The sequence below is a fragment of the Vigna umbellata genome, chromosome 9 (genome assembly GCF_029865625.1).
Source record: "Vigna umbellata cultivar VRB3 chromosome 9, Vumbellata_1.0, whole genome shotgun sequence".
Taxonomy (NCBI): Eukaryota; Viridiplantae; Streptophyta; class Magnoliopsida; order Fabales; family Fabaceae; genus Vigna; species Vigna umbellata.
Genome location: NC_142173.1, coordinates 52,111,041 through 52,255,219, shown reverse-complemented (window position 1 = coordinate 52,255,219; position 144,179 = coordinate 52,111,041). Strand labels below are relative to the sequence as shown.

Sequence of the window (144,179 nt, the reverse complement as noted above, 5' to 3'; positions counted from 1 at the left end):
ATCATGTTCATCTTGTTCCGGTGATAAGATAAGATGACGATGAGGGTTAGGAGGTTTGGAAGAAAGCTTCATTGGTTTGGACTGTTGAAGGCTTGAGATATTGGAGGGTTGAGAGGGCATGACAGTGAGAGAGGAATTAGGGTTTGAAGAGAATGAATTGAGAGGATGAGAAATGAAGTGTGTTTAAATAGAGGAAAAAGTTAGCCATGGGCGATTGATCAATCTCATCCATTTAATGTGGTTAGTACGGAAAGATTTGGAAAATAGATTTCGAGTCTATCGAATATCGGGAAGGTTTTTTAGAAGAGTGTTAGTGAGTAGCGGATAAGAGTGGGAAGAGTGATGAAATCAAAGATTTAGGGTTTCGAGGAGGAGAAAAAGAGGGGTTTGAGAAGATAGAAGGGTTGATAGCTTGATTGACACGAAAAAGATTTGGCAACAAGAGAGAGGGTTTGGGCTTTGGAGATCCTAGACAACTTCTAAAGATGGGCTAAGTACTTAGACAGACCTAATGCACTGATGCAATTGTTTGATAGATGATTTGTCTTACACGATGCAACAAAATGACGTCTTGTCGATTATGTGTCCTAGATGATTAATTCTCTATACTTAGACACACCTATATGAACACACTTTAACATGTTGAATCAAAATTCATTCAACGCTTCTCACACCAATAAGGGTTATTAAATGGTTATGTCTATCTTCAACTAATGGTTTATGGAAGATGTCAACAAGTTGATCTTCTGTGTTTAAATATTGTAAGTCAACAATTCCCTTGTTAACATGATCATGCATGAAGTGATGCTTGACCTCAAAATGCTTAGCACGTGAATGCAATGTAGGATTCTTAGATAAACTAATTGTATGATTAATATGACAAAGGATAGGAATCGTACCTTGAATGTGATTGTATTATTCTAGCTGATTCTTGATCCATAAGAGTTGAGAGGAGCATTGTGCAATCGATATATACTCACCTTCAACGGTTGATAGTGCAATTGTGTTTTGCTTCTTGCTCAGTCATGATAGTAGGTTTCCTCCAATGAAGTGGCATTCTCCACTTGTATTTTTTCGTTCGGCCCTTATCTCCAACAAAATTAGCATCACAATATCCTTTATGATCAAAACTCTCACTCCTTTTGTAGTATAGACCGAGAGATGTTGTTCCTTTTAGACAATGAAATATTCGCTTAACATTGCACATGTTTGCAATACTCATCATTGTTCAACTAACTCGTCGGAAAAAACTTAAAGCAGTTTAGTTTAGAGTGATATTGGTGGTTCACAATTAAGAAATTGAATGTTGTTGTGTTGAAAAAGCTGATTTTTATAGTGAAGGAGAAGATAGAAGATCGTAGTTTGTATTGTCTAATTCAAAGCATATTTGATGTTGAAGTGTTAAATCTCAAGTTTGGGGGTTTTCGTAAGGGACATAGTGTCCTGTAGGAAGGAGTTTTGTTTACTATTTTCATGAATATTGCAAGCTACCGATGAAATATGAAGGCCTATGCGATGAATGACATTTTTTTGAGGTTTTTGGTTCAAGGGATGTTGCTGTTAATTTTTTGTATAAGGTTGAAAGTTATTTGAGGAGTTCATTGTTGTTGGATGTGTTACCAATGAAGAGCATTGGTGTCTTGAAGATTATGATTTTGATGATGTTACAAAGTGAAGAACTTGACTTTAGTTATAATTTATTTAAAAACACTTTTGTAAAATCAATTGTAATAGGAATAAACCTTGATAATGTAAACAATTAGAAGTTTTTCTGTCTTTAGAAAGTTTGCACAGATAATCGATTATTTGGTGTAATAATCGATTATCACAGGCTCATTTGAAAAACAATTGGTCGCGCAAATAATAGATTATTGATCAAAATAATCGATTATTCTGTTCTGAGTCAGTACTGCCCAAGTCTCGCAAATAATCTATTATCCCTCGGAATAATCGATTATCACTTTTTGAAAACCCCACAACGGACAAGGATAATCAATTATCACTTACAATAATCGATTATCACTGGTAGTTGGGAGTTGTCTTTTTAATTTTGACCTCTGGTCTATATATACTTTTTTCCAAACCCTTTAGATGGTCAATCTATTCCATTTGAGAATACAGTTTGTCTAAGGAAGTTCTCAAGTGATAATGTGCCCTTGTCAAGTCTTGTGAATAGAAGAAGCTCGCGCTTAGTATGTCTAAGGTCAGAGCGGTTCTCTTCAAGTTGGCTGAGCGGTTTCTTTCGATCCGTTTGTCGAAGAAATGTGTTTTGCTATTCTTAATTTCTATTCATCTTATTGTAATTGTTAAACTGATTTTAGTGAAATAGTTAATCACTCATTATAGTGATTTTTCTCTTCCCTACATTCTCTACACTTTTAGAACACAAATTGTTTGATAAAAGTTCTCTAAGAAAATCAAGTTTTAAAACGGACCATTGTAACTTGTTTATTGACTGCTACACGCTTTCCGTTCTTAACGAACATTTTCAATCCGCTGCGTGACTCCCTGATACCTACAGGATGTGGGTAATCAAATTGATGTATTGCCCTATTTTGAGAACTTTGTTGAGAAGAATAATTAAGAAGAGCCATGCTGTAAAATCTGTTCACGAGTTGAAAGAAAAAGTGCAGTTGTTCACTTTGCAAAAGGTGGAGGCATGTGATAGTTACAATTTGAAAGAATCTGTTGAGTCATATTTTGAAGAAAGTAAGGAATCAGAAGTCAAACATTTAACAGATAATAGCCCCTTCTTGAACAAGGTACCTGTTTCTGTAAGTTTGAAATGAAAATTGACCATTGGTATAAACACTTATTGAATATATGGTAATTACTGACGGATTTTACCAATGAATTTTGTCATTGATAATTATCAACAAATTACCAACACATTTTTTGTTGGTAGTTAGTAATGGATTTTAGCATTGGATATTTTCTTCAGTAATTATTAATAGATATCAAAATATGTCAGTAAATGTTACTGAATGCATTTTTATCAATGGATTTTGATATCTCGAAAATCCAATGAAAAAAGTGGTTACTCACGAATTTTGATGTTGATGGTTTTTGACCTTCAGTAATACATGTGATACGCTATCGTTAAAGCTATCAAATTAATACTATTTTTCAAGGCAACTTCAGTAATGTAAAGTAGTATTCAAGAAAGTAGATAAGGTTAAAGTATCTCTGAGTCATCTCCCAATGAATACAAAATTACTTTTCAATATTTGACTCTTATGAATGTTATGCAATGTCAAGAATAAAAGTGAGAAACTATGCTAATGAAGTTAATGTATGAAGAATGTTTGAAGAACAAATAGGAAACTTAGAAACAATTATGATGGAATAGGCTAATTCCACTGCTTTCCCAAGATAGATTCATCATTGGTTATCCACAAATCATTGTTCAATTGATTATTGTTCAAGTTTCAAATTAATTAAAGTACATTATTATTTAATTCGAGGGTGATCATGCAGTTAACCAAAGTAGATTCTTAATTAATTGCAAGACCTTTCTAGATTATTCACAATGAATTCAATCAAAGTACATTCTCAATCAAATCCTATTGTGTTTAATCATGTCTATTCTTAAATCTCCTTTCCAAATTAAAAACTAATTAATCAAAGTAAATTCTCATTTAATTATAGTTGAAATTATTACCACCAATCAAAGTACATTCTCAATTGATAGCAAAAACCCATTAAATCATATGAAAGTTCCTAAATTCAATCAAAGTACATTCTCAATCAAACCTAGAAAGCCTTGGACTCATATGATTAATATGCATGTAGATTCAAACACCTTATGATGCAAAAATCATTGCTTTTAATATGATTGAGAGATGAAAGAAAAGAAGAATAACTCAAATCAATAATCAAAAGAAACAAATTCATTAATTTAACTTAATCTTAGAATCCATAATGAAATTACAGTGGAATAACCCTAGAAACTTAGCCTTCCATGAATGGAGTGAACACATGCTAAAATAAAAGTGAGAGGAGTGGTGGATGCTTGCTTCTAGCGGAGGAGTATGAGAATCAATAAGTTATAATTTATGTCTTCCTTGGATCTCTTTATAAAGGCTTGATTGAGCTTGGACTCTGAATCTTCTGTTGATAAGATCTTTTATCTTATATCTAATATCTTCAAAATATTCAACAAATTTAATCGGTTTTTGAGAATATTTGATAATATCTTTTCTAGATTCAAAAAGATTTGGCAAATATTATCTTTTGATATTTATTGATATAGTTAAATAAGGTAATTATTTAACAATATCAAATAAAATATATTAAGATATATTTTCTCCAAATCATCTTTTAAAATATCTAACAAATTTAAACTTGCCCAAAATTACATTTCAACCCTTTTTATTTTATTCAAAATTGCATAGAAGTCCATAAATTTCTTCTAATTGCATTTTAGCCTTTTTTTCTTTTGAAAATAGCAATTCAAACTTTAATTCTAGCTGCATCAACAAACATTAGACTATCCAAAATAATTTATGAAACTAAAATCACATTTTAAGCCTCTTTAATTTCTAAACCCGATAAAATCAATCATCACAAATCTTATTCAAATCAATCATTTAAGCACAATTATTCCACTAAAATTTTGAAATTAAATCTAAAATGTGGACATAAATATGCATGTCTTTTCTTTTTTAGTAGAAAGAACACCAAGATGACCGGATCAACATAATCATATCTACCTTTGCCACCCAATTAGAAGATTGTATGACTAAATTTCTTAGAGCACTCATAACCAACATTCCATCCCACCACTCACCTAACTAGATAATTGACCTGTCACCACCTTTCTTATCAATAATTATTGATGAAGTCCTTTATTCATCAATAAAATTTATCATCGAGAAGTTTATTAATGAATTTTTGACTATATGTAGACTATCAATAATTCTGATTTATTGACAGACAAAACTAATGAATTTTAGCCTTCAATAATATCATTTTTTGTTTTATTGTTCTTTAAGCATGATTTTCACAAGATTAAAAGATTAAAAATATTATACAAGTTGTAGATCAAGAGATAACAACTTTATTAATTACATTGTTTTATCATTTATAAAAAAAATTAACATTAACATGGTATTTTATAAAGATGTAATTTTTATTCTATATATACCTAATGCTGGAAATGATCAAAATTATTTTTATAGTAATGTTCAGACAACTCCAAATATAAATAGTTAAGTGATATTAATTATGATATATATTAGTTGTCTCCAAAATAATTCTTTTAATGTAATTGGGTATATGCTATTAATGGTGTGTTTTACATACTTATGGACATTATTGAGGAGGATACCATGTTTTAAATATTGACTATAGTTGAACATTTATTTTTAGTAATTATAACATGTAAAAACATGAGATGTGCATGCAATATGTAACATCCCAAATTCTCACATTGGATAATTCATAATTTATATATTGTAACATTACATTTACGGTAACATCCCGTAATCTCACCCTTTAAAATTTCCTAGTTGATATAAGTCTATACATGTAAAAATGTTCTAATTATAGTTCTTCTACTTCTCCCTTCCTTGGCACTGAGTGAGGCAACATTCCTTCATCTGCTCCCGTATAACGAATTATACGATCATCGCACATACCCAAACACAAACAAGTAGGGTGAGCTAACATGCAACCAATCATTTATGAAACATGCATGCAAACCTCATATAATAATTATGTCATACATACTCATACCATCATACAACAATCACATCATACAAACACAAACAAGTAGGGTGAGCTAACATGCAACAAATCATTTATAAAACATATATAATTACCTTGATATAAACATCATATAATAATTATGTTCGACACTCTCATACCACAATTCCTATTAGACACTCGTCTCACAATACCCAATAGACACCACAATACCCAATAGACACTCATCCGGATGATACGTTGATGAGCGGTCACGGGAAGTTATGCACTTGTAATGACTTCTACTTCTTCTTTTTTTTAATATACTGATGGACGAGTGACTCCGAGAAGTGACCAAAGACGCGACGCGGACTCCTCGAAGCTTCTCCTACGAGTGAAGACGCAGCGGAATGGAGAGGGAGCTCTAAATCGAAGAATGACTCTCAGGAAATCTAAGGAAACTGAGAGTGCACACAACGAAACTCTAGACCTAGGTTTAAACGGTGGAAAATGAATTTTAAACGGTGACAAAAGGTGTTTAATCGGTGGAACATGATAAACAAGGTGAGGAGAGGTTTTTAATCGATCCAGAAGCTAGATCAAACGGTGAAAATGAAGAAATGGTGAAAAGGATGTGAATCTGTGAAGAGAATAAGGTTTATAGTTGATGAAGAGGTGAATCTGTGAAGAGAGAAAATGGAGTAGAGGCTTACGGTAATGATGATGCGTTTCAGAGGAAGAAACCCTAGCAGATGCGCGAGTGGAAAAATGGAAAATGAAGTGGCATGTGCGTGAGATGAAAAGCCCGAGGAGAGGTGGCAGCGAAGGATGCAGCGTGGAGGAGTGAGAAAGCACCGTGGAATTTTGGAGAAAATGGAAGAATGAAGGTGTGCTTGGAAGGTGGCTAGAGGGAGTCTTTGGACTCTCTAGCCTATGACTTTCAAGAGAGAATTATTCTGATTTCAGAAATATAATTCTCATTCAGCTCAAAAGTGCCAATACAATAGAGGAGCTGGGTATTTATAGTAACCCATGCTCCTTAAGAGCTAAACTATAAAAAGTAAAATTACAAAAAGAGGACTACGTCAAGTAGGATTCCATCATGCCCTCCCTCTTAAGAAAAGATTTGTCCTCAAATCTGGCAATCGCCTTATGAAGAAGCTCCACTCAATCTTTGAGAGCATGGCCATCTTGGAGTGGCCTTATTCTTTTAGATCTAGTTTTCATCCTCCTGGATCAAACACGAATCTGCAATACACATCAAATATATCTTCGATTAATATCAATCCAAGAAAGAATTTTTCTTTAAGAGAATAAGAACTTCTAATGCTTTGATTAGTAATCTTTGAGAATTTTAGAAGTCCAAATTCTATTTTATCTTGAGTTAATAGTTTTCTTAAAGATAAGAATAACTCAAGATTTGAATTGTCATATTTTGAAAATGTTTTCATGACAATTGGTTTGAAAGAGAAGTCAAAAATTGAAAAATAATCAATTATTGGAAAAGAAGTAAAGATTTGGAAACCTTCCCTTTTAAGTTCTATGGTCTTTGGAAGAATAGGTTTTGCCATAAGGAACAATTTCTCCTTTTCCTCCTTCTCTCTTTCTTGCTTTTCTCTCTTTTCTTCTTCTCTTCTTTCTTCTTCTCTTCTTAATTCCTCTCTTCTTCTCTCTTCTCTTTTCTCTATTTCTTCTCTCTCTTTCTTCTCTTCCTTTTCTTTTCTCTCAATCTCTCTTTCTCTTTTCTTATCCTTGATCTCTTTAAGTCTTGCCCCAAATTCTAATTCTCTACGAAGAAACCCATGATCCTTTAAACTCTCAAGAAATGATTTTCCATCTTCAATGCAATCCCTAATTAGTTCTAGGTTTCTTTTAATGCTTGAAGGCACAAACTTTCTTCTCATGCAAGCTTTTAAATCATGCCAATTACGTATGGAAGACTTTCTACCTTTCCTAACATGATATTGTCTTTCATCCCACCACTCACTTGCATTTTCTTCTAACTTAGAGAGATATATGCTAAGGACATAATATTCACTCTCTTCATAAAACCAAGGATTTATTTTATCAATTTCTTCCTCCCAAGCTAGGTATGTTAATGCTCCTATGTCTTTACCAAATGATGGAAGATTCCTAGCTTGTTTAAACATTTCATCAACTTTATCTAACCTAGAAGACCTATATGAACCATAAGAAGACATCTTTGTTTTTAAAAGTTGTTTCTAGTGTAAAGGTATACAAGATTCACACTTAGACAAGTCCCAGGTAAGAGAGGTGAGTCATGAAGACTGCTTAAGTACCAAGTCTTGCCTTGCCAGAAATGTCTTAGGTTACTACTAGTTACCCCTTTAAACTAAAATCACTTTTAAAATCAAAGGACACAACTCACAAACAAACACATACAATTAAGTACTAATAAAAGACTAGACTCTCGGACTCTAATGTGTGAAAAGGCTTAGAGTTTAATCCCTTTTAGCCTAATCACCCTAAACGTGAAACATAAAGCAAATCAATATTTAAATTCTACTCCTATGGTGAAGCTTGTAGCTTTGGCTAACAAGACACATTCACCTGTCTAGCTATGCTAAAAATAAAAGCAAATAAAGTTGCCAAGAGTTTGAAAGAGCACCAAGGACTCTTCCTAAACACTTGGACTTTATAAAAGGCCCTTTTACAAAACAAAAGCTAAAGCTAACAGTAGGCTAACACAAGCCTATTACAAACAAATTGAACAAAAACAATTACAAATGCAACAATCCTATGCTACGGTCCTGGTCCTTGTCACCTACAATCCACTTTTGATGCCAAGTCCTTGTGCCAAAAAAATGTACACTCCTGTTGCTGGTTCGGCCAACTTTGGCCCCTTTTCTAGCTTCTGGTTTATCCTATAATCACAAATCACAATTGGAATCAATGTGCCTTATCTACACGCAGATATCAAAAGGATTAACTTCACACAATATAAAAGATTCTTCCCTTTTCTCCTAGTCTCGTACACTTGATGCAGCTATATAAATTTCTTTTGCTCTCAAATGACAAACTGCAATCAAATATTCACACTCAATTCAGCAGAGCAACCATCAATGCTATCAATTTCCAGCTAAGACAGAAACAGTTAAGCAATCCAGAGGCAACAAAATTAAACCACTCCCCTAATTAAATGGTTGGTCTATCTTGCTGTAAACTCTACTGAGATTCTGCTGCTGCTTAAAATTCTTGACTCCAAATGTTTATCAACTCTGCACACAACACTCCTAGTCTGCACTTTATCCCTGCACTGATTTAGTTCAAATCTGCACACTGATCAAACCAATGGACAAAGAGTGATATGATGTAATGCAGAAAATTCAGCTAACATTAAACAATGAATTTAAACAGAATGGAAATCTGCACAAATAAATCTCAGCTGTTTAAGCTCTCAAATCATTTCATTGAAATTCTGATATGCACACATAGGTCAATGTACTCAATTTTCATCAGATTCAAATATATGAAGTTCAAACCTTAGTCCAACTGATTAGACAACCACCACAAGCTAATCAAAATCAGATTAATCCAATGCAATACAGAACAATTCCAATTCAGAATCAGATTCAGATTGGCTAATCCTAGTGTACAAAAATTATCATACCAGATCAACTTCCAAATAATGCTAAGCAATACAGACTATAACAGGAACAGTTCAATCACAACAGAAGTAATTTAGGATGAAAGAAACTCCCTTCAGTTTAACACTCCCACGTGAATTACTTCTGCTTCTGGTTGCTTAAGCTAAACTCTGTTGAGGTGCTATCAGTGAAGGTTCTGGTCTGCACTCCCAAAGCCCATTCAGTTCAACTTTCATGAGACTCCTTGTTCAACTTCTTCACTGTTGCAGCTTTTTGTTATTCACTCTTGACACAAAACCACCTATAAATGGCAATCAAAACAAAAAACTGCACAAATCTAATTGGTAAGCACAATTCAGATTCAGAACTGAAGTAAAAACACACTCTCAACAAGGATATTTGGCTCTTAGATGTAGCCACACAAAACTCACAAAAATCAGTCTCTCTTAAAGCTTAAAGCACTCAAAATGGAAAGGTTTGGAAGGAAATTCTCCCTTGGCAGTACACAGCTGGAGAGTATTCCAGACCACCACCACCTAAAATGCTACCAAGCACACAAACCTTCTTTCAAATTCCAGAAACCAAAGTATCACAGCTTCTCAAACAAGAATGGCTAGGCAAAGATCAAAGTAATGGACAGAGAGGTAGAACAGAACAGGACAGCCACAAATAAGGACAACACAGCAGATCTATTGCTTAAGACAACTCTAGATCAGATTATGAAAGCAACAAAAAACTTCAATTAGGAACAGCAGATCAGAGTTCACATGCATTGAGACAAAACCAGGAAATTCAATTAAGACAAACAAGAAACAAAGCTTTGATCAAAGTAAGCACAACAAATAGAACCTAAGGAATAGAACTAGAACAGATGAGTAAAGCAAGAAAAGGGACTTAAGTTGAACCAATACTGAACAGATTTGATTTATAAATTGGCATACCAAACTGTTTGACATTGTGCCTCAGAGAAACTTGTTTTATTTTTCATATTCGATGTTATGAATTAGAGGCAGCTATTGTGAATTGCACTAAGTCCTTCAACTCTTTTTTTTTTTTTTTAACTTGTAACAGTAGGATTAATCCTTAATTGCTTCAAATGTTATTGACTTACAGCTCTTGCTACAATCCACAATAGACTAATATCAATGTAGTTTACAAATCAGCACTTTACTTGCATCAGATTAATGGTTCAACTTAATAAAAAAGAAAACACATAATTGGTTTCATTGATAACTTTTGACTCTAGCATCAAATTTCACTTTTAACCAAAACTGTAGAAATTGAACTTGAATAACAAAACAGCAAACACAAATGACTCTTGAATATGATTGAACTAGAAGCTTAGCAATGAACTTATACCAAGCAGAACAAACACACACTCAAACATTAACACAGACTTCAAAGAAAAACCAGTTCGGTGTAGCTGGCCAAATCAGAGACTGATGCTGCTGTAAGCATCTTGCACCCAAGCTCAATGCAACATTTCATAGCTTAATTGGTGTGCATTTGCTATCCACAAGCAGATTCAAATTTCAGCTCACAGAATTTCAAAAATGCCATACAATTACATGTAATGGTCAGCATCAAAAACTCAAGACAACTTCAGATAAATGAAATGACATTAAAACTGCTGTTGAAGTCTGTCATCAAGCTCATTCAATTGAATGTCACTGCTTATGATGATGGACAGATCTTACTCAAAGCAAAAATTCAATTGAATCAGTTAAACTCAGATTTAATTGACAATTAAAACAAAGTAACATGACATAGACAAAACAGAAATTAAAAGAACAGCACAAATTGCTCAGAATCAAAAGCAAACCGAGACAAAATAAGATGAATGAACACCACGTAAATGAAGAAAAACGCAACAGAGATGCGAAACAGAAAAAGAAACTCAGAATCAAGATATCACAGACACAGATTCAACAGAAGACTTGAATCAACATTTCGTGAATCAGAGAAAAAAAATGAATCACAAACAAGAACAAACCAAAAACAAACAAACGCAAAGCAAATGAGAAAAAACATTCAGAACAGATAGAACAACTTATCTGTTGACGCGTGCTCGAACCTTGCTCTGAATACCACTTGATGGACGAGTGACTCCGAGAAGTGACCAAAGACGCGACGCGGACTCCTCGAAGCTTCTCCTACGAGTGAAGACGCAGCGGAATGGAGAGGGAGCTCTAAATCGAAGAATGACTCTCAGGAAATCTAAGGAAACTGAGAGTGCACACAACGAAACTCTAGACCTAGGTTTAAACGGTGGAAAATGAATTTTAAACGGTGACAAAAGGTGTTTAATCGGTGGAACATGATAAACAAGGTGAGGAGAGGTTTTTAATCGATCCAGAAGCTAGATCAAACGGTGAAAATGAAGAAATGGTGAAAAGGATGTGAATCTGTGAAGAGAATAAGGTTTATAGTTGATGAAGAGGTGAATCTGTGAAGAGAGAAAATGGAGTAGAGGCTTACGGTAATGATGATGCGTTTCAGAGGAAGAAACCCTAGCAGATGCGCGAGTGGAAAAATGGAAAATGAAGTGGCATGTGCGTGAGATGAAAAGCCCAAGGAGAGGTGGCAGCGAAGGATGCAGCGTGGAGGAGTGAGAAAGCACCGTGGAATTTTGGAGAAAATGGAAGAATGAAGGTGTGCTTGGAAGGTGGCTAGAGGGAGTCTTTGGACTCTCTAGCCTATGACTTTCAAGAGAGAATTATTCTGATTTCAGAAATATAATTCTCATTCAGCTCAAAAGTGCCAATACAATAGAGGAGCTGGGTATTTATAGTAACCCATGCTCCTTAAGAGCTAAACTATAAAAAGTAAAATTACAAAAAGAGGACTACGTCAAGTAGGATTCCATCATATACTTTCAAAATACTTCATACCATTTACAAGGTTAATCCCCTCACTATGTCCAAAACCGGCACATAGACCAGGACCTCCTGCTCCTCTCACCACATAATTCATCCCTCTCTACTTGAGACTAGATGATTATTAGAGTATCAGGATAACCTCCAACTACGGGACCCTCAACATCAACATATACACAAATACCATAACATTTATTTAATCTCTCCACAAGACTCATACCATACTAATATTCCTCAACTCACATTATACCCTTACAAAATCTCCCCATACTACCCATAACATGTTTAGATGCATAAATTCAAATGCAGTATAATAAAATGCAATTATCACAATTATAATTCATAATTCCATATCTACCACAAAAATGAATTCATCAGACATTTCCATTCCAACAAGATATATTGCACAATATTTTAATAGTACAAAATCTGTTCAATAAGATTTAAGTTAAAAACTTGTCGAGTAGACTTCCAGGAAAGAGAGGTGCGTCACAATGGACAACTTAAGTACCAAATCTTTCCTTAGCCAAAGTGTTCCTCAACTAGTTTTTAACAAATTTCTTATTTACAGATTCAAAACAACAGCATATAATATTAACACCGAATTTCAATATAGATAAACATACAGTAAGCATTAACAGTATTCATACATAATTTCAAGATATGAATAGTAATAAAACAATACTAAGTCATAATATAAAAGCATAGAAATACTAAATCATAATATAAAAGCATAGAAAAGTTAGCTCCCCTACCTCTATTCCAGACGTCTCTTGCTCTGAATTTATTTCTCCGAAACCTTTCAGAACCTCTACCCTTCTTGCAACTAAAAATTTCTCTCTAACTTTCTCTCACTTGATTTCTCTTCTCTTGGTGCAGAATAATCTTCCCTCCCATGGTTATTTATAGTAAAAAAAATTTACTATTCATTAATATTTTAATATTATTTATTATTTTAATATTATTTAAAAATAATATTTCAATCATTTTCTCACCAAATCTGATCCTAATTTCTACCTACTACTTTCTTCCATGCTAAGAAATCCAAATGCTGAAAATTTATTTTTACTATTCACTTTTTACTATTTACTATTTACTTTTTACTATTCAATTTAAAAAAATTTACTAAATAAGTTACCAAAAATTTGAACCTCTCCTTCTAAAATTACTATAATTTTATATCCAAAATTTACATTTTTCTATCCATTAAAATTATTATTACTAATAAAATACTAAAATTTACTACTATAAATATATATATATATATATAGATTTTTTTTTATGGGTCTTACATTCTCCCCAACAACAAAAATTTTCGTCCTCGAAAATTCAAAAATAAAAATTTTTAATTTAATACTCATCTGAACGCATTCAACTAGAAAAGTCTCACACTCATAACCTGAATCATTTCTCTACTTATTTTGTGCATAAAATTTCTAGCATCTCAAATTGAAATGTACTCACAAAAATTAAAATCATAAACCTTCCAAACACTCTTACTTTAGCCCTATCACAACCATCATTAAACCTTCCTCACTAGTCTCAAAATAATCCATTAATGTTTTAAAAGAACTCATCACTCATAAACTATAAATCACAAGATTAGAGAAAACTTTTCATTCCTACTATAATCAGAAAGTGATTCTCCTTAGAGATCCTTATTTAAGACTTCCATGATGCTCTAAAACTCTAAGAATCATTCTTTTTCCGTAACAACTTTCCATTATATTTTCTCAACACAGTTTCCACTCCTAGAAATCGTACGCCTCCAAAAGCCACTTATGTTTACCAAAATTTTATACTAGATTGCTCCACCTTACCCTATACTTCTATTTTTCGTAAAATTTCTAATTACTCTAATGATTACACGGAGTCCAAAACACTATTACTAAATAATTCATCCTTATGTTTTCTTTTCTATACTCATTTATCAAGAACTTGTCCAAAAGTAATACCTATATTGAGTATGCTTTATAACATCCATATAAACCCTTCCACACTTAAGATCATGCATCATTTCCTTCACTCGTCCTTGATGAACTTATCTGATTCTCGGTAATACTGCCTTCACCCTTAACTACAACAGTCAACTCACAATTCTTGAAGACCATAAACTTCTAAAAACATATTTGAACCAAACCATCCTTTCGATCATACCCTAGACTATAATGTCTATCCTTCACTTGCATTGGTCAGATATCCCTAAAATATTGATCCTCATCTTTTATTTAACCCACACTAAATGTTGAACCACTATTTTCTTTCCCTGATAAACACTTCTGAAATATTTAACAAAACTAGAATAATCAAGCTTATTTCAAGATTATACTCCAAATTACTTCAACCTTCATGTAATTATTTTCCTAGCAAACATTTCTAGTCTAAGTTAAAACATTCTTCAAGAATTAACTTATAAACTCCAAATTTTAGGAATATAAACCTTGTCCTCAAAATACCTTCCCACATCCTAAGCTAATATGAATTCACAAACTTAATGTTGTCTCTAATCCAGTACTTAACAATTGCATATCTCTGATAAGACTCAACAGATCACTCAATCAACAATGTTATAAATTCTGAAACCACTTATTTTAATCTCAATAAGGCCGAATTTAAAACTAACTAGATTCCTTATAAATACTGCACCTACTCATTTAAATAAACCACTTATGCCACATAAGTTAAACGATCTAGAGAGATTATCAGGGCAATCAACCACAACCCACCTCAATTATAACGTGCTTCCCGAGATCAAAACCATACCCCAGGATATTTAGTGTTAACTAAATCTAAAATTTTTATCTTATGCGAACTAAAAGTAAGTATCAACAAGTTCACTCACACACATCACTTGATAGAGATCAAGGTGCGACATATAAATCTTTACCTATCCTTTACATCACCATTGAGGTTTGAATACTACCATATAACTATGCCTGATGAAATTGCTCCAATCACAACCTACAACTTCTTAATTATTCCTAATTCCCTAATCACATTAGTATTGCAACCCTCCTTTTTATCTATTTCCAAACTCTTCTTCTTCCTTATCTTGCCATGTTCATAATAATATCAATTCAACCTACACTACCTCTACTAACTTTAACATCCCAAAATCAATAAAATTTACAACCGTAAATCATGACATTTTAATCCTATCAAAAATACCAAATATTTGCATAAGTCGAAAGCCAAAATTTTCGTACCTGGATTTTCTCCACTACTCCTCATACAAAAATCACATATTCTCAAATCTTATCTCTAATACATTTACTGAAAAAAATCTAACCATCTCCTTTTAATCATCCATTTAGCTTAGAATCCTTCCAATACTTCATTCTTCTCTAAAGACCTCGAGTTCTCTTAACTTATAAATTTCTCCTCCTATTAAACTTTCTCTCAATCCTCTTTATGCCTTATACAACTTCTCATCTACTCTTCTTTGTCTAATATTTGATTTATTCTTAATCTACTTCAGTATTCCTATCCCTTTTTATTTTAAACTTTATCTTCAAATCTTCCACCATTTTCTTTCTTCAGATTCCAATCATCGCTGATACATCAATCCATGTTACCAATCTCACACAATGCCACTCTGTTTCTCATCAATACTTCCTTCTCTTCTGACTTCTAACGTTACTGATATACTAAACCAAACTGATTTCTCAAACCTTGCTACATTCATGCTTATCCAAAGCTTCTCTTAATCTAGCCTTTGAACTCAACTCCTTTTTGTGAAACGTAAGATATCTCATCTATTAATTTTGTTCTAGAAACTTCTAAAAATTTACTTCTAAACACCAACATCTTCACTCATCCTTTGAAACTTAAACTCTAGTATTATATCTCCCTATCAAGGCTTTAACTAATTCTAATATATTTCCTCAAACCCTCATAATTAAGAAAGGAAAATCATCTATGGTAAAAGTCATGGTAGTTAGACACAATACTCTACTATCTAGATTTAGAGGAAATGGTAAATTATACCATTTAGACTCAATTCTTCACAGAGAAGACACGGAAGACCCACAACACAGAGGTCATCCTAAGGACGAACTGCTCTGATACCATTAATGTAACATCCCAAATTCTCACATTGGATAATTCATAATTTATATATTGTAACATTACATTTACGGTAACATCCCGTAATCTCACCCTTTAAAATTTCCTAGTTGATATAAGTCTATACATGTAAAAATGTTCTAATTATAGTTCTTCTACTTCTCCCTTCCTTGGCACTGAGTGAGGCAACATTCCTTCATCTGCTCCCGTATAACGAATTATACGATCATCGCACATACCCAAACACAAACAAGTAGGGTGAGCTAACATGCAACCAATCATTTATGAAACATGCATGCAAACCTCATATAATAATTATGTCATACATACTCATACCATCATACAACAATCACATCATACAAACACAAACAAGTAGGGTGAGCTAACATGCAACAAATCATTTATAAAACATATATAATTACCTTGATATAAACATCATATAATAATTATGTTCGACACTCTCATACCACAATTCCTATTAGACACTCGTCTCACAATACCCAATAGACACCACAATACCCAATAGACACTCATCCGGATGATACGTTGATGAGCGGTCACGGGAAGTTATGCATTTGTAATGACTTCTACTTCTTCTTTTTTTTAATATACTTTCAAAATACTTCATACCATTTACAAGGTTAATCCCCTCACTATGTCCAAAACCGGCACATAGACCAGGACCTCCTGCTCCTCTCACCACATAATTCATCCCTCTCTACTTGGGACTAGATGATTATTAGAGTATCAGGATAACCTCCAACTACGGGACCCTCAACATCAACATATACACAAATACCATAACATTTATTTAATCTCTCCACAAGACTCATACCATACTAATATTCCTCAACTCACATTATACCCTTACAAAATCTCCCCATACTACCCATAACATGTTCAGATGCATAAATTCAAATGCAGTATAATAAAATGCAATTATCACAATTATAATTCATAATTCCATATCTACCACAAAAATGAATTCATCAGACATTTCCATTCCAACAAGATATATTGCACAATATTTTAATAGTACAAAATCTGTTCAATAAGATTTAAGTTAAAAACTTGTCGAGTAGACTTCCAGGAAAGAGAGGTGCGTCACAATGGACAACTTAAGTACCAAATCTTTCCTTAGCCAAAGTGTTCCTCAACTAGTTTTTAACAAATTTCTTATTTACAGATTCAAAACAACAGCATATAATATTAACACCGAATTTCAATATAGATAAACATACAGTAAGCATTAACAGTATTCATACATAATTTCAAGATATGAATAGTAATAAAACAATACTAAGTCATAATATAAAAGCATAGAAATACTAAATCATAATATAAAAGCATAGAAAAGTTAGCTCCCCTACCTCTATTCCAGACGTCTCTTGCTCTGAATTTATTTCTCCGAAACCTTTCAGAACCTCTACCCTTCTTGCAACTAAAAATTTCTCTCTAACTTTCTCTCACTTGATTTCTCTTCTCTTGGTGCAGAATAATCTTCCCTCCCATGGTTATTTATAGTAAAAAAAATTTACTATTCATTAATATTTTAATATTATTTATTATTTTAATATTATTTAAAAATAATATTTCAATCATTTTCTCACCAAATCTGATCCTAATTTCTACCTACTACTTTCTTCCATGCTAAGAAATCCAAATGCTGAAAATTTATTTTTACTATTCACTTTTTACTATTTACTATTTACTTTTTACTATTCAATTTAAAAAAATTTACTAAATAAGTTACCAAAAATTTGAACCTCTCCTTCTAAAATTACTATAATTTTATATCCAAAATTTACATTTTTCTATCCATTAAAATTATTATTACTAATAAAATACTAAAATTTACTACTATAAATATATATATATATATATATAGATTTTTTTTTTATGGGTCTTACACAATAAACCTAAATATTTCGACTCAGACAATGTGATTAATATCTGTCAGTTATCATGGATTATGAGTAATATGGTACTTGAAATAACTTTTTTAGGAGTTGTGTTTGATACATCAGTATGTTTCTCTTGTATTGTTATTATCTTAAAAGCGAAATGTGAACTCTTGATTGATTGTATCACCTAGAATAATACGTATAGCGACATACCACCATTGTATAGTATTTTAAGTATAGTTTATAGTGTCATTATCCAAATTATATTATAACACATTATAAGTGTGGATGTATCTTAAGAAATCGAAAAAAATTATAGATATAACATAACATATGTTAAATTTCATTCAAAATCTACACAAATATTGTGAGCAATGGTGGATTGTAACGTAGTCAGGGGGCTTGGCTCCCAATTTATATATATATATATATATATATATATATATATATATATATATATATATATATATATATATATATATAATTTAAAATATATTTTTAAAATTTTAATATATTTAGTAGGATTCCTATTATATATTTACTATATTTTATGCATTTATAAACTAGATATGTGTAATGTAAGTTACACTTATATGATTTTAATTAGAACAAACATGCAATGTAGACGAATTGCATCAAAAGTAAAACCTGAAACGAAATGCTGCAACAAGAAAAGAACATAAACAAGCAATACATAACACTGATCCAAATTCGGCACTTCTTTCCCATTGAATCAATAAAATATTATATTAAGGCAACAAAGACAAGAACCAATAATCATGCTGCATGCGTAATCCACAAGAACAATGAACAAATATGAAGAAGAATGATCTCATCAACGACGACGATCACCCAAATATTCTATTCTCTTATTCTTCTCCTTGTGCTCCTTGATGCTTTGTTTTAGCTTGGCCCAACCTTTCTTGCACGCACTATAAGCCTTCTTGCTACCTTTGGCTATAGCCTTCTTGGCTTTCTTCGCTGCAGCTGTGGTCTTCTTTGCTGTAACCTTTACTTGCTCTTCGAACTCTGCCATATTGAACTCTCAAGAATTCAATTGCAGCTTGCAAGAACAAGCCAAGGACGAAGCGCAAGCCCCAAGAATTGGCTTGAGCAACGTTGACATAGAAAATTTTAGGTATTTATATCTGTGACACACCAACATTTGATTCTAACCTAAAATCAGAACCCTTTGACCTAGTCTTCGTGTCCCATATTTAGAACGTTAGCCTCAAATACCTTATATCTAGAGGCCTATCAGCCTACACCGTACGTGTTAATTGTAACTCTTATAAAGTTATTATTACCTAATTAGTATATTTACATTCAAATTACTTAAGCAATAGTACCTCTTCCGACCAAGCTCGATATGATAACATTATTAGGGAGAAACCTCATTTGAAATATTATGTTTTGATTTTGTCTTTAAAAAATATTTCAAATAATTAAATAAGAAAGTGTATTTAATTATTCTGACGTTAATTCTTAAGTAATGATAGATTATTGAGTTTATTAAAATAATACTATTTTATGTTAATATTACAAGCATAGGTTTTGTTGATATGTTAAATAGAAAATTTTTGAAACATGTATGTGTATCTTAGACAAATCTAATCCAACTGATAGAATTATTATAAAACAACCACTAAAACTCAACCATTGATTAGGATAGAACAACCATATATTAATTGATTCATGTTCTTGATGGTATTATGTTAATTGGTGTAATAATTAATCCGTGTGTCAATGCACAAGTGTTAGGATAGAAATCTATGAACTTTTTATTTATTGCAATTTTATTAATTTTTTTTCAATATTTTTTATTTTAAATAGATACATGTTAGTGAATATGTACGTAAACATTTAACTAAAATACAAAATAATCATGATAATAATATATATTAAAACCTATTCAAATCATTTGAACATCGTGTTGATGTATGGTTTTTACCTCTCCACAAGTAAGTGTAATCTATTTTTAAAAATTAAGGACGAGACTTCGATCTTCTACCAAGATAAAGAAGGATATATTAGTATTGGGAAAGTTTTTGCACAATTTAAACCGGAAATTCCAAATCACAAGATAAAAATCTAGTTAACTTATTCCAGATCATCAAAGAATATGTCTGAAGGTAAATTTAACATTTTTTTCAAACAGTATAGGAAATTAAAAAACGTGTCCCAAATCCAAAACACAGTAAAGATTATTTTTCTTTGGTGAATATATAAAACTTGTATATTTTATTTTGAAAATAAAGAGAAGACTCAAGTTATACAATGAAGAAGATTATATAATGTTTGAAGATGTATTGTTAAGTTTTTACAATGTATTTTCAAGTTTATTTTATTCTAAACTGTTTGAGCAATACTCAAGTTGTTAGTAGTATTAATTTGATTGCGTCAATAACAAGAATTGGTTTATGGAAGGGTTCTTGATTCATGTAGAAAGTGGCTTGGGGTGATATGGGTATCTGTTTCACATGAAGAATAAGTAAAAGAGTGGATTCGTGGTGTATTTATGATGGTTGTGCATATGGTATCATGATATGGGAGTATTATAGGAAAGGAATATATGGGTAGAGGGAGAGGACCCAATGCTTGGGGTTCACATTGTAGAGTGAGAGGGTTTAACGTGTGTGTGAGTTACAATTGGATAGAAAATATGTGCTCTACCTTCTAGAAGAGAAGGTTAACTCCAAGCTTCTTCTTTCTCTCCAAATATATGCCCCTCATCAATGATCCAAAGGTACTAGTATAGTCAAGGGAAACGACAGCGGTTATTTTCGCCTATAGGTAGCGGTTCCTGAACAGAGGAATATACAAGCGAGGCAAAAAGTCTACCCCTTTTTGCCTCGGTTGTGAACCGAGGCAAAACAGGATAGGATTTTGTCTTAGTTTAATGGTAACCGAAGCAGTAGCGTTTTTGGTTTTATTTTTTTGTAGGACTTTACACCTTGGTTGCTTCTGAATCGAGACAGTATCTCGGACTGTACTGCCTCGGTTAGGACTTGAACCGAAGCAGTAGAGTGTTTTTAAGCCTCCAAAAGCACAACGATACCACCCAAAGCTGCAATAATGCCAATGTAAGTATGCTTCCAGTCATTGTAGCGATCCCCTTCGGAAACCTCCAATGCCTCGAACCCTTTAAATATGTTGATGATATTGATGATTATGGTGGCGTATCCGATGGCGTAGTGGTAGAAGTTCCAGTAGATTCTGATTTTGTGATCCTTGTTAGGCCTCAAAAGTAGAGCAAAAACCTGTATTCAGCGAAAGAGGTAGAAGAGGGTTCGGAAAACAAAAAAATGAAGAGCATCTCATAAATCATACTTGAAGGGTTCCAAGGCAGAAGAGGGTGATTCCGAGTGCTCTATGGGTATTGTACGTAACACCAGCTAAGTCATTGCCAAGCTTGAGACCAGTTCCCCAACTAGCAACACCATCTATGTATGCAGAGGTTTCTCATTCTCAACCCATGTCGGAATGTAAAGTAGGATGCTCCAACAATATGGGAGTGACGGTTGAATTTTGGAAACACAATCCACTCACCTCAGAAACAAGCTTGCAAGAACTAAGAATTACCACAACTGCAACCACCACCACCAAACTTGTAGACCCGATCGCTCAAAACTCAAAACCCACTACGCAAGTGAAACAGAAGCAACAATTTTCTTCTACCACCACAACAACATTACAAATTCAACCGCACTTCCACACCGACAAGCTTCAATATTTCAGCATCACAATTCCACACAGTATGTTATCACTTCATCACATTCTCCTCCAACAAAAGCCCTAGAATCTAAGACAATTATCCAACTTTCTTAGCACCTAATTAATTTTCTAAACCATAAGGAGGAACTAAAATAAAACCCTAATTGAATAATTTCTTAATTGATGGACTTCTCCATCCAAAACTAAGAAAAAAAAACCTAACCCTAAGAATCTCCTGCTTCACCACACACAACAAAGCAACAACCACTACACGAGATGATATATATATACCAAAAAAACACCACCACCACCGTTACCCAATCAACGATGCTCGCCATCTCTCCGACCAAAATTCATATATCCCGGAAGGTAATTCCCTACCCACTAGTACAATAAAGAGAAAAGGCACCTGTTGTTTATGTTTATAGGCATCGGTTCTACAACCGAGGCATATGTGGGCGAAGTAAAAAGGTTAAGCTTTATGCCTCGGTTATAGACCGAGATAAAACAAGACAGGAATATATCTCGATTCTTTGATAACTGAGGTAGTAGCGTGTTTCTTTTTAATTTTTTCAAACTTTAGACTCGGTTCATTCTATCTAGAGAAGGAGCAAACATCATGAGCTTTGTTTGATGGACATGTCAAGTTTTGTTGCTGCAATAAGGGAAAACATCGGTCCATACTTAATTAACAACACCGCGTCATCCATATCCAAATCCAGAGAAGCAAAATGCGTGTCACACAGCAAAGGGCATACCCAAATCATGTCAAGTTTTCCTGAAGATGGACTTAAGCTGATGCTTTTTAGATCAAATTTCTTCCTCTTCGCACATGGTGAAACAGAAAACCAGGGTTTCTCTGTTCTTCCCCCAACGACGTGGTCAGAGGCCACTTATCCATGCAGTTCAGCTTCTTCGCGCCACCTAAACCGTCGACAGAAGCATCTCCGACCACCACCATTACGCCTCTGTTAGCCAAGAGCGTGTCTCCCCCACGAAGCTTGCCAGCATCCACCATCAACCACTTCAAGAGCCATCTCCAAGTCTCTAGATCAGGCTGCTGTGTTCATATCCTCCGCCGTCCCCACCCTCCTTGCCACCGTCACTGACTTCCTCTGCTCCCCTTCCTTCCACGAATCCTCCGTCCTCGGGTGGTTCTCCGCTCGTCACAGATCTACCCTTCGCTCCTCCATGCGCGCAGATCTGCCCTCCGTCACCTTCCTCTGTCGCCTCCTTCTAGCTTCCCCTCCCTTCGACAACGCGCCCTTCTCGCACACGCACACGCACAAGTACCGCGCCTTCCAATTCCACACCGAGGCCCAGTGGTTCGAGCCCCGTTCCCTCGACGTCGTCAACATCGACCCTACCTTTCGCGACCACTATAGTGCTTTCAGCCCGACCTCCAGCCTCCCTGCACTCGACTGTAGGCTTTGTGGGTCCTCAATGGATGAAGCTGGCAACTAAAGGCTCACTCGGATGTTTCAGGCCGCCAATGACCAAAGGGAGCTCGACGGGTGTGTTGAGGGGTTTAAGGTTCGGTAGTTGAGCAGAATGGTCGGGTCTGATGTTAGGAGCACCAAGGGTTTGGAGGAGTTGTATAAGAAAATAATGGTTAAGATTAAGAGTTTTACTGGCTTAGTATGCCTCGGTTAGAAGGCAAATCGAACCATAAATGCCTAATGACATCGGGTGGATGACGAACGAAGCAATAGGCTTTAATGGAGAGGGCTTTAATGCTTCGGTTTCGTAAATAACCGAGGCAGTAGAGAGGATAGGCTTTGGTTTTCATTGAACCGAGGCGTATAAATTTGTCTTAATTACAAAAATGCCACCGCATTTTAATATGCTTCGGTTTTGTAAAAACTGGGGCGTATTAAACGCATTAAAAGACTATTTTTTTACTAGTGACCCTAGCCGCCGACACTTCTTCGATGGCCTGTTGCTGTTGACGTTGGTGATGAGCAAAGAACGACGCCTACTATTGCGACATCGACATGGCAGCGGACTGCATGACCGTTTCTGGAGCGACGACGAAGCTCCAAATTTGTCCAAAATTAGGGCCAACAGGGAGGGCCCACAGAAACAACGTTGTCCTTGTAAGTGTCATCGTTGGTGCGTATGCGCTTGCCGAGGATGAAGGGCGTGGGAGCGAGGAGCTGCGACTTGTGGTCAGAGGCGGAGGAAGGCGAGGAGAGAGACGCAGAGTTGGCATCAAAGTCCCCCAACTCATAGCATTTAGAATTCCATGGACTTGACAGCAAATCAATATCCTTCAATTAAATTCTCAAAAATTCGAACAATATTCCAAACACCTCCTTGTCAAACCATGTAGAATAGATCTTTATTCCCAAGGAAACAAACTAGAAAAATAGGTGCTTACATTTCTTCTTCTTCAAAGTGAACCCCCGCTTGGTCCTGCTTGACTGGCACGAGAAATAAGATCCAAACTTTCCTTAGATTGGATGTTGGAGAAAGAATGTGATTGAGGGGTAGAACCAGGGAGAGAACCGTCATTCTAAAGGTGAACCAAACTAGCTGTATTGTTTGGAAGAGTGGGAGTGGCATAGATGGTCATCTCATTATTCTAACGGGTAACCGTCAAGCCAGAGTGAGGATAAGAGACATTTCCCTCTGTCAACTGGGTTGTGTAGCCTTGGATGGAAGAAGTGTGTAACCGAGGCACCAATGACGGACAAAGCGCTTAACAATGGAGGCCACAAAAAAAACCTTGTGTGAGCGAGAGAGAGCATTGGAGGAAGAAGAGTGCGAGAGCAATGGAGGAAGAAAGGTTCTACGCGAGAGAAATGGGTGAGGAAGAAGAAAACTAAATAGTAGGTTAAATTTTTTAACCCCCTGGAAGCGATACTACCTAGGTTCTTCACTTAAGCGAGGCAGTAGACCACTATATGCCTCGGCTCACAAAGGAACCGATGCCTATACGCTTGAGAAAAAAAACATGAAATGACATTTTTGAATTTATACTCAACTTATACGCCTTGGTTAGCAGTTGAACTGAGACATAAACATGACCAAACATGACATACTGGCTCGGTTCTCTGACGAACCGAAGCAATAGGTCAGGCTCGAAAAGTTGAAAAGTTTATTGTGTAGAGGAGCAGGTGGAATTGTAGGTTGTTAGGCATCAATTGTATGCTTTAACCGAGGTATTAAAGCTTATATGCTTCAGTTCCCTTTAAATCGAGGCGTATAAGTTCGACTAAACTACAAAAATTCCACTATATTTTGATAGGCTTCGGTTTCGCGTAAACCGAACCCTATTGTGCGAGTTTAAATAGCATTTTTTTACTAGGTAAGGCTCTTCTCCACTCCAAGTAGTATAATCCTCCTCCTTGTTGGCATAAACTTACCTTACAAAACAAACAATCAAGGAGTCAACATGTCAACTTAAGTTAAGTCAACTAAGGTCAACAAGTCAACCAAAGTCAAGTCAATATAAGTCAACTTTAGGAATGTTAACATCATGAAATATAGAAAATAAAGATAAAAAGTTAGGGTTAGATGCCTCCCTTCTAGTCATGCTTTTAGTCATTCTCCTTTGAAGGTTCTTTATAACTTCATGGTGAGTCATGGACTCAGTAAGAAGTAATTTTTAATTCCTCTTTGACCGATTATTATAAATATTGTTATATGAATATCAATCAATCAAAAAATAGGAAAAGGACTCTGCATATTAAAGACTACGAGAGTATATTATTATGATTATAGCCACAACATTAGAATGTTTGAAATTCATGTTGTTGAATGGCTAAATAGGAAACAACTAATAATTCACAAGAACAATACAATGACAAAAGATATTAGAAGATCTTTGAAAATATGAAGATATTCTGCATCAAAGGTCAATGATACAATTGCAACTATAAATATCAAGACCTAGATGAAGTACTGAAATAATGTCAAATTTATTCTTCAGGATAAAAAAGAGAGATATTCTAAGAGCTTATATTTTCATATTCATCTTGTTAGAGAGTGACATTGGGTTGAGCAAAACCACGTTATAACCCTCAGCTTTTTAAATTTGTTTTAGAACAAACTTAGATTCGGGAGACTTAAATTTTAAATGTGTTATTAAGTAACAGACTTAAATTTTAACTCTGGTTTGAATCAACAGACTTAAATTTTTCACCCAAAATTGCAAATATAATCATATATTCCATTGGCACCTCTTTAAGAAATTAACCTATTACTTCAATCAATCACAATAAAATTCATCTTCAGTTCCCCAATTCAATTTATCTTCACAACCAAAGAAATACAACAAGAACCTATAAACAAAATCACATCCTTTATAGAACATAATACAAATAACAAACAGAAGAAGAGAAATTGGAGCCATTAATAATCACTCCCAAAAACTCCTAAAATCCATTAAATTGTTAACCCTAAAGATTACTATAACAGAAAGATTAAAATCTAAAACCCTAAAAAGAAAGGTAGCAGTGACATCAGTGAGAGGTAGCGATGGCAGGAGAGGCAGCGACAGTGGCGATAGTGGCAATGCAAGAGGTAGTGGAGGTAGCGACAACGCGAGAGGCAGCGGCGACAGCGGCAACGCGAGAGGCAGAGGCATCAACACAATGCGAGAGGCGGTGACAACACAATGCAAGAGGCGGTGACGCGGCAACGCAAGAGACCATGGCGACAGTGACAATGCGAGAGGCCAAGACGGTAGTGACGCGGATGAGGGTGGCGAGACATAGCTTGCGAGGCACCGACTATGACATGCATACCATTGGACATAGAGGCAGGGTGATTTATGAAGAAAGTGGAGAATGTGAGTGATGGAAGCAACTCCAAGCTCGATGCTCGAACAACTCCACAATTCAGAATGACAAGGAGATGGGATTGATGAGTGAAAGGGGAGGTCCAGGTGTTTGTGAAAAGGTTTGAGGTCTCTCAAGCTCAAAAGGCCTTCCAATAGGAAATGAAGCTAGAGGAGAAGGTGCTGGATAAGCACAAAGAGGTTTGAACTTAGAGAATAGGTTTGGAGAAAACTCAACAGCAAATACAAAATTAAACCAAAGCAGAAGTGATAAAAAACAATCAAACAGTGACACACTAGAACAGCACAACACGAAAATTGAAAAATGCAAGGAAGAGTGGCTTAGCTCTTGAAGACAAGCGTGGACGTGCTGGCTCTGACTACCAAATGATGGAAGCAGCTCCAAGCTCCATGCTCGAACAACTCCACAATTCAAAATGACGCAGCAGATGGGATTGATGAGTGAAAGCGGAGGTGCACACCAGGTGTTTGTGAAAAGGTTCAGCGAAGGTTAAATGTGTGTTTATGGTCTCTCAAGCTCAGAAGGCCTTCCAATAAGTAAGGAAGCTAGAGGAGAAGGTGTTGGATAAGCACAAGGAGATTTGAACTTAGAATATATAGTGAATTGTTGTTGAGTTTTCTCCAGACCTATTCTCTGAGTTCAAACCTCCTTGTGCTTATCCACATCTTCTCCTCTAGCTTCCTTCCCTTTTGGAAGGCCTTCTGAGCTTGAGAGACCTCAAACACACATCAAACCTTCGATGAACCTTTTCACAAACACCTGGTGTGCACCTCCGCGTTCACTCATCAATCTCATTCGCTGCATCATTCTGAATTGTGGAGTTGTTCAAGCATGGAGCTTGGAGCTGCTTCCATCAGTGAGATATGTGAAGAAAGTGGAGAAAGAAATGATATGTTATCTATGAAGAAAAAAGTTCTCTTTTAGGTTAGACATGAATCTAACATATATAAAACTAAGATATCTTTTCATTAAAAAGACTTAAAATATTAATTTTAGTCTGGTATAAAACTCAACAGATACAAAATTTAAGTCTGTTTGAATTTTAATAGATGTAAAACTAAGATTTAAGTGTTATAAGATTAACAGATTTAATATATAGGCTTTTATTTACAAAAGTGTCAGTGCATATTTATTAAGTCTATTATTTTGAAAAGATACTTAAATTAAGAAACTTAAAAGATTGTTTTTGTAGTAGTGAATGTTGATATATTGAATTTTAAGAGAGAATTGTCAACGTATGAAGAATGATTTTTTGAAAGTTATATGATTCTTAGAAATCAAGTGATAATCTTTCACTTTATTTCTTTTGAAAAGCCTTCCTTCTATTCTAAAAGTGATGCACTATTTTTCATCTCCAATATTTTCTCTTTGTTTCCTTTTTCATTTTTATCAATATCTTGTTTATTTGTCTTGCTGAATATTCTTTTCTCTTGTTTCACTCGTAGATGCATGTTTTCATACAATAATCTTATTAATTAAAATTTGTATTTAATGATCAATATTTTTAAGTTCCTTTATCTTTCTAAAATTAAAAAAAAAATGATAAAAACATACAATTCTTAGATTACTTTAAGTCATAAGTAACTCTTATATTCCACTCATCAAAGAGTACATTGATCTTGATATAAATACTAGTAGTCTTCAAGCTTTTAAGAAAATTTTGAAATTTTAATAACGGAAATTGGATACAAAATTTAAATTTGTCAATTTTATTCTTTTAATATATCTTTTAAATAGAAAGTAGATTATTTCTTATTTTGTTTTAAATGAACACTCCACTTTTTCTTTCATGTGGGTTACACCACTTTTTATTAATTCGTGGTACCCAATCTTTTCCAACTCATCTAAATAACAGAGAAGAAAAATAAGTCTAATGTTTGATGCAGCATGTAATGTTTAGATATAAGTTAAACTTTCTCAACTCTTTATTAGAAAAAAAATAGTGAACACTTTAGATATTCATCTATCATTGTATCCAACATGAATTTTAGACACACGTCTAAAACCCATCATAGCCAAAATTAGAGAAACAAGTGGCCAATACCAACTAATCACACCAAACAGAACCTAGAAACATACTAAATACAGTACATATACACGTAGAATACTACAACAAACAGATCAAAACCCCTTGTAAGGAAAATACAGTCTGTTACCATGGTTATAGCTACAAAACATAACAGCCACATAAGCCAGACAATACAAGAGGTGGAAATAAATAAGGAAGGAACTTGGTCTCATTCTTGAGAAACCCTAATATTGTCCTTCAACAAAAGAGCAACAGGGAAATACATTGAATCAATTCCTTTGATTCACCAAATTATTGTTCACTTTCTTTTCTCTTCATTGAATATCAAAGATGAGTTCATGTTCACCAAACACAGAATATGACAACCAAATGAGAAGATCTAAAAGTGGATTTTTTATCAGAACTGGATGGACTTTTGTGGGGTTTTTCAAGAGAACATGGTACAAGATTCGAATGCATGTCTATTTTGAAAAACCTAAGGGCCACACTGACGACACAATGCATGGTGATAAGAGTTCACACAAATCTAATTAGGGATTTCTTACTTCATAAATTACATAAAAATTCATATGCATTAGTTAGTTGTTGATGTTACTATTGTATATATTGTGATAATTAAGTAAGGAATACGACCATGTATATGTATATAGTACCAAAGTTTATGTTATCATTTATGATGGTGTAAAATTGATTTGATCAAGGATTCATATTTTATTATATATTGCAATACAATGTCGATCTTTACATAAAGAAACAAATATAATTTTAATTTTTCTATTTTAGTCCCCCATTCTTTTTAAAGAAAGAAATCCCGCATTAAAATAGAGATATTTTGGTCGAATATTTTATTTCTTATATTTTAATTAGTTAGAATATTTTTTATGGTAATTGATTAAAAGACATTTCTTAATTGATTAAAACAGAAAAAATGTTTATGATTTTATATGATTGTAATCAATTAAATCGATAGTCTAATTTAATATATTTCTTGCAGTCTTTCTAGACCAGCTAATAGTGCAATCTTGTCTTTCCATTTACAAAATATGAAAATTAATATTAATTTTTATTGTTGATTTACTTAAATACGTAGTTTAACTCCTTCAAAAATAAAAATGAGCATATTGTTTTTTAACTGCAAAAATATTTTTCATAATTGCATATAAGTCTCTCAAATTTCTTAAAATTATAAATTAACGTCATACTTTTTAATGATTGCAAATTGGTTCTTTAAGTTAGTATTTGCAACCCACTGCATAAATATTTTTAATAATTGTAATTTATTCTCTCGTAAATTTTGATAATTCCAATTAGGCTTACGATAAACTAATTATGTTGATTTTGTTTTGCAAATACTTTAAAATGTCAATGAAAATATTATTCATTCAATATACAAATATTAAATTTATAAACATCTTTGTTTCTTATTAGATTTCTAGTATGAAACCAAACTAAAATATATAATATTTCCAGGTTACTGCGAGTAATTCTCTTGCAAAATCCATTAGTAATAAAATTTATAGGAAAATTCTACAATTTTAGAAAAATTAGAATTAAGATAAACTATCAATAATTCATAAAAAAATGTTATAATGTATTAAAAAATAATTTAAAATGTTCTTTTATTAAAATGCATGATTTTGGGTTTACAAATGAGTTAAAATAGTGAAATTGTGTATTACAAATCCATAAACTCAAGCCCATTTTTTGGTTCTAATTGAACACATAGAAATAAGTGTATCAAGCTTTATCCTCTAATAAATTTCATTCATAAAATAAAAAGATTATCTTACCAATGTCACATAGTAAATTTAACGCAAATAATAACTTTGAGTAATATTTTTATTCTGTTTCAATGACAACCTTCCAAATAAAATTACTACCTTCCAAATGTAATAACTAGAATTAAAAGCCTACTTCTTTTATAATATCGTTTAAGCAAATCTTGTTTTGAAGTTTAAAATAGAGTCAAAACGAAATAAGGTTTAATTATATAGGTTAAAAGATAAGAAGCGATAAATACTACTGTTAACTTTTTGGCAAGTATACCAAATCGTTCCAAGTAATACAGTGAATAAGTAAAAGTATCGTCTCCCAAGGGACTTGTGCAACACATGACAATTCTTCCTTTTATAACTCAATTAGACATCAAAATGCACAAAACAACACAAGAAACTATTTTTGGTATTTTATCAAACAGTTGGTGTGCAAGAAATTTATATTTAAAAGAAACTTCGTTGGAATTGGGTTTCATGAATCATATGAAGATAAAACTCTGTACAATATATCATTATTTCATTCAAACATTCACATCAAGTCATACTAGTCCTAATCCCTTAGCAACTAGTTCTAAATTAATATATCAAAATGTTAATCCCTTAGCCAATTTAATATACAATTTGCATTAAGTCCGATGTTAAGAATAATCAAGTTATTGAGTCTATCCCTAGATCCCAAATCACTTAAGTGCTCTATCTACGTTCGTTCATGTTCAAAGTTACTTTCCAGTAATCAAAGACATTAAAAGAACGTTATATTTTCATACAATGATAATAAATTCAAGAAAGAGCATATGAACAAACAACGATATATTGAGCAGGAAAATTACAGTGAGTTCATTACATCCAATCCCAACGAAAGAGAAATTTAACTACTCCTAATCATCTAAAACGTACACATTTGAAGCAATCCCTTGCAACAATGGTGTCTTGATGCCTTGAAGTAGTCTCCGGAAGTTCCTGAGATGTTTTCGTTTCTTTCTTTTGTCTGGAACTTCTGTTCGAAGGGAATGTTTCTGTCGCTCTGTCACGTCTTTTAAAGCCACTTAAATTCATTAATTCGCTTAGCGCACATGTACTGGTGCGCTATGCGAATTTTCTTAACTGCTGTATTTTAACTGATGTTATTCGCTCAGCGCACAGGTACTGGTGCGCTATGCGAATTTTCTTTTTCTGGCAGTGCGAATTTTGGCTTTCGCTTTGCGAAAATTGGCTGACAGAGTCTAAATAATATATCATTTCCTGTACAATATTTTACATAACAATCTACTACCTATTACAACTTTTCAACGAGGAACAACATGAAAAATTACAAGATTGAGTTCATTTATAAGTATAAAAACAACTCTTTTTCACACTTATCAACTCCCCCAAACTTGAACTATTTCATGCCCTCATGAAATCACATAAGAAAATGAACATCACAATAGACATTTGACATTTTGATAAAATGACTCTGCACATCAGAATAATCATATGCATTCCCAAAGATTTCAAACAAGTATGACATGGTGCATCGCTCATAAAATCATCTGTGCATAGAATATAAACAACCAGATCAGCATTTATCATTACTCACACTCAAGTGTTTGTCCTCTCTCATGACAGTAGAATTGACATAGAACTTCATTAGCTTTTGCATTTCATTTGATTCACACAATCCACACACTATTGGTTAAGTCCAAAGGTCTTTTCAGGTTAAAGCTTGGCTTGGCTAGAAAAAGAATAATGGTTTTTCTTGGATTCAAAGACACCTATTAAGAAGAAAACAACTTCAATTCCCAATCCAGTACTCAAATCCCAAAATATAGCATTCATCACATACCATTTTCTTTCACAGCTCAACCTTTTCTTTCATTTTGAGCTTTTTTTTTCATATTTTTTTTATTGATCTTTTCTTTCCACAAACTTGAATTCAACCTTAACCTCTTTTAAAACATAATACATGTTCTCTTCTAGGGTGTAAGGTAGGATATCATCTAATAGGCTCAAGGTGGAAGGAAAAAATTTTCAAGGCTCAAAAAGGTTCACAAATGTATCACAGTGTCTAAAGGTTGGCTATCTGGCCAAGTGGCTATATAATCAATAATAAATAGGGCCTTTTTCATCCTTAACCAAAACGTGTGTGTATACGTAGAATTAAAATCATGCAAAAACCAATTCCATATCTAGACAACTCAATATCTCTCAATCAATATATGCTCTCAACACTCACAGATCTGGTCATACATACTCACACACAAATAAAAATACACGAAGCACATTGCAACCACAGTCATATGTGTTATCATTTTCAAGAATCACATCGACTTAATCAAGACAATGCATAATCATTAAATCACAAAGTCACATGTCTTTACAACTAACACATAGTTCAAAACATATTACAAAACATAAATAACATAACTAAACATTGAAGATAACTCCATCTGCAGCTGCACTTGCAAAAGTAACATAGAGAGAAGTGAAATAGAAAAATAAAATAAAAACACAAACAAAGAAATAAGGAAAAGAAGAAAAAAAATTACAGAACATGAGCACACCAACCAAACAACAATTCCAATATGCAAAATGATTGAAATGGATTTCCTAAATAACCTCACTCAGATCCCTCTTGTTGCAAGATCACTTAGTACTCCCCTTTCAGCTGTTGGAATCCCATCCCTAGGATCTTCCAACAACTAGAAACATCTGTAGGCAAACTGCATAAAGAAATTCAAACAAAAAGAGACATACAATTGGCAAAGAATTCCACTTTCCCTGTTTTCTGAAGTTAGAACACTCAGATCCCTCTTGTTGTGCCTACCTAAGTATGACAAACCCTCACCCAATCCCTTGGTGTAAGAAGTCCATCAAACTTGCCTTAAGTTCCAAAACAGTGAATCCAAACACACAACCCCATCCCTGGTGATTTGCACATCTAGTTTGATTTAGTTAGTTCTGTTACTGAAATCTCATTCCTAAGAACTTTCAATAACAACATCAAGCTCTAAAGCGTACCCCGAGACAGGCATTAAGTTCAAACTAAATCAATGGAAAGTCTTAAAATACTAAAGCCAACTACATACCCAACAACATTAAAAAGGAAAATTCACAACAAAGTCTAAAAGAGTCATAAATGCCCAAATTGCCTTGTGTTGGAACACAAGTCCCCGGCAATGGCGCCAAAAACTTGTTAACTTTTTGGCAAGTATACCAAATCGTTCCAAGTAATACAGTGAATAAGTAAAAGTATCGTCTCCCAAGGGACTTGTGCAACACATGACAATTCTTCCTTTTATAACTCAATTAGACATCAAAATGCACAAAACAACACAAGAAACTATTTTTGGTATTTTATCAAACAGTTGGTGTGCAAGAAATTTATATTTAAAAGAAACTTCGTTGGAATTGGGTTTCATGAATCATATGAAGATAAAACTCTGTACAATATATCATTATTTCATTCAAACATTCACATCAAGCCATACTAGTCCTAATCCCTTAGCAACTAGTTCTAAATTAATATATCAAAATGTTAATCCCTTAGCCAATTTAATATACAATTTGCATTAAGTCCGATGTTAAGAATAATCAAGTTATTGAGTCTATCCCTAGATCCCAAATCACTTAAGTGCTCTATCTACGTTCGTTCATGTTCAAAGTTACTTTCCAGTAATCAAAGACATTAAAAGAACGTTATATTTTCATACAATGATAATAAATTCAAGAAAGAGCATATGAACAAACAACGATATATTGAGCAGGAAAATTACAGTGAGTTCATTACATCCAATCCCAACGAAAGAGAAATTTAACTACTCCTAATCATCTAAAACGTACACATTTGAAGCAATCCCTTGCAACAATGGTGTCTTGATGCCTTGAAGTAGTCTCCGGAAGTTCCTGAGATGTTTTCGTTTCTTTCTTTTGTCTGGAACTTCTGTTCGAAGGGAATGTTTCTGTCACTCTGTCACGTCTTTTAAAGCCACTTAAATTCATTAATTCGCTTAGCGCACATGTACTGGTGCGCTATGCGAATTTTCTTAACTGCTGTATTTTAACTGATGTTATTCGCTCAGCGCACAGGTACTGGTGCGCTATGCGAATTTTCTTTTTCTGGCAGTGCGAATTTTGGCTTTCGCTTTGCGAAAATTGGCTGACAGAGTCTAAATAATATATCATTTCCTGTACAATATTTTACATAACAATCTACTACCTATTACAACTTTTCAACGAGGAACAACATGAAAAATTACAAGATTGAGTTCATTTATAAGTATAAAAACAACTCTTTTTCACACTTATCAACTACATCTTAAGTACTTTAAATGATATAAGAGCGTCTAACTAAAATAGTGTCTAAAGAATGTTTGACCATCTAGATAAGCACTAAACACTATAAGAAATTTTAACACGTCTAATATGAATAGTGTCTAATGGAATTTTATATCATCAATTAAACGCTATATAACTTAAATATCCTAAATGACATAATGTTACTCAAACAGACAATGTTATACAATAGTACTCGAATTATGTCTAAACGTTTAGGATCGTCTAACACTTTAAAGCATAAACATTCTAATACTTCTTTCCATGTTGTGTTATGCTTTCTTTTCCTGTGCAGATTTTTACCTTTATCAAAAAGCCTTTTCAAAATCATAATAACATTAAGAGATAGGAAAATATTCAAGGAATTCTTCCTACATGCTTTTTTCTTGTCTTTCCGTACACACAACACAATTGTTTTGCCAAGACGCAACAAAGCTTCTCACTCTACCTTAAAGGCTACACCTCTAGAAGAAAGTCAAAGTTTTAAGTAACGAATCTTTTTGAAGACGTCTATATAAAGAGAGTTGCATAAAAAGAAAAACAACAAGAATTATCTTATTGCAATACATTCATGTTGCTTCTTTCTTTAAGTTTTGTCTTCTCTCAAAGAGACTTATTCATTATGTTTTTGTAATATTTCAAAACATTTCGTGTTTGTTGAAAAGTTAAGTAAAACACTTGTAAGGTTGACTCACAATACGAAGACATAAATTACACATAGATCTAAGCTCTTATTGCCAGGTTAAAGGCAATTAAAATTTTATTATCTTTTACTGCTTATAGTAAAATAAAATTATTTTCAATGGATGTCAAAAGTGCATTTCTCAATGATGACATCAAAGAAGAAGTTTATGTGGAACAACCCCCTAGGAGTGTTCCACTAACCCCAAACATGTTTTTAAATTAAACAAAGCCTTATTGGATTGGAACAAGATCCTAAATCTTTGTATGAACGATTAAGTTTTTTTCTAGTTCAAAATGGCTATTCAGGGGTAAACTAGACTCAACTTTGTTTCGCAAAAATCTCAACAATGATTTCATCATTGCAAGGAGTTCTCTAACATAATGCAGAATGAATTCGAGATAAGCATGATGGGAGAGTTGAAGTTCTTCTTAGGTTGGCAGATCAAACAAGAGTAAGACACTATCTTTATCCATCGGACGAAGTATGTCAGTGAGCTTCTTAAGAAGTTCAACCTGGACGAACCAAAGGAGATGAATATCTTATGCATCCATCAACCAGCTTGGGGCAAGATTAGAGCTAAGCAAAAAGTGGACAAAATCGTTTATCGACAAATTATATGTTAACTTTTATACCTTACTGCGTGTAGGCCTGATATAATATTTAGTGTTTGCCTTTGTGCTAGATTTCAATCAGACCCTAGGAATACTCATATGACTGCTATTAAATGAATCTTTCGTTATCTTATTGGAACTGTTGATCTTGGTCTTTACTTTAAAGGAAAGGTAACTTTCAGGTTCCAAGGATACTATGATGCAAATTACACTAAAGATATGATTGAAAGAAAGAGCACAAGTGAAGTATGTCACTTCATTGGACCTTATATCTTGGATGAGCAAGAAACAAGGGACAATAGCCCTCTCGATAGTTGAAGCTGAATACATCACAACTATGAGCAAAAGGGTACTATGGATTTACAATATGTAAACATAGAAGATTAGCTTGCTAATATTTTCACAAATTGACCTAGGATCAAGATATCACGAAATTTGGGTTCAAAAAGAATATATTTTAAAGACTGCATTTAAGATATTAATGTTTAATTGTATTCATGGAGTACATGAAGTAATTTTTTCACTAGTTTTTGGACAAATTTATGGTGGTATTTATTGATGATATCCTTATCTATTCAAGAAGCTCTAAAGAACCATATGAGGATCGTGTTACAAAATTTGAAAGAATTGCAATTATATGCTAAATTATCATAACATGTATTTTTGTTCAGTCAAGTTCAATTCTTAGGCCACATTGTTTTCAATGAGGGAAATGATGGATCCATCAAAGGTTGAAATAGTAACACATTAGAAATTATTGATAGGGGGAGCTATACTCACCTATATATCTAATATTTTTGATAAAGAACAAGAATGGTTTTATGGTTTCTTACACAACAAATAGCATAACAATTGATTTATCCTTATTGTTTTTGTGCTTTCGATTCTTGATATATGTATTCATTGTTTGTAAATGAATCATGAGTTTAAACAGATTGCACACTACATTTTTGGTAGAAATAATCGATTAGACAATGTATATAATCTGTTAGATTTCTTTAGATATCATGATTTTCTTAACAAGGGCAAACAACTGTGTAGTAATCGATTACATTAGTTGTATAATCGATTAAAACACGTTGTTATGCCAATAGGTGTTTGATAAGTGCATTGATCTGTGTGGAATGGAAATTGATATGAAAATTTACTTAAGTGTTGAACATAACCGATTACATAAGTTTCCTAATTGATTAAATATGTTTCTCTTGTGAAAATGAATTTCATTTAAAGTCTTAACTGTTTCTAACGGTCATATGAATTTATTGTTGGCTTGTATGAATTATTTAATCGATTGTATGTGCGTTAAATCTTAAACAAATGTAAAATTGTTAAAGCAGAATGAAAAGTTTAACAGATTACGTTAATTGCATAATCGATTAAAGTGCGTCAAGATTCAAAAAATCCTATATATAATTGTCTTGTGTGTTGTTTCAATACAATCATTTCAACTATCAATTTCATAACTAACTTGTTGATTAAGTATTGATTGCAGGAGTGTCTAAAAATAGTCTTGAAGAATCAAAATAAAATTTGGGTTTATCATCAAGATTCTTTCAAGAAATCTGAGCTGAAGCATTCTTATCAATTTTGCACTGCTGGTGCACTACTGTGAAGATTAGATTTATCATTTTCAATCTGTGGATTGTGTTCCTGTGTAGGTTTGCCATGGGAAGAGAACCGTGGTGTTCTTCTTGAAAAGTTGGGATTGCTTTCAAGGTGTTTGGAGAACTGGTATTGTTCTCTATTTTAGTAAGATTGTGAGGGTGTTCACATCTTGTTACTATAAGTGATTTTAAGTGTGGTGAGAAGTACAATTAGAGAGTATATCTCTGTATTCTTGTAACTCAATCATTATAGTGGAATCTCTTCAACTAAGGTTGTTGAAGGAAGACTAGATATAGGCGTGGTCATACTAGTATATATCGTTGTGTTGATCTTTCTCACTTTTCTCTTTTATTGTTGTTTCATCATACTTGTTTTATTGGTTTCAAGAAACACAAAGAACTCATAAAGTTTTTGAAATGATCAAGTTTTAAAGGGCTAACCAATTCACACCCCTCTTGGTTAAGATATAAGGCATCACCTTTTCTAACATGAATGACAAACAACTCCAACAAAAATTTAAAGTTTTTTGGTATTACATGGTGAAAGTTTATTAAATAATTTTCTTGTTTATCTTTACCGCTAACCAAGTTAAGTAAAAAAGAACAAGAATTGATATGGAATGATGTTTGTGAAGCTAATTTTCATAAATTTAAAAGAAGATTAACTCATGCATCAATTTTAATTCTACCTAATCCAAAGAAGAAGCTTGAAGTTTATTGTGATGCATCAAGACAAAGTTTAGGTTATTATTGATGTGAGAACAAATAGTCATTGCATAAGCTTCAAAGGCATTAAGAAACAATGAAGTGAATTATACAACACAAGAGTTTGTACCTAGGGACTTGAAATACAAATTGTAGAAGTTAGCAAAGTTGTACATAAAGGAATTGATGGCATATCTCCTAACCATGAATATGCATACTCAAGAAGAGTTGGAGTTATATGTGGAAGATGAACCTAAACTCTTATTATCATGGACTATTAGTGAATTCTTAGTAGATTTAGATTTACTTTAAGTCTTATATAATAGGCTAAATAGTCTAAAATTTCTTTTGAACCTTGTGTTTGGATATCAGGTTGTAGTGTATGATTTTTGGCCTAGAAGAGATAAAGTCTAAGGAGATACATGGATCTAGTATTCAAATCCTTAACTTGGAGACATTTTAGACAAAAACCCACAAACTTCTAATATTAAAAAAAATATCATTAAATTTATTTATTTTAAAGTTAAAATAAATTATTTAAAATACTTAAATTAATTGTTAAATTTTCATAGGATATATATATATATATATATATATATATATATATATATATATATATATATATATATATATATATATTATTTAACTACTTTGAATCCCTAGTTGCGAAAACCTAACAAATTAAGCCATTTGACATGTGCCAAAATCCACCACTAATTGTCACTAAGTTTCAATTATTTATTTATTATTTTTTTTACGAACTTCAGCTTAAGAGTATCATATTATATACAGACAATACTCCAACAGCTAAGTTGTTTCTCGTCCAGAATCCATAACTCAAACTCAGGTTTCACCTTAATGATTTCTGCAAGAAATTTTTCAGTTTCCGGAAAAAAAAATTACATTGCCAACATTTTCATAATGAAAAATAAACCAAAATTAGCTATTTAGTAAACATAGATTAGGAAATTCATAAAATAAACTGGAATGTTCACTCTATGATACCAAAACAAGAGATTTAATATTGGCAATGATAAATGACAAGCTACTTCTGCAATTGTATCAAACAGGGAACTTGCATAACTATCTACAAAACTGCAAAACGTCATACTTTATATGGAAGTTGAAGAAGATGTAGTTGTAACTAGGCTACAGAGGCTTAAAGATTCAAAAGTTGCACAACATGAACAACATTAAAAGGTGTCAAAATAACTCCTTATCCCACAGCCTTTAGAAATATGAGCAACTGAAGGAATATGTAAGAAACTCCCCCAATTGTAGCATACTGCAACTTCTCTTTTCCTTCTGCTGATGGGAAGTCATTGTCCTTTGAACGATTAAATCCACCAGCCAACCATCCCAGATTTTTGTAACCTCCATTACACAGTTTTGAAGCTGCTGTCATTGACCTGAATCACTCACCAAAACCAACAAATTAATATTCTCCTTTATAATCTTGTGCATCTTAATTTTACATATGGAAAACAAGCAAGAAAAACAAATATATCCAGTAAGATGATTACCATAAAAATTAACTGAATTCCTCATTAAGAACAGGAACAACTTAATTAAGTGCAAGAAATGAGAAGAAATATGTGTCTATCCAAAGTTCAAGGCTAATATAATAATTTGATACAACTAAATAGCTGTATATTTTATAAAAATAAAACTTTCTTCCATTATACTTACCTCAATCCTTCTCCACATGCCACAAGAAGCTTTGTGTCCTTACCAGGAACGGCTTTTTCCACTTGACTAAGGAACTCAGAATTCACAGTAGTGAGGTACTGGCCAGTCCACAACCCAATGTACCCAAAATGCACCCACTTCTTAAGTAAAGTTATAGGGCTGTTATCCTTGTCTTCGACAAAGATTGGCACGTGCAAAGACCCTGTCACACGTGCCTTCTCTCTCTCCCAATATGGCCTAACATCAAGCAGAATAAAGCCCTCTGAGTTTATTGCTGAGGAAGCATCTTTGGGCAATATAGGCCTCACTGTGCCAGACTCTATGAGCTGCCTTGCACTGCTGGTGGAAGATGTTGTTGCATTGATCACTTCAAATCTTGGGGTTCTTCGTGAGGTTCTCAAAGGGGTCTCTGATTGTGTTTTGTGCTTCAGAATTGAAGTTCTGAACACATGATTCAGATGGGTTGCCATATTCCTATGTTTCTCTCTCCCTTCTGTGTTGCTGTGAAGGATTTGATTTCATTGGTTTCAGATAACAAGAAAAATTTGATGTGAGTATGAGATTTTCCTTGTCCTTTTGCTACAAGCTTTTTAATATATATTGAAAGAGTGAGTAAAAAAGATCTAATGTTATCTCAAAAAGATAAGATAGGAAAAGGCATTTCGTTCTACTGCGAAAAATACTTTATCAAACATTTGATTTATTTTATTCTAACACGGTGTTTCAACCAAAAGCAAAAGTTCTTAATTCCATTAATCAGAAAATTTTGCCAATACAAAATTAAATTACACTAATATTGAAAATTTGTTGTATAAATTGAATGGGGATGAAAACTGGAGCTGACATCTTTTGGAATTAGAACAAAACCAAAAATAAGGCCTGCTTGTATAAATAAATATCTTTAAATTTTAAACTTAGTTTATATCAAACTAGTTTTAAATTATCTGTAAATTCGCTTGTGTTATTATTAAAAGAGATTTAAAAATTGAAAAGAAAAATAATAAATATTTGTAAATTTATAATTAAGTTTTTAATAGAATAAATATGAAAAATGATTTATAGGTTTAGAAAATTAATATATTTGAAAAATATAAATAGTAGAATTTGTTAAAATACAAAAAGATAAAATATGTGCAAAAAATAAAAAGTTGACTCTCTAAAATATATAAAATATGTAGAATACACTCGCTAAAAATATAAATTAGTGTATTAATATATTGGATGTATTATTGTTAGATTCTCTTAATTGATGAAATACACCACTAGAAGGAGGGCTTTAAAAATAGTGTTTTAAACCTTTTTGTAAATTAGCGCTTAATGACAATTGTATGAGTTAGACGAACTATAATAGTTGTTAGACGCCTCTATGTTTAATAAAGCATTTAGGAAAACATTTTAAAGAAGAAAAACAATAACACAAGTATTTTTATATGGGTTCGTTCCAACTTGAGTTACGTCAAGTTTTTCCTTAAGACCTCTTAAAGAGTCTCACTAATCTTTGACAAAATTACAACAAGTACAAACCACTCATAATATACAATGAGTATGATCAACCACTCCAAGTTATAACACTAGTCAACCTGACTAGATGAGTTTAATCACTCTTGGTATCCACACTAGACAACATGTCTAGAATGTTTAACTCCACTGAGTCAAACAATACAAATGTTTGAATTCACTTCTGAATCTATAAACACAATCAAAGTGTTTTTGGTTTACAAGTACAAATTCAAACGACTCTCCAAAAAAGGATATATTTAGTATAATGAAATATGAAAACTTGGAAAGACCCTTTCTCTTTCAAAGAAAGATTTAGACTATATAAGCTTGAAAAAAGAAGCAGCATAAGGATTCAATGAATTGTTGTCTTGATTATTTTTTTTTCTCTTCAGCGAGTCCTCTTTATATATCCTTCTTTGAGAGATAACCTATTGAAACACTTTTTAGCCGCACAAAAAGTCAACAAACTAGATTCCTCACTAATGTAATATAGGGATAACCTAGGATCAATACGCAAACTCGACTTATTAAATTTTAGAATGTAAAATTAGATAATTTATTATTTATTAATTAACTAGTAGACAAGGTGGGAAATTTGAAAAGTGTTAGCATAAAGCTGAAGAACAGAAATTTTGATGATGCAAAGGCTGAGGGATCAACAGACATGGAAAAATGTTTTCCTTAAATGCATGGAACCATTCTTCGCCAAAGAAAGTGTTTTACTCAAACTCATTGGTGTATAGGGATGTATGTCTTTCACTCTACCATCACAATGTCACACAAATCAATTTTGCCCTTCGTTTCAACCAAAATAAACACATTCAAATGCCAGTTAGCATCACAAGGACTTTAAAGGCTTGTATTGTGGTTGGGCTAAGAAGGAAATTTGGTTTTTCTAGATACAAAGCACCTTGAGTTAAGAGAGCAGACAAATCAAAACATCATAACATAAATCTCTCTTTTGCTTCAATTCAAATGTTACCAATTCCCAACTCTTTTTCAGCTTTCATTCATTGAACTCTTTTTCCTTATCTTGTTCTTCTTTCTCTTCACTTTTCTTTTCTTTCTTTATCTTGTTTCTTTTTGTTTTTCTCAATGCTCCTGTATAACATGATCTCCCTCAAACTTAAACCATTCTCTTATACCAGAAATGAATGCTCTACTAAAGTCAAGGTAAGGAGGTCAAAGATTTTTCAGTAAGCTTAAGGTTTTAGGAATGAGAAAGTCTTTCTTTTCAGGTTCAAAAGGTTAGCATTGACTTATTAGGCTCAACTGTAGAGGAGGGAGAAGAAAGAATGGCCTTGATAATTTCTAACAAGCAAGTGAATAATTCAAAAGGAGAAGCTCTAGCAAAATCAATTGTGATCCAAAGTGATAACGCTTCACAAAACAATTTGGAGCACAACATCTCACAAGTTTGTTCAGGGTTCCATAACTTGTTAAACACAATTCCATGCATATTGACCACAAGAAAAACCAAGCATATATCCAAAAAAATGAGAGCAACCATAATCTATGTTCAACAAGCTAAAAAACCATCATCTCAATCAGATTTTCAAAGCAATTCACATGGATAATGAGCAAGCATAAGAGATTTTATTTTCAATTTATGCAAAGTATATGATTCACTCAAATCACCAAACCAATTGCATGAAGAGTTTCCATTAGGCAAGTTAAAACACAAAAGCTAAGAACTTAAATCTAAAACTTGGAAACTAACACAAATTTAAGATGGAATTCAAACTAAAATAAATTAAAATAAGACTCTATTCATGATCATCTACAGCTCAAGATACAATGTCCCTAGTCCCATTAGAATCTTCTTCCTCCTTAGCATCATAAGCTTCCTCCTCTTCTTTAGCTTGGTTGCTAGTTGTAGCTTTGGCAGAAGCTCCACCTCCCCTAGTAGAGTAGGCCTAGTCCCTAGGCCATGCTACTCGAGCATTAAACTCTTTGGGAGACATGTAGTTGAGGCCTAGAGAAGAAAAATACAAGTGCCTGATAATCTCAATTGTAGCTAAATCGCTTCTGTGTAGCGCTTCAAGTTTAGCATCCATAATGTCATCCTCATCTCCATCATCTGATATGGATTAACTAGAGGTTAAACTAGCTAAGGACGACGATGTATCCTGGGAGGTTGAGGTGATGGGATGGGGAGACCTTCTTCATGAAGCAAACAATATTGGGCATAGTATGCCAAATCAATTCCCTTGCGAGGCCTCTCAAATGTGGGGGGTGAGATGTTAACCCCTGCCAGTTGGCACAGATAAGTGATAAAAATAGATGCCCAATAGGAGATTTGACACTTGCAGCATGGGCACAAAGGTTGATTTCATTAGAAATGATATTGCCAAAATTGATGGATCAACCTGTAAGGATGTAGTATAAGTTAATGGCACTACCAATGGTGATGTCGGATACATGGAAATACAACGAGAGGTTGACATGTATAAGAGACATCCACAGCTTGCCCAATGGGGTGAGAAAGGATCTCTTGATTTGAAGAGGTTGTTCTTGCCTGTTCCTTTGAAACCTACCACCTAGAATGAATATAGTCCTTTCAATCTCCCTAAAGTCGACGTCACCTTCCAAAATTTGGGCAAATTGGCATGGTGCATTGCCCCTTTTGCACTCAGTCTTCAAGAATGTGTTGATGGTCTCCGCATCAAAAGGAATGTGTTTTCCCCGTACGTAGCTCATAAACATTTTAGCGTCATCCAAATAAATTCTTGGGTTGGCATAGAATTCTTTGACAACCGTAATGCTGACAGGGGCTGGATAGGTGGCCAATTATTCCAATTACTCCCTATGAGTTCATCTTCAAAATTAGGCACTTCTAGTGGTAAGAGGGTGACTTTTCGTTCCATCAATAATCTTTGGTTTTGAACCAACTCAAAATTCTTTTGTTGTTTTCTAATGAGGAACTTGTGTGAGTGGATCTTCTCATTCCCCTTTTTGCCTCTCTTAGTGTTGGAAGTAGTTGTTTTGATTCGTTTGGAATCGGAGGAAGAGGTCATCCTGTACAAGGAAATTGAAACCAACAACAACATTGGATGTCGATTAGTGAGGATTAGAATTTTCAACAATTAATCAATATGGGTGCATACATGAAGGCTCAAAGGTAAGCAAATGACATGTTTATGCTGGCAGAAGCACGCAAAACTAATAGCAGTAGCGAATACCAACTTAGCAAGCCAATCTGGCTTGGGTTCTTGGTGCATGGGTGCTCCTCAGCAGAGGGCGCTTGTTGTGCGCGAGACAAAGGAGGACGTGTGGCCAAGAGGTGTTGACGCCACTATGCTGAAGCAGATTGAACAATGGTGACGTGAGAGAGAAGCACGGTGGAAATTGGAAAAATGAAAGTGAGAGAGGTGCTTGGAAGGTGGCCAGAGGGAGTCTTTGGACTCTCTAGCCTATGACTTTCAACAGAGAATAATTTCTGATTTCAGAAAATTCAATTCTCATTAATAGTAACCCATGCTCCTTACAAGTTAAAATACATGCACAATAAAATGTGAAAACTACAAAAAGAGGACACTGAAAAAACACATCAGGCAGGATTTCATCATACCCTCCCTCTTAAAAAAAAGATTTGTCCTCAAATCTGGCAATCGCCTTATGAAGAAGCTCCACACAATCTTTGGGAGCATGGCCATCTTGGAGTGGCCTTATTCTTTTATATCCACTTTTTCTTCCTCTTGGATCAAACACAAATCTGCAATAAACATCAAATATATTTTCAATTAATATCAATCCAAGAAAGAATTTTTCTATAAAAACAAGAAAATAAGGACTTCTAATATTTTGTTTTATCACATTTGGAAATTCTAGAAGTCCAAATTCACTTTTGTCTTGAGTTATTTCTTTCCTAAAAGATAAGAATAAGTCTAGATTTGAATTGTCATATTTTGATAAAGTTTGCATAGAATATGAGATGACAATTTGTTTGAAAGAGAAGTTAAAAATTGAAAAATAATCAATTATTGGAAAAGAAGTAAAGATTTGGAAACCTTCCCTTTTAGGTTCCATGGTCTTTGAAAGAATAGGATTTGTCATCAGTAACAATTTCTCCTTTTCTTTCTTCTCTCTTTCTTGCCTTTCTCTCTTTTCTTCTTCTTTTCTCTCTTTTTCTTTTCTATCTTCTTCTTTTCTTTTATCTTCTTCTCTTCTTCTTCTCTCTTCTTCTCTTCTTAATTCCTCTCTTCTTCTCTCTTCTCTTTTTTCGTTTTCTTCTCTCTCTCTTCTCTTCTTCTTTTCTTTCTTCCTTTTCTTTTCTCTCAATCTCTCTTTCTCTTTTCTTATCCTTGATCTCTTTAAGTCTTGCCCCAAATTCTAATTCTCTACAAAGAAACCCATGATCATTTAAACTCTCAAGAAATAATTTTCCATCATCAATGCAATCCCTAATTAGTTTCAGGTTTCTTTTAATACTTGAAGGCACAAACTTTCTTCTCATGCAAGCTTTTAAATCATGCCAATCACGTATGGAAGACTTTCTACCTTTCCTAACATGATATTGTCTTTCATCCCACCACTCACTTGTATGCTCTTCTAACTTAGAGAGATATATACTAAGGACATAATATTCACTCTCTCCATAAAACCAAGGATTTATTTTATCAATTTCTTTTTCCCAAGCTAGGTATGTTAATGCACTTATGTCTTTACCAAAGGATTGAAGATTCCTAGCTTGTTTAAACATTTCATCAACATTATCTAACCTAGATGACCTATATGAACTATAACAAGACATCTTTGTTTTTAAAAGTTTTCTTTGTGTGAAAGGTATACAAGATTCACACTTAGACAAATCCCAGGTAAGAGAGGTGAGTCATGAAGACTGCTTAAGTACCAAGTCTTACCTTGCCAGAAATGTCTTAGGTTACTACTAGTTACCCTTTAAACAAAAATCACCTTTAAAATCAAAGAACATAACTCACAAACAATCACAAACAATTAAGCACAATTAAAAGACTAGACTCTCGGACTCTAATGTGATAAGGCTTAGAGTTTAATCCCTTTTAGCCTAAATCACCCCTAAACGTAAAACACAAAGCAAAATCAATATTAAAGTCTACTCCTATGGTGAGGCTTGTTGCTTTGTCTAACAAGACACACTCACCTGTCTAGCTATGCTAAAATTAAAGCAAGTAAAGTTGTCAAGAGTTTGAAAGAACACCAAGGACTCTTCCAAATACTTGGACTTTTTAAAGGCCTTTTACAACAAAAATGAAACTAAAAGAAAGCTAGCCTATCATCCTATTACACATCAAATGGAACAACAACAAAAATACAAAACATGCACGCTGCCACGGTCTGGTCCTGGTTCAGCTACAGTCCACTTTTGATGCCAAGTCCTTGTGCTAAAAACACGTACACTGATGTTGTTGTTTCTGGCAGCTTTAACTCTTTTCTAGCTTCTGGATTCCACTCTCTTTGGATCTGATTCACCACTCCTTTAGTTTAAAAGACAGCTTCTAGCCTGCTCCAACTAAAATTTTGCTCAACTTTGTTGCTTCTTGGCAGCTTCTGGAATCAATGCTTTTGAATCTCTTGGCCAGTATAATCCTACCATCACAAATCACAATTGGAATCAATGTAACTTATCTACACACAGATATCAAGCGGATTAACTTCACACAATATAAAAGATTCTTCCCTTTTTTCCTAGTCTCGTGCACTTGATGCAGCTATATAAATTTCTTTTGCTCTCAAATGACAAACTGCAATCAAATATTCACACTTAATTCAGTAGAGCAATCATCAATGCTATCAATTCCCAGCTAAGACAGAAACAGTTAAGCAATCCAGAGGTAAGAAAGTTAAGCAACTTCCCTAATTAATTCTGCTGCTGCTTAAAATTCTTGACTCCAAATATTTATCTACTCTGCACACAACAACAAACCTATTTTACACTTTCTCCCTGCACTGATTCAGTTCAAATCTGCTCACAGAAATTACACCAATTAAACCAGATTTGAAAACAGTATAAGCAAATTCACATGACAAAACAATACAGGAAAAGATGCTTAAACAAAAATGACTCAAACAAGACAATTGGGCCGAATAAAATGATGAAAAATAATACTCAAAGCATAACAAGCGCAGATCAAGAAACCTTATCAGAATTTGGAAATCTAAACACATGAAAACAAATTTCACTGAATGAAGATGCACGAACAAAAGTTAAACACAAGACAGTAAAGAAATTAACTAAGAACGCGAAAATGAAAGAAATTAAACGCACAATGTTAAACCAGAACATGAATCAAGCAGCGGAATGGAAGAACAAACTCAGGATCAAGACAGAATCAAAACACAAAACTAGAACAAAGACAGAGACGCAAATCAAACTGAAACAAGAATCGAAACAGAGATACTTACCTTTGACACGTGAAGCGTGAACGAAACCGAAGCTCTAGTGCCAACTGATGGACGAACCTCCAAGGAGATGACGAATGTGCGTGTCGCGAGCTCCTTCGAAGCTTCCTCCAGAGATGAACACAGCGGAAAAAGACAAAAACTTGAAGAAGAACAAGAAACAAAGGATTAAACTCGATAGAAACCCTAGAAATGGAAGGAAACCCAATATGAACCGATTAATCGGTTCACAATGAAGATTGAACGGTGGAAAAGGGTTTGATCGGAGCAAATGAGGGTTTAGTCGGTGGAAATCGAAAACAAATGGTGAGAATGGAAAGAAAAGACAAAATGATGAAGAAACCCTAGGTTTAGATGTGGTTAGGAGATGCGGAAAGAGAAAATGCAAATCTGAGAAGAAAATGTGAGTGTCGAAGCTTACTGTGATGAAAGCAGAAGTCTCGCGAGGATGAGCTCTCGAGAGAGAAATGGACGCGAGACGTGGTTCTGCGAGAGAGAATTGGTGAGAAATGAAATGTTCCTCGTGGCAGTGAAATGAAGAGGTGGTGATGTTGTACGCGAGACAAAGGAGGACGCGTGGCCAAGAGGTGTTGACGCCACTATGCTGAAGCAGATTGAACAATGGTGACGTGAGAGAGAAGCACGGTGGAAATTGGAAAAATGAAAGTGAGAGAGGTGCTTGGAAGGTGGCCAGAGGGAGTCTTTGGACTCTCTAGCCTATGACTTTCAAGAGAGAATAATTTCTGATTTCAGAAAATTCAATTCTCATTAATCTCAAAAGTGCCAATACAAGAGAGGAGCTAGGTATTTATAGTAACTCATGCTCCTTACAAGCTAAAATACATGCACAATAAAATGTGAAAACTACAAAAAGAGGACACTGAAAAAACACATCAGGCAGGATTCCATCAGCTTTGGGTGCGGTTGAAACAGAGGTTGCAGGTACAGTAGCGCTGAGGCCCCTTTGTGAGGCTTATGTTATGCATGGTCTCATCAGTGATACAAATGCACACAGCAGAGCTAAACAACAGCCATATACAATACAAACTAACAAAAATTGCAACAAAATTTTGACAACAATCATGTGACAGATTAATCTACAATCCATGAACATGAACAAAGACATAAACAGAACTGAAAATCAAACACAAGAATGCCTACTTGAGTTAAAGAGAAGAAGAATTGGAATGGTACAAAGCCTTTAGGCGCTACTTGCGCTCTATGTTCTTGGAAGAAATAGTTGATAGTGGGAAGGCCAGGAGAAGAGAGAGACCACGTGAGAAGAAATAGTTGTTCTTGACTCCTTCCCCTTTCCAACATTCTTTGGCAAAGTGACCAAATTTCTGGAAGTTATAGCACCTCACCTTCTTTTTATCAAACTTCCATTCTTTATCTCCATCAGAATTGGTGCAAGATTTCTTCTTTTTTCCTTTTATAGGATCATTGGAATCTTCACTCTGTTGTTCCTGTGATTCCTTGTGCTTAGTGCCACTTTTGTCACCCTTCTTGAATCCTTTCTTACCTTTGTACTGAGATTGAGCTTGAAGCACTTGTTCCTGGAAATGTCTTCTCTCATTAATACAGTATTCATGTGCCTCCAATGAATGTTGGAGTTCTTCAATCTTCAAGGTCTCCAAGTCACAAGTTTCCTCAATAGCCACAACAACATGATCAAATCTTGGAGTTAGAGTTTTAGAGGAAGAAAGAGAAGAAAGGCTACAAAGGGATGGGAGAAAGAAGATAACAGAAGATTGAGAAAGATAGGAAGAAGAGAAGACTCAGGTACACTGTATAATGTTTTGTATTTTCATTACTGAATATGAATACAAATTTATACATAAAAAGCATAAGTGATTCTGTTTTTGATTTACACCAACATTATTAACAAGTTGCTCAATGTCGTAGTCGAAGATGACCTTTGTACTTGTCAACATTACTGCAAACGAGAGCCTTGGAGCCTTGTGAAACCTGTAGTGCAAAAACCATTCGGTCCAAAACACAAGAAAAGCCCAAGGAAGGCAAGGAAATAAGTTGCATTTGATTTTAAACGAAGGAAAACTTACCTTCGTGCACGTCTTCAAGGACATCACACATGTTGGGTCGGTAAGAAAAGAAAGCACGAAAGAGCAATGAAAAGATATGTGGTTCGCGTTGTTTCTTTTATGTTTTTAAATAGTTCGACATTGATTATAAGGAAACAGACATCGAAAGACGTAGGATAGGGGACAAACAGACACCAAAAGATGTCAAGCTAGGGTTGTTGACGTCAAAGAGCCTTTTGAGGTTATGTATTTAAATGGCCAACTTTTAATATTTTAATTATAAAAATGTCACCGATTATATTTAAAAGGATAATGATATTTTGACAACAAATTTTGACAACATTTTGACACAGCCACATGTCGCATTGCCAATGGTCCATGTGTACAAGAAATTGAAAAACAAAAATAATGTGGAAATGAAGGGCTGCAGGAGTTTCAAGTGGTGGGCTTCATTTTAGGATTTCAAAACCAACATATCACTTTGAGTTGGAGAGAACCCTAGAGAGAAGGAGCACCCAGCAGAAGCGCGTCGTGTGAGCAAAACCATCGTTTGACAGAGTTTTGGCCATTCCGCGAACTGTTGTTGTTCACTGGATTCTTTTATGATGTTCATTCGATGCTGGGAATGGAATTGGTTCAGCAATCCTTACGTTGCTTTATGATGTGGTATAATTGGTTATTTAAGTGGTTTAAGTCATGTAATATATTTCTCTGGGAGCTTATGCAGGAAGTTTATTTTGGTGCAGTGTTTATGGTTTTTTTTAGCTTATGAGTCGTTTAATTGATAAATTTTTAGATATTTTCTTTGAGAGTAAACATATATATAAATTATAGTGTAGGGTTTTACGGACTGAGTTTAAGTCTATAATTGGTTGTTCCAGCAGTAAAAATAATTGTAGTAGTAAGGAGTAAATGATGATTTTTTTTTATTTTTTGAAGTATGGTGCAGATTGAAGAAATAGAAAATGTTTTTTTATTTTGTTGGAGGGGTGCATACATAAAATAATAATCCCATTAGGTTTTGGTTTCGTTTTTTTTTATATAGCTTATATTATATAATATTCTCATATTATATAGAGAGTTACTTTAAATATTATATAAGTTATATCATGTAATATTAGTATAAAGTAATTGTGTTTTAAATATTATATAAGCTATATTATGTAATATTAGTATAATGTTTTCATACAATGTATTTTGAGATAATATTGATGGTTTATTGTACATTTGTTGACACATTTATTTGTTTGTAGTTGTTCATCCCAATTATCCATGACAGACATTGGTGGTACTACGCCGTGAAGATTTCATCTATGGAAATGTTTGCACTGGACTGTATTGGCCACAATAAAAAAGAACGTAAAAAGATTGTCACTGTAATTGTAAGTCTTGTAATTGATGGATGTACTTTGTATTTGTAAATTGATTTATTGGAAAGTCAAGTTGACTTTGTTGTTTTGCAAGCAGATAATCTTGAATTAATTTTTGGAAATTTGTTCAATCATTACGAAGACAACAAACCATCTTTTCAGTTCCAACACGTGCACACTCCAATGCAACCGAACTCGTAAGTTTTTAATCCTGTTTTTTTTATTATAAAATTTATTGATTTGATTGAACTAGTATTACATCATTTGTATTTTGGACTTCGTTTGATGTAGATATGATTGTGGAGCTATTATTTTGAAATTTATGGAGTTGTGAAATGGTGTAGAGAAATACGAAGGAAAAACAATGTGCAATTACACAAGTGTAAGTTATAAAAATTTTGATCGTTTGGACCTTTGATGCAACATTTGGCATTTTATTGATTTTGTGTGCATTTTTTTTTGTTTTTAGGAGGAAATGCAATAGGCTGGGGAGAAGTATGTTTGTGATTGGATTTTGGATGTTGACAATGTGCGGAGGGATGAAATGTTGCAACATTTAGGGTTGTTGTAGATGTTGTACATTGCGGATTGTTGCAATGTGATTTATGGTTTTTTTAGAACTGTTTCAAAATGTATTCATTAGGTGTATATGTACATATTTTTTCTTAGAAATGTTAAAAGAAATGTATTCCTTACATTTATTGATAATGAAATTTGAGATTACTATATTTTAGTATCGATTTCAATGTGTTCCATCGTTTTGAAGATAACAATGACCATTTTGTGTTATTTCTTATGTTGATTACCACAGGGTTAAATAAAAGAATGATCATTTTTTGTCTTAGACATTTGTATTGCAGTCTCCACCAAATGTAGATGTCATTATGTGTGTTAAATGTCCTATGTATGGGGTTTTATGTACATTAAATGTTGAAAAATGAATTGTGCACTTAGAAATGAATGACATGAACTTTGTTGACCAAGATGTGCAAAATTTTGCCTCAGAAGCACAACATTGGATATAAATGTCATGATCGTTGGCTGAACATGAATTCTATTCAAAATAAGTGTTAAAAAAAATTCTCCACTCGAAAATCAATGTCATTTTCAAAGTTGACCTGACTGTGCAAAACCTTTGTCTAAAGTCCCCACTTATTTACCCTTTGGTACCAATGCAATTTTTTCACCAAGAGTTCTACAAAAAATGGTTCTTTGGGGATGGAGTTCAATATAAATGTCATAATCATTGCCTGAACATCACTTGTATGTGAAATAAGTGTTAAAAGAAAAAATTGCTCTTCAAAATTAATGTCATTTTCAAAGTTGACCTGCTTGTGCAAAACCTTTGCCTAAAGTTTCCAGTTATTTAGCCTTTGGTACCAATTTAGTTTTTGCACCAAGAGTTCTAGAAAAAATGATTCATTGGGGGATGAAGTTCGATATAAATGTCATAATCATGGCCTGAACATCACTTGTATGTAAAATAAGTGTTAAGAAAAATTTTGCACTTCAAAATCAATGTCATTTTCAAAGTTGACCTGCATGTGTAAAACCTTTGCCTAAAGTCCCCACTTATTTAGCCTTTGGTACCAATGCAATTTTTGCACCAAGAGTTCTAGAAAAAATGGCTCATTGGGGATGGAGTTCGATATAAATGTCATAATCATTGTCTGAACATCACTTGTATGTCAAAGAAGTATTAAAAAAAATTTACATTTCAAAATCAATGTCATTTTCGAAGTTGACCTATGTGTGCAAAAGTTTTGCCTACAGTCCCCGGTTATTTAGCCTTTGGTACCAATACAGTTTTTGCACCAAGAGTTGTAGTAAAAATGACTCATTGGGGATGAAGTTCGATATAAATGTCATAATCATAGTTTAAATGATCTTCAAAAACAAGAAATATACCTTCAATACACCTATGAGACCATAATTCAAATAAGTGGGGACTTATGTTATTAATTCTACACATCAGGGTAGACTGACTTCTACAGAAAGCTTTTCAACTTAAAAAATTGAGTATCATGTCCAAACACCTTTAATTTCAACAAGGATGCTCTATCATGAACAAAACATAGTCACAAAATGATCTTCAAAAACAACAAATATATACCTAAGGGACCATAGTTGAAATAACTGGGGACTTGCGTTTTGGCTTTTGCACATCAGGGAGTTTAACCCAATTTGAACTCTTTATAAACTCTGCTAATCGATTACAACATGGTCATAATCAATTACCAAAGACACTTTTTTTGGTAATCGCTAATCCATTACACGATGCTCGTAATCACTTGTCAGACACTTTTTTTTTCTAATTTTAACTTCCTCTAATCATTTGCGATCTTAAAAAATCAAATTTCATTTCCACACTCCATTAATTTCAACAACCATGATCTAAGATCAACAAAACATGCTTGAAATACACCTTTAGGACCAAAGTTAAAATAACTAGGTATCATGTCCATACAAACTTCATTTCAACAAGATTGGTCTACATCATCAATAACATAGACCTTAAGTTCCATAATGAACTTTGTTATATTTTTCCAAACTTTACAAAATCAACTAAATTTGTCAATATAATACCAAACATGAACATAAAAGACCTCCTTATTTTGTTGGCCAACTAACTTCAAATACTTGGGTAACAACTTCATTTCATGTCAACAAACATAAAACAAATCTCATTCAACCACTTTCATACAATGAAATTCAAATTAATGGGAAAGAACAATTCTTTGTACATCAACATATTAACCAACATTTACATTTCTTATTTTACTTGAACATCATCAACTGAAGTTCTTAACATTTAAAAATCATTACAAATTATTCAACTACTCATTCTTTTCTTCTACCATCTACGGTAAATGAAGTTCTATTCGCCCAACTCTTGAACCATCTTCGAGGTACAACCTTCATTCGATCATACATTGTGTTTTGCTTCATTCATCCAGACGTTTAAACCCTGGGGTTTGGTGCTGATGTTGAACTGGCGTACTTTGACAAGGATCTTCACTTCCACAAAATGCCTTCTCCCCAAACTCTTGATTTTTATCTTCATTTTTGGCTTCAACCAACTTTCTTAAATCATGAATATTACTTTTCATGTCGGTAATAACCCGCATTTGTTCTTCTACAACACAAATTATTTTCTCCTTATCTCCTCTATTTTGCTTATTAAATGGCACACCAAATTTCCGAACAACTTCTTTGACCATACCATAACAAAGCTCTTCTTTCAACACCCCAACATCAACAATAACCTGAAAAAATTAACAAATTTCATTATATAAAACACGAAATATAAAATACATTGCACCAACACATTCCTCAAATCACGAACTACTCACTGATCTCTTAGCCAAAGCACCTCTGATGAACTTCAGACCCGCCAAATTGATTTATAGATCCACTTTTGGTGATAATTATTTTAAATATGAAATAAATTATATTGGGGGAGAATAAATGTTAAAGCATAATAAATTTATAAAACCTATAATCTAAGAACCATGATGAGGTTATAGGTTATTCTACCTTCATGCAGATAAAAGGTTAAGATTGATGAAATAAAAACAAGTTGCGTTAATATCTTGGTTTTTATTAGATGCAAGGAATATGAGAACAAATATATTGTTCTGTGTCAATCAAATGAAAAGTAGATTTTATCCACCCTTGCATAAGAACATTTCGACGAAAAATTATAAAGCATGAAGAAGTGAAATTGAGCACCTAAAAAGGAATTAATGTAAGGGAATTGTTTGTAGGATATAGAATTTAAAGAAATCTAATTCACAAGTTATGATCGTAGCATGGCCTAGAGTCATCAACAAAATAGTCATGACATACACATTAAAGAATTTATATAAAATATGTAAGCATGTTCACCACTTTACATAGACACGTGAATTGTAGATAAGCTTGAAAAAAAATTAAAAACACTTAAACACTTATCCAAAATCTTGCATATCTTAACTTCCAAAATGTTGGCATAAACTTAACCAATCACAAATATCACTACTGCAACATAACCATTTTCCTAAGTTAGCTTCTAATGAAACATTTTACTGCGTCAGTTTCTTATAAAATCATTCAATAACTTAGACATTTATCAACTAAACACCAATTTCTTGGAAATGCAAAGTACAATGACAACACATAATTCAGAACTCTTGCACTAGCATGTTGAACATAATTTAAGTAAAAACTTGAAAATAGGTTCTGAAATTTTAAAACATCACAAGGATATTTCAGCAGTTGAAAACTACTAACAACTCTTTTTAAAATTGCACATAGTTAAAGCAAAACATATTACTTAGAAGAAACTTGACAGCACAAAACTATTTTCTTACTGGCTGGTCAAGCACTTAGTACGTCCAATAAAACTACATAGAACTAAAGGTTCCTTTCCAAAACAAATTTGCACATCCAGAACCTATATGAAGTACTTCAGTCCAGAATAAAATCATGCCACCATCTATCTTTATTATTTATTTTTGAACCAACACAACATCATTTCAACTCCCGAATGACACAAGTCACACAATCATTTATTTTTTGGCTTTGATAACAGAAGTTCATACTCTAAAAGATGAAGTACATACCTGGCCTTACTCCTCTTTTAATTGAATTATGCCCTACAAAACAGAATTATAAATTGTGGATGGTCAAATTTCTGACAAATAAACATGTAATTACAGGCTATGGATCTTCCATTACAGGCTTTCCTTCACAAATTGCCTATGGGAATTTGTAGAAAAACCCACTGTCATTTAGCAATGGTGGGGCATTTAGTTCCTTTTCCATGTTTGGTACAATTTTGGTATAACTAAAAGGTTAGAAATCAAGGAGAATAGTTTAGATCACTACCATACAAACCATTCAATTCAATAGTCAAACACATTATATTGAAATCATAATGATGGAAGGAAGTTCATGACATAAACTCCATTTAATAACATAAAAACCCTTAATCTATGCAAATCTAATATCACCCCACATACCTTCTTCCTGCTATGAGAAACTTCACTCTGTTGATCAAGTTCCTCCATTACACTACACCAAATAAGGTTAAACAACCCATAAAACAACAAAACCTCTAAATGGTAAAAGAAATTATAAAACAACTCAAAATCCACCGAATAACAACAAACGATTGCCCAAAAAAAACGGTCCAACGGCGGAAAGGTGGCACTTTCGATGGTCGTTGCTTCCAAAGGTCGAAATGGCAGCGGAATGTGCTCCAAAGAATGCGTCGGTTTGCGGAACGGTCAAAACTCCGTCAAGCGATGGTTCTACACTCCGATCAACTTCAAACTCCGACAACGGCGGCCATGCTTGTGGGAAGAGGAACGCTTGTCGGTGGCTAGGAGGGACGAGGGTAGAACGTTGCGGTCAACAGCGGCACTCCGACGGACTTCAAACTCCGACAACATGCTTGTGGGAAGAGGCACGCTTCTGGGTGGGTGGGAGAGGGGACGGTTCTCTAGATTTCTCTTGCCAAAATGAACTTCTCTTTTCAAACCGGACCGCGATATTCCAACAACGGATTTTTAACACTATTTTGACAACGCCACGTGTCGCCACCTCATTGGTTCGTTTAAAAAAATTTTTTTTAAAAAAACCTATGACCGTAACCCTTATTTTGAGTGAAAATCCTAAAATACCCCTTTCCCTTTCTCTGTTCCATTGCAAACGAAGGTCCGTTCTCTTGATAGGTCGAAGGTCGCGTTTCGTCTCGCTTCGTTCCATTTGCATCGTGTTGTCTCCGGCCAGTTTGGTGTCTTGTTATCGTGCGGAATGGCAAGTTCTGGTGACGATTGTCCGACGACTAAGGTAAGTGGTTTTCCATTCCATGTCGTAGCTTGGTTATTCGGTTTGGGCATCTCGTAGCATGGTTATTTGATTTGGGTTAATGTTTGGGGTTCGTATCGTTGGGTTGTGGTGCTTGGGTTATTGGGTTTCGTTGTTTTGATGATTTGATTTTGGTTTATGCAGTTGAGTGTTCGTCACTCTTTTTCGACAAAGTATATATGTACTTTGAACGAACGCTTAACAAAGGAGCATCGATCATTGATTGCGACAACTCCATTTGCTTGGTTTTTAGATGTCAATGTCAATGTTAAAGTAGGTAGAAATATACTGAGTGAGTTATTGGGTAAGTGGGACGACTGTAGTAGTGGTTTTTTAGTTGGGAATAAAGTTTTGAATATAAATGAAAATGATATTTATTTAGGGTTGGGACTGAGTACAGATGGTGCAAACATTAACTTAAAGGAAGAGCTGGGCAATAGTGAATGTGTGAAATACATAGGCAAAGGAACAAAGGAATTGAATTCAATATACAAAATTCTAATGCGAAAACAAAAGAAGAAGATTCCTTGTTCTCATTTTTGTAGCCTTTACCTCCTGGTAGGGATAAGTGAGATTTTATTTCCAAAACGTAGCGGGAAAGTGTTTCCCGTAATGTTTAATCTTGTTGACAACTTAAGTGCTTTGGGTAGTTATTGTTGGGGTAGTGTAGTTTATCGTTTTCTGTTACATAGTTTGTGCAAAGCTTCAAAAGGCTTGAAGAAAGGCAAAGGTATTTCAAACGTTTACGTCGACGGTTGTGTGTACATGCTGCAGGTAATTAATAGTATTTGATGTACTTACTTAAATTGTTATTTGAATTAAGTTTTTTACAAGTTAAGATGATTTATTTGTCTTAGGTATGGTTTTTTGAGCTCTTTGTTCCACCAAAAGGTCCTATTGATAAATTTCCACGAATATTGCATTGGATGAATATAAGTGTTGGAGACAAGTTCGTTAAACGGTGTATGGAGACAGGTTTGGTAAGTTGTTTGTTATCGAAAGTTTTGTTATGTTTTCATATATTGACCAAAGTTGTGTAATCTGTAATGTGTTGTTAAATTTCAGGTTGTTGACGATGTTTATGGTGGTCCTTCAACGAAGGATAAGGAGGAATACAGACGAACACCTAAAAGAAAGGATGCTAAACCAAGAGGAAAGAAGAAACAAAAAAGAATTCGCAGAGAAACTTTTATGCGTGCCTTAGAGGAACAAGAATTTCTAATTGAAGAACTTAAAAGGAGGGTTGCAACTTTGGAGGCACAATTGTTCAATAGCGTTGGCCATTGCTCTGCATTGGTCAGTAATAATACCTTGAGGAGTCTTATTACGCATGCATCTTATCCAACATTGGAACAACCAGACAAATGAGACAGTGTCTTCTGAAGACAACAATCCACAACCAAGTAAAATCGAGTGTCCATGATGGTTAACTCCAACAAAAGGCGCAAATGGCATGTCGTACTTATTTGTTAAGTAAGTGGTGTCAAAGGAAACAACATCACCGAATTCTTCACATGCAGCACGACTTCTTGCATCAGCCCAAAACACACTACAGATTTTATTCCCTTCATCCAGAGCAATGTCATAGAAGAACTCGTTATTTCTATCTTTCATTGACGAAAAGTGTCATAGGAGTGCCTGACCATCACCATCCTTACATAAAGATCTTCTGTGTTGGCCAATGTAGTTTCGAGCGTCCCGCTCCACAAAGTCCATGTTTTCATATCCCCCCGCATCGTTCACAATGCTAAGGAAACTCTTATTTAACCTAACTCCAGCATCGTGGTTGACCTGCAACGTGTGTTTTGCATGCATGCTTAACTTTCTATTGGCTGCAAATAGTTTGGAGTTATTTGGACAAAGATCATGGTTGTGGTCCAGAACAACGGTCCTTATAAACCACTTGTCCTCCTTCTTTGCAATGGTTATCCCAGCACCACATTGGTTAATTTGACTTGGAAGTGTTTTTACCACTGGTTTGACCGAAGACACATATTTTCCCTCCCTTGAACAAACTATTCTGAGGTAGTAGACGTTGTTGTCTTTATCTTTTTTAGAAGTTCTAGTCCGCACGCCAAACCCACGTCTAATGGCGTAGTTTGTGTAAAAGGTTTTTGCTTCATCCATTGAGTCAAAACACATATGCACTGTTGGGTCAATCTCCATTAAACTTTCATTGGGCTCATCAACATTGTCATTATAGTCATTCCCTTGATCCCCATCCATTGTGTGCATTGACATTAAACCCACCTTTAGAGATAAAGCAAATTATATTCACTCATCACACTTACCCCTATGACCACTGGCAACTACAAAAATAATGAAAATAAAATCTTCTCGAAGAACTTATTAAAACGTACCCTGGTGAAAAATGGTGTGCCCTTTAATGAAGCTCAGTGGTCCTAACCAACCTCATCTTCTACATTTAAGTCCACCATAAATGATCCTTATGTGCTTCTCACCAACCCTCCGAACTTCGTTTTGGCCCTTCTCTTTAATGAACACCCGGGTAAGTTGTCTGGAAGTGCTTGGTCAATGGAAATAAGTGTGAACGTTGGATTCTAAAGTTGGTTGTTGACGCAGCTGTGTATTCCCGCCAAAGGTCATATTTTTGGCTTGTCATACACGTATTTGGTTATCCTGTGAAAGCATGCATTGATGGTTGTCAGCATAAAGTTTCTCTCTCCTAACCCCCAATCAATGCTTTTCACTTTTAAAGGCTACCCATCAAATCAGACTATCTCCCCACAATTAATGTAACTTGATTTGAATAAGTTAAGTTAATGGAAATAGATATAATATTAATATTTTTTTCGTTACATTGATTTCCTATAATTTCATCGTTCACGTACTTGTATTTCAAATTCGGGGAGAAACCAATTCTGTAGGCTTGAATCAGGTGACAGTAACCCGTTTACCATTGTTTAGTTGTGAGTGACTTCTTTAATCATCCCACTGATGTATCGTCCTTAACCTACAATTTTTATGTGGACAGGAAATTTCTGCATAATCATGGATGCATGGGAAGACCTTGTTTATGATGATGATGTCCTTGAATCGTTTTTGAAAAAATGCGATGCTTCCGCAACGCTTATTCCTGGTCCTGCAGGTAACATCCAAGCAGCTTTCATGAATAGAACGGGAACAGAACAACCGAAATCGACACAAGAATTTGCTCGTGATGTTGCTGACGCAACCTATGAACGAGATTTCAACTCCAATGCTTGGAAATGGGCACAAATGTTTATTGAACACCACGGTACACTGAATCTCATACACGCTTCCAAGAACATTATTACCTTTAATACTTGTAATTTGTTTTAATATTTTGTTATCATAGGTCTCGTAAAGGATGGAAAATTCGAGAACGTTAACTCCCTCCAAGAGGCAAAATCAGCTGAGGTCCTTCCATTGGTGGTTTGCATATTGAAAGAGTGCAAGCCCAATGGGTTGGGAGATATGCAGTTGACTCTTAAGGACCCAACTGCCACGATGAAGGCTTCCTTGCACAAGAAAGCTCTTGAAGATCCTGAAATTGCAGAAAATATCGCAGTTGGTTCCGTTATCATACTCAATCTTGTAAGCCATCAAATTTGTACTTAACTACCATAATTATTTTATTGGTATTTAAGGGTTCTTCTTCTTACAAACTCCGTTTGTACATTTAGGTCCACCCCTTCACTGCATTTAGGCAAAACCACTACCTCAATATTACGCATCGCTCTATAGTGAAGGTATTTCCAGCTGAAGTTTCTCCTCCTACAATTGACCTTGTTAAGGAGACACCAAAACCTGTCATTCGACTTCCTATGTGGGCAGAGAAGGAACTCAATGTGGATGACATCCTCCGCAAATTTGTCCGTCCATCTGACCAACCATCAACGTCCAATCAAGCAGACAACCAATAGTGCGTTTAGGATAACTGTAATTTTATATGAACACCATTATAAGTATTTCTTGGATAACTGTAATATTTGAAACGTACAATGTATCATTTTGTTCTGTATGTTGTGTAACTGAATCTCTATTACTGGTGTGTTATAATGAATTTATTTATGTCATACAAAATGGTGCCTAAAAGTCAGTTTTTTTTCGAATGGTGACCCCTGTTCATCTGATTGAGTACCTGTGTTATACTTTATGTACAAATTGGCTTTTTCTCTCGGGTAATCGTTTACAGGGGTGCTGTAAACGATTACCAGACCCTTTTTTGAACACCCTCACTCATCCCTTGCACAGGTTGCTCCCCCAACTCATGAGGGGTCTCCCCACCCTCTTTGGACTCACATCACATCACCATCCACCCTCTCCCACCACTAGAACACCTGCACAAGCCTCAGACAGGTGCAGAAGTGCCTAAAAGTCAGTTTTTTTTCGAATGGTGACCCCTGTTCATTTGACTGAGTACCTGTGTTATACTTTATGTACAAATTGGCTTTTTCTCTCGGGTAATCGTTTACAGGGGTGCTCTAAACGATTAACAGAGCCTTTTTTGAACACTCTCACTCATTCCTTGCACAGCTTGCTCCTCCAACTCATGAGGGGTCTCCCCACCCTCCTTGGACTCACATCACATCACCAGACACCCTCTCCCACCACTGGAACACCTGCACATGCCTCAGACAGGTGCAGAAGTGCCTAAAAGTCACTTGTGTTTCCAATGGTGACCCCTGTTCATCTGACTGAGTACCTGTGTTGGACTTTCTGTACAAATTCTCATTTTCTCTCGGGTAATCGTTTACAGGGGTGCTGTAAACGATTACCAGACCCTTTTTTCAGCACTCTCACTCATTCCTTGCAGAGGTTGCTCCTCCAACTCATGAGGGGTCACCCCACACTCCTTGGCCTCACATCACATCACCATCCACCCTCTCCCACCACTAGAACACCTGCACAAGCCTCACACAGGTGCAGAAGTGCCTAAAAGTCACTTGTGTTTCCAATGGTGACCCCTGTTCATCTGACTGAGTACCTGTGTTGGACTTTCTGTACAAATTCTCATTTTCTCTCGGGTAATCGTTTACAGGGGTGCTGTAAACGATTACCAGAGCCTTTTTTCAGCACTCTCACTCATTCCTTGCACAGGTTGCTCCTCCAACTCATGAGGGGTCACCCCACACTCCTTGGCCTCACATCACATCACCATCCACCCTCTCCCACCACTGGAACACCTGCACAAGCCTCACACAGGTGCAGAAGTGCCTAAAAGTCACTTGTGTTTCCAATGGTGACCCCTGTTCATCTGACTCAGTACCTGTGTTGGACTTTCTGTACAAATTCTCATTTTCTCTCGGGTAATCGTTTACAGGGGTGCTGTAAACGATTACCAGACCCTTTTTTCAGCACTCTCACTCATTCCTTGCACAGGTTGCTCCTCCAACTCATGAGGGGTCACCCCACACTCCTTGGCCTCACATCACATCACCATCCACCCTCTCCCACCACTGGAACACCTGCACAAGCCTCACACAGGTGCAGAAGTGCCTAAAAGTCAGTTTTTTTTCGAATGGTTACCCCTGTTCATCTGACTGAGTACTTGTGTTATACTTTATGTACAAATTGGCTTTTTCTCTCGGGTAATCGTTTACAGGGGTGTTGTAAACGATTACCAGAGCCTTTTTTGAACACTCTCACTCATTCCTGGCACAGCTTGCTCCTCCAACTCATGAGGGGTCTCCCCACCCTCCTTGGACTCACATCACATCACCAACCACCCTCTCCCACCACTGGAACACCTGCACCAGCCTCAGACAGGTGCATATTAGCCTAAAAGTCAGTTTTTTTCCCAATGGTGACCCCTGTTCATCTGACTGAGTACCTGTGTTGGACTTTCTGTACAAATTCCCATTTTCTCTCGGGTAATCGTTTACAGGGGTGCTGTAAACGATTACCAGACCCTTTTTTCAGCACTCTCACTCATTCCTTGCACAGGTTGCTCCTCCAACTCATGAGGGGTCTCCCCACACTCCTTGGCCTCACATCACATCACCATCCACCCTCTCCCACCACTAAAACACCTACACAAGCCTCACACAAGTGCAGAAGTGCCTAAAAGTCAGTTTTTTTTCGAATCGTGACCCCTGTTCATCTGACTGAGTACATGTGTTATACTTTATGTACAAATTGGCTTTTTCTCTCGAGTAATCGTTTACAGGGGTGTTGTAAACGATTACCAGAGCCTTTTTTGAACACTCTCACTCATTCCTTGCACAGCTTGCTCCTCCAACTCATGAGGGGTCTCCCCACCCTCCTTGGACTCATATCACATCACCAGCCACCCTCTCCCACCACTGGAACACCTGCACCAGCCTCAGACAGGTGCAGATTAGCATAAAAGTCAGTTTTTTTCCCAATGGTGACCCCTGTTCATCTGACTGAGTACCTGTGTTGGACTTTCTGTACAAATTCCCATTTTCTCTCGGGTAATCGTTTACAGGGGTGCTGTAAACGATTACCAGACCCTTTTTTCAGCACTCTCACTCATTCCTTGCACAGCTTGCTCCTCCAACTCATGAGGGGTCTCCCCACCCTCCTTGGACTCACATCACATCACCAGCCACCCTCTCCCACCACTGGAACACCTGCACATGCCTCAGACAGGTGCAGAAGTGCCTAAAAGTCGCTTGTATTTCCAATAGTGACCCCTGTTCATCTGACTGAGTACCTGTGTTGGACTTTCTGTACAAATTTGCAATTCATCTCGGGTAATCGTTTACAGGGGTGCTGTAAACGATTACCAGAGCCTTTTTTCAGCACTCTCACTCATTCCTTGCACTACTTGGTCCCCCTACTCATCACGGGTCACTCCACGCTTCTTGCGTTCACATCAATGACCAACACCCATCTCCCCACTCAGAAGTTGATCAAATCCTTCCCATTAATTACCATTAATTTTAGTGAAATTGGTCTCGTACTTTTCAAATTTTTATTATAATGCTGCGTTCATTTTTCAATCCCTAATTTTGTCATTATAACAAACACAAACGCAAAGTAAAAACAATTCATTTCGAAATCCAACCACTAATCTTATTACAAACACATATTGTACATTGTCAAATAACATTAGGTACATTTTTGAACAGCTTATGCATGTCAAAATTGTCAAATAACATTAGGTACATATTTGAACATCTTATACATGTCAAAATTTGATAATTTCTTAGCAATCCTAGACAATGCCGTATAGTTGTAGGGCTTCCATTCTTCTAATGTTGTCGTTGTCCAGGATCCAGTCACACACATATTTCTTTCTAATCCCAAGCAGCTCCTCCTGAAACCAACATTTTCCACATTAGAAACCAGGACATACAAGAATATTATCAAACACACAGTTCCAACTTACAGTTGTATATTCAGGCATGCTTTTCCCGTTGTATTTTTCATCTCCATCCCATATTTCCATTGCTTTCAACATTATTACTCCACAGTCATGTCTGAAATAATATACCGACAACATCAGATTACTTTTGCCCATATACATCACAATATAATCCGGCAGTACAGTTGAAGAAACTTACAAGTTTGGTTGGGATGGGATATTTGCTTGTTTAACTGTCAAAGGACCAATACTACCTTCCGGTGTATTCATCAGGATGCAAAAAAACCGTGCCATATTTTCAGCCTACCAGTTAACAAATACAATAAATAGTTAAACAATACAGGGTTATGTCATAATCACACGGTAATCAATAATGAAAGATGTCGAATCTTACAACGGCTGTGTCTATCCTTTTGCGGTCTCTAATCCCTTTCCCCAATGAATCAATCACAAAAATCTCCATTGACCTCAATTTCACTGAATAACACCACCAATGATCATCGTGGACAAATGGCAGAAACAACTACAAAAAATTTAAACAATTTCAGTAACACATTTACAAGCAAAAGTCGACAAAATTTGCAAATTCAAGGTTACTCACAAAGTCCGCTGTGGGTAATTCTTCAAGTCGAAAATGATCGGAACGCAAATAACTGTTATAGTTATGAAGCGTGAATACATGGCGATTCTGTGGACGTCTCCTATAATCTGTAAGAATATGGTGCTGTGGACAATTTCAAAATCATCAATAAAAAATCGATCAAAAATACTTTCTTCAATCATAAATATGATACAATATCAAATTCTATTTACCGAGTATAACGGACTAAAATGAATCCTCTTAACAACACCGCACAACCTTTTCTCAAAGTACATAAAGATCGTAGAAGCAAACAACACCACCTACACAATAAAAAAATTTCACATTACTAACATAGACTAAAACATGAAACACAACCAAATGTGACAATACTAACCATGTTATCAACGTATTTCATTGGGGCCAAAGTATAAATTGAAGTCGTGCTCAAGCTTTGGCCAATTATTTCGCTTACAACTCTAAACATACAAATATTAGTCAATCACAAACAATACATATTCCTCAACCACAACTACAATTCATACCATATACCTGTGTACGTAAATCTCTCTGATGCTGACTGCTGTATACAATTGGTTTACATCAACACTAGTGCTTGGATCACCAACAAAACTCCGCAATGGGGGTATAGCCAATGGCACGACCTCCCGTTCTTCTTCATCAGCATCATCATTTATTTCAATAAAATTAATGTTACCAACAGTTTCATCATCCCCTCTTACTTCAGCATGTGCACCTAGGGGGTCATCAACTTCATTTCCATCACCTTCTTCTTCTCCCCCAACTTCAGCATTCTCCTCACCTCCAACTCCATGTCCATCACCTTCTTCTTCTCCCCCAACTTCAGCATTCTCCTCACCTCCAACTCCATGTCCTTCATCAACTCCACCCCCAACCTCTTCATCAGTGGCACATGCATCTTCTTCATGAAAGATTGGAGTTTGATAAATTTCAAATAGCTCCCTAGTCAGAACTCCAATCTTGGCATTCAATGCTCTGATATGTTCGTTATTTTTCCTCAATCTCTCCTCCGCACCTGCTTCCCATGCCCCGTCATCAGAGCTTTCGTCTTCATCGTCGTCTTTGTCAACCTTGGATCCTTCACCCAAGGATCCTTCACTCATTCCTCCGTCATCCATGTTGAAAGCTGCACGGATTTCCGGCCTATGACGATCTTCATTTCGTATATACCACTCCATATTTAACTGCACCAATAGCACACAACAAATTCAGACAAAATAGACAATCCATTTTAACATACAAAATAACGAAAAACAAAACACTTACATCTCCAGTCATAAAAATATTTTCAATTTTTTCGGTCCTTGATTTAAACGGGAACCATCTCATTATGCGCGGGAAAAACCGGTGCGAAGGATGACCATGCAAAAAAAGTCTCTCAACCGCCCAAGCCTAAAATATCATAAAATTATTTCATCAAACATAATTCACAATGTTCTGCACTACATCAAAATAGTGAACTACATATCATATTACCTGCAACACTGCCACATTGCCACTGAGAGTGACTGACTGGGGGATACCTGCTCCCATAATTTTCTTCTTACATTTATTTAAATTCTCTACAATGTGTTTATGTACACCGGTGCACCAATCATATAGACACAAACGGTCTAAGTCATCTAACACTCCAAAAGGCATGTTACAAACATGCCTTGATTTCCTAGGGAAATAGAAAACAACCAAACAAACTAATATATATAACCTACACACTACATCGACTTCAATGTTTTTATCATCAACAATGACATTAAACATGTCTGTCAAGTCCTTCAAACTGATGGTTTTTGATTTGAACATTTCACCAACCAATCCACCAACTACTTCATCAAAGGGAATCTCTAAACCACCTATTTCTAAACCTAAGCTCATCAACACATCAACAACTCTAAAGGGCACCAACTTTTGACTAACTCTAAAACTGTTATCATTTCCAACCCACCTGCTAACCATAACCTTCAATAATTTTAAATTCACCTCCACAGGGTTATTAATATTCAAACACCACATAAATGGTGTCATCCTAATCCGATCCACATGACACTGTCGGAGTAAACGATTCATTTCAATAATGATCGATGAATCCATCGAGATAAGAAGTCGCCACTACAAAAAAAATCATAAAAATTTATTACTAACTACAATCCGTAAGATAATTAAATAATATATAAACAAAAAATTTAATTTTTTTCTTACACTTGCTTTTTTCCCTTCCATTGCAACGGCCCTAAGAAGACAACATTCCACACTCAGTTATATCATTCAACTTAATGAAAACCAAAAACACAGAGTAAAACACAATGTCAGGGCTCGCCCATTTTTACTTACACCAAAATGTAAGGGTTTCTCTTTGGACGACAGACCCACACAAAGGATGGAAGGGTTGAACGTTGTGGGTAGGGTAAAGATGGAACACACAGCCACAGAGATCCTCCAAGGTTTCAACGCACGTTTTGAAGAAGGAGGAGAGAACGAAACCGAGGATGGAAGCTTCGAAGACGGAAAGAGAACGAAGGCTTGAACGAACGAGAAGACGGACGACACAGCGAGAGAGAAGACGGACGAGAGAGAAGGCTTGAACGAAGGAGAAGAAGCAAGGCTTGAACGAACGTCTTTCGCACCCTAAACCGCCAAACCCAAATCTTAAAAATTTAATCTAGAAAACCCAAAATACCCCTCGCCCCGGTTCCCTTTCTCTGGTTTATTTTCAATTCACTGAGCCAATGCACAGCTGCCACGTGACTGTTGTCAAAACTGTGTCAAACTTTTGTTGTCCAAATAACATTTTCCTTTCAAACCCCTCAAATGAATTGTGCCTAAACAAAATCCTACGGCCCTTCAATTTCCACCTCATTTTCAATTTTTTTAAACATTATCCACATGGACCAATAGAAACACGACACGTGACCCATACCAAAATGTTGTTAAAATATATTTTCAAAGTATCATTATCTATTTAAAATTAGCTCTTTGCTTGTGTGACGTCAAATGTGTGACTGAAAAGCTTTTTGTGTTCACAAAACATGGTTTGTCTTGACGTCAATTCGATTTCAATTCTATAAATTTACTGTCTTCTTGCCTCTAAACCTTGTTTCTTTTATCTTTTAATTTCTGCATCTTTCAATGATATGCTCTATTTTCACAATCTTGATTTTTGTTTTATAGTAGTTTCAAAGCGCTTTGCCTTGTTCATTCTTTCTGTGTTCACTGTTAATTCAGAATTAAAGTTTGGTTTTGTCTGGAGATTGAATGAAAATTTGCACTATTTGGTCTCTAATCAAGAACCTATAGGATTCCAAAGTGGGTCTATATTAATCAAGATGTCTTCTTGACAGGTTATGATTCAGTTAACTAAACAAATCAAACATTTAATTCTGAGTTTTGGTATGCTTTGTTGTCTTTTTAAATTCATTGTTAAAGACTTTTAATTTCTGAGTATTTTTCTTTAAATTATGCTTTATAAGTCGATCTTGTTGTTCCATGATTAGGGTAACACTTCTGTTAAATTATGCTTTATAAGTCGATCTTGTTGTTCTATCTTGATTACTTCAGCATCTGCATGGCATTCATATATAGCATTCGTTGATTTAAATTTCTACACTGCATATCATCATTCATAAATCTCAGTTTTACTGCATGCGAACTAATACCCAATTGGGGATTTTAGATTCTTTCATTCTCTGCATAAAAAAGAAATTCATTAGAATCATCTCATAGTGCATACAACAAGTTGGAATCATTTGCATAATAGCTTTTTCCATTTAATCTGTAGAAGCTCTAATGCCTTAGAGTCCACCAATCATTTTGGGAAAAACTGAAATCTTCTTTTGTTGATTTTGAATCGGTAATTTTACGAAGAGAAAAACAAGGTTATACAAGAAACAAATCCCCTTTAATGGAATCTCATGAAATAAATCTCCGAAGACTATATAAGGAGAAAATCTACCAAATAAATTCCTATCTCAATCCCTTAATTTTACGAATTTCTTACAATCAAATCCATATTTACTGTACAGTAAATGTACAATACTGGAGCTTGCGCAAGGTACGAAATGCCTACAAGGGAAAGACATCGGTCTGTCGCTAGACACGCTATTAATAGTATAAAAGGTGGCCCCCAGACTAAATAGTAAGTATTAGACTAATTCATTAATTTAAAATATAAGAGAAGATAACTTCTACTATACTTAAATCATCGATTTAAAGTGCTAAAAGGGAAATTAAGCCCAAATTATATAGGATGAAGTTAATGCTAAATTAAGCCATGGGAAGATTGTTTTTGCCGAAAACAGATTTTGTATTTAACAATTACCACAAGTTCACTAATTACTAAACTCAGTACATCTATATATTGTTCAAATTAATGCCAACAAACACTTCAGACATTTTATTTCGTACTCCAACATAATGGCAAAAACATGAACGTAATTTCGTATTTTATTATGAAATCGTTGCAAATAAATTAGAGATCGAAGTAACTCAACACAATTTAAAAAGCAAATCTAAAAAAGTAGAGTATGTGTAAAGATTCTCTGATCCTTGTCTTAATCAGAGATACAGATGCGCAAGACAAACGCTAAAATAGTTTCCACTGGGGAAAATCAACGTGTATATACACATTTTAATAGGAACACATTATGTTCAAACAGTAAATAAAATAAAATTGGGGCCAAAATAGGAACCATTCCATTCCAATACACATTATTCCATCTATATACATGTACAGGCTGGGTTGTTGCCTAATGCCAAGGTACAGTGAAGGGCACAAAAACCCTGAGCACAGCCCAACTATTTAGCTATCTGAATGTGTTGAATTATCAGTATTAGCTCCTTATTCCTCTGTCGGTCAGAGCTGATTGCGGTTAGTCTCGGTCAGGTCTAGGCTAATTCAACCTGAGACTCGCAGTTGAATAGTAAATTCCACCACATCATCATGGTTGCTTATATTTTAGCTCGCGGTAGATGATTCTTTAGATTTCTCTGTTACTGTGTCCTTGTCTGAGTTGCTTGTCTCACCAGTCTGTGTTTGACTAGTTTGTGTCTGAGTAGTATGTGTTTGACTAGTTTGTGTCTGAGTAGTCTGTGTCTGACTAGTTTGTGTCTGAGTAGTCTGTGTCTGACTAGTTTGTGTCTGAGTAATCTGTGTCTGAGTAATCTGTGTCTGAGTAGTTTGTGCTTGACTTGATGAGACTTGAGAATCGGATGCAATTCCAAGAACAACTAGCATAGCCCTAAACACATTCAAAAACTTAGAATCAATGTTGTTCAAAAATAAACACACTGGCTACACCCCGTCCCAAAAAGATGCAGTTTTTAAACAAGAATGAAACGAGATCACCATCAATAAGATGTAGAGAAAGGAAAGAAAAAGATAAATTCATGGCAATGTTGTGCCCAGTGAAATTTTGAACCTCGGAAGTTTGGATTGTATATCTGGCTGGCTAGCATGTGCAATCAATGGTGCCTTCAAGGCTGAAATTCTATTTAATGCATTCTCCAATTGTGCTGGAGGCAGCTGCTTGCAAGCATACACCACAAGAAAAAGCATTAGAACAGACATGTCTTAAAATTTCAAAAGCTTTTAAAAAAACCATCTAAACTCAAACTCAAAGAATAAAGAATGCGTACCCAAGAAAAAAACGAGAGGAAATTAAGCTACTGAAATTTTCTATATCAAACTTGTGAAAAATGAAGGAAAAAGACTCACTTAAAACGATAATTAAGTATGAGCAATGTAATTATTTAAAAAAAGATATTAAAAGCAACTGACTTCTACATTTTATTAACCCTCTTCCCAAACCCATCTGGTATATAAAAGTGAGGTCTCGATTAACAGATAAATAAGCTCTACGATTGAATGCCATCTAAAATATTTCTTTAGAATACAGACCATGCAATTCTCTTCACATAAAAAAAATAATTATAATAATCTAACTACTGCAGTCATATTTCCAATTGTAAGACTATCACTAATCTAGCATGCAGAGCTGCCACATGATGGATGATGATATCAGTGGCATAACAGTACCCACGCATCAGAGTTAGTTACGAAACACCACCAAGTGGCAGTAAAGCCGTATTCTGGGGGATTGAGAAGGAGCAAAAGAGTCACAAAACGAAGCAACAAATGGGAGGATTTCCCAACACGAAGATTTCGTGCAAGTGTGCCAACTCTGAAATTCCATTGGACCAGAATTTTATGTAACTAAGCTTGTTTCAAAAGCTCTCGGAATAGCCACAAGAAAACGTACAAAGATCTTATGATTTAATAGAATAAAGTACAATTTGAAGGCAACACCATTAAATTGCGATATTAACAGTTAACCCAAGAAATCAACACCAAAGTTTCTCAGTAGCTATTGTTCCACATATTTCGTGCGGAGCTCCTCCTGTAGGAAACAAATAATTGATAGTTTCATCTTGTTTAAGTTATACGTTCATCATATAGAATAGGTATGTAAGGGCGCAATAATGAACAGAGACGCTGAAAACTAATTCAGAACTGTGCCATAACTTCAAAAATGACAGTAAGGTCCTGATAACAAGAGTAAATATATATAATAATACCTGAAGCAAAACGCTAAATGACTGTGGTTTTGTCAGCTGCACACACTTCAAGAATCCCACCCACAACTTCGGATATTTCCATATCTGCAACAGTTCATTTAGCAATGAGTAAGCACACAGAACAATAAAATAGATTACAAAAAACAAAACAATAATATATGAACCTGCTTTGTCACAAGGCGAGAAAGAATCCCCATGATAAAGTCCACCTACAGTAATTTATACAAGTCAATAACTAGTTCGAATATATCAAATTCAAACCAAACAGATCTCAATGAACAATTGTTAGGTTTCTAGATATAGATGTCCTATCAACAACGGTAGAACGTTTTCAGTTAGAAAATAATCAATTAATCAAAGCTGCCATATTGCGCAACAGTGAAAAGTTAACTGGCAAAGCTTTAATGAATATATATTTGGGGCTTCAAAACGAGTTTAAATGTTGTACTTGAGAAAAATACAAAAAAGTAGAGAATGAATGAGTGAATTTCCCTCTATTGGGATCTCACAATAATAACTTTGAATACATCAAGTACAATAGTGGGGAAAAAGAAGAGAATATGAAAATCTAGAAACTAGGTACAACACAAGGCATACAACAACTTTACAATCAATACAATTTGACACTAAATATTCTAACACACTTCCAAGTTGGAGCATACAAATTGTATGTGCCAAACATACAACAACTTTACAATCAATACAATTTGACACTAAATATTCTAACACACTTCCAAGTTGGAGCATACAAATTGTATGTGCCAAACATGAAACAAATAAATTTTATCCAAGGTCCTCTACAAGATTTCGTTAATACATGTACAAGTTGATCATTTGATCCAACAAACTTAGTGCAGATTTCCTTGGACAACAAATTTCTGAAATAAAATCACAGTCAATTTATGTGTTTAGTTGTCTCATGAAACACTATATTAAAAGCAATGTGGAGAGCAACTTGGTTATCACAATAAATCTTCATTGGCTGAATCTCAAAAAATCTAGTTCTTGAAGGAATTGTTTTACCTACATAAGTGCACAAGGGAGGGATGACATTCCTTAGCAAGCTACTCTAGATCCATTGGCTAGGACTATGATATGATGTGTTTTGGGAAAGGAAAGATAAGAGAACAAAAGGATATTACCAGAATTATGAACAAATGCACCTGAGTCAATTATTCATGGATTTTGACTCTCCATAGATTATGAAATTCAAGTTGTTGGGAAAATTAAAAATAACAACAAATCATAAGACAACAGTGAATGGTGGTGACGGCTGGAGGCAGAGAGTAGCTGTGAGCAGCAACATAAGTGCATGCAGCAGTGAGACTGAAGGAGATGAATACGGTGAATGCAGTCAGTGAGACAGTGAATGCAATCGTCCATATATTAAAGTACGTTAAAGGATCTCCCGGAAAAGGATTGTTTTATATGATTCCAATAACCATACAAAAGGTTTTTGCTATTTAGATGTTGATTGGGCAAGATCTCTGTTAGGATATTTATCCTAATTTATCATGATTATATTATGTCAAAGGTTACCCTATTTATCATGATTATATTGTGTCTAGGATTATCCTATTTATCATGATTATATTGTGTCTAAGGTTACTGTATTTATCATGTACAAACTTTTGTATCAATTTATTCTTATAAATAGAAGATCATGAGAGGGATCAATTAAGCCCTCTAGAATTATTTTACAGTTTAATTCTCAAGTATCTCTTTCTGATAGAAGATCTACCTTGGGTATTGTGTCTCCATTGGTGATAACTTGATTTCTTGAAAGCAAGAAACGTGTTGTGGCAAGATCTAGTGCAGATACAAAATATAGAGCTATGGCCTCAACCACTTGTGAACTTGCCTATCTTAAACAATTGCTTAGAGAGTTACAATTTGGAAATGTCACTCAAATGACACTTATATGTGACAATTACGCAACTCTTCATATCAGTTTTAATCATATCTTTCATGAAATGTCTAAACACATTAAGATTGACTATCATTTCATTTGAGAAAAGATTGTATATGAAGACATCAAGACTGAGTTCGTTAACTCTAATGATCAGTTAGCACATATTTTCACTAAGTCTTTTAGGAAACTGAGAATTGTTTGAGGGGAAATGGTGATAGGCTCGTTAAACTCGCCTGAAATCGCGAGTTGGGTTCCGATTTTGCGAGTTTGAGAAGAAAATTTTTAGGACTCACCAAATTAGGTTTTAGAGCTTTCGTTGAACCGATTCACTCACTGCTTTCGTTCTCATTGTTCATCTCCTTTCTCGCACTCTTGTTGTCAATCTCATCGTTCGATCTCGCCTTTGTCGCATCGCCTTCGTCGTCGTTAGTCAATCTCGCCCTCCGTCACGCCTTCCTTGTCGTCATTCGATCTCGCCTTCGTTCGTGCCGATTCGTGCCGTTCGTGCCATCGCAGTCGATCGGGTTGCCGACGTTCTGGCCGTCAATCTCGTCTTCGAAGGGTTGCATAAGTGTAAACCCTCTGCCACTTGATGTTTAAATTGATTTCATGTTTTATTACCAAAGCATTTACGGCACAATATTTAATGGTTTTCATTTTATAGCACCGTACTATTCATTTTATTTTTAATAAAATTATGCACACTGGACTGTTGAACAACCTTGCTGAGACAATATTTTAAGCTGTTTGGCATTTTATCTTCTATGTTTGTAGTGAAAAAGTTTATCTTGTTATGCCTGGAAACCTATCAAACTAGGTAGAAGTTAATCCAAGTGCATTTTCAACAATTAAAAGTAAAAGTAAAAATATTCCAGAAAAATGATGATAGAGATAATGATGTCATTATTAGAGGATTAGATATAGAGACTTTTTAATATATCAATTTATGTTTCACAATAACAATATTTCTATGAAAAAGATTTTTATGAATTTATATTTTTTTCATGTAAAGTAAACTCTTACGAGTTTACGGTTCGAGTTTGTTGGACTGTCACGAGTTTACATAAACTCTCGATTTTGACAACCTTGGTTTTAACAATGTTAGGATATTTATGATATTTTATCATCATTATAGTGTGCCAAGGGTTACCCTATTTATCATGATTATATTGTGTCTAGGATTACCCTATTTATCATGATTATATTGTGTCTAGGGTTACCCTATTTATCATGTACTTGTGTATCAATTTATTCTTATAAATAGAAGATTGTGAGAGGGATCAATCAAGCCCTCAAGAATTATTTCTTTTCAATCTTAAGTTGGTATCAGAGCGGGTCGATCCCGCTCTGGTTTCTGTCTCGTAATATATATATGTTCGGCGCCACAGTTCTTCGTCGCCCGCCACTGCCCGCCGCCGGCCACCGTCTTCCGTCGCCGGCCACCGTCGCCGCCGGCCATCGTCGTCCGTCGCCCGCCGCCGGCCACCGCCCGCCGTTGCCGGCCACTGTCGTCCATCACTGTCACAGTTTCCTTCGTCTAAACCCTTAGGGTTTTCTTGTTCCTTGCTAGTACTATTTGTCTTTTTCAAAAATGGCGTCTGACAGTACTCTTTCCTTCTCTGGAAGTCCATTAATTACCTCCGAGAAGCTAAATGGAAAAAATTATCTATCATGGTCTGCTGCCGTTGAAATGTGGTTACTTGGCCAAGGGCATTATGACCACCTTGAGCGAGATGGAAGCCATGTGCCTACTGAAAAAGCTGATCAGTGGAAACAAGCAGATTTCCAGTTGTGTGCCTTGTTATGGCAATCAGTGGAACCCAAACTTTTTGTATCTTTGAGGGCTTTCAAAACTTGTCACTCCTTTTGGAAGAAAGCCCAAAGCATTTATGCCAACGATATTCAACGTCTCTATGACACTACGAACAAGCTTGCATCTCTTAAAATGGCAAACCATGATATGGTGTCCTTCATGGCTGAAGCCTAATCTGCTGTTGAAGAACTTAGGATGTTTTTGGAAGTAGATCCACTAGAGGATATAAAAAAGAAACTAGACAAATTTTACATGGTGTTGATCCTTCGTGCCCTACATCCCGATTTTGATCATCTCAGAGATCAAATTCTAACTAGTCATGAGGTCCCCTCTATGGAAACATTGACCACTCGCCTTCTGCGTGTCCCGGTATCTCAAACTCAAGAAACGCATGAACTAGTGGAACCATCTGTCATGGTTGCCACACGAGGAAGAGGAGGACGTGGCACTAGAGGAGGAGGACGAGGAGGTCGGGGACGTACTCAATGCACATATTGTAAAAGAATGGGTCATACTCAAGAGAATTGCTACTCCTTACATAGTTTCCCTTCCAAAACCGCCAATATTTCGAAGACTGAAACTTCCACTTCGAAAACTGAAACCTCCACTTCTATGTTTTCTGAGGAAGAATATCAAGAGTATTTAAGGTTAAAGTCTAACAGCTTGGCACAACTATCTCAATCTCCCAATACATCAACTGCCTGCGTTTCTCAATCTATGGAATGTCAAAATTCATGGGTAATTGACTCAGGTGCTTCTGATCACATTTCTGGTAATACCTCTTTGTTCTCATCTATTTCCTTTCGAGAAAAACCTCATTTCATAACCCTTGCAAATGGATCTAAAACTTCTTCCAAAGGAGTCGGTCATGTTTCTTTGTCTCCCTCCCTCAATCTCAACTCAGTCCTTTTTGTCCTTAATTGTCCTTTTAATTTAATTTCCTTAAGCCAGTTGACTAAAATGTTAAATTGTTCAATAACCTTTGATCATAAATCTTTCGTTATACAGGAGCGTGGTTCGGGGAGACAGATTGGAGAAGGATATGAAGCTGGCGGATTATACCATTTTGGATCTCGTCCAAGGGTGTCGTGTGTTGCTGCTCCTAATCCTAAAGTGCTACATGATCGACTTGGCCATCCTCATTTGTCCAAATTAAAAAAGATGTGTCCTGAACTTAGTGGTCTCCAAACCTTAGAATGTGAGTCATGTCAATTAGGAAAGCATGTTAAAACTTCTTCCAAAGGAGTCGGTCATGTTTCTTTGTCTCCCTCCCTCAATCTCAACTCAGTCCTTTTTGTTCCTAATTGTCCTTTTAATTTAATTTCCTTAAGCCAGTTGACTAAAATGTTAAATTGTTCAATAACCTTTGATCATAAATCTTTTGTTATATAGGAGCGTGGTTCGGGGAGACAGATTGGAGAAGGATATGAAGCTGGCGGATTATACCATTTTGGATCTCGTCCAAGGGTGTCGTGTGTTGCTGCTCCTAATCCTAAAGTGCTACATGATCGACTTGGCCATCCTCATTTGTCCAAATTAAAAAAGATGTGTCCTGAACTTAGTGGTCTCCAAACCTTAGAATGTGAGTCATGTCAATTAGGAAAGCATGTTAGATCTTCCTTTCCTAAAAGGTCTCAATCAATATGTAATTCTCGTTTTTCCATCATCCATTCTGATATATGGGGACCTAGTCGTATCTCCTCCTTTGGTTTTAGATATTTTGTTACCTTTATTGATGAATATTCAAGATGTACTTGGGTTTATCTTATGAAAAATCGTTTTGAATTGTTAGCTATCTTTACATCCTTTTTGAATGAAATCAAGAATCAAATTGGTCAAGTAATAAAAATATTAAGAAGTGATAATGCAAAAGAGTATTTCTCATCCTCCTTTTCTGCCATCTTGAGTTCTCATGATATCTTACATCAGTCTATTTGTCCTCATACACCACAGCAAAATGGTATAGCAGAACGAAAAAATAGACACTTGGTTGAAACTGCTCGTACCCTTTTGCTTGGTGCCCATATTCCTGTCCATCACTAGGGGATGCCATTTTAACTGCATGTTATCTTATTAATAGGATGCCCTCCTTCTCTCTTGATAATAAAGTCTCTTTCTCCATTTTGTTTCCTAATGATCCTCTCTTTCATACATCTCCCCGAGTGTTTGGCTGTGTATGTTTTGTTCATGACATGTCTCCAGGTCTAGACAAACTCTCCGCTCGCGCTCTCAAATGTGTCTTCTTAGGCTATTCTCGACTTCAAAAAGGATATCGGTGTTACTCTCCTGAAACTAAGAAGTATTACATGTCTGCCAATGACACATTCTTTGAACAAACTCCTTTCTATCCTCCAGCAGGTCCTTCCTATTCCAATGGCTGAGTCAAATAGCTCCACTGTCTCTGTCATTCCAAGTTTTGATCACAATCCTTCTACACTTGTTTCTTCACATATTGAGATCATCCCACACAGGGCCCAATGGATAGTCCACCTCCCCAAGACAATGGTGAATCTCCTACTTCAGATTCTTCTCCCTCGTCACCTGCTCCCACGCCTCCTGGTGCAAATGATTTAGCATGGCCTATTGCCCTCAGAAAAGGTACTCGTTCCACTCGGAACCCTCATTCCATTTATAATTTTCTAAGCTATCATCGATTGTCGCCCTCCTATTTTTCTCTTTTATCCTCAGTGTCCTCTGTTGTTATACCCAAGAATGTGAAAGAAGCACTTGATCATCCTGGATGGCGACAAGCTATGATTGCAGAAATGCAGGCTCTTGACCACAGTAATACTTGGGAGTTGGTGCCCCTTCCCCCAGGAAAAAAGGCGATTGGTTGTCGATGGGTGTATGCAGTTAAAGTTGGCCCTGATGGTGAAATTGATCGGCTCAAAGCTCGACTTGTTGCAAAAGGTTACACTCAGGTTTATGGTCTTGATTATTGTGACACTTTCTCTCCTGTAGCCAAGATGACTACTATTCGTCTCTTCTTTGCCATGGCAGCAATTCGTCACTGGCCACTTCATCAATTGGATATCAAGAATGCCTTCCTACATGGTGATCTTGAGGAAGAAGTTTATATGGAGCAACCTCCTGGGTTTGTTGCTCAGGGGGAGTCTGGTATGGTATGCAAATTGCATCGATCTCTATATGGCCTCAAGCAATCCCCACGTGCTTGGTTTGGAAAGTTTAGCTCCATTGTTCAAAAATTTGGGCTAAAACGCAGTGAAGCAGACCATTCAGTTTTTTATTGTCATTCTTCTCTCGGAAAATGTGTTTACTTAATAGTATATGTTGATGATATTGTCATTACAGGAAATGATGTTGTTGGAATATCTCAACTAAAAGAGTACTTGTGTAGACATTTTCAAACCAAGGATCTTGGAAGTCTCAAATACTTCTTAGGCATTGAAGTAGCGCAATCAAAAGATGGAGTTGTAATCTCCCAAAGGAAGTATGCTCTTGATATATTACAAGAAACAGGCATGATTGATTGTAGACCGGTAGACAGTCCCATGGACCCAAACCAGAAATTAAGGACAGAAGAAGGTGAATTATTCTCCGATCCAGAGAGGTATAGGAGGCTAGTTGGCAAATTGATTTATCTCACTATTACAAGGCCAGATCTATCCTTTGCAGTTGGAGTGGTTAGTCAGTTCATGCAGGCTCCATGTGTTGACCATTGGAATGCTCTCATTCGCATTCTAAGATATGTAAAGAAGGCTCCCGGGCAAGGATTGTTATATGAAGATAAAGGAAGCATTCATGTCTCTGGGTATTGTGATGCAGATTGGGCAGGGTCACATATTGATAGACGGTCTACAACAGGATATTGTGTTTTTCTGGGAAGAAACATTATTTCATGGAAAAGTAAGAAACAGAATGTAGTAGCCCGATCAATCGCGGAAGCCGAGTATAGGGCAATGGCATCATTAACATGTGAACTTATATGGGTGAAACAATTCCTTCAAGAGGTTAAATTTTGTGACATCCATACTATGAAGATGTATTGCGACAATCAAGCTGCTCTCCACATTGCATCAAATCCAGTGTTTCACGAGAGGACTAAACATATAGAAATTGATTGTCATTTTGTTCGTGAAAAGTTGTTGACCAAAGAAATATGTACTGAGTTTATTGGGTCAAACGATCAACTCGCAGATGTATTGACCAAATCATTAAGGGGTCCTCGGATTGAGTTTATTTGTTCCAAGCTTGGTACATACAATTTGTATGCTCCAGCTTGAGGGGGAGTGTTAGGATATTTATCCTATTTTATCATCATTATAGTGTGTCAAGGGTTACCCTATTTATCATGATTATATTGTGTCTAGGATTACCCTATTTATCATGATTATATTGTGTCTAGGGTTACCCTATTTATCATGTACTTGTGTATCAATTTATTCTTATAAATAAAAGATTGTGAGAGGGATCAATCAAACCCTCAAGAATTATTTCTTTTCAATCTTAAGTAACAATATCTTCTATTTACCATATTTATGTTTTGTTGTCATATATAAATATATAATCTTATGTGTGTTTTAGACATAAGAGAGATTAATCTTATATCTAGTTTTAGTATATTCAACACTAATAGTTGGAAACAATCAACTAACCGTAGAATTCTTTGATTCTAGTCCACAATAAATAATTGAAAACATTATAACATTTCCTGGGAAAGGTTCTTACCAGTGTTGGAAAAGCACCAATTGCTTGTAACACTGTACGCATGAATAGTAAAGGTGGAGGAATCTGCTCAACCTGCATTAAAAATCATTTGCCGTGTGAGATCAACTAACTTGCAAAGGCCCAAACATATAAAACAATTTTCGCATAACACACCAACTGATTCAAAACTCTTGCAATAACTTCCTGCGTAAAAGTTTGTCGCTGCTCAAAACAAGCATTGCATGCATCTGTCACCTGCATATAAAAACACTTAATTGTGAAAAATGTTTCACTTTTTAATAAAACCAAATATCATTGCATACCTACCTTTTTCAAGGGAATTCCATCCCTTTCAGGATCAATTCCATGAATTGCAATTAAAACTTCAGCCGGAGAAAGCACCGGACCAGACTGTGATGATCCCTGGGAAAGAACTCTACAATTAATTAAATAACAAAAATATACTCAACAATTGGGAACTATTTTTTTAATTATAATTAAATGTATAATATCCCACAAGGTTTGGTAATCATGGAAGTTAAAACTTAAACACAAGCTCTAAATTTCATGTGTAGGCTAATCCTAACAAATGAGGCATTGTTTGTTTTAGATAACACTATTTAAAAAATATAGCCATTATAAAAGCATAACAAATAAGGCATTTTATAAAAAACAGTATTTTAAAAACATAACAAATGAGACATTTTATAAAAAACAGTATTTTAAAAATATAGCCATTATTGTGCCTCAAATTGCAATAGTTTTTCTTTATTACTTTAACTGGGAATCCTAGTGGTCTTCCAGCAAAATATCAGGCATCACATTACGCATGCCAAAAAGTTTTGATGAATATTCCAAACTAACTCGTACAATTCACTCCAAGACACAGCCACAAAAAAAAGCTGTTCAGCAATTCAAATCTCAAGCTTCATGACCATTAGACACAAGTGGAAGCACTACAGAGGGTTTTGAAGCAAGATTAGACACAAGATTGACCCAAATGGAAGCAAATTTGGAATCTCGTCTTGCACAACAGGATTCACACAAGACGTGGTTGGAAAAGATTGTGGAAAGATTTGTGACTTAAGGATGTCGGAAAGGTGCTAGTGCAGCAAATTCTATAAATCAAAGAGTCCCTAGTGAAGGTACACAAGAAGAATAAGCAAGTGAAACGTTCTTGGGAAATAAATATAGTGATAAATGGAAGCAGGTTGACATTCCTGTATTTGAAGTAGATGGTATGGGATGGATAGGAAAAGCTGAGCGCTATTTCCGCTTGAGAGGTTCAAGAGAAGAAATTGAAAGTGATTATGGTGGCGACGGAAGGCAAATGCGCTATACTTCAATAGTAGGAAACATGCAACCCAAATCAGTCTTGGATTGTGTTGTAATTAGAGAAAATATTTATAGAATCTTCTTAATTAGAGAAAATATTTACAGAATCTTCCTAATTAGAAAAAATATTTGTAGGATCTTCTAGATTATTTTCAGTATATTGTTTCCTTATATCCCTTTTTTAAAAGATTAGATTACTACAAATAGAGGTAAGGAGAATATAATTGCTATGAATGAAAATAATAAAGCCACTCTCTTTTTCAAGTTATTGGTTTCAAGAATGCTCTCATTCAAAGATTCCAACTGATTTTGATAGGAAACCCTTTTGTATCATTGTTGACTCCGAAGTAGTAGAATAATGAACTAATCACACAGTTTGAAAGATTTGTTGGTGTCGTTAAGGGGTTGGATGAGTAATATTCAATGACATTTTTTTTAATTGGTTGTTGGAAGAGATCATAGCAAAATCCAAATTGTATAAAACATAATCTTTCAAAAATGATGAACAAAGCCCACGCTATTGAAAGGAAGAATATAGCAGAAGTAAAGACAATAGGGATTATAGAGACACACGAAGGGGTAGGAGTTTTCCTATTCAAAAAGGATCAAAGGAATGGATAACAACACCTCCAGGATCAATGGCAGCGATGAATTCAGCACCACCCAGATCATCACAAGAAGCAAATTCTTTTTCTCAATCTGTTACCAGTAAGGGCAGTAATGACATAAAGGCTAACAGTGATGGTCACAATAAAGGCAACTTTAAAAGGTTGACATAGTCAGAGCTTCAAGAAAATATCAAAACGGATGTGAATCATGAATGCAAGAACAAACAACTTAATGCCATGGTATTAATAGAAGGGCATGAGGAAGAAGAAGAGCACAAAAACAGGGGAAGTTACTTTTGAGGAGAAGCAACATGAAACTCAATTATCCTGATATTGTATAGCAGGAATCACAACTAGGAGGAAGTTTCTGTAATCACTAAACATTTTCCACAATTCCACTTTGGGAGAAGGTGCATCTTGATGGGGCGGGTATTGTTCGGTTACAACCTTCTACACGAAGGTCTATGAAGGAAGAAACAAGGGAAAAGAAAAAACACAGCTAATGCTTTTAACTCAAACAGCTGTAAAATCTGTTAGTATTTAAGTTTGTTGTTGTGTTGGGAAGCTTATATATATATACATATATATACATATACATATATACACACACACACACATCTATATATATATATACATATATATATATATATATATATATATATATATATATATATAAAAATGCATTTTCAGGTCTTGGGTGTGATAACTATTAGTTGATTAACGGGAGGTTTCTGGATCCTCAAAGTGTTAGTGGTATATCTGTAAACTTTTGAAACTTCTATACAAACTTTTCAGTTTCCTTGTTTGAGTTTCTAATCCAGTTTCGATAAATGGCTCACACAGTATGAATTCTATTACCAATATACTAACTACCATGCTTGGTTGTAGCTATAAATAAGCTCTACTATAATTATAAAACAAATGATTACCTGTAATATGCGACCAAGTGCTGTTTGGAACTTCTCCAAAGGAAGATTCACAATGTGAGGAAAAATCGGTATTACCTGACAAATGAATTGTTAAAAAATGTCCGCCAAAGGAAAGACAATGTCATTCAAGATATAGGAAGTAGAAGAAAAACAAGTCTTGTTTAAGTGAAATCAATTTTCTTTATTATAATTATAGAAGTAATGAACTGATCCTACATAATCAAGAAACAATTTTATTTATTCTCATATAATACCTTGTTATTAGAGGACATCAAATCTCTTTATTTATTGTATCAATTCCATTTTCACAATATAAATAAAACACTCGTATTATCTTAGAAACACACGTTCCAGCTGAATATTTAATTTTACCTAGAGCCTTGAATTCATTCCTACATAAAATGAGAACAATGAAAAGAGTTTGATGCTAAATTTTGTATTGTTATTAGATCCACTATTCAGATCTCAGTAAAACCCGTCTTTTTGTCCCCGTGTGACATACATACCAATTTGGAGTGAAAATCTTGCCATTTATACCAATGACACATGTTTGTACGGCATGTGCCAAGATCTACACTACCTAGCTCCACAACATTTCGAGGGTCTTGCATTTTCTTATCCTAGGCAGCTTCATGCTGCCTTGCATGATTTTGATGAGCTCCTTCAACCATGTGTATGTGAAGGAATTTGATTACCGCAGTATGTTCTTTATGACCTAGGGCTTTGTATGGCTTGCCACAAGAGTATGTTGCTACCCTAATCAGGTTTTGGGATAACCAGTAAAGCCTACTACGACACCCACATCATTTGCACTCGTTCGCATTCTTCAAAAATGTAAGCGCAGAGCCACAAAAATCATCCATAGGGGAAAACATTGACTTCACATGACAAAGTAATCATTTTGAACACTCCAACATACATAATTCAAAAAATGGTTCAAAATGCAAATATTGTCACCTCAATGGACATTAAATTGATAGATATTAGAAGGTGCATGGGAAACTCCCTCGTTCACACCACTTTTCCCCGATATCAACAGTAGAATCACTTGTTGCCTCTTTCCCCGATATCAACAGTAGAATCACTTGTTGCCTCTACACTACCAATTGATCTATCCCCAACAAAATTTGAAAACTTTATCAAATATTGAGACTCACCAATCCACTAGTGGTACACTTGGTAATTCATCCGTCTTTCTCAATCTCCCTTGGTCCTTGGATCATTAGCTTTGCTTCAACTAATCACATATCTTGTAATTGCTTTTACTACTATTTTTGTTAATTAGCCCTTTGTAATTATTGTCATTGGTTCACAAACACAGGCTTGGGACATTGGTACCAAAACCCCTCCGATTTTGTCTTCATGTCCTTCATAGTCCTTTTAATTTACAATAGGTTACTTGATTAACCCAATCCCATGATATTATTCTCACAATATAATGGTACCTTGCAACATCAGATGTCAAGCCGAACAATTGGCATCAAATGTGAGTCATATTGTCTTTACTATCTCTCCCCATCACCATCATTATGTGCATTAGCATAAAGCAACATCTTGGATTTGTTGCTCAAGGGGGAATCGTTTAATTGGTTTCTCATATGCAGGTCCCGATATGGTTTTTGGTATTTCAGATTATCATCCACTAGTTTGGAATGCTACATTATTCTCTTTTTAAACATCATTCTCTCCAAGGATGTATCTATCTCACTGTATATGAGGACGCATTGTTATCATAGACAAAGATAAGGAGGGCGTTATACAACTAAATATCTTGCTCAAAAGTTCCATACAAAGATCTTGGATACCATAGGAATTTTCTTGGTACATAAGTGGATAACTAATAGGATATAATATGATAGGATATAAGGTGATAGGATATAATGGGTTTGGGATAGAAGGAAGAATTGTTTGACAATTACTTAGTGAGTGGGAAGGGAAAGGGAGACTTTATAAATAGTGTGTTTTCTGTACAGGGGGGATTATTCATTTTGTATTCTTTTGGTATAGACTGGATTGTTCCAGTGGAGGGGGAGAGGCTTCCTTGGGGGTGATTCTTTGTACATTGTTTCACTCATACATCAGTAATATACATACTGTTTTGTGTCTTTTCGTGTGCTTGAGAGTCGAGGAGTGTTGATCGGCTTCTTGACAAAAGAAGCCTATCAAGTTTGGTCCGACCTGCCAGATAGCCTTAGAAGAGGACTGCCGAATAGCCTTAGGAGAGGAATGTCGGATATCCTTAGGAGAGGACTGTCGAATCAAGAAGTGATCAAGAAAGGGTGGAAGCATGGAAGGAAGAGACAATACCTTGGAGACGAGGGCCAGCGAATAAAAAATGGGATGGCATAATGGAGAAGAGATATCCAAGAAATAAAAGAAATGTTGCAAGAAATCAAGATTCACATAAAGGGCTCAGAAAGAAGTGAGAAATCTATCATAAAAGGAAAGAAAGATGGTTCAGAGGAAGAGCTGGAGGAAGACAGGGTAAAAGTGCAATGGAATTGGAGGAAGCAAGTAGAGGTACTGATAAGGAGGTTCAGAGTAAGAGATAGAGGTTCTGTTTTTGAGAAGTTAGCCCAAACTACAGAAGTCTCAGAAGGTGTTGTTGTAAGGATGGATAACGTGAAAATATTGGAATTAAAGAAGAAAATATATGTGAAGAGGAAGGCAATGACGAAAATTGTGATGTGGCGACTGTGGAGAAAGTGGCAGAAGTTGCTGCTATAAGGGTGGATAATGTGACAAATGTTGGTAGGGAAAATACATCAGGTGAAGACCATGATGGGAAGGCTGAGACTCTTGCTTCTCCAAGTAAAGCTACAAAAGTTGTTGTTTGTAGTGAAGATAAAGTGGTAGGTTTTGGTGGGTATGTCAAAACAATGAAGAAAGGCGAAGAAATGTTGAGGCCTGGGGTTGAAACAGTGGTGTCAGGAAGTGACCTAGTTGTGGTATGGGTGTCCATGGGTGCATCCACTAGGGTTGTTACAGATCCATATCCTGAAATTCCTGAGGTTATAACACCTGCAGATCTAGCTTCTAGCAATGGCCACAAAGGAATTTCCAGGTTTCTTGCAGAATCTTTATTAACTAGCCATCTTATATTACTCATAATGGTGGAAGGTAAAGATGGTAGGAAAGAAACTTCAGGAATGTTAGAGGTCACCAGAGCAAACTGTGATACTCATACTTTACAATGTAAGAGGTCACCATGTCAAAAAGCAGTATAGAACAGTCATATGGTCCAAGGGAATCTTGGAAAAGGAGCAGTTCTTATTAATGGAAGAGAAGAAGTCATGGGAGGATTTGCCACCACCCAAGCCTCCAGATCTAAACTTGCAAGCAGTAACCAGTGGGTTCCCTTCATATGATAACACGTTGATGAAGATGACCCATGAGATCAAGTTTCACGGTTCCAACCTTGAGGACAAGGTTGTTTTGCAGTGGGGTGTAATGATAGGATATAATATTATAGGATATAAGGTGATAGGATATCATGGGTTTAGGATCGAAGGAAGAATTGTTTGTCAGTTAGTTAGTGAGAGGGAAGGGGAAGAAAGACTTTATAAATAATGTGTGTTCTGTACAGGGGGGGATCATTCATTTTGTATTCTTTTGGTATAGACTGGATTGTTCCAGTGGAGGGAGAGAGGCTTCCTTGGGAGGTGATTCTTTGTACATTGTTTCACTCATACATCAATAATATACATAATGTTTTGTGTCTTTTCGTGTGTGCTTGAGAGTTAAGGAGTGTTGATCAGCTTCTTGACAAAAGAAGCCTATCAATAACCTAGGATGGTTTGGTTATATCTCTTGGGTTTGTTGCTTAAGAATTCCACCTATGCATGGTTTGGGCACTTTTGGACTATCACCTAGCAATTTTGTATAATACATTTTTCTCTGTTTCATTGTGATTCTCTACATGCATCCAACTCATTGTATATGTGTACGCATTGTTAAGAAAGACACTATGTGACAGACAATATATTGCTTAAAAGTATCATATATAAGATCTTGGCCACCTAAGGTATTTCCTTGGTATAGAAGTGGACAATCCACGGATGGTTTGGTTATATCAAAGGGAAAAGATGCTTTCCACATTCTAGAAGAACTGGGGATGATAAACTAAGCCTTGGAAATACCAATGGATCCGAGTGTCAAATTTCCACTTGGCCAACTAGAACCATATTCTAATCCTAGGAGATACAGAAGGTTAGTTGGCGGACTAAATTACCTCTTTGTGACTCATCCTAACTTCTCTTTTGCTATGGCATAGTAAGTCAATATTTAAATTCTCCCCGTTACGACAATTGGGATATCATTGTGTGATCCTAAGTATATTAAGAATGCCTTCGAAAAACTCATATGGATAAAAGCAACTCCTCAAAAAGCTCAAATTGGAAGAGAGCTCCTAAATGCACCTTGCACATGACAACAAGGCAGCATTACAAATTTCCTTTAATCATATCTTTCATGATAGGACTAAACATATTGAGGTAGATTGTTACTTTCTAAGGAACAATCGGAGTCTAGATCACCACTAAACTTGTCAATCCTAGTGAACAATTGGCTAACTAGATCACCAAGAATCCATTACCTTTGTAGTACTCATAACATACGAGTTACATGCTTCAACATGAGAAAGAGTATTATAATATAGAGATGTAAGAACCTAGTCTTATACAATCACAAACATCAAGATTATATATATACTATTAGGATTGCTTTTATTTACTCTAATGACTTTGTTATTAGAGCATATCATATCCTATATTTGTTGTATTGATTCCTTTTTCACAAAATAAATAAGGCACCTCTGATGTTTAAAAGAACACGGTTTCAACTTAATGTTTCTCTCTTACCTAGAGTTTAATATTCTTTATGTATGTTGAAATGTAATGTATTTTAGTAGTAGGCTTTTTAGGAGCCTTCTGTTTTTTGTTTTATGCTGAACTACTATTCATATCTCTTATATAAGTATGATTAGTGATGTATTAGGGTTAAGAGAAAATAATAATAAAGTTTTGGTTTCTCTCCCAACTCTTAAGTATATAGATAAATCATAATTATTATAAAAAAGAAAAAATGAATTTTACATCCAATTGAAAGAATAATAAGGAGTACCTCTTCATTTGATAGGAATGGTAATACCGGAATAAGAACCTCGGCGTCCTGTATAGAATCAACAAACTATTAACCATAATCCTAAGTTTCAATGTGAAACTGCTAAGACAACAATTCACAATACCTTGAGTTTTGAATCATGCAACCTTTTCACAGTGCTTATTAAATCCTTAGAAGGGATCGTACCATCTGTAAGTGTATGCAACACCTAACATTTCAATGTAAAATTATCAATATTCAATATATATCAAAAATTTCAAACCAATGAAATATTATACAAGGTAAAACAGTAAACCTGCATTAGAAGATTCTCGCTTCCGTTTGGAGGATCCGAAATAGTTTCAAGGAGATCTAAAGATGAACCCATAGTTCGTACTAGTATTGGGATTTGTCGATGCACTGCCTGTGGCATACAAGAAATTATGTAACTTATAGACAGAACATTAGTTGATAATAGTCACTAGATCCCAAATTTTAAAAACCGAAACCTGCTTCACTGCCTTTGATGTGCATCTATAGATGACAAATATTTGGCGAAAGAGAGAATGTTTCTGCCATCATAGAAGATCCAAATGTATTACTTCCAATTGAATAACAAAACATAAGTCACATAGTATCAAAGCATGTATACTAGGGAAAATAAACAATACCTTTGTACACAAAGCAAAATACAATGACATGCACCTCTGAGCCTCAGAAACTGAATCTGGTGAGACACTCTCAGATGTGCATGATTGACGATTATCTGAGACATCTTTAGTGCTGCCACTCAATGATGATTGTTCGTTTGAAACCTTTTCAACATCAGGTCCCTGAAAATGAAAAGACAAAAGCAAAGTATCATATCAAGTTCAACAACAAAAATGACATTAACTTGCCATCCAGAGGACTCACTGACAAAAAGTAAATCCATGCATGTGTGAATACCTTTTGTGAATCAGCAATGGACCCTTCAGCATCTGTTAATTCTGAAACATCGTTACTTGTAACTGAGAAAAGCATTTCCTTTGCAAAATCTTCTATTTGCTGAGAAATGGATGACAAAGGATAAAGCTTATTTGCCACCTGCAAGAAGAGCTCAAATTGACAAATGCTGATACGCATTCAACTGAGTGATTCAACAGGAATTTATACTGTACATACCAGACGTATAGCCTTCATACGCACTTCTTCCAAGTGATGCACTGCACTCTTTCATTTGAAAAGAAAAAATTCAAAATTAAGAGATCAGAATTAAGGCCAACAAATTACAATCACAAGGGAAAGCAAGGTTTGAAAATTCAGTTTCTAGAATTCAAGTAGAAAAGGAATGGGCAATTATCATAAAGCCACCTCTTAAAGTTCTAAACATATGAAGAAAGAAAATCAATAGAGATTGTGAATTATGAACAACAACCAAAACTAAAATAGCGCAAAAGTTTGTACAACAAAAGTAGGATGGACAAACCTGTAGAGCAATTTGTAAGCAAGTATCTCGGATCGGAGGCCTAAGAAGAATCAAACTCCATACAGCACTTAGACCTTGAGTAACTCTATCCGCATTCAGTGACTGTAATTCCTTTTCACCTCTATCCCCATTTCCGGGAGAACACATGTTTTCTAAAATTTTAAGAACCGATTTTGGTAAATAAGGAGATTCACCAAGCAATTTACTCAATGATTTATCTGAAGGTGGAAAGGAATCTCTAAGTGCTTCTGCCTGCATTTGAAGTGAACCAAAATCTCAACTCATGCCTTGTAAATGGAGACAAAAGAATCAAGAAAGAAAACCACAGACCACTGTAAAAAGGAATTTTTCGTATACAGAAGCTGCAGTAGTGGAAGAAAAGAAGTCAGGCTCCTCTTCAGCCTCACCAAATAATCTGTAGAGGACACGTAATGTCAACTCATGTCCCTGACACATTAGGTAATCATTGTCAACAGTGTCTATCAAGTCTATTAAGATATTAGACATCTAACTGCTAGACACATTAACTGTGTAAACAAATCTATAAGATATTACATGTCCAACAACAAGATGTTTACAGTACTTAAGATTGAAAAGAAATAATTCTTGAGGGCTTAATTGATCCCTCTCACAATCTTCTATTTATAAGAATAAATTGATACACAAATACATGATAAATAGGGTAATCCTAGACACAATATAATCATGATAAATAGGGTAACCCTTGACACACTATAATGATAATAAAATAGAATAAATATCCTAACACTCCCCCTCAAGCTGGAGCATACAAATTGTATGTACCAAGCTTGGAACAAATAAACTCAATCCGAGGACCCCTTAATGACTTAGTCAATACATCTGCGAGTTGATCGTTTGACCCAATAAACTCAGTACATATTTCTTTGGTCAACAACTTTTCACGAACAAAATGACAATCAATTTCTATATGTTTAGTCCTCTCGTGAAACACTGGATTTGATGCAATGTGGAGAGCAGCTTGATTGTCGCAATACATCTTCATAGTATGGATGTCACAAAATTTAAGCTCTTGAAGGAATTGTTTCACCCATATAAGTTCACATGTTAATGATGCCATTGCCCTATACTCAGCTTCCGCGGTTGATCGAGCTACTACATTCTGTTTCTTACTTTTCCATGAAATAATGTTTCCTCCCAGAAAAACACAATATCCTGTTGTAGACCGTCTATCAATAGGTGAACCTGCCCAATCTGCATCACAATACCCAGAGACATGAATGCTTCCTTTATCTTCATATAACAATCCTTGCCCGGGAGCCTTCTTTACATACCTTAGAATGCGAATGAGAGCATTCCAATGGTCAACACATGGAGCCTGCATGAACTGACTAACCACTCCAACTGCAAAGGATAGATCTGGCCTTGTAATAGTGAGATAAATCAGTTTGCCAACCAGCCTCCTATACCTCTCTGGATCGGAGAATAATTTACCTTCTTCTGTCCTTAATTTCTGGTTTGGGTCCATGGGACTGTCTACCGGTCTACAATCAATCATGCCTGTTTCTTGTAATATATCAAGAGCATACTTCCTTTGGGAGATTACAACTCCATCTTTTGATTGCGCTACTTCAATGCCTAAAAAGTATTTGAGACTTCCAAGATCCTTGGTTTGAAAATGTCTACACAAGTACTCTTTTAGTTGAGATATTCCAACAACATCATTTCCTGTAATGACAATATCATCAACATATACTATTAAGTAAACACATTTCCCGAGAGAAGAATGACAATAAAAAACTGAATGGTCTGCTTCACTGCGTTTTAGCCCAAATTTTTGAACAATGGAGCTAAACTTTCCAAACCAAGCACGTGGGGATTGCTTCAGGCCATATAGAGATCGATGCAATTTGCATACCATACCAGACTCCCCCTGAGCAACAAACCCAGGAGGTTGCTCCATATAAACTTCTTCCTCAAGATCACCATGTAGGAAGGCATTCTTGATATCCAATTAATGAAGTGGCCAGTGACGAATGGCTGCCATGGCAAAGAAGAGACGAATAGTAGTCATCTTGGCTACAGGAGAGAAAGTGTCACAATAATCAAGACCATAAACCTGAGTGTAACCTTTGGCAACAAGCCGAGCTTTGAGCCGATCAATTTCACCATCAGGACCAACTTTAACTGCATACACTCATCGACAACCAACCGCCTTTTTTCCTGGGGGAAGGGGCACCAGCTCCCAAGTATTACTGTGGTCAAGAGCCTGCATTTCTGCAATCATAGCTTGTCGCCATCCAGGATGATCACGTGCTTCTTTCACATTCTTGGGTATAACAACAGAGGACACTGAGGATAAAAGAGAAAAATAGGAGGGCGACAATCGATGATAGCTTAGAAAATTATAAATGGGATGAGGGTTCCGAGTGGAACGAGTACCTTTTCTGAGGGCAATAGGCCATGCTGAATCATTTGTACCAGGAGGCGTGGGAGGAGGTGACGAGGGAGAAGAATCTGAAGTAGGAGATTCACCATTGTCTTGGGGAGGTGGACTATCCATTGAGGCCCTGTGTGGGATGATCTCAGTATGTGGAGAAACAGGTGTAGAAGGATTGTGATCAAGACTTGGAATGACAGAGACAGTGGAGCTATTTGACTCAGGCATTGGAATAGGAAGGACTTGCTGGAGGATAGAAACATCCTGAACAGATGGAGAGAAGTAAGGAGTCTGTTCAAAGAATGTGACATTGGCAGACATGTAATACTTCTTAGTTTCAGGAGAGTAACACCGATATCCTTTTTGAAGTCGAGAATAGCCTAAGAAGACACATTTGAGAGCGCGAGCGGAGAGTTTGTCTAGACCTGGAGACATGTCATGAACAAAACATACACAGCCAAACACTCGGGGAGATGTATGAAAGAGAGGATCATTAGGAAACAAAATGGAGAAAGGGACTTTATTACCAAGAGAGGAGGAGGGCATCCTATTAATAAGATAACATGAAGTTAAGATGGCATCCCCCAGTGATGGACACGAATATGGGCACCAAGCAAAAGGGTACGAGCAGTTTCAACCAAGTGTCTATTTTTTCGTTCTGCTATACCATTTTGTTGTGGTGTATGAGGACAAGTAGACTGATGTAAGATACCATGGGAACTCAAGATGGCAGAAAAGGAGGATGAGAAATACTCTTTTGCATTATCAGTTCTTAATATTTTGATTACTTGACCAAATTGATTCTTGATTTCATTCAAAAAGGATGTAAAGATAGCTAACAATTCAGAACGATTTTTCATAAGATAAACCCAAGTACATCTTGAATATTCATCAATAAAGGTAACAAAATATCTAAAACCAAAGGAGGAGATACGACTAGGTCCCCATATATCAGAATGGATGATGGAAAAACTAGAATTACATATTGATTGAGACCTTTTAGGAAAGGAAGATCTAACATGTTTTCCTAATTGACATGACTCACATTCTAAAGTTTGGAGACCACTAAGTTCAGGACACATCTTTTTTAATTTGGACAAATGAGGATGGCCAAGTCGATCATGTAGCACTTTAGGATTAGGAGCAGCAACACAAGACACCCTTGGACGAGATCCAAAATGGTATAATCCGCCAGCTTCATATCCTTCTCCAATCTGTCTCCCCGAACCACGCTCCTGTATAACAAAAGATTTATGATCAAAGGTTATTGAACAATTTAACATTTTAGTCAACTGGCTTAAGGAAATTAAATTAAAAGGACAATTAGGGACAAAAAGGACTGAGTTGAGACTGAGGGAGGGAGACAAAGAAACATGACCGACTCCTTTGGAAGAAGTTTTAGATCCATTTGCAAGGGTTATGAAATGAGGTTTTTCTCGAAAGGAAATAGATGAGAACAAAGAGGTATTACCAGAAATGTGATCAGAAGCACCTGAGTCAATTACCCATGAATTTTGACATTCCATAGATTGAGAAACGCAGGTTGTTGATGTATTGGGAGATTGAGATGGTTGTGCCAAGCTGTTAGACTTTAACCTTAAATACTCTTCATATTCATCCTCAGAAAACATAGAAGTGGAGGTTTCAGTTTTCGAAGTGGAAGTTTCAGTCTTCGAAATATTGGCGGTTTTGGAAGGGAAACCATGTAAGAAGTAGCAATTCTCTTGAGTATGACCCATCCTTTTACAATATGTGCATTGAGTACGTCCCCGACCTCCTCGTCCTCCTCCTCTAGTGCCACGTCCTCCTCTTCCTCGTGTGGCAACCATGACAGATGGTTCCACTAGTTCATGCGCTTCTTGAGTTTGAGATACCGGGACACGCAGAAGGCGAGTGGTCAATGTTTCCATAGAGGGAACCTCATGACTAGTTAGAAGTTGATCTCTGAGATGATCAAAATCGGGATGTAGGGCACGAAGGATCAACACCATGTAAAATTTGTCTAGTTTCTTTTTGATATCCTCTAATGGATCTACTTCCAAAAACATCCTAAGTTCTTCGACAGCAGATTGGGCTTCAGCCATGAAGGACACCATATCATGGTCTGCCATTTTAAGAGATGCAAGCTTGTTCGTAGTGTCATAGAGACGTTGAATATCGTTGGCATAAATGCTTTGGGCTTTCTTCCAAAAGGAGTGACAAGTTTTGAAAGCCCTCAAAGATACAAGAAGTTTGGGTTCCACTGATTGCCATAACAGGGTACACAACTGGAAATCTGCTTGTTTCCACTGATCAGCTTTTTCAGTAGGCACATGGCTTCCATCTCGCTCAAGGTGGTCATAATGCCCTTGGCCAAGGAACCACATTTCAACAGCAGCAGACCATGATAGATAATTTTTTCCATTTAGCTTCTCGGAGGTAATTGATGGACTTCCAGAGAAGGAAAGAGTACTGCCAGACGCCATCTCTGAAGAAGACAAATAGTACTAGCGAGGAACAAGAAAACCCTAAGGGTTTAGACGAAGGAAACTGTGACAGTGATGGACGACGGTGGCCGGCAACGGCGGGCGGTGAACGGCGGCCGGCGACGGACGACGGTGGCCGGCGGCGGCGACGGTGGCCGGCGGTTGACGGTGGCCGGCGGCGGGCAGCGGCGGACAGTGGCGGGCGACGAAGAACTATGGCGCCGGACAGATATATATTACGAGACAGAAACCAGAGCGGGATCGACCCGCTCTGATACCAACTTAAGATTGAAAAGAAATAATTCTTGAGGGCTTAATTGATCCCTCTCACAATCTTCTATTTATAAGAATAAATTGATACACAAATACATGATAAATAGGGTAATCCTAGACACAATATAATCATGATAAATAGGGTAACCCTTGACACACTATAATGATAATAAAATAGAATAAATATCCTAACAACAGTCATCCCACATACATGATTTAGCTAGAGAAACAACAGTATTTGTCAGCAATGACAATTTATTATTCCATATTTCGCAGATTATAACTAAAGTGCGTAATGTCAATATACTTGAATCATAAGAAACTAATTATATCCAAGAATAATAGGGATCTGATTATATTAAGTCTATTAAGATATTAGACATCTAACTGCTAGACACATTAACTGTGTAAACAAATCTATAAGATATTACATGTCCAACAACAAGATGTTTACAGTCATCCCACATACATGATTTAGCTAGAGAAACAACAGTATTTGTCAGCAATGACAATTTATTATTCCATATTTCGCAGATTATAACTAAAGTGCGTAATGTCAATATACTTGAATCATAAGAAACTAATTATATCCAAGAATAATAGGGATCTGATTATATTAAGTCTATTAAGATATTAGACATCTAACTGCTAGACACATTAACTGTGTAAACAAATCTATCAGATATTACATGTCCAACAACAAGATGTTTACAGTCATCCCACATACATGATTTAGCTAGAGAAACAACAGTATTTGTCAGCAATGACAATTTATTATTCCATATTTCGCAGATTATAACTAAAGTGCGTAATGTCAATATACTTGAATCATAAGAAACTAATTATATCCAAGAATAATAGGGATCTGATTATATTAAGAATAATAGGGATCTGATTATATTAAGTCTATTAAGATATTAGACATCTAACTGCTAGACACATTAACTGTGTAAACAAATCTATCAGATATTACATGTCCAACAACAAGATGTTTACAGTCATCCCATATACATGATTTAGCTAGAGAAACAACAGTATTTGTCAGCAATGACAATTTATTATTCCATATTTCGCAGATTATAACTAAAGTGCGTAATGTCAATATGCTTGAATCATAAGAAACTAATTATATCCAAGAATAATAGGGATCTGATTATATTAAGTATAGCAGGACTCACAAACAACGCTAAGGAGATCACAATTTATTTTTCAAACACTTAAAGACAGGTGCACTGACAGCAATGTAGTGCATGTGGATCATATCATTGTCACTGATGATAAATGGAAGGAACAACAACTCTTAAGTCAACATTTAGCATTGCAGTTTGAGATAAAAACTCTGAAGAGGCTGAAATATTTTTAGGAGCTCCAAGAAAGGTATTTTCATTTCTCAACGAAAATGTCATAGATTTGCTTAACGAAACGGTTATGACAACTTGTAAATCTACAAGATAGAGTAAATCTACAAGTATTTTATGCTTAGTTGGGAAATCAATTTATGTCTCATGCAAGGCAAGATATTACATCTGTTGTTGGTTTGGTCAGCCAATTTATGCACTGTGCAACAGAAGCAAATTCATAGGCCACTTATAGAATTTTGCAATCTCTTAAGGTCACACCACGTAGAAGAATTTAATATAGAAGAAATGGGAATACAAATATTTGAAGCCTACATTGGCTTTGACAATGCAGGGACAATAACTGAGGAGAACTACTTCTGTAAATTGTACCTTTCTTGGAAGAAACTTGGTAACTAACTTGGAGAAGTAAAATGCAAAATGTTATAGCATGATCTAGTGTTGAATCTGAATTTCGAGCTATGATAAAAGGTATATGTGAATTTGCTTTGGCTGAAAATGATCTTATAAAACTTGAAGATTAATTGGGAATGGACCTACGAAGCTCTATTGTGATAATAAACCACAATAGCCAATAATCTTGTTCAGCATGATTCAACAAAACACAATGAAGTGGACAGACATTTTTTAAAGGAAAAGTTGGACAGATTTGATTTGTACTCCACATGTACCTTCCTTCACAAGGTCAACATGCAGATGTTCTTTCTAAAGGATTGAGAAGTATTATAGAGATGTAAAAACATTCAGTTATTGAACTGGATGTTAGTTCATGTTTACCTTTCTCTTCCATATTCTTTTCTAATAAGCAGCCCAGTTTTTTATTAATATGCAAGCAAGGAATGGAAAAAAGTCTTTCTCCAGCCTGACGGGGATGTTGTAATAGTTCTTATTTTTTCTAAGTATTTGACTAGGTCCAATGTACTTTAGGAAGTTGTAATAGTTCAAATGTTCTCTTCAAAAGACTTGTAGTACCTATGTAACACTTCTGATTATTAATAGATCAATATGCTGGGTGGAAACCCAACTCAAGCATATTCAGAAAATAAGCCCTTCGTCTCTCTTCTCAAACTTCGTCTCTTTTAACAAATATCAATACAAATCTAATACAACTAAACATGTTTCTTTGATCCTTATATTCTCCACATCCAGAATGCCAGTCATTTCTTCTTTGATGAAACACGTATGACAAAATTGAATTGATTTGGATAACATGTCTCTAATGAAAGCTCTCCAAGTTCAGACTTTCAAAATGCAATTGAGCTAAGGAACCAACACTTTCAAAACCAGTTCATAATTGATTTTATGAAAAAACAAGCCTACTCTCTTTATCAGAAAGAAAAAAAAAAATAGGCACTTTAGGATGTCTGTAAACATGAAATTGATGGAACATGTGTGAAAAAAGAAGGAAGATAACATGCAATATTAGACTTCATCTCATAATTATTGGCCACTGACAAGGAGCTGCGTCAAAGCTAAGTAAAAAAGGTTGATAAAGAAGCAGCAACATTTGAGACAAGAGCTCACCTCGTGACCAGTGTAATCAATTAAAATATGCTTCTGTAATAGTTTCCATGGGTCTAATTCCAAGGGAAACTGCAAAGAAAGAAGAGTGCATGGTATCAATTACAAAGTCGCTGGAAGAAAATACACACACAAACCATTACAAGAAAGAATTGACATTGATATCTTAAGGACGTCTGAATTACGTAAGTTGAAGCATTTAAGAATAGAAAGAGGCAAAGGATGGCGATTGTTAGAAACATCAGAAAATCAAATATGTCCAATGAACAATAACAATGCATTAAACTACTGATGAACTTTAGATCCTAATTTCTTGAAAATTAGAACTGAGACAGGTAAAATGAAAACATTTAATATTTAAATTAATACCATAGACAGTTAAAGGTTAAGGCAATCATAAATCATGTAATTCCTACAACGCTGGAGATAATATTTCCTTGTACAGTTTTAATTACATTCCATAATTAGGAGAAGAATTTGTTGGATTAAGAGGCTAACAGATTTTAGACTTATTGCACAGGATCTATCATAATTTAAGATTTTCCAGTATTAAGTCTTTTATATTATATTTAAGAGCAATTTCTTTTCTATGAATATTATCAGAAATAGTTTTTCTGAAATGGTACCAGAGCTCTAAAATCCTTGGGAGCCTGTGTAATATCATGCGCAGCCTGCACTGTGGCAAAACCACACCCATTTCTTTTTTTCCATCTATTCACCTGCGCAGCCTACATTACTGCAACACCACACCCCTTTCTTTCTTCCAATGTATTTCTTCTTGGCCTACATTGTCATACTTCAAAGCTCAAAAATGTCCAATACTCGGAAAACTCTAAACCAATTACACAATTTGGAATGCAGCAGATGCAGTTGTACTATCATGGTTGTGGAATGTCATGACACCATAGGTGAGTGGTGCTTACATGTACATGAAGACAGCTAAGATGGTATGGGACAGTTATAAAGCAAATTATTCCAAAGTTGGTGATGTTGCCAAAATCATTGAGATTATTAAGATGAGAGTCTCTAATACAAAACAAGGGAAACTCAGTCAGTTTGCCCATACTCAAGCAATGCCTTAAATTCCTCTAAAGAATGTGCCTAAGTAGTTGATTCTGGAACCACAGACCACATAACTCAATCATCTATACTGGGTTTATACTTATAGGCCCTGTCCAAGCAACAAAAGAATTGCACTTGCAGATGGAACTTTCATTATAGTTACTGGAAAAGGAGATATGATAAACCAGAATCCAATTCTGAAGGAAGTTTTGCATGTGCACAACTTGTCTGCCAATTTGATTTTTGTTCACAAGCTTACAATGGATTTACACTGTTTGGTATTTTTTAATCCTATAACTTGTCAATTTCAGGATCAGGGAACAAGGAAGCTAATTGGACTTGCTAGGGAAGACAATGGGCTTTTACCTCCTAGAAAATGTTAACAGGATGCATAGCATAAGAGTAAAATTCCTTTGTCTTTGCTGTCAGAAACAACTTTCTACAATGAAGAAAAAATTTAGTTATACCACCTTCATTTAGGTCACCCATCATTCAGTGCCCTAGAAATTATGTTTTCTAATTTATTTCAAAATGTTGACATAGAATGTTTAATTGTGATACATGTATATTTGCACAGCACAAGTGTGTTGACTTTCCCTATAGTAACAAAAGAATTATTGTTCCCTTTGCATAAATATACAGTTGTGTGGGGACCCGCTAAAATTTTGAACTTATCTGGGGCTAGTCGGTTTGTCATATTCATTGTCGACTGCACTCAAGGACTATCAATATTTCTCGTGAAACAAAAAAGTGATGTGGGCCAATTTTTCAAAAGCTTCATCCAAATGATTAAAAATCAGTTTGGGTCAACCATTAAAAGAGTTCATCTAAATAGTGCCAAAGATTGTTTCAACCAAACACTGTCCTTCTTCAATGAACAAGAAGTAATTCATGAATCTTCTTGTCCAAACAACCCACAACAAAATGGAGTGGCAAAAAAATTTGGCAACTCATAAATGCAACTTGAGTCTCTTTTCTCTATAAAAGTGGCACAAAACAGTATTAGGGCGAAATTGTCCTTACTGCTACCTATTTGGTCAATCTTCTACACTCCATAACACTAAACAATAACAGTCTCATTCAACTATTTTCTAATTTCTTCCTCAACCTTGGAACAACAAATCATCTTGTACCTCGAGTTTTTGGCTATGTATCCTTTGCTCATGTTAATTATAATCATAGGGGGAAACTTGATCCTGAGATTATTAAGTGCAAATTTATTGGTTACTCACCTACCCAAAAGGGATACATATTAAAGTCATTGTAAATTTTATCAATAGGAAACAGTTACAGAATTCAAAAAAATAATAAATCGAGTTGGATCTTCCATGCTTCTAAGGACCAAAAAACAGTTTAAAAAGAATAAAATTCCAATAGAGAGAACCTAATATTTGTCATTTTACAATTGAAATATAAAATTAGAAATTTTCTAGATAGGATTTTCACCTCAACTCCTAAATAAGCAAGTATTGAAAAGCGGACTTTGGAGCCTCCAGCTGCAGCTATTTGCTTATATGCATCAATAATACGCATAAAACATGATTTTTGCAAATGATCCGTTTGTTCATCTTCAAGTTCAACAACAGGAGCAATCATCTTTGGCAAGACTAAACGGGAAGGCAACACAACTGAAGTAGCTGTTGATGACACCAAGCTGTTGACATCTCTAACAGAACCTTTTGGGCTCAGATCCTCAGATCTATCTGTTGATATTGATGGAGCTAAGTTCAGGGGTGACCTCAGATCCAAACTAGTATCTTGCTCTTGGCTGCCATCTTCTAGGCCCACTTCCGTGGAAGCCAATAAAGAAGGATCAAAAGTTTGTGACAAGGCATCACTACGACCAAAAGAATCCAGGCCAGGAATTCCACTCTCTGAGTTTCCAACATCATGGATGTCAGGAGGCATAGTTGTACAGCCATTCTCAACTCCAGGTATACTAGCATCAGAAGTTGGAAAATCAGTAGGAGATGGTACATTTTCAGATACAAGATTCATGCCAGAGTGAACAGCACCACTATTGACAGCAGTTGCAGAAATTTCTTCCTCCCCTTGTGACTTCTGTAATATATATCAAAGTCTTACTAAAAAAACACTTCTCAGAAATATGCTAAAAAGTAGGCAGACCAAATGTATAATGAAAGGGAAAGATAAGAAAATGTAAAAATAAAAGTTAGGCCTAAAAGGTTGACAGATGTTTAATTAATTATTATACCTCAACCTCATTTGAAACTGATTGTTGTGCCTCAAGAAGGGAAACTATTGGTGGAAAAGTACTAGAAAGTGACATAACAGCAGCTACAAATGATGGTGGATATTTAGCCTTGTCATCAGAACCAATCATACTAATGTCTTGCAGCCGTTCATTTCCTTCAGTATTAGGGAAATTTGGAGGTAAGTTTTGCATATTTGCCATCACCACCTCAGCTAGCAAGTCAGCAGAAATACTTGAGATGAGAATCTCAAGATGCCCAACAGCTTTTTCACCTTGAGCAATCAAAGCACCAAATGTGGCAACAAGCTGCCTTACGGGCCCATTGTCCGTATCTCCGTTTGAAGATGCCGGTACATTTGAAGGAGTATCATCCTGATAGTTGGAAGTGGTACGTTCATCCAACTCTTTGCTAGGTTCTTCCAAAGCATCAATTGTTGCCCTGACACGTTTTCCAGGAACATCTTCAGCTAAATCACCTTCAATTTGTGATCCAGATCGTTTTCTTGCCAAATTACTGTGTACTGAATCATCAGAATTTATTGCAGGTTCCTCTTCCTGAAATAAAAAATGGTAAGGAATAACATGATGTCCTGCCAGAATAGAAAGGAAATATTTCTTTATTTCTCACTTACAAGTATTAGGTCAGCTGACCTATATTTATATATGTGTTCTGAGATAAAAACGGAAATTAAAATATAAAACTGAGCAATCCTAGAGAGAATAAACCCTATAATTATGGAATTTAATTCTTGTTACAATCTCCTAATATTAAATTCAGAATCAAATCTAACCAAACAAACAGAATAAAAGATAAATATAAATTTCACTAAATAAACCCTAAATTCATAGCGTGCTTCTTGACAAGAATAAACCCCATCAAGCGGGTGAATAATTTTTTTTTATTTCCAGTTTGGATACTATTAAGAAGTGGACTTTAAGCCTAATTCAACCCCAAAAAATCAGCTTGTAAGGTGAGATTTGCACCCACTTATATATTATAAATTGGTCTTAACTCCAGTTAATGTAGGACTTCAAACACACCTCACGCCAAGGTATATACATATCGAGTGTGAGACTAGATATTAATAGATGGTCTGATAGTGGCCCGATAGCGGGTGGAACAATAATATTTGTTGGGCATGTTGTTCCACCTGCTATCAGACCACTCATTAATGTCTAGTCTCATGCTCGTGATGATGTCTATACCTCGGCGTGAGGGGGAGGGTCTTGGCAACAACAATGAAGGATGTTTTTGAAATGGAGAGTGGCAACAATGAAGGCTGCCGACTAGGGTTTTAGTGCGCAGTCAGAGGCGGCTCCCAGATGTTGAGAGCTCTCATACCATGTTAAGAAGTGGACTTTAAGCCCAAGGTTAGTGGCAAAGGGATTCACTCAAACCTATGGAGTGGATTACATAGAAACTTTTGCTCCAGTGGCAAAAATGAATACAGTTAGGGTGATATTATCCCTAGGAGCTAATTATGGTTGGAACTTGCAACAATTTGATATTAAAAATGCCTTCCTTCATGGAGAAATTAAAGAGGAGATTTATATGGAATTTCCCCCTAGATATGAGGGAAAAACAGCTGCCAACACTGTTTGTAAGCTAAAAAAGGCATTGTATGGTTTGAAACAATCACCACAAGCGTAGAGAGAATAAATTCCTATAATTATGGGATTTTATTTTTGTTACAATCTCCTAATGTTAAATTCAGAATCAGATCTAACCAAACAAACAGATTAAAAGATAAATATAAGTTTCCCTCAATAAAGCCTAAATTCACCGTGCTTCTTGACAAAAAAAAATTTATCTGCAATATTCCATGTAACTAACCACAACCATTTCTCTTATTGCAACCACAATGCCAACTGTTTGGAATTTTAACATTTGCTCCTATTTCAAAACATTTCCCATTTATGGTAAAAATAATGATTAAATTAAGGCGGCAATAAAATAGGTTCAACTTATGGAATATAACAGCATTGAATTTAATTACATACTAATAGAAATATAAAAACTGAGAATAGAAAGGACATAACCCCAACGCAAGCTCAAGTAAGGAAGATTCGCCAAGTCATTATAATAAGTACTTCAGCCATATTCCCAGCCAAAATGGAATCCAGGAACATCTCTCATGCATATAAATGGACATTTGCGAGTGAATATGCAAGACTAGACATTTGCAGTGGGGGCCCCAACTAGGATAGACTCTAATATCACATTAGAATTCAAAATGTACTAACTGTAAATCAATCTAAAGGGTAGCTAAAGAGAAAACAAAACTGTCCAATGTCATTATAAGTGTTAAGAAGTAGATTTTAAGCCTAACTCAATCCCTACAAAATCAGCTTGTAAGATGAGGTTTGTACCTATTTGTATAATTGACCTTATCATTAGTTGATGTGAGACTTCCAACCTACCCTCTCATGCCGAGGTATATACATCTCGAGTGTGGGACTAGATATTAATGGATGGTCCGATAACGGGTAAAACATGTCCAACAAACATCACTAGGATACTAATTTGGCTCTGATATCATATTAAGAAGTGGGTTTTAAGTCTAACTCTATCCCACAAAACTGGCTTGTAAGATGAAGTTTGTACCCATTTATATACTATAAATTGACCTTATCACTAGTCTATGTGGGACTTCCAACAATAAGTATATACATAATCCAAACATAACCTTACAAGTCAATTTTGTAAGATCTGTTAAGATATTTATCCTATTTTATCATCATTATATTGTGTTAAGGGTTACCCTATTTATCAAGATTATATTGCGTCTAGGGTTACCCTATTTATCATAATTATATTGTGTCTAGGGTTACCCTATTTATCATGTACTCTTGTATCAATTTATTCTTATAAATAGAAGATTATGAGAGGGATCAATTAAGCCCTCTAGAATTATTTTACAGTTTAATTCTCAAGTGTATTAGGCTTAAAATCCCTTTTCTAAGACTTTCAATACTAGACACAATAACCTCTGTAAATGCATTGGAAAAAACAAAAAATAGCCTCCAATCCCAAATCACAAGAATTTTACGGAAGTGCCATTGGACAGGAAAATTTGTCACCAAACATCCGGTGTGAAGGAGGACAATTTTATTATATATGAAGTTCACACTCCATTAATTTCTTTCTTTTCATTTCAATTATTTGACGATTACAGAAGACCAATAAAGTAGGAAATAAATAATTAATGTCATCTTACTTTTCTAAAGCAGCAAAAAATGATGGAACAAAACCCATTCTCTAAAACTAAAATTTCTAAAGAGTACCATCTATGTCTTCTGTAAACAAAAAAGGAAATTGAAACTATCAATTCAATTATCTATCTATAGATACGGATACAGCTAATATTCGATCCAGCCAATACATAACCTCCATACTTACATGTTCAGAGATCAAATATTTAATAAACAGAAGAATAATTAGTAATAATAAAAAAATAAACTTATCAGGAAGTGGTTGTGCTTACCTTGATTACAGGTTGATCATCCTTCTCTCTCTCAATGCTTCCATTGCTAGATGAGATTGGGTGGAACACCCGATCTGCCTTTCCTTCTGACTGTATTTCCTTCAAGGCCCCTGCCAAACGATCTCTCCACTACCAGAATACAATAATCAGTTTTCCACAATAACACCATATCGACCAAATGTCTCAAATATATGCACCAATGTAATCAATTGCAGAAAATGGCCAAAAGCCAACAACATTCAGCAATAGCATCATGTGCACATAGAGAAAACCACATCATGCGTACATACACCCATCTCTTTGATTTTCCTATATATAAATGCATAACCATATGTGATCTACTAGGGATTCAGCCAATGCTTCTCTCGCTCTTATTTTAACAGTTCAAATATAATATATATATATATAGTACACACACACATATATATATACATATATTATTTATGTATTATAAAAAAATTTAGTTGTGTGCACATTAAGCTAAAATACATATAAATTGGCATATTACCAACTAAAGTTCAATTGCCTCAAGACTCGAGATGACAAGGTGATGCAGGTTAATGCCAAAACCACAGCAATGATAGCATCTGCAATTGTAAACGGAATCACAAATGCAGATCTGGAAGCTTCTGCAATGCAATAACACTATACCACTACAGTGCCGACTGTTTAATACCATATGCACAAATTACTCATTTAAGGAAAATGTCAATTAGTGCTCTCAGTGACAGAATATGGTTGGAAGGTAAATGTAAACACATCACTGTGACAAACAGTTCATCATTGTGGGCATCCCTTTGCAAATTACCTGTGGCAGCTGGTAAAAAGTCCACCACACAACTACAGCAATAATGCTACACCAACCACCATTAACAACAATGAATATAAAAATATTCAAAGAAGCTATTTGATATTTTCAGCTCATGAACATTACTAAAAAACAAGTGATTATTTCTCTAAAATAAGCTAGACCAAACAATTCAATGTAAAATTAGTTGTCAATCATAGTATTCCTAATGTTGAATTGTAGGAAACTAAGAGACATTGAACTAAAACTATGTTTTTGAGACAACACAGATGCTTTATTTATATTAAGGAAAGGGAACCAATACAACAAAAAGAAGAGATTGGTACCCTCAAATAATAAAGATATGATAAGGGAAAATAAAAACAATCTTAATAGAGCATATATATATATATATATATATATATATATATATATATAGGTTAAATTAGTAATTTGGTCGTTATATTTAAGCTTATGATTCACGTTGGTCCTTATATACTTTTTTACTCAATTGAGTTATAATATTTGTTAAATAGAATAAATTTGGTCCCTTCTGTCAAACTGGTGTTAATGCCGTTGGGGAGTATCAAGTGTCAAAATTTGGGTCATCTTTTAACTTGAAACCCTTCTAGTTCTTTTTTTTTCTCTCCCTTACGTGTGACACTATCAAAAAACATTAACGTCAATTTAACATATGCGCCTCATTGACTCTATTTAACAAATAGTGGGACTCAATTGAGTAAAAAAAATATAAGGATCAAGGAGAATCATAGGCATAAATATAAGAACCAAATTACTAATTAAGGTGCATATATATATATATATATATATATATATATATATATATATATATATATATATATATATGAGTGTGTGTGTATAAAAAATCTAGATATTCTTTGATTATAATAAATTTGCCCCTTATTTCTATAATTATAATCCTAAAGCCAGCATATAAGTCATATGTCCTCAGTTTGCCGCAAATTTGATTAATCTTTGGTCCTCTGAGCTTGGTGAATATGTTAGTCAACTCTTCACCACATTTGACAATTCTAATTATGATGTATTTTAATCCAAACCCTCTTCTATTTTCTTGTTTCATTATTCCTTCAGTTCTCAATTCAATCCCTCAACCAACTTTCTTGCCTGCATTTAGCAATGATTCTCATATCCTTAACAAATATAGGAATAGTCTCTTGTCCAAAAATGTAGAAGCAATCATTTATAATTCTAGTTGGAAGGGTGGATGATAAGAACCAGCAATGAAATCAACACAAGGAAAAAGAAACACTAGTTATATTCTGAAAAGGTGGGAGAATTTGCTATGGATGTTGATTGGTTGCTAGAAGAGTTTCCTTTTTGGAAAATAAAAAATAATAAAGTAATCCAATAGAGAAAATAGATTGACCCACCAAACAAACTCCATGGAGCAACCGCCATAATGGTAGGGTCACACGAAGGAGACATCCAGGGAGTAGGTTGGTCAACCATTAGGCATCATTGTATGCAATAGTTGGAGTTGTAGAGCAAGAGATTCGACATGTGTGAAGGTACATAGATGGGTCGTTCGTGTCGGCATGTGAAGTTGGATAGATTAGTTAAATAGTATCCCAACCCTATGTTCACCAAAGCAAATGGATGACTCTAGAAAACTTCCCAAAGACAACACTGAAACTGTGCTCATTAACCTAAAAGAAAGGTTCACCAAAAAAATAACTCAGAGACAATGGATCTACCTGGACAACACGCTTTTGAAACAGACCTGGATAACATGTTGAATTATAGGAAAGAGAGAGACATTGATCTAAACCATGTGTTTTTGAGACAACACGGATGCTTTCTTTATATTGACAAAAGAAAATCAACACAATAAATAGAAATATTTTATATCCTTTATTAATAAAGATATTATACAGAAATAAGTGAAAACATTAAAAATTTATATATAATCTAGATATTCCTTATTATAAAGGATTTGTACCTTATAGGAATATAAAAGTATAACTTGTAACATGGTACCTAGAAATTTATAAACATTGACATGAACCCAAAGCAAATTAAATAATAAAACTAAAATTTACACAACAAGTAAACAATATATGTTAAACACATTTTATCCAATAGAATTACCGGAGCAGCACTTGGATGTGTACATTTCGAGCAAGTTAGAAAGGCATTCTTCAAAGCAAGATGCGCAGCTGATACACAGAACCCATTAACAACAGAGCTGGAAGGTTGCAAACTAAGCAAAACTGGCAAGATGCGACCATAGAATGCAGGCCTTTCATTTGCAATAGCTGAAAGACTGTTATAGACCAATAACGAAGTCAATATTAAGAAAGCACCAATCAGATCAATGAATTTACAGAGTTAAAGGTTAGTAGTAATTGTAGGTGATAAAAATAATTAATTTGCCATCTCAGAAAATCCTTAGATTTTCAAAATATGAATCAGTTCTCTTCCAAACAAAACCATTGAGTTAAGATGATTATATATTAGATTAAAAGAAGTCCTCTCTCTTTATCAATAAATGCATGCACATGTGCAGGTGTGACTGAGTAAGAGAAGCGATCCAATATTGACTATCTGATCATCGTGGATGTGTAATCAGGAAGTTCTAAGCAAGTAGAACTTTCTCTATTCATGTGTGTGAGAGGGAGTATGCGAGCAAATACTGACCATCTGATTGTCATAATGCATGTTTCATCGAGAATAAAATATAAAGTCGTGATACTTTTTAAGCAGTCACATTGGACAGAAAATCAAAGGATGTAAAGAAAAATATCAAATACCTTTTAATCAGCACAATGATAACTGAGTTACTAAGGGACTTCACATTTGAAAATCTGAGTTGATCAAGCAATAGACCCACACTACGGCTTGCTTCAATTTTCAAATCTCCAATATTGAGTACTGGATGACCCCGCCTCAGCCATGATATATTAAATTCCACAGGCTTTCCTACAAAAAAGTGAGAAGTCATAAAAGCACATAATTTAAGAATTAGAAAAGCAAAAGGTTTGGCAGTACCATTTTTTTCTCAACCAAACTCAAAATGTAATACCTTGATGAGAAGTAGGCTCAGAGGAACCACTAGGATCAGGAGTGTAAAGATGAACAACTGCTTCAACAAATTTCAGTGCCAGCAGCTTAGCACCACCACTTCCATACTTTCAAACATGTTACGAAGGACAACCATCAGACCATAAACCAAAACAGGAAACTTCAGACTTTCAATGAGAGCAATTACTTACTTGAAAAGCTAGTGAGTATGCTTTTTCTTTGAATTTAAGCATCCATTCCCATGCAGATTCAAGTGCACCATCTAAATCACTAGAGTAAAGACCCTATCACAAAATAAAACCAGAATGGGAATGCTCATATCATCAAATGAATACAATGTGAACATTAACATATGAAAGATAACTACTGTCAGATATTAAGTTTTTTAAAGTATAACTACTAAACATTTTCCAGCATTTTCTTATTCGTCTTCTGATTTCTGTTTTGGTAGAGGCCATGAAATTATGAATGATATACTTGCTTCATAACTTTATACAAGATGTTCTAGACTAGTAGTTATAATGCTTTCATTGATAGAAGCAAAAGGCATAAAAACTTTGAAGCACAGAACCAGAATTGGACGGTTGGCAGTCCCTGTGGACATATCATAAACCCAAGAAAAATTATATGGGTTTTAACTAATAATGTCACCTTCCCTCACTTTCCCTCTTATTGAAACAAATAAACATCAAATTCACTAACCAAGATTTCTGTCACTTTACAAAAATTAAAACTGCAGTTGCAGTCTCATTGCCAACCTTGACACTGGGAAATTACAGGAAAACATGGCCACAGTTGTGACCAATATCTCAATTGTGGACCTTTTAAAACCATGATTCCCTTCCAGAAGGTATAACATTACCTTTTAAAGAAATCAATGTATCATCTATGCCAACATGTTGAAAAGAAAAATAAAACTAAATACTCAATCCTATTCAGTTGCACAAATTTCAAAACAAATTCACACAACCCAAATCCACAACAACGAGCAATCACACCAACACACAGCCAAAAACAACAATAAGTGAACCACCACTAACCACACTCATTACCAATTTCTTTGCAAAATTGTAAATTCATTCCCCTCTCAAAACAAAGCTCGCACCTGAACCACAATTTTCTCAAGTGTGCCACGAAACAACTCAATTCCACACAGAAGAGCTTGCCGAACTACTGCCGGTGTGTCGTCATTCAGAACCTCAATTAGCACAGGCACAATGTCAGACAAGAACTCGGTGTTCTTCAATCCAATCTCACCAAGCATCCTGAAACCAGAGAGAGAAAAAATAGGTTCACCTCAAAATTCAATTCCAGTAGCCAACGCAAAAAAATAAAAGTTAAAAAGTGTGTTTGGTTTCAAGGTCAAAATAATGAAACTGATTTTGGCTTCTGCAGTCATACCCAATTTAACAAAACAAGTCTGGTTATTGCTATAGATAAAATTAATTTTATCTGGAAACCGACGACAAGTAGCATTTACATGATGTTGAAAAGTTTAGCCTATGCTTTGCAGTAAACTTGGCATTAAGATAAAAGCATCATTTTATCTAAAAACAAATTTTAAACAAAATTGGAAATCAATTTGGCCAAAGCTCATCCAACCACAGACGGAGAACGGAGAAAAGATAAAGGGAAAAGGTGTACTCGGTGACAAATTTGCGAACGGGGCCAAAGGGATCTGAGTGGAAGAAGAAGAGTGAGGGGAGGAACTCAGTGAGGAGGACGGGGTCTTCGGGTGGAAGTTCATGGCGCAGTTGGCGCAGGGATTCGAGCTTGGAGGGGATGTCACTGGCCAACTTGGCAGCGTTCAGGAGACTTGCGAGCTTTTCGCGCGAAGTTGCCGCCATGGACATGGTTTTTCCGACCATGGCCCTGACAAAAAAGGAGAAGAACGAGCAGCAGCCAGAGGCTAGTTTGGGAGAATTTGCATGGAAATCGAAAGCGAGGGGATCACTGTGGTTTGTTTGTTCTAGGGTTTGGTGGAAGAAGAGGGAGAAGGGGTGTTTGAAAATGGTACTGCAAGAAATGGGCGACTTTTTTAATGTTAATTTAATTCCTATTAAAGAATTATAATAAGATACCCTCTTAATTCACATATTCACTTTCACAATTACGACAGAAAAGAAAATGTTACTTTTTCTTTTTAATTTAAAAAACATAATGTATGTTATTATTAAATATCACATGTAAATACATTAGAACTTTAAAATATATTTTAGATGATTATTTTTATTTATTCTGTAAAAGATATTAAAACCTAAAATTAAATAAAATAATTATACATATTATTGGTTATAGATATCGTATAGAAATAAATAACTGTGTTCCATTATAATTTAATGAATGGTTAAATATAATTACATTAAATTTATTTTATAGTGTTATACATGTTTTTAAGTTCACTTTCAAAGTCAGTATAAATCATTCAAATGTTAACATGAAACGTAATGTTCTCAAAATGGGTTACCTGACCGACCCGACTCAGTTTGGCCTACCACAGGTTGGTCACTTGGTGAGTGAATCCAATTTGACTTATTTATTAGCAAGTCAGAAAAATTTTAATCTGACCCAACTTACCACGGGTTGGTGGGTTAAATAGATTGGCTCCCTAACTCACTTAATTATAAGTTTTTTTCAAAAAAAAAATTACAAATTTTGTAATTCAAATCTAAATAAATTTCACTCCAAAATGATATTAAACTTCAAAGACAATTCAAAATAAAAAAAAAGTACAATACAGTCCAAATGCAATCCAAAAGCAAATACAAAAGGCGAACAAATAAATTTCTAATATTGATCTTTTTTGTGTAACTTATCCATTTATAAGATTAGTTTTGAATGGATAAATCCACAATATTTTGCTCTCTTGAAGCATCTTCTTATTTATCCCCATCTACAATATAATAAAAAAAGTGTTAACTAATAATATTGAAACACAAAGTAATAAATAATTAAATTAATTTCATAGTACTAACAATAATGTTACATGTTATTTCAAAATCATGCAACCAATTTTGAGTTAAAATGAGTGTCTCGACTTTCTCTGGAAAAATGGTGAAACGATATTGGTTAGCATACAAGAACCAAGACTAAAGGCAGACTCACTAGCAATTGTAGTGATTGGAATACTAAGAACGTCACAAGCCATCTTAGATAAGTTTGGATAACGATCTTGATGATCCTTCTAATAACTCAATACATCCAACTTATCAAAAAACTTTGGATCAAGATTCCATTCATCTAAATAAAGGACCAATTCAAACCACTAATGCAAAAAGGGCATTTAAATCTGTTATTTTGGCCTTTTAATGTCAGCTCCAGAACCGACGTCTTCGTGGGTGACGTTAATCAAACGTCGAACTCAAACAAGTCCAACATATTTATAGACGTCGGTTACTGCATGACCCCGACGTCTAAAGGGTTCCATAGACGTCGAATAATACATTGTCCGACGTCTAAAGGACTCCATAAATGTCGAACATTGCATTAACCAACGTCTACTGTAGCTCATGTCTTTGAGTAGCGTAGTAACACCTTCTTCCTTTGCTAGTTTCGTCATAGAAAAGGTTGCGTCTTTTGGATCTCTTATGGTATTTCAACCAAAAACCGAATCTAAGTCCTTGCCTAGTTCCACTAAAACCGCTAATGAAAACGAACGGTGGCAATAAAACTAGGCAAGGACCGAAGTTCGGTTTTTGGTTGAAACGCTATAAGACATCCAAAAGACGCAAGTTTTTCTTACGAGGAAACTAGAAAAGGGAGAATGCGGTATCACGCTACCCAAAGACACGAGAAAAACTACAGCAAAACACAACAAAAACTCATTTTAATCGATTCAAATGAAAGATAATCAACCAAAGACTAATGTAATCGGAATTAAAGAACGTTTAAACGGTTCAAAAGAGACAAAAACTTACCTGGAAAAGCAATGTCGTGGAGAGAAAAGGCGAGAACAAAGACGATGAACTGCTCGTAACTGCGGGTTTGATGTCTAATTTAACAGCAAACTAGACGTCGGTTCCCTAGGTGAACTGACGTTAATTCTGGCCTAGACGTCAGGGCCCTCACTAATATGACGTCCTAAACAACTTTTCTCCTACCCTATCAGGCCATTTAGACGTCAGATAGCGGGATCCGACGTCTGTACAACGGAAAAAAATAACTTTTCATCTACTTGTCAAACATATACATGTCCGTTAGGAGGGGCACCGACATCTATAATCGAATATAGACGTTGGGGTGGCGGGACCAGACGTCTCTAAGGCAGAAAAAAATGAATTTTCACCTAGTGTTCAACCATATAGACGTTCGTTAGGAGGGGCACCGACGTCTATAATAGATGTCAGTGCCCCTCCTAACGAACGTCTATATGCCCACTTATTTACGCACTGGTCAATAATTTACGTTGGTTATTTTGTGGTCCGACGTCTACGGGGTGACGTTAAAGCCCAATTTTGCACTAGTGAACCTTCCAATGTCATTAACATGTTGGCTCAAATAATCAACATATTCCTAAGACATCATGAAATAAATTTAATATGTCATTCATCACAAGTAAGAAATAAAATAAAATAAGTTGAGAATTAAAAACTAACATCTATTGCATCCATCACTAGCTCATCATTAGTAAAAGAAGGTTGTGGTGTTGGAGGGGAAACTTGAAAACTTGAAGTGTTTGACTCAATTGATATAATTTGACATATTCTTCAAACAACTTATACACGTTAACCTTTAAAATATTAATTTTTTCTTCAAAAGTAGAAGGATTAATCTTTCTATAACAAAATTGAATTGTTTCAAACTTCATATGTGGATCAAGAATAGCCACAATAGCAAGATTGTCACAGCATTGATCACAATACTTACTAAACTTGTTAATCATACTCAATGACATATCTTTAATCGTCGGATCATCACTTTTTACATTTTTCTGCAACAAACATTCAATTTTTCAAACTTGCATGAAGTAAGGACTAGAAGTTGGATAAGAAGAACCTGAAATCAAATTATTCATTACATAAAATGGCTTTAAGAACTCACATTTTTTTAGCGTTTTTCCACTCACCATTTGATGGACGATTAACATAATTTCTATCACGGATAGCCAAACTTTCAAAGGCACGTTGATATCTAATTGCACTCTCAAGCATAAGATAGGTAGAATTTCATTTAGTAAGAACATCCATTTTCAAACCTACTTTGGAATCAATACCCCTTACTTGAATAACACATTCTTTAAATGCAATTTTCTTGCTTCTAATCCTCTCACATATTTTATACTCTCTCTAATCTTTTGTAAAGCATCGGAAGCCACCCTTAATCCCTCTTGCATAATAATATTCAAGACATGTGCATTACACCTTACATAAAAGTAATCACCATTACATATCAAACTATTTTGCAATTTCAATTGCTCACTTGAAATTTTATGCAACACCTCATTGGCACTATCATTGTATAATGTGATAGAAAATATCTTCCTATCTATTTCCCAATCAAGCAACAAAGATAAAAAAAAATTTGTGCCAAATCATAACCAATATGTGAAGATTCCATTTTACAGAAGGCAATAAGCTTACTATTCAACTTCCAAACAACATCAACAAAATGAGCAGTCAAATAGATAAATCCTTCTTGATTTATAGAAGTCCAACAATTAGATGTTAAACAAATTCTACTATGAGATTTACACATTACAAGTTTCACCCTCTCTTTGTGTTCATGAAATTTCTTTGAAATATTATAAACAACTGTATTCCTACTTGGAACTTTTACATTTGGATTTAAATATACAAGTAATTCTTTAATTCACTTATATTAAACAAAATTATATGGAAGTCCATGTTGAAGACAACCATTGTTTGATAGATCTTTTCCCATGAAGCCTATAGATATAATATCCCTTGTAAAGAAGATTAAGAAGGATATGCACGTGAATAACAAAAAGATCATCTAAAAAGCAAAACTCACACTCATGTAAGAATAAAAACTCTGAGAATACACTCCTAAGCTTCATAGAGGCATAAGCTTACATATGTAAGAAGAGAGAAAATCCTAAGAGATCTATTAGATTGAGTTATATTATAAACACATCTTCTTTGTGAGAGTTATCATTTAAGACTTGTAAACAATATGATTGATTATACATTCTAAAGAGAATTCAAACACTTGGTGGTTAGCTTAGTTCAGTTAAACGCCTATTAGACAATTTCTAGGGGAAATTAGGAGTGGATAAACTCAGACTAGTTAGTGTCATAGGTGTTTCCAAGATTGACTATGGGAACCATGAATGGTTTAGAATACTTGAAATCGTCAGCGTAACAGGTGTTACGAAGATTGACTAGGTTACAAAGAGTGGTGTCTAATACTAAGTTCTAGTGAGTGTAATAGGTGTTACCAGGATTGATTAATGTAACCAGGAGTGGTGTTAATACTCAGTTGTAATCTTATTGAGATTATAGTGGAACCCTCTAAGAGGTCTTAGAGAAGAACTAGACGTAGCTTATTTGACTGAACCGATATAAAATAATTGTGTGTTTATTGTTTTAGCTTTACAAAACATCTTATTTATAAACGCTACAATTGCTTACGAATTTAATCATTGATAAATGCTCTTGTCATCAGACGCTATTTTCCTTAAAAGTTTTCTTTCTTAAATGTTGTAGTAGTTTTACTAAACGTTTGAAAAACACTTTATCACTGAACATTGTGGTTTAAACGGTGCCTTATAAATCAATCATCTAACAACCTGTGTAGACCGTCTAACTCTCACTGAACATTGTGGGTTCAACTCCTTCCATTAACAATACTAACAACTAATATTGTTGATATAAAAAAATGTTATATTCCTTTAGGAGAATCTCTCATTATAATACTTGAAAATTTTCATATATGAGGAGTGCAATGTATAACGTCTTTGTTGTTCACAGTTAATTTTTAAGGAGTCTCACATCTCCTTAACCTCCTTCAACCTACAAACATTTTTATATTCATTTTTGGACAAAAATAAAAGTTGAAGTGTGTCCTTCATTATTGGTTAATTGCATGGTGTTAAAATCCTTCTTTTTTACCAAGTCTTCTTTTAGGACGTGATCTTAATATATCCTCGAATGATGATCTTCTTCCACAACTGGTAATGTGTAGACTTAACATACATCTCCATCCCGTCTCTATAGTATAGAAATTCTTCTCTAAGGTTGGAGGCCTTTGATGGACTCTTATTTTATTGTAAGCTGTTGCTTGATTTCAACCAGGACTATGATTTCCTTTTCCTTTAGACATTAAGTGAGGCTTAACATTGCAGAGGATTGATACCAATTGTGAAAACAAACAGAAAAACATAAGAGATGAAAATTTTTCAATATATCACTAGTGATGCACAATTAGACCATAATGCAATATCAAAATATGCAAGGAACAAAAATAAACGAAAGAAAGATTTATACTATGATTTATACTACTAGGAACCATATTCCGTTCTCAATCAACCAATTGAGTCAATTACCTCTAACATGGACCAAAATAATAACAGAAATTATGGTGAACAATAAAATTAAAAGCCAAAACAAAATATAAAAAATTGTTGAAAACAAGAAAAAAAAATACACTTGTTCACTTAGCCAATGCTAGCACATTGTAGAAACCAAAACATAAGCAAACATTTATATAAGAACCGAAACGAAAATTAATTTAGTGAGAAACACATGTAAAATTCCCAAATTTATATTGTTTATAACAACTTTTTCACTTTCATGAAAACATATTTAGGAACCAATAAAACATGAAAACATACCCTTTTTGGTAGTCCTTTTACGGAAGGAAATACAAACATTATACTTTTCTCAAATCAAACACAACCTTGTATGTTTAATATCAAGTCTGCCACGTATGTAATGTAAAAATAGAATAACACAGAAAAGACTTTGATTAACCTATTCAGTAACACAATAGTTATAGAATTAGAAGAATCCAGGAATGGTGGGTCACACCTCAGTATTTTACCAGCTACCTTGTGTGTCAGAATTCAGATACAAAATAAAATAAGCATACATACACCTGGTAAATTCAAGCAAAATATAGATTAATCGACAAAATAGAATGTAAGGTATCCTATTCTATAAATTATATAACATACACTGATGATTAATCTGGGTAGAAGAAATTAACTTAATCTGAAAGATTATGATCAGACATAGATACTATACTGTTTACACAAACTTCTGTAGGAGATGCAACAATATAACAGTATCTTGTCGGCCATGAAACAGTATTATTCAGTTCTCAGATTGCCCTCGCTTAGGGCCTGCCCCGCCTCAAGCTGCACGATGGACATTTGTATTGCTTTATGCTCTCAGCTTTTGCAGGAGTAATCTTCACACATTTCCCATGGAACCACCTCTCACATATGTCACAACCAATCCAAAATTCGTCTGCATTGTAATTTCCGCCACAGCTCCCACACAGGGTTTCACTATGCTCGTCATCCTCCTCTTCATATCCTTCATCTGCAAACTTCGGGTTGCTTTTAACTTGCCCATCACTTGATCTCTGCAGATAAATGAACAAGCAAGCATCATATAGCAGCAAGGTTTAGCAACCTTTAATTCAATGTCTTAGAAGTACTTGGAACCTGAAACAGATTTCATGATCAAAGAGTTTCTAAAATACATTCCATTTATTCCTAAAAGTATTTGCAACATGAAACAGATTTCATGATCAAAGGGTTTCTAAAATACAGTCCATTTATTCACCTACACAGTAATTTTTATTATCATAATGCAAAGAGGAAAATATAATTGTCGCTGCATCAGTGTGACAGATTCTGTTCTTAGTTCCACAAAAAGATTAAGATCCAGAATCTTTAAAGGCCCCTTTAGTTTTTGACTGTACAAAAATTAATAAACAAGTCGATGATTATGTACAATAAAGTGTTAAATTTGTGCTTAATTTTTAGTACCATAATAACTTGAGAAGATATAATGACATTGATAGATTTACTTTCCTTACAAACTTTTATAATGCATAAGTATAACCTAACCATGACAGAGTGCTAATCAACTAAATTCAGATGATCCGACCACAAAATAAATAAATAAATAAAATGCATACACTTACAACAACACTAACCTTGGTGCTGCTCCTAGATTTGCTTCCACTGTCTGCTGTGGGCTTGTCCTTTACCGGCTTCCTCTCAGTCACAACTTCAAAAACAGTAGGAAGATCATTTATCAAGCCAAACAAACGTTTCCTGCCATAAGGAATTTATGGAACCATCAATAGAAAGTAGGGGTTATAGGCTCGATACAGAGCAGATGTCGTGGAAACTGAGAACATGAATTCTACTAAGGAAAAACTTCCAAGAACCAAAGCAACAGCATATACATATTCCCCCGTTCAAATAATAAATTAAAATCAGTTTATTATATTTTCTTTAAGTATCTTTGGGACATATAATGCCCTTTGCAGCTCTAAATTGAATATAGGAGGGAAAGATAAACACGATTGCAGAAAGATAAAGGCACTTATGAATTGCTTTGACATAATTGTTGAGTTCAAATATAAAGCATATTATTACAGCTTAAAATATAATCCCCTTTGCAGCTCATAATTGTAAGTGGGAAAGATAAACATGATTGCCAAAAGATGAGGACTTAAATTAAATAATAAGAATTCACAGACGAACGATGGTAATCCATCCCACCAACCTCAAATTCATGATTAGTTTCCTGAATTGTTACTCTTTTGGATGAGAAGGAAAACTAGAAGATAAGATTGCCTTAAGAGACCTCTAATAAAAGGACTGCTTGCATAAAATAATCCAGAATCACAACATTCATTTCCAGTTAATTTAAAAACCATTATTTCTTCAACAACATTCACCCATCACGATCCTGAGGCATTTCAGAACCCATTACAATAACAAGACCCCAGTATTCAACATTACACACAGCAATTAAGCATCAGCATTGCACACACCGAGCAAAAACCAACTTAAATCCTCACCACATGCTCACACCCAAACCAAAGATAGACTGTACCTTTCATTGCGGTTAAGACGAGCTCCAAGATAAAAAGCCACAGAAAGTAGCCACGAATCACTGTGCACGGCAACCAGAGAAAGCCAGTCCCTGCGGTTCATGCCATCCCTTGCAAAATTGATTCCAAGAGCAGGCTCCGGTAGCTCCGGCGGAACTTCCTCCGCAGGCAAAGTCACCTCCCAAGTCTCATTCGGATGTCCATAGAGGCACAGGTTCTCCTTATCTTAAAACAAGCAAACCAGTAAAACCTCGAACTCAATGAAACAACACAAATTCACAGTAATCATCACAGAAAACCATAACAACTATCACATCTAACTCAACCAGTTAGTTACGCGCATATCAAACTCAAACCTTACGCCCAAATCAAAATCCAAAACCCAACATGTCACAGAAGAACAGACCCGACCCAAGTCAACCTTAACTTTTTCAAAATTTACCAGATTAGTAACAACACATAAACTGCTTAAGTGTCACACATACACAAACTAAGAATCCAAAACCAGCTTAAATCACTAACTGATAATTAGTTTGTTAACCAATTTACATATATTATAAACAAATAATACATATATATTTATTTATTCGTTTGTTATAAAACATGTCGGATGGGACATGTCAAACTTTGACTTTCTTTTATTATATGTTTTTTCGCTAAAATTCTGATAAAAGAAAAAAAGTCAACTTGCTCAATTTACACAGAAACAAAAAAAACACAATTGGAAAATCAGTAAAAAAAACAGTCTTGGAACGTAAAGCAAACAGAATTCAGATCCGCGGGTTCGCTGTACCTGGATCACAGAGTCCGTAGAATTCATCGACATCTGAGAGAAGAAAAAGCCCTAAAGTGTTAGGGCGATGACTGAAATTGGAAGGGGAAAAAGGGGAGTTAGAGAGAGAGCGAGGAAGGACCTTGAGAGAGAGCGCGAACGATGGCGGTTCTTCGGGCGGTGTAATCCTTGAAGATCTCTTCGACGGTGCGGGGAGTGGAAGCCATTTGCATGAAAGGAAGGGGCAATTGAGATCTGAAGGGAAGGTTCTAGAAGGCGCGACGTAGGTGCAGGGTCGAGACCATGGGAAGGGATCGTAGGGATCGCGGGTGCATGTGATGGTGTTAGGGACTGAGAGAAAGAGGCTGGAATTTGGAGAGGAAAATAATAAATAGAACAACAGACATAGTGGAAGAGTGTATGTCTGCGTGTCTATGTGAATTACGCTACAATCAAAACATTATTATTATTATTAATATTATTATTATTATTAATATTATTATTAATATTAATATTATTAATATTAATATTATTATTATTATACTTTTTATTCAATGATTACACTTTTATAAACCATATCAGACTATTGTAAATGAAAAATAAATGCGGAATATTGAAATTATAGCCTTTTAAAATATTTCTAAATTAAACAATTTTAATAATTTATATGTGACATAAAGTTTTTGTAAATGAAAATTATCGTAATTTAGGTTTTTTTGAAAAATTTATAAATTAAATTGTGTTTTCTATTAAAGTGTTAATGTTCTAATAAAATTAATTAAATTATTGATAAGATGAATTTATTTAAATAAAAATATTTCAATATATATATATATATATATATATATATATATATATATTATTTTTTAATTTGTGTGTTGTACATATGCAGCTTAAATTTAGATTATTGTTATTATTGGACTATTCAAAATAGTTCAAGTATAAAATCCAAATATGATATCTTTAAGATATTTAACATTTATAAAATGAGAGAAAGATAATAGTTGAAATATATAATAATAAATAAATATATTAGATAGATTATATTATTTGGAGACAATGAAGTATTATCTTTTAAGATATTATATAACATTATTATATAATAGGATATAAACTATGAATATTATATTTGTTAAATTCGTAATTTTTTTTTCTTGAATAAATATTAAAGTGTAATTGTAAGACCTAATATTATAGTAGATCGGTGTATTAAAATAATGAGACCGAGTATTTTATTATAAAATAATCTTATAATATAAATAGAAATTTCTAAAGCTAGGTTCGTTATCTAAATATGTACTATTTATCTAAAACATTGTTTCCTTTCCTTTCTCTTCCTTCTCTCTAACTTTTTGATGGCAACCTCCTTGGCTAGGTTGGGCCAAAACTAGGAGATGTGCATGGAGGGGTGTTCATTGGATGAATTGTGCGAAAATGTGGTGGTAAATGGTCTAAGGATGATGAGCTAGTGTATGAATGGTGTAGAAGCTCAAAGCCTCTAGGAGATATGGTGGTGGTGGTGTAGTGTTTGGTGGCTCCAAGAGAAGTTAGGCCAACTCAAGGAGGAAGATGACTAGAGGGGCCTCATGGGTTGCTCTAGTCTTGATCTAAGATGAGTAGTATGGCCAAAAATGGGCAGCATAACATTACTCAACATCAAAGATGAAATATAAGGGTGGAGACACCTCTATTTATAGGCCAAGGGTGTCTCCTTCTAACCCTAAAAGCATGATCTCCCACCTTTGCTCTCATTGGCCAAAAATGAGGCCTTCTAAGGAGTGGACAAGTGTCCACAAATCCTCTCCAATGATGGGAGGACATGTGACCACTCACAAAACACAATCATCTCCATTCCTAGAGTGCCATGTGGCCACTACTAAAAGCAAAAACTCTCCACTCCTAAGGTGCCATGTGACTACCTTTTAAAAAGTAAATCCTCTCCAATGGAAGCATGAGACATGGCACACACTTTCCACTTGGTTTGGATGTCTAACTTTTAAGGAAAATCCTATGCTACTTAGGCCTTAATACAAGCCTTAAACAAACCTACACTACATGGCCTAATACAATAGCCTAAATTCCTACACTAATCTCCAATCCATGCTCCATGATGGCTCCAAAGGTGGCCCACAAGGTAGAGTTGATGTCACCTTCATGGATGACTTCCACTCTCTTGAAAGTGCTTGACCATGACTAGGGGATTTGCCATCATTCCCTCCCTCTTGAAAAGATTTGCCCTCAAATCTTCAACATGGAACAAGGAAAACTTCCTTATCTTCTTTGGAGTTTTGTGTGCTTCTCCACCAAGGCCAAATACTCATTTTATAACACAAGTTAGAAGAAATGTTATAATAGTGTGTAAATGAAGAATATAGCTCCCAACAATGATACACCTTAAATCAAATGAATGATCAAGGTCTTGAAGAGTAAGAGCATCTTTGAAGCTTTAATTTGTCTTGTGTTGGATGTATATGTTTGAAAGACTATCCATTCCAAGACAAGACTTAATTTTTAGGGATATGCCATCATACCCTCCCTTTAGAAAAGGATTTGTCCTCAAATCTTCTTGATCTTTTATGACAAAAACCTTTTTCTTATTATTGGTTAATTTGTGTATCTTTCCACCAAGATCAAAGATCCATATGCAAGTGTCATCAAACACAAAACCAATAATCTTATGAGCCACAAACAACATGTATCTAGATGAAAGATTTAAAGAAGACCTTATGCTAATTTTAAAAGAATTTACATGAAAACTTTGAAGGTCTACTCCACAAAATTGTTTGGGCTTACTTTAAGTTAATTGTATCGTAGAAGGTAACATCAACTCAAAGTTTGATTTGGAAAAAATTGAGGAGTTAAAAATAGTGGGAGGTGAAAAAGAAGTTGAAAATTTTTCAAAAGTAAAAGTTGGAGTTATGAAAGATGGTTGGATGTATTGAGAAAAGTTCAAGGATTGGAAAACTCCCTTCATCATCTTAGTCTCAATCTTAATTGTGGGAGTGGTAGGGGGCTTTAGTAACTCTTCCTCTTCTTCTCTTATCTCAATCTCTTCTTTTTCTCTCTTTTCTTTCTCATTCCTTTATTTTATCTTTTTCTCTTCATACTCTCTTCTTCTTTCCTCCTCATTTTTCTCTCTTTTTACTTGCTCCTCTTTCTCTCTTTGTTCTTTCTCTCTTTTCTCATGCTCCTCTTTTTCTCTTTGTTCTTTCTTCCTTCTTTTGTCTTTATCTCTTCTTCTCTTTATCTTCCTTAAATCCTTTTGGACTTTTTCTTGTTTTTCATTAAGGATTCTAAGCTCTTCTTCTAAGGTAGCAAGATATTGTTTTCTTTCAACTCTTTCTTTCTTTTCTATCTCTCTCATCTCACATATTTGCTCTTGGTTTATTACAAGGGAAGAAGCAACAAATTTTCTTCTCATGCATGCTCTCAAATCACACCAATCTTTAATTGGAGATTTTCTACCTTTCTCAACCTTAGATTGTCTTTGATTCCACCATTCACTTGCATGTCCTACAAGCCTAGAGATGCATAAACTAAGTATATGATATTTACCATGTCTAACTAGGAATGAATGAAGTTCTTATATTCTTTTCTCCCATGCTAGGTATGATAATGCACTAGTATTCTCACCAAATAATGGAAGGTCACTCTTAACTTTAGAATGTAGCTCAACCTCACAATGACTTAAATGCAAGCTACTATAAAAACTCATTTGTTTTAAAAGAATTTTGAAAAACAATTTTCAAAAATAATCCTAGACATTTTTAAGATTTTCAAAATGGCTTAAGCAAACAAACTTAGTATTTCAAATAAAATTCCTTAAAAGACTTAAGGAGACAAGAGAAGCTTAAGTTCACTTCCAGGAAAGAGAGGTGAATCACTATGGATTACTTAGAAACCAAGTCTTTCCTAGCCAAAGCTTACCTCAAGTTCTCTTGTACCAAACTTCTCAAAGGGATTTAAACTTGAAATAAAAGTTGACACACACTAGACTATCACAACTAAAGAAAGCAATTAAAGCTAATCTATGCGGCCTAATGGTGAAGTTAGAAGGAACTTTGGTTTCCTCACACTTACCAACTACAAAACGCAATATTAATCAAAGTCCAATGTTCTAGTTAGGACACATCCTAACAAGGCCAAATATTACAAGTCCAAAAAGGAAAACAACTACAATTTTACAATTCAAAGAAAATACACATAAGTCTCTCTTTCTTACCAAGTGTATACTTTCTTGTTTTGTGTTTAGACCAAGACTTCAAGCTTCCCTTCAAGGCCTCCTTCACCTTTGGATGTTGCTCACTGTTTTGGGCTATTATCCCCATGATCCTCACGTTTTTTTAACATCCAAAGACCTACACCAAAAGTTAACACCACTAAAGCCAAAAAGAGTCCAAGGAAAAAGCAAGAAAATGTCTAAAATGAACAAAGGCTCTTCAAAAGGAGTTTTACTTTGACAACCATGAATGTTTAGAAGACAATCAAGCAATTAAATGGTAAGAAAGAAAGGTTAACACAACAAAAGGAGTTACCTAAAGAAAGACACTAGAATGAATCACAAAAAACCAAAACTACTAGAAAAACACAAGGTGCTTTTGTTCTTTTGCAAGCTAGACCAAATGGTGAACTAAGCAAAACCTTTTTAGGTCATCATGGTTGTTGGAACATCAGCTAGGGGCATGAGTTTCAGCTCCCAAATCAACATCAAAGTGCTCACACAAAAGTTGGTTACATATGGTACATGCATGTGCTTTTACTTTTACTTTCTGCTTTTGCTTTTGTACTTTTTGTCTACTTTTCTTTTGTACCTTTTGTTTCTTATTTTTTTTGAAATTTTTAGCACAAACACACACCAAATCATATCTCAAATCTGGGGAGTTTCAAGTTCATACAAGCTTATAGTACCAAAATGAAGAAAACCTACTAGAATCAAATATAGCATGAAACACAAAAAGTGACATAATGGAAACCTAACTCTATGAACTTGTTCATGATCTAACAACAAGTATGAACTCAAATATATAAAATAGAAGCACTCAAAGGCACAAATACAAATCATTTTTTGGACATGACCTCAACATATATTTTTGATGATTTTCAAAGTTTCAACTAGGAAATAGAGACATCAAAAGGACTAAACATGACTCTAGACAACATGGATGGATTCAAAAATAAAAATGACACAAAATAAGCATATAAGACCAAACAAAACAGCAAGGAATGGCTGAAAAAAAAGAAAAGGCACAAAAAAGTAGCCAAAACTACCAAAAACGAACTTGAAAAACGCTAATGACAACATCCTGACAGCTTTGACCTTTGTTGAGTGTTTTACCTATAACTTTCTGTACAAAACTCCAAATGAAGTGATTCTTTTTTTGTTGGAAACTAGACTCAAAGGGCTTTCATTTGAATATTTTTGCGTATTTTGTGGACAACTGAGCTAGAGGTAGTTTAAGTTTGAAAATCGTCACAGTTTCCTGCCAGAATAAATGATAGATGAAAAAAAACACAACAGAACAAGTAGGGAAATAACATAAAAAAACATGGAAGAATAAAGGATAGATAAGGACCAAAAGACTTAACTCTTGAAGAACCAAAACTCTTGATACCAAATGATGACAACCGCCTTGGCTAGGTTGGGCCAAAGCTAGGAGATGTGCATGGAGGGGTGTTCATGGGATGAATGGTGCATAAATGTGGTGGTAAATGGTCCAAGGATGATGAGATAATGTATGAATAGTGTAGAAGCTCAAAGCCTCTAGGAGATATGGTGGTGGTGTAGTGTTTGGTGGCTCCAAGAGAGGTTAGACCAACTCAAGGAGGAAGGTGACTAGAGGGGCCTCATGGGTTGCTCTAGTCTTGATCTAAGATGAGTAATATGGCCAAAAATGGGCAACATAACATTACTCAAAATCAAAGATGAAATATAAGGGTGGAGACACCTCTATTTATAGGCCAAGGTGTCTCCTTCTAACCCTAAAAGCATGATCTCCCACATTTGCTCTCATTGGCCAAAAATAAGGCCTTCTAAGGAGTGGACAAGTATCCACAAATCCTCTCCAATGATGGGAGGACATGTGGCCACTCACTAAACACAATCCTCTCTATTCTTAGAGTGCCATGTGACCACTACTAAAAGCAAAAACTCTCCACTCCTAAGGTGTCATGTGACTACCTTTTAAAAAGTAAATCCTCTCCAATGGAAGCATGACACATGGCACACACTTTCCACTTGGTTTGGATGTCTAACTTTTAAGGAAAATCCTATGATACTGAGGCCTTAATACAAGCTTTAAACAAACCTACACTACATGGCCTAATACAATGGCCTAAATTCCTACAGTAATCTTCAATCCATGCTCCATGATGGCTCCAAAGGTGGCCCACAAGGTGGAATTGATGTCATCTTCATGGATGGCTTCCACTCTCTTGAAAGTGCTTGACCATGACTAGGGGATTTGCCATTACTTTTTTCACAATTGGAGTCTCTGATTGACGATCAGGAAGTGCCTATACGATCCTGGCGTGAAGGGCAACAATCTAGACCGATTAATTTCTTATTCTGGGTCGGTAAGTCATTTTTCGCTTTTTCTTGTACATTCTTGAACCTTGATCGTGCAATTGTTTCTACTGCATGTGTATAATAGTTTCTTGCTTCAATTCTCAGCTCAATTTAGGTTCTAAGAGCTGTTTTCTATCACCAATCGGTGAATTGTAGGTTTGTGTTGAGTTTCCTTGCGGTGCAAGTTTCAGTCAGGGTTCTGTGACCTGTGTAGAGCTTGAGTGAGGTAAGGGAAGTTGGATTTTCTTTATAATTATTGAATGATTTCTGTCATGTGTATAGGTTATGTTAGTATTAGAGTTGTTGGACTGAAACTTGGATGATTTTGTTAGAATTCGTGTATGCAATGTGGCTGTTTTGAATGTGCATGTTTAAATTGTGAAAATGTACTAAATTGGATGATGTTTGGACTGCTTTAGATGCATGATAAGTGTTAAATCTGTGTTAGTAGTGAATGGTTATGAATCAAAACAAGTGGTCTTAGTTTAAAGTTAATTAGAGGAAGTGAGGTAGTGAAAATGAGAAATTGGAGTTGCGGGCTCAATTGGTCTGTTGGGACAATTTGGGTAAGTAAAATATGACTTGTTTGAGTCATCAAAATGGTCAAAAACATGTTCAAAGTGGTAGATTGTGATTTGAGTCCCTAAGTTAATAAATTTGATGTTCTAAAGTAGAAATTGATCCATAAACACTTTGGATTGATGTTAGGAAGGTTTATAATCACTTAGTCCAGTATAATTAGGTATATACATAATCTAGGAGTGTTAGAAATTGGAAAAAATAGATAGAATTGGTAATTGGGGTTTGAGTTGCATAATTCTGCAGATTTTCGTTCTGTAGATTATGTGAACTCGTTGAGTGAATAAATTCGCACAATGAGTTACCCTGGCGAGATGCTCTCTGCTAGGGCATTCACACAGCGAATTGGTGCGTTGTGCGAATGGTTTGAGGGGTTTGCTCTCTGTGTGATGATCCGCATAGGGAATCAGGGCGCTATGCGCCTGGTTGGGATTTGGGACTACTGACATTTTTTATTCGAATAGCGAATAAGTTCGCTCTACGAGGGTTTAGGGAGTCTGAGCCACTGCTTGGGGCTCTCGCATAGCGAATTGGGGCGCTATGCGAGGGGTTAGGGTTTGATACAATTAAGAGTTTATTCACACAACGAATTTAATCGCTGTGCGAATGATTATGAGGGATGTGTCTCTTTGATTTCGCTGGAGACAAGGTTGAACATAAAAGCACAAGTGAAGGTTGCAACTTCATTAGAGGAAACCTTGATGAGAAAGGCAGTGCTATAGACCAGAAAATGTACAGAGGTATGATCAAATCTCTATTGTACTTAACTGCTAGTAGACCAAATATCATGCATAGTGTCTGTCTCTGTGCTAGGTTTCAGTCTCAACCAAAAAAATCACACTTAACTGTTGTAAAAAGAATTTTGAAATACTTAAACGAAACCTAAAATCTTGGACTGTGGTATCCCAGTGGTTCAAACATTTTTCTTGAAGGATACAATGATTCAGATGTTGGTGGCTGTAAGCTAGACAGAAAGAGCACTAGTGGTACATGTCATCTGTTAGGATGTTCAGTAGTTTCTTGGCATTCAAAAAAACAAGCTTGTGTGGAATTATCTACCACAGAAGCCGAGTACATAGGAGCTGGAAGCTGTTGTGCTCAATCTCTTTGGATTAAGAGCCAGCTAGAAGATGATGGCATTTCATTAGACCACATTCCTTTAAAATGTAACAACACAAGTGTAATAAATCTGACTAAGAACCCTGTTCTTCATTCTAAAACTAAGCATATTGAAATAAGGCATAATTTCATAAGAGACCACATCCTCAAGGGTGAAATTAAGGTCGAATATGTAGATACCTTACATCAATGGGCTGATATTTTCACAAAACCTTTGAATAAGGAAAGATTTTATACAATTAGAAATGAATTAGGGATTATGGATGACAATAGCATAAAGTGATTAATCGATTAATTTGTGTGTATGAAAGCAATAGATCACTTTATTGTTACATTCACATCATTGCATATTCATACATTAACTGTGTTAATTATTGTACTGCATTAATGCTAAAAGGCTTGATATGGAAAAGCCTGAAAGGTTATGTGGAAACAATGCTTGCTGTTTGAGATCAAATGGAAAATCAACAATATTGTACAGCAAAGAAGTCGATTATGATGATATTCAAATCAATTGGATTTAGTCATTAGGTTTGAAGTTTCCAAACTTATGATATTTGATAGCTTTAAACCTTGTTTGACTATCTGTTGAATATTTATTCATCTTATATCTCTATGTTTATCTAGTGTGTATATGATTAATGAGATAATAAGAGATTAAAATGTTTTGATAATTCATCATGTATCAATCTGCTCAAGCAGGAAGTGATAAAATTTGATTTGATACATTGCTTGAATATGCTTTTATATGCTCTAATACTTACTCTGATATGTCTCCATTATGTACTTGTGATTTGAAGATTAATACATGCATAATGACAGGGGGAGCATTGCATATTGATGATTAGTTCACATGTTTTCATTAAGGAGGAGAAAACATAAATGTCATGTGACTGTCATTGATAGGGGGAGCATCTAGATCATTCTATTACTATAATTGATGCATCTCTATCTGATTGACTATGAATGTTTCAATTTCAAATTGTATATCTTTTTTTATAATGCCCAAAGGGGGAGAATTTGATGTAATTGGAGAATTTGATATAATATGTGATTGTGAATGTGTGTACGAACATGGTTTTATTAATCATGGTTGTGCATCATAAAAAAAGGGGGAGATTATTGAGATTGTTGATAGGGGGAGCACATGTTTAGCTAAACCCACACAATCTCAGTGATGATTGTGTTTTTAATGATGACAACACATAATTAATAATAACACATGTGTATACTGTGTTACACATGATATATGCTTTTGCTTACTGTGTTATATCTGTACAAGCATATGTGTGAACATTATTGTGTTGTTTAAAGCATACCACTATGTTTAATATGTGATTTTATATGTGTATGCTTAACATAAGTGTTCGGAAATGAAAAACCACAAAATCTTTGGTTGAACTTTAATGGTTGGCAAACCAACAATTTTAAGTCGATTACATTGTGGGATGAATCAATTAAAATTCGTGGGATTGCACAAACTCTTTTCAAGTGTGCTGTGAGATATTTTGAAGAGAAAAGTTCTCAAAAATTGTTCTAAGTGTTTTTACTTAATCTACTGTATGCTTCTTGTATTCGATTAAGTCTGTTAAGTTTTTGAAAACTCTTAAATGCTTGTCACAACTGACATAACGGTCATATTTTTAAATATATTGACCAAGCATTTATTATGAGTCGATTGTATTAAATGTGCATTCAATTAAATGTTGTGATTGTTGTTAGTCTGTTATAACTGCGAAGTGTATTCGATTAGATTAAAAGCTAAATCGATTAAAATGCGTCTGATGTGTGTAATACTATAAATTGACGCTGTGAATTCTATAAGAACTTTTGGAGAATTAACATTTTCATATCTTTCAGAAAACGTTGTGTGTCTTACAGAGGAAAAGAAAATCTTCAAGAACTAGAGATTGACCGTGGTGATCAAGGCTTAGAGGTTTCTTGAGAAGCAAGATTTACTGGGTATTGAATGTCTAATCAATCTGCACGAAGAGATTTACTGTGAAGATTGGCTTGGATTCCCTGCGGTGTTTGCAGGAAGAAGAACTGTGTTCTTGAATTTGAGGATGCCTCAAAGGGTTTGACAGCAGAATAGGGTGTTCTTGTTGTGTGTCTGTATTGTTTACTGCTTGTATTATATTATAGGGTTATAGAGGTGTTTTACATTTTTTACGTGAGGTCACTATAAAAACCTTGATCTTTATAGTGCATTTGCTTCCTGTGGTTGGAATGACACTAGATGTAGGCTTGGCCGAACCAGTATAAAAACCAGCGTTTGAATTCTCTGACCCCTACACTTTTTCATTACAGTCGATTAACCTGTTATTGTATTCGATTAAGTGAACTGCTACATTACATACCATTTAACTGGCGATTCAAGAAAAATGTAAAGACATCCTATTTTGCGAAAAAGATTTTGAAAGCTTATATTTTTACGCTTCACCAATTTACCCCCCTCTTGGTGTGAGAAACTAAGCACTTCTTTTTTAACATTTGTAATATTTTGTTATTGTTGTAAGAAAGAGAGAATGAGAAAAACACTTGTGAGTGTTTAGACGACATTGTATTGTAATCACATCCTCTCTATGAGAGTAATAGTGTGAACGACTTGTAAGCAATCGCTGATTGCAATTCTGAAGAGAATTAAAACACTTGTTGAACTCTATGAAGTTAAGGAAATCTAGGTAAGGTTGTCTAGTACCAAGAGTGGTGCGAATACTCATCGAGTCTAGGGTAACAGGAGGTTACTCGCTGACTGAGAAGACCAGGAGTGGTGTGAATACCCATTCAGTCTAGGGTAACAAGAGGTTATTCGCTGATTGAGAAAACCAAGAGTGGTGCGAATAATCAGTTGTAATATTATTGAAGATTATAGTGAAACCCTCTGCGGAGGAGACTGGAGGAAGCTCAATTGGAGCAAACCAGTATAAAAATACCTGTGCAATTGTTGTTCATCTTTTTGTCTAAACTCTTTTCTCATAAAACATGCAACAACGTTTTTATTTCAACAGACAAGAAGCTTCCTCACTAAACGATTCTTATTCAACTAAGGAAGTTCTTATAAACTGTACAATGTATGTTTTGAAGAACACGTTAAAAACAACTATAATTCAGAATCATTTACAAGGTCGAGCATTTAAGTATTCATTTGTTAAATCCAAAACTCGACAGACGTGCTATATTAGAAGGGTTGCGAATTTTTTTTTCATTAACACTATTTAACCTTCTCTTCTAGTGTTTTTTAGGTACTCCAAAAACATCTCAAAACAACCACACAAAACCTAGAAAACATTGATGACTACATTCTGGCATCTCTAACCTTTGTTAACTATTTTGCATATAACTTTCTCCAAAAAAATCTCTAAATGTGTTAATTCGTTTTTTGTTGAAAACTAGTCTCAAAGGGATTTCATTTGATTACAAAAACATTTTTTTTACCTCTAACCTATACGAGGTTTAAATTTGAAATTCGAATGCATTTACAATATATTAGCTTTTGACATTGTTTTGTGTGTAAAAGAAATTGATGTGGACCAGTTGAAAATAGCTATAAGACAAGGTTAACATTGATGATTTCAGAAGCTTGATGATGACAAAAATATTGTGCACATATAATGAGTTTAATGTGGTGAGATGATGACTTCTCCTCAAAACTATTGACTTAAACACATATAAAGACTACTATAATACTTGGTGTACTTTCAAGAAAGGTTGAACTAACTCTAGAAAAAAAATGGTTAGAAGAAACTTATAAGAAACACTCTAACCTTTGGTAACATAAGATGAATAATAACATAATTTTAACAACATAACAACACTCAAATTCAAAGATAAACTTATATAATAAAAGACAACTCTATTTATAAGTTTAGAAAAGTGTCTCAAAATTGTAAAAAAAAAAATTATAATATTTTAAAGACCACGGAAAAGTCTTCTCCATTAAAAGGAGGACACATGATCACTATTAAGGTGAAATCCTCTTCATTAGTAAAGTGACACATGGCCAATATTTGAAGAAATCATTTTGATTAAAAGCATGTTATGTGATCACTAATCTTCCATAATAAAAGACCAAAAAGCCCTCAACCTTGAAGAGCAAGTCTTCTTTACATGCACATGTTGAATTGGTAGTCAACCAACCCTCCATTACGTGGATTGCATAAGTGATTAACCAAGCCATACAGCCAAAAAGGGTGATGACAAAAATAAAGACTTAATCTACAAGCGTAGATAATGAAATCTTCCAAAACATTTCTGTAGAAACAAGTAGGCAATTGGTCGAGAGAATTTTTTTCATTGAGAAACAAAAAACTAGACAAAATATGAAACAACAAATATCAAACTTCTAATAAACTGTTCTAATAACAGAAACCAGCTCGCAAAAGGAAAGAATTTCCATATGAAAATTGAAAACTGAGTAAGTAATTCCACTCTTTCACGATTTGATGTGGTAAGGAGACGCATCACCAGAGTTTATGGAGATGTCAATAATCGTTTAATGCCAGTTTTCTGCTCTGATGTAAGTCTAGAGGGGAACTTGATATTGAACTTGATCCTCAAGTTTCCCCTTTTGGAAGGTTCCTTGGGAATGGGCATACCCTCTCCTTTGATCACTTCTTCGTATGTCGGACTGATGATGGAGTTGGTGGTTACGGTAAGATTCCGGCCATCAAGAGTTGTCAGCTGAGCCGTGTAACCAGTAAGAGCTTCAACAAGGGATATTTTCTGTGTGAGAACAAGATCATTGCCATCCCTTTTGAAGACACCATGTGGTTTTTCATCAATAATAAAAACAAGATCAGCGGGTATAACTCCTCTTTGTTCGTTTCCCTTCTCTGGAAAAGTTATTTTTGTTCCTTTCTTCCAACCTGGCTTGATCTCAATGGTTAGAATTTCCTCTACAGTGGTGGGCCTCCTACAGAATAATAAAACTAGTAGATTATTTGCTCAGTTAACTCAATTTACTATTCCAACTTGCTATTAGTTTTAAAATACGTAAAGTCAACAAATAAAAAACAGGGGAATCACTTTTATTCCTTCTCTATGTAAAGAAGCCAGTTGCTTATTGAATATTAAAACAACTGGGTCCTTATTTTCAAGAACATAGATTAGTATATGCCATGCAATAAATATCCTTCTATTTTTGACGCAACTAGTCAATGACGTGAAGAAAATTCTCCATGATATCAGAACCATTTACGATGATAATTCACTGTCTCACATGTATTATTTTTAGACGTATATTACAAAATATGCATTCTATATAAACATGCCTAACGGCTAAAGTTTCCCACTTAACATAAATTTAGGAGTTTTCTCCACCACTTGGTGCTTCATAGTTTTGGGGTATTGGAACTAGTTTTAATCAATTGCAGACATAGTTTTAATTTGCAAGAAATAATAAACTAGAAAATGTGTTGCTTCAACGTGAATATATATATATATATATACACACACACATATATTACACACACTCCTAGAGGAATTCTTAAGAGAATTACAGCTTGTCCCTACCCTCCATTTTGTGTCAACGAAGTCTCCCTTCATGGCTAAAACTACACACGAGATTGGCATTTGATTTCAAAGTTAGATTTGGATGGAAAGCCCAACTTCTGATCACCACAAGCACAATGTAAGCCAGGCAAATACAGAGGTGAAAAACTTTTCAACCATGTATGTTCCAATCAAACACAGTCCAAAATGGAATTTTCAATCATTTTGGATATAAAAAATCTTCCATCATGCCTATACCATTTGTCCAGGACCATACTACTTATCACAGTTCTAATGGATATAAAATCTCCAAGTCATTTAGGAGAAAACTGTGATGAACATTATAGTCAATATTGTTATTGTTCACCAATCAAAACCAATAATTGCAACTTTCTTCTTAGAAAATAAAATCAGCATTGATTTCAAAGATACAACACCAATTTGATTGGAGAATAACACCATCAATACATATAGTATTGATACTCAGTTTTTTTTTTTCTATCAAGCAATATACTATCTTAAATTGCCTCTTCTTTCACTAAGAATGGAGTTAAACTGAATATTTTATGGCTAAATTCCCGTTCATTTATTCTATGTCAATAAACAAAGCAACTATCCCTTTTCCACATTTCCAGGTTAACCTCGATATTTAACATCCCCATCTTACTAGTAGATTCATTCCCCTGGATATTTTTGGGTATTGAAACCTTTAACACAGTGGTATTTGCTCAATACAGATAAAAAGTTAACAAGCCCTTCCAGATTAAAACAGCACAAAGATGAATCTTTGAAAAAGAACACTCAGATCTCCTTGAATTTTGCACTTATGAACACAGATGGCATTTCTTTGGTGCTTATGAGCATACCAAATAATATGGACCAACAAAGGCAGCAAGCTATAGAATGCACATGATCTAGTAAAAATAAAAAACAAGATAATACGTAGAACTTGCATATTTAGCAACAGTTTTCCAGCCTACTGAACAGAAAATGACAAAACATCATAGTAATAATAATCTATAACTCTTAGAATCCGCCACAAAAATCCTTTATGTTTGCATGAAGAATGATAGGAAAGGAAACTAATACAAGATAAAATATGTCCAAGAAGTCATACAGCATAACTAACTACCTTTCATTTTGAATGAATAACACGTAATTTTTCTATCTCTTTTTGGATTAAATTACTAACACAATGATAACAAAGTACTGTGCCATATATATTCACATAAAAAATTAAGAATATTCTTCAAGGAAACAGTGTATTCCAAGAAAATAGGCAGATCCAACTCAAGTACTACGAGTTACAGATCTTCATATACATAAAAGAAATCGTGAATAACAGAATTTATTCAGCACTTTATTAGAGAAAAGTTTATTACTCTGTGGCTACGAGACTGTGAACCTACATTTCAAATTCAAGTTTACCAAAACTATCGAGAGAAGTGATTATCCAACTCAAACAACCATATAGTACAAAGCAAATAATCCAACCTAACTGGGAATTTAGCAAGTCATATCTATCGAATAAAAATTCCAACAAGAAACTTCATATGTTGTTCACGAATGGAAGCAAAGGAAGTTGGTAACAAGTTAAAACTGTATATCTTACCCACTAGCATCAATCACATCCCTGGAAATCTTCATTTTTTTGGTAGTCCCTTTGTACAAATCCTCCAAACTGCATTGCAAGGTTCTCTCAATAGGTGCACTTTTCCTTGGCACATTGACAGAGCCTTCTCCAGCCGCATTCCTACTAAAAGAGGTAAAAATGTCATCCCCAAATCTGGGAAAGCCAGATGGACCGGCACGGCCACCCATATCCCCCATTCCAAAGGGACTCGAAAACCCAAAGAACTCCGAAAAAATATCATCTGCACTTCTAGGGTTGAACCGGAAAGTCGTTGATCCACCATCAGTGCCACCGGAAAATCCACCAGCACCCGGAGGTGGCACCTGCCCTTTCAATCCCTCCTCACCATACTGATCATACACTGCCCTCTTTTGTGGATCACTCAAAACCTATTCACAAATCAAATCACCACCATAACCCATGATTCCAAGGATCCAAATCACAAGAAAAAACCTCAAAACTGCAAAACTAGATACCCCAAATTTCAAATTGCAAAAATTAGTAAAAGAAATGGAAGCACTGATAAATTCACCCTTTGCTTGCACAATCCAATCGGCATTACATTGAGATCAGGAGACAAAAATTACAAATATACGTCGACATAAAACCCACAATTCCAATTCTCAAGAACACAAAATTCAACACCTAAAAGTTCATATTGTAAGAAAGAAACGACAAAAAACATTAAAACTTTGATATAAGTTTTAACTTTTTTCCATATGTAATTGGCACTGCACGAAGAAAATTTTTTATTGAGAGAAATCGTACATCATAAGCTTCCGAGATTTGCTTGAATTTGGCTTCAGCATCCTTTTTATTGTTAGGGTTCTTATCAGGGTGCCACTTCATAGCAAGCCTTCGATAAGCTTTCTTGAGATCCTCATCGCTGGCACTTCGATCTACCTGAAGAAGTTTGTAATAGTCCACTCCCATTTTCCAAATTGCCTCAGCCGAAAGAACAACGTGTGCGTACTTTAGAGTCACCGGTGGAAGAAAGAGACGAAGCAAGACATATCCACGAACACAGTCATACAAACCTGTCTGGGCTCAACAAAAACAACACTCTTGTACTTTTCACTAGTATTAGGCCCAGTTGTCCACCAACTTTGGAGTCGTACATTTTTTTTTTTTGTAAAATACATGTAACAGCTATAAACATTTAATTGAATAGGGTTATTTTGGATGATAAAAAACAATAATAATTATTTAACACAATCATACATCATTGTCATGTGTTTTTCTACATATTTTTGTCTACTTCTTATACCAAATAAGAATTTAATTTGGACATTGAAAACCATATTTTACATTGTCATTTAGTTACAAAATTGAATATATATATATATATATATATATATATATATATATATATATATATATATTTTAATATATTTAATGTTTAAATATTATAGATATTAAACTCATTTAATAACAATGATGTTGTGCCATTTAGCATACTTTGCAATATTCTTTTATTCTAAAAAGTATTTGTATGTTTTTACTAAAATTAATATGATGTAATATTATAGATTTTTAATTACTTTTTTTTATGGAACATCATAAATTGTTCATTTAAAATGTGATGTCACCAAAATAAATATTATGAACATTCATTTCTTTATTTTATTAATTTTATTCAGGATATCTGCATATAAATTCTAAGTGAAAAAAAAAAAATCATCGAAACGCATAACTTGATTTGGTTTGATTGAGATTGCTTTCTTGAAAGAAAAAGAAAAAAAAAAGTTCTTTAAACTGAATTAGATACATGACTTTAGATTTGTACATATATCTTTATTGATGTTTTAATCTCCTCTTACTACATGCCTCTTTAGACATTGAATATCATCAAAGTAGCAAATTATTTTTAGACTTATATATAATAAAAACTCTTTTAAAATAAATAATAAATGTCAACACTCAATTTTGTCCGGGTTGTAAAAAAAATTTTATTTTTATTGGTTATTTATTATTTTCCTTTTTTTTTATTTTACCTTTTTATTTTATTCTATTTTTATGTATTTAGATCTTTGCTTCAATTTCTATTTTATTTCTTATTTTCAATTTGTTTTAATAGAGTTAATTAATCAAAATAATTAAAAAGTTGAAAAATAAAATTAAAACTGAAAATAATTAAAAAAAAATAAAATAAAATTGAAAAAAATAAAAATAAAAAATAAGAAGCGTGGGAAAGGGGTATGTGGGACGTGTCTGGAAGGAGGGGACAAGGTGGTTAGAAGGGAATATTTTTCTAAGATTTTGGGGAGGGGGATTTGGTTGGATCAGGGAGAGAAAAAAGAAAAGGGGAGGCCCGAGATCTTTGGAAGGAGGGAGCGGAGAGAGGAATCAGAGGAGAAAAGAAAGGTTTTAGAGGGTGACGAGAGAAGATCATCGGAGGGAGGCGGAAGAGATCTGAAGTGACGAATACCAGAGGCATTCTCAGGTACGCAGCTTATCCTTTATTCTCTTTCTCATGGTATGATTAAAATTAGTGTTTGATAATGCATACGAGGAGTGCTTATAATCTGTTCAAAAACATTATGGTGTGTGGTCATCATCTTTCTCCATGACCGCTGGCTATCATCATTGGTCAGCTCGATTCCATAGTTACCATATACATACATAACGTCTCGTTGGAAACCCAGTAAAAAAACACTGCAAAAATGCTAACCCAGTAATATCCACTTTATTCATTGCACCATTTTTCGTGAAACCCTTACGTCCCAAGACTCAAGTGGACCCTTTGAAATTCGAAGTCTCCTCCACTGGAATCGCTCTTTCGGTGAGGATGAATGGGACGATGGAGGCGATGGCTTAATACCCCTACTTTGGGCGGGTTTGAGATGAAGAGAGTGGCTGGTTGTTTTGTGGTTGGCGGGTTGGAAGTGGTAGTCTGCTGTGTGGTGGTGGCAGTGGCGTTGCTAAGGTTGTCCTGGTAGGTGATGGTGGCCGTGTAGGGGGCCGTGGAGGTGGTCGAAGAAGTGGTAGTCTGCTGTGTGGTGGTGGTAGTGGCGTTGCTAAGGTTGTCCTTGTAGGTGATGGTGGCCGTGTAGGGGGCTGTGGAGGTGGTCGAGGAAGTGGACGAGGATAGGCACGGGGAGCCTTATCGTGGCAGTGGTTGTGGTCGTCGTGGAGGTTTTAGCAATGGTGAAGTTGATGATGATGGGTGTGGATGACGTGAAGGGATCGGAGATGAAGGCGGAGGAAAATCTTCGCTGAGAATCGCTGGTTTTTGAAGAGAGAAGAGTGGAGATGGTGGTGTCTTGGCTGACGGTGGTTCTGGTGGCGCGAGGTGCCGCCGGCGAGGCCAAGGCGTGTTCTGTTTGAGGTGACGGTGGCCGGCTATGGCAGAGGTGGTGATCAGTTGTGGTGCTGAACAAGAAACCTTGAATTTCTGGAGAAGGTGCGAACTGGCGTGAAGGAGTGGGAATGAGGATGAATCTCTGAACCCCTAGGAAATTCTAGGTTAGAAAGCATGGGACTGGGCCAGGCCCAGAAATGAGCGTACGTCCGGGAGCATTGGGCCTCTTTTGGAACGCTCGTTATATAGCGTCCGTTCGCCATCTCCCCAACACGAACGCTCGTTATCAAAATGAACGAGCGCTCGTTGAACTTAAGCCTTTTCGACCGTTCGCTCATCCTTCTCCCTAACGAACGTTCGTTATCCAAACGAATGAGCGCTCGTTAGCTAAAGGAATGAGCGTTCGTTAACCTTAAGCCTTTATGTCCGTTCGCCATTTCAATAACGAACGTTCGTCCTTAAACTTCCATTTTTGAACGTCCGTTCGTCATGTCAATAACGGACGTTCGTCCTTAAGCTTCCATTTTTGAACGTCCGTTCGTCATGTCAATAACGGACGTTCGTCCTTAAGCTTCCATTTTTGAACGTCCGTTCGTCATGTCGATAACGAACGTTCGTCCTTAAGCTTCCATTTTTGAACGTCCGTTTGTCATGTCAATAACGGACGTTCGTCCTTAAGCTTCCATTTTTGAACGTCCGTTCGTCGTTTCAAACAACGCGCGTTCGTCCTTAAGCTTCCATATCTGAACGTCCGTTCGTCATGTCAATAACGAACGTTCGTCCTTAAGCTTCCATTTTTGAACGACCGTTCGTCATGTCAATAACGAACGTTCGTCCTTAAGCTTCCATTTTTGAACGTCCGTTCGTCATGTCAATAACGAACGTTCGTCCTTTAGATTCCATTTTTGAACGACCGTTCGTCATGTCGATAACTAACGTTCGTCCTTAAGACCCAATTTTTGAACGTCCGTTCGTCACTTCAATAACGAACGTTCGTCCTTAGGCTCCCATTTTTTTGAACGTCCGTTCGTCTTTTCAAATAACGAGCGTTCATCATTAAGCTTCATTTTTGAACGTCCGTTCGTTATTTCAATAACGAACGTTCGTCCTTAAGCTTCAATTTTTCAACGTCCATTCGTCATCTCTTCAACGAGCGTTCGTCATTCAGCCTTCGCTCTCAACGTCCGTTCGTCATATCTCTTGACGAACGCTCGTCATTCAGCTCACATTTCTAAACGTCCGTCTGTTATATTCCACAACGGACGTTCGTCCTCTCCCTAACGAACGCTCATTATTCTGAATCTCTTCCCAACGTCCGTTCGACAGTTCCATTTCTTTTGTTTGTTCATTTTATTGTCTAATTTTATTTTGTTTTATCTATTTATTTTAGACATTTACTTATCCTAAAATATATATTTAATAAAACAATATTGATAGTTTAAATAAAAAGAATTTACAAGAAAAGTTTTAAAGGTTTAAAGCGCACGTGTGACCGCTCGCGTCGTCCTTGTGCTAAAAACCTTTTCTTCTTTTCTTAAATAAAATTTCAAAGAAAAGTTTTAAAGGTTTAAAGCGCACGTGTGACCGCTCGCGTCGTCCTTGTGCTAAAAACCTTTTCTTCTTTTCTTAAATAAAATTTCAAAAATACGTTTTAAAGGTTTAAAGCGCACGTGCGACCGCTCGCGTCGTCCTTGTGCTAAAAACCTCTTCTTCTTTTCTTAAATAAAATTTCAAAAATACGTTTTAAAGGTTTAAAGCGCACGTGTGACCGCTCGCGTCGTCCTTGTGCTAAAAACCTCTTCTTCTTTTCTTAAATAAAATTTCAAAAATACGTTTTAAAGGTTTAAGCACACGTGTGACCGCTCGCGTCGTCCTTGTGCTAAAAACTTTTTTTCTTCTTTTCTTAAATAAATTTACAAAAATATGTTTTAAAGGTTTAAGCACACGTGTGACCGTTCGCGTCGTCCTTGTGCTAAAAACCTTTTTCTTCTTCCTTAAATAAATTTACATAAAAAATAATGTTTTGAAGGTTAAGTACACGTGTGACCGCTCGCGTCATCCTTGTGCTAAAAACCTTTTTCTTCTTTTCTTAAATAAAATTTCAAAAATACGTTTAAAGGTTGAACACTCGTGTAATCGTTCGCATCGTCCTAGTGTTCAATACTTTTCTCTCTTATTTACGTAATATTACACGAGGGTATGAGTGCTCGTGCGATCGTCCGCATCAGCCTAGCATTCAATACTCTCAAGTTTTCCTAAATAAGTAAATAACGGTATGAGTGCTCGTGTGATCGTCCGCATCGTCCTAGTGCTTAATATCGTTATTTCTTTTTTTAAAAAATAATTAAACATATTAAAATATCATTTTAAAGGTATGAGTACTCGTGCGACCGTTCGCGTCGGCCTAGTACTCATTACCTTCTTTTTCTCGAAAATATTAAAAACATAAAATCTCCAAAAATTAAAAACATCTGCTTTTCCAAACAAACAAACAGTCTTTCAGCTAGAACTACGTAACCCTGATTTCTCATTTTGAATGAGAATACGTAGGAGCAAGGTCAATCCTTGTCGGGCCCAAAAAACTAAAAAAATATATTTTGTTTATTTATAATTTTATTTTAGGGGATAGTTAAACATTTTGAAAACCACATCATATTCGCGCATTTAGTTAAAGGTACTGCCTTAGGGCAGGCGTTGTAGGGTGCTAACACCTTCCCTACACGTAACCGATTCCCGAACCCAGAATATGGTTTTCGTGGACCGTGCTTTATCATTTTGAGGTTTTTCCATAGTTTTCCATAATAAACTATGGTGGCGACTCCAAATCTCTTTTTAAAACCCGTTTCTTTTTTTGATCGTCGTCCCGTCGCGATTCCGGTTGCGACAATAAAGAAGACATGTCAAATGGATTCATTCATTAATTAACTTAAACTATATTTTCCATTTTACAATAGACAAATAAGGATATCAACCAAAATCCTATATAAAGATGATGATAAGGAGAAAAGATACCTAAAATTCAAAGTTAATTTTAAAATTCAAACTTAATTTTAATAAATATTAAAACATCAAATTTAAGCTTAACATAACTATATAAAATAAATTATATATACATACATACAAGAAAGAGCGGTTATCAATTGTATTTGCTCTTGATAAGTTTAGATCTTATTTGCTTGGTTCATCTGTTATTGTGTTTACTGACCATGTAGCTCTAAAGTTTCTCTTAAAGAAGGTTGAGTCAAAGCTGAGACTGATGCGATTAACGCTCCTACTCCAAGAGTTTGATCTGCAAATCCAAGACAGGAGTGGAGCACAAAATTTGGTTGTAGACTACCTCAACAGGATTGAAAGAGTTGAGGATGAAGTTTATGTGTTGCCATTTAAGATGACTTTCCTGATGAGAGCTTGTTGACAATTTTGGTTTACCCCTTGGTTTGCAAACATTGTGAATTACTTAGTTGCTTCTGTTTTTCCTCCAATTAGCATCTAGAGCTCAAATTGCAAAAATCAAGAATGATGCTAAATACTAAATATGGGATGACCCCTATTTGTGGAAGTTGTGCAGTCACCAAGTAACAAGAAGATGTATACCCGACCATGAGATAAACTCAGTCCTGCAATTCTGTCATGCTTCCTCACATGGTAGTCTTCTGGGAATACAAAGAACAACTCGCAAGGTGCTTGATGACTACAGATTTTACTAGCCCACCATCTTCAAAGAAGCAGAGAGAATTTGTAGCACCTGTGAGCCATGTCAGAGAGTAGGAGGATCACTTTCTTGGAGACAACAAATGCCTCAACATCCCATGCTATTCTGTGAGGTATTTGATGTTTGGGGTATTGATTTCATGGGTCCCTTTCCTGTCTCTTTTAGTTTTTCATATTTCCTCCTAACTGTTGATTATGTTTCGAAATGGGTGGAAGCAAGAGCCACCAAGACTAATGATGCTCAAGTTGTTGTAGATTTTATTAGATCTCACCTCTTTTGCAGGTTTAGAGGGCCTAGAGCCATTATTAATGATCAAGGAACTCATTTCTATAATAGATCAATGCAGGCTTTGCTCAAGAAATATGAGGTTGTGCACAAAGTTTCTACACCATACCACCCCCAAACCAATGGGTAAGCCGAAATTTCAAATAGGGAGATAAAGAGGATCTTAGAGAAGATTGTCCAGCCCAACAGAAAGGATTGGAGCAACAGGTTGGACGATACTCTTTGGGCGCACAAGATTGCCTACAAAGCACCTATAGGGATGTCTCCCTATCGGGTTGTCTTTGGAAAGGCATGTTATTTACCTGTTAAGATAGAGCATCATGCATACTAGGTTGTGAAGACCTACAACTTCTCTATGGATCAAGCTGGAGAGGAAAGAAAGTTGCAACAGAATGAACTTGATGAGATCCATTTGGAAGCCTATAAAAACTCGAAGTTCTACAAGGAGAGATTGAAGAAGTTCCATGACACTCAAATTGTCAAAAAGGACTTCGAGGTTGGGCAAAAAGTGTTGTTATATAACTCTAGGCTCAGACTAATGGGGGTAAGTTACGGTCAAAGTGGATTGGACCTTTTATTGTTTCTAATGTTTATCCTTATGGTGCAGTTGAGATCCAAAGTCCATACACAGATAAAAGCTTCTAGGTTAATGGGCGCAAACTGAAGCCTTTCCTCAACAATCTTTCTTTGTTGGATGCATTTATGGTGGAGACGTCTATGCTCGATCCAGCTTCACTTTCCCCCTGACTTAGGGAGTTTCATTTTCTCCTTCCTTTCTCACTTTTATTGCACTTTGTCTAGATCTTTTGATTGTTTTGATTTTTGATCTTATGTTTGTGACACATTGAGGACACTGTATAGTTTAAGTGTGGTCTATTGGGGGAGATTTTTCTTTGTTTAGGTTTTTTCTTTTCTAGGTTGTTTTTGTTGTGTCTTGTGTACAATTTTGCATGTTTATCTTGATTTCTTGGGATTCTCATGAATTGACTAGTTGGTTTCTCTTCTTGTTTTGTTTTGTAAATATGTTGTGTATCTTGTCTCTTATAGTTATGTTCTAAAAAAGAGAGATAAGAAATAAAAAGAGACAACACAAGAAAAGATAGAAAAAATCAGAAAAAAAAAATTGAATAATACTTGCTCTTTGCCCTACTAAAACAATGAAAAGATCTTTTGATTTGAAAATGCATATATTTTAAGTGTTGATATTAGAGGCTTTCCAAGTCTGTTTGTTGCTTGCTTTCTTGAGTGTTTTCAGTTGAAATTATTTACCCTGGACACTTGAGAGATACAATGATAGTGCATCTGTGAGGTTCTGTTGCTTCTATTCACTTCTTGAGCTGATTGATTATTTTGCCATGTTTGGATTGCTTGGATGATTACCTTGAGTATCTTGTTTCTCTGATTATTTGTGTGTTGGATGTTGTCTACTCATTTTCTTTTTCCAGATTCATTGAGCATTGTGTAAATCTGTTTGTTTACTTGTGTGTCTTTTTGTTTCTGTGTCTTGAGGTTGTGTCACTTCCTTGTTGTCTTTTGATTTGTTCCTTGTTATGCGTCTTGATTTTGCCAAAAAGTGGAAAGAGTAAGTGTGGTCTATTTTGATGAATCAATATTTTCTCTTATTTACTTAGCTTCTTGTACTAGATTTAATTACGAAATTATGCTTAAATGTCTAATATTTCCTCAGTTTTGCTATTTGTGCTTAATTTGACCAATAATTCTTCTTTTAATTAATTTGAATTATCTGGTCTTATTTATATCCATTATTATTTTTAGGGCAATTTTAGAAAATGTATTTTGCGACATAAAGAGAGTGGTCACGTCATCATTTTCATTCATCCACATCAGCATTATATTTTATTTGCGGTTTTTTATGTTGTTGGACCAGATTTGCATTTTTGGGCAGACTTAGCACCATTGGGCCAATTTTTGGTCATTTTTGGAGAAACGCAATTATAGCGGCTGACTTACTACCTAGGGTTTAATGCCCAAAGAGGGAGACTCTTTGATTACTCTCTCATTCTTCAATTTTTGTTTTGAGCTTCTAAAGAGATATCCCATTAAGTTTTTGTTTTCTCTCTTTTGTTCATTTCATCTTCCTTGTGAACTCGTTTTCAGATTAATGAAATTTCATTTTACTGTTTAGGATATTCTTTGTGGTGCTGCCATTACGTTTCCCCAAATTAGTTTTCCCCTATTTCGTTTCTATAAGCTTGTGCAATTTCTGTTTTGATTTCATTTTCCAGTCCCAGTTCTCGTTTCCAATTTAATTGGTTTTCTAGTGTTGTGCATTTTTCCCATCTGTTTTCATTTTCCATTTGCATTTTGTAGTATCATTGCAATTTCGTGTTTCTGTTATTGGTTCTGTACTTTCATTATAGATTTGTTGATGTTTTATAGTTCGTTTTGCTTTGTTGAACTCATGTTAATGGAAGCTTGAATTCTGCTGTGTTGGTGATTGGTGAAACTTCAATGTTTCCAT

General features: G+C 35.2%; 8 protein-coding genes, 1 long non-coding RNA gene and 2 pseudogenes across 11 annotated transcripts; 2 read left to right on the top strand and 9 right to left on the bottom strand.

Moving 5' to 3' along the window:
- Nucleotides 1–21,170: 21,170 nt before the first annotated feature.
- Nucleotides 21,171–22,190, bottom strand: LOC124822410 (cytochrome b561 and DOMON domain-containing protein At5g35735-like). Its single transcript, XM_088099521.1, has 3 exons — nt 22,144–22,190; nt 21,469–21,568; nt 21,171–21,398 (listed from the first exon to the last, which is right to left on the bottom strand). The coding sequence occupies exons 1-3, from the start codon at nt 22,188–22,190 to the stop codon at nt 21,171–21,173; spliced, it is 375 nt and encodes a 124-aa protein (XP_087955647.1).
- Nucleotides 22,191–22,491: 301 nt separating this feature from the next.
- Nucleotides 22,492–24,526, top strand: LOC148193855 (uncharacterized; annotated as a pseudogene).
- A 14,853-nt stretch (nt 24,527–39,379) lies between these two features.
- LOC124829108 (Rhodanese/Cell cycle control phosphatase superfamily protein) lies at nt 39,380–40,648 on the bottom strand. Its single transcript, XM_047302605.2, has 2 exons — nt 40,070–40,648; nt 39,380–39,789 (listed from the first exon to the last, which is right to left on the bottom strand). Exons 1-2 carry the CDS (start codon nt 40,537–40,539, stop codon nt 39,597–39,599), a joined length of 663 nt encoding a protein of 220 aa, XP_047158561.2. The 5' UTR covers nt 40,540–40,648; the 3' UTR covers nt 39,380–39,596.
- A 13,345-nt stretch (nt 40,649–53,993) lies between these two features.
- Nucleotides 53,994–56,866, bottom strand: LOC124829207 (uncharacterized). The gene is made up of 3 exons (XR_007028073.2): nt 56,366–56,866; nt 55,967–55,999; nt 53,994–54,628 (listed from the first exon to the last, which is right to left on the bottom strand). It is a non-coding gene; the product is annotated as an uncharacterized LOC124829207 (long non-coding RNA).
- Nucleotides 56,867–57,161: 295 nt separating this feature from the next.
- On the top strand, nt 57,162–58,583 carry LOC148193854 (uncharacterized). Its single transcript, XM_088099520.1, has 4 exons — nt 57,162–57,197; nt 57,360–57,989; nt 58,073–58,195; nt 58,281–58,583. The coding sequence occupies exons 1-4, from the start codon at nt 57,162–57,164 to the stop codon at nt 58,581–58,583; spliced, it is 1,092 nt and encodes a 363-aa protein (XP_087955646.1).
- Nucleotides 58,584–58,841: 258 nt separating this feature from the next.
- On the bottom strand, nt 58,842–59,441 carry LOC148193853 (protein FAR1-RELATED SEQUENCE 5-like). Its single transcript, XM_088099519.1, has one exon. It carries the CDS (start codon nt 59,439–59,441, stop codon nt 58,842–58,844), a length of 600 nt encoding a protein of 199 aa, XP_087955645.1.
- A 4,942-nt stretch (nt 59,442–64,383) lies between these two features.
- On the bottom strand, nt 64,384–67,243 carry LOC148193852 (uncharacterized). Its single transcript, XM_088099852.1, has 10 exons — nt 66,632–67,243; nt 66,422–66,547; nt 65,666–66,339; nt 65,511–65,592; nt 65,347–65,436; nt 65,135–65,257; nt 64,928–65,056; nt 64,733–64,836; nt 64,558–64,648; nt 64,384–64,485 (listed from the first exon to the last, which is right to left on the bottom strand). Exons 1-10 carry the CDS (start codon nt 67,241–67,243, stop codon nt 64,384–64,386), a joined length of 2,133 nt encoding a protein of 710 aa, XP_087955978.1.
- Nucleotides 67,244–69,727: 2,484 nt separating this feature from the next.
- Nucleotides 69,728–110,239, bottom strand: ESP4 (HEAT repeat-containing protein). Of its 3 annotated transcripts, XM_088098583.1 has the most exons (27): nt 109,848–110,239; nt 109,309–109,468; nt 108,395–108,487; nt 108,205–108,310; nt 107,933–108,101; nt 107,271–107,445; nt 104,354–104,482; nt 100,869–101,423; nt 100,100–100,714; nt 97,595–97,663; nt 89,886–90,002; nt 89,556–89,807; nt 89,252–89,299; nt 89,036–89,173; nt 88,759–88,920; nt 88,597–88,659; nt 88,404–88,511; nt 88,233–88,316; nt 88,109–88,156; nt 82,988–83,062; nt 80,443–80,538; nt 80,290–80,370; nt 80,137–80,208; nt 71,887–71,931; nt 71,723–71,806; nt 70,567–70,670; nt 69,728–70,386 (listed from the first exon to the last, which is right to left on the bottom strand). In XM_088098583.1, the coding sequence occupies exons 1-27, from the start codon at nt 110,069–110,071 to the stop codon at nt 70,104–70,106; spliced, it is 4,155 nt and encodes a 1,384-aa protein (XP_087954709.1). In that variant the 5' UTR covers nt 110,072–110,239; the 3' UTR covers nt 69,728–70,103. The 3 variants fall into 3 exon arrangements, 2 of the variants coding, with proteins under 2 accessions (XP_087954709.1, XP_087954710.1); XM_088098584.1 differs by lacking the exons at nt 69,728–70,386; nt 70,567–70,670 and adding an exon at nt 70,966–71,544; XR_015782122.1 differs by lacking the exons at nt 69,728–70,386; nt 70,567–70,670; nt 71,723–71,806; nt 71,887–71,931; nt 80,137–80,208 and having other exon boundaries at nt 80,443–80,551.
- A 792-nt stretch (nt 110,240–111,031) lies between these two features.
- On the bottom strand, nt 111,032–113,353 carry LOC148193851 (zinc finger BED domain-containing protein RICESLEEPER 1-like; annotated as a pseudogene).
- Nucleotides 113,354–116,168: 2,815 nt separating this feature from the next.
- LOC124846533 (PHD finger protein ALFIN-LIKE 1-like) lies at nt 116,169–119,399 on the bottom strand. The gene is made up of 5 exons (XM_088098462.1): nt 119,153–119,399; nt 119,032–119,064; nt 118,241–118,463; nt 117,330–117,450; nt 116,169–116,750 (listed from the first exon to the last, which is right to left on the bottom strand). The coding sequence occupies exons 1-5, from the start codon at nt 119,241–119,243 to the stop codon at nt 116,499–116,501; spliced, it is 720 nt and encodes a 239-aa protein (XP_087954588.1). The 5' UTR covers nt 119,244–119,399; the 3' UTR covers nt 116,169–116,498.
- Nucleotides 119,400–131,547: 12,148 nt separating this feature from the next.
- On the bottom strand, nt 131,548–135,455 carry LOC124829702 (uncharacterized). Its single transcript, XM_047303266.2, has 3 exons — nt 135,168–135,455; nt 134,379–134,788; nt 131,548–132,188 (listed from the first exon to the last, which is right to left on the bottom strand). The coding sequence occupies exons 1-3, from the start codon at nt 135,330–135,332 to the stop codon at nt 131,747–131,749; spliced, it is 1,017 nt and encodes a 338-aa protein (XP_047159222.1). The 5' UTR covers nt 135,333–135,455; the 3' UTR covers nt 131,548–131,746.
- Nucleotides 135,456–144,179: the final 8,724 nt, after the last annotated feature.

Bases quoted from the DNA above. Each gene is read 5' to 3' on its own strand.
- LOC124822410 (XM_088099521.1), bottom strand. From the start codon at position 22,190: ATGGCGAGCATCGTTGATTGGGTAACGGTGGTGGTGGTGTTTTTTTG. The intron at 21,569-22,143 runs GTATATATATAT...TGGTGTTGCTAG, and splicing joins GTGGTGGTGGTGTTTTTTTG to TTGGGGAACTGGTCTCAAGC. The intron at 21,399-21,468 runs GTATGATTTATG...CGCTGAATACAG, and splicing joins TCTGCCTTGGAACCCTTCAA to GTTTTTGCTCTACTTTTGAG.
- LOC124829108 (XM_047302605.2), bottom strand. From the start codon at position 40,539: ATGGCAACCCATCTGAATCATGTGTTCAGAACTTCAATTCTGAAGCAC. The intron at 39,790-40,069 runs GTAAGTATAATG...TGAGTGATTCAG, and splicing joins GCATGTGGAGAAGGATTGAG to GTCAATGACAGCAGCTTCAA.
- LOC148193854 (XM_088099520.1), top strand. From the start codon at position 57,162: ATGGCAAGTTCTGGTGACGATTGTCCGACGACTAAG. The intron at 57,198-57,359 runs GTAAGTGGTTTT...TGGTTTATGCAG, and splicing joins ACGATTGTCCGACGACTAAG to TTGAGTGTTCGTCACTCTTT. The intron at 57,990-58,072 runs GTAATTAATAGT...TATTTGTCTTAG, and splicing joins GTTGTGTGTACATGCTGCAG to GTATGGTTTTTTGAGCTCTT.
- LOC148193853 (XM_088099519.1), bottom strand. From the start codon at position 59,441: ATGGATGGGGATCAAGGGAATGACTATAATGACAATGTTGATGAGCCC.
- LOC148193852 (XM_088099852.1), bottom strand. From the start codon at position 67,243: ATGGATTCATCGATCATTATTGAAATGAATCGTTTACTCCGACAGTGT. The intron at 65,437-65,510 runs GTTAGTATTGTC...TTTATTGTGTAG, and splicing joins TGAAATACGTTGATAACATG to GTGGTGTTGTTTGCTTCTAC. The intron at 64,486-64,557 runs GTAAGTTGGAAC...TGTTGGTTTCAG, and splicing joins GCATGCCTGAATATACAACT to GAGGAGCTGCTTGGGATTAG.
- ESP4 (XM_088098583.1), bottom strand. From the start codon at position 110,071: ATGGTCGGAAAAACCATGTCCATGGCGGCAACTTCGCGCGAAAAGCTC. The intron at 108,488-109,308 runs GTGCGAGCTTTG...ATTTTGTGATAG, and splicing joins TTGAGAAAATTGTGGTTCAG to GGTCTTTACTCTAGTGATTT. The intron at 104,483-107,270 runs GTAATTCTATTG...GTATTCTGGTAG, and splicing joins CACATCCAAGTGCTGCTCCG to TGGAGAGATCGTTTGGCAGG.
- LOC124846533 (XM_088098462.1), bottom strand. From the start codon at position 119,243: ATGCAAATGGCTTCCACTCCCCGCACCGTCGAAGAGATCTTCAAGGAT. The intron at 118,464-119,031 runs GTACAGCGAACC...GCTTGTTTTAAG, and splicing joins CTACGGACTCTGTGATCCAG to ATAAGGAGAACCTGTGCCTC. The intron at 116,751-117,329 runs GTTAGTGTTGTT...ATTTATCTGCAG, and splicing joins AATCTAGGAGCAGCACCAAG to AGATCAAGTGATGGGCAAGT.
- LOC124829702 (XM_047303266.2), bottom strand. From the start codon at position 135,332: ATGGGAGTGGACTATTACAAACTTCTTCAGGTAGATCGAAGTGCCAGC. The intron at 134,789-135,167 runs GTACGATTTCTC...ATTTGTGAATAG, and splicing joins AAATCTCGGAAGCTTATGAT to GTTTTGAGTGATCCACAAAA. The intron at 132,189-134,378 runs GTAAGATATACA...ATTATTCTGTAG, and splicing joins GATGTGATTGATGCTAGTGG to GAGGCCCACCACTGTAGAGG.